At 40.2% G+C, this 144179-nt stretch overlaps 2 protein-coding genes across 20 annotated transcripts; both read left to right on the top strand.

Moving 5' to 3' along the window:
- The first annotated feature begins 45256 nt into the window (after window positions 1-45256).
- On the top strand, window positions 45257-86171 carry NPL (N-acetylneuraminate pyruvate lyase). Of its 16 annotated transcripts, none has more exons than XM_009437741.5 (15): window positions 45257-45574; window positions 46994-47098; window positions 47977-48031; window positions 50099-50182; window positions 59431-59504; window positions 61877-61964; window positions 67884-67941; window positions 70524-70599; window positions 72457-72549; window positions 74264-74412; window positions 74536-74582; window positions 77834-77918; window positions 81562-81601; window positions 84503-85280; window positions 85389-86171. In XM_009437741.5, the coding sequence occupies exons 4-14, from the start codon at window positions 50115-50117 to the stop codon at window positions 84685-84687; spliced, it is 963 nt and encodes a 320-aa protein (XP_009436016.1). In that variant the 5' UTR covers window positions 45257-45574; window positions 46994-47098; window positions 47977-48031; window positions 50099-50114; the 3' UTR covers window positions 84688-85280; window positions 85389-86171.
- An 8931-nt stretch (window positions 86172-95102) lies between these two features.
- On the top strand, window positions 95103-143787 carry DHX9 (DExH-box helicase 9). 4 transcript variants are annotated; one of them, XM_003308631.6, is made up of 28 exons: window positions 95103-95240; window positions 98325-98457; window positions 99080-99220; window positions 108012-108123; window positions 109519-109631; window positions 110245-110393; window positions 112745-112791; window positions 114319-114455; window positions 114766-114855; window positions 114945-115106; window positions 115252-115329; window positions 116205-116396; window positions 122471-122612; window positions 122989-123071; window positions 128395-128551; window positions 130914-131014; window positions 132110-132323; window positions 132507-132601; window positions 132887-132960; window positions 134079-134231; window positions 135314-135474; window positions 136557-136668; window positions 137323-137484; window positions 137579-137706; window positions 139192-139421; window positions 139573-139688; window positions 140658-140858; window positions 143121-143787. In XM_003308631.6, exons 2-28 carry the CDS (start codon window positions 98347-98349, stop codon window positions 143470-143472), a joined length of 3813 nt encoding a protein of 1270 aa, XP_003308679.1. In that variant the 5' UTR covers window positions 95103-95240; window positions 98325-98346; the 3' UTR covers window positions 143473-143787. The 4 variants fall into 4 exon arrangements, with proteins under 4 accessions (XP_003308679.1, XP_016789329.1, XP_024206246.1 ...); XM_024350478.3 differs by lacking the exon at window positions 95103-95240 and adding an exon at window positions 95414-95719; XM_016933840.2 differs by lacking the exon at window positions 98325-98457 and having other exon boundaries at window positions 95152-95240.
- Window positions 143788-144179: the final 392 nt, after the last annotated feature.

Below are 144179 nucleotides of genomic sequence, written 5' to 3'. Positions count from 1 at the left end.
ACTTTAACTTCCTGGGCTCAAGAGTATCTGGGACACAGGTGCACATCACCACATCTGGCTAACTAAAAAAAAAAAAAATTGTGGAGATGGGGTCCCACTATGTTGCCCAGGCTGGTGTTGAACTCCTTGGCTCAAGCAATCCTCCCAGTGCCTCCACCTTCCAAAGTGTTGGGATTACAGGTGCAAGCCACCATACCCAGCCCAATTCATTGTTTTTTAAGACACAGTCATGTGCCACATAATAAAGTTTCAGTCAACATTAGACTGCATGTAAGATGGTGGTCCCATAAGTTTATAATGGAGCAGAAAAATCCCTATTGCCTAGTGACATAGCCATTGTAACATTGTAGTAATGTATTACCTTTTCTATGTTTAGTTGTGTGTAGAGACAAAAATACCACTGTGTTACAATTGCCTTCATTATTCAGTACAGTAACGTGCTATACAGGTTTGCTGCCTAGGTGTGTAGTTGGCTATACTAAATTTGGGTAAGTACACAACTTTTTGTTGTTTCACACAAGAACGAAATCACCTACTGATGCATTTCTCAGAATATATTGCTGTCATTAAACTATGCATGTCTGTATTTACAGGGTTGTCCAAACATGATCACAATTTTAGAACACTTTCATCACCCCAGAAAGAAACCCATACCTGTGAGTGCCACTCTCTATTATCCCCTTAAGCCACCCTACCACCCCCGACCCTTGCCTTAGGCAATTATGAGTCTACTTTCTGTCTCTATAGATTTGTCTATTCTGGACACTTCACATACATGAAATTATACATATATGGTCTTTTTGAAATTAAATTTTGACTAATGAACAAATTACTAAATCCAATTCTTTGCCACACCCTCTAGATATAAATAGTTCTTCAGAAAGTTTCCTTTCATGAGTTTTGAGCAATCTAACATTCAATCTGCAAGACAGAGAATTGGTCTGACCAAAATACAACAAAAATCTCACTTATTTATGTTGTGTTTTGTTTATTTTTTAATTGTGACATTTTGACAGAAGTTGAACATAAGCTACCCTTTGCCCTAGAAACAGGAAAAAAAGAGAAAGAGTTGACAGAATAAACACATAAAATGAAATTCTGAAGGGCCTATTTATTTACTCATGAGAACCAACTGTTTTCAAACATTCTGAATTGGAAATGATTTAATTCTAATCTAAGCAAAGGCCAGCAAGCGTGGTACTCTGATATGTTGATTACAAATCATTCTCTATTCTTTAAAGCAGAACCTTGATCGGGCAACTTTGGTAGATGTAATTCCATGCATCCAAGGACTTGAAAGTAATAAAATGGACTTTTATTATTTACAATCATTTCATAATTGACTTCACCAACCAGACTGGCTCTCCCTTTCAATTATTTTAAATCAGTGAGATTCTACTGCATAAATACACTCTTCTCCAACAATCATTGTTAAACCATTTGTCATATTTGATTCACATAAAGCCAAATGATATTAAGTGTATAAGTTAAACCACGAACTAAGTTCTTAGAATTGGAATGGAACTTTAGGGCATTGAGCATAATCTCTTACCCAAACTGAAATCCCTGCCATAGCTTCCTAGCTTGAAATATCCCAGTGATTTTTCCCACATGTACATCACTTTCTCCCTATCCTGACCATCTTTACTTGAGACAGCCTCCACCATCATTCCCAACAACTTTGATGTTCAAATATTCATCCTTCTAATAAATTCCTCAAGTATCCTAAAGATTTTTCCCACACGTACATCACTTTCTCCCTATCCTGACCTTCTTTTAGTCCAAGTTCTGCCCTCTAGGGTAAAGAAGAGGATACCTGTTTATTCCTGTTTGGGGCAAGTGAGTCCCTCAAATATCTGAAGACCTCTTGCCTGCCTAGAAATTCTTCCCTGGGCTAAAAAGCCCCCAGGCCATCTTACAACTTGGTTTTCAGACCCCCTCTCCAAAATACTGCCACCCCAGGTACCACCTTTCTGATCATCCACCAATCCGCTGCTATCCTTCAGTACAAATCTGCAAAATGGGCATTTAACTAAGAACTTTTCTAATGTGTTTCCAATAAAAAAGAGACCATATATGGCTAGAATTAATTGTTAAAATAACTTCTTAGATGCAAACACAATATATATGATGATGTCAAGAGTATATAAATGAAAACTTCCAGGTGGGGTGCAGTGGCTCACTCCTGTAATCCCAACACTTTGGGAGGCCAAGGCAGACAGATCACTTAAGTCCAGGAGTTCAAGACCACCCTGGCCAACATGATGAAACCCTGTCTCTACTAAAAATACAAAAATTAGCTGGGCATGGTGGCTCATGCCTGTAATCCCAACTACATAAGAATCACTTGAACTCAGAAGGCAGAGGTTGCAGTGAGTGGAGATCGCGCCACTGCACTCCAGCCTGGGCAATAGAGTAAGACTCTGTCAAAAGAAAGAAAGAAAGAAAGAAGGAGGAAAGAAAGAAAGAAGGAAGGAAGGAAAGAAAGAGAGGGACAGAGAGAGAGAGAAAGGGAGGGAGGGAGGGAGGAAGGAAATTTCCCAACTTAGGACATCTGTAGGCTTTTCACATTAATTTGTCATCAAGGACTGCTTCGAGTTAAAACGAACAGATCCCATTTAAACAAAAGACAATGTCTTCTTTAAAGATAGGAAATGCATCAGATGCTCTGACCTGCATCTCCTATCTTTTGCTTTTGTTATTGTTTTTGAGACAGATTCTTGCTGTGTTGCCCAGGCTGGAGTGCAATGGCATGATCACAGCTTACTGGATCCTCCTGTTTCAACCTCCCAAGTAGCTGGGACTACAGGCACATGTCAACACTGCTGGTCTTTTTTTTTTTTTTTTTTTTTTTTTTTTTGTAGAGATGGAGATCTCGTTATATTGCCCAGGCTAGTTCAAACTCCTGGGCTCAAGCAATCTTCCTCCCTCAGCTTCACAAAGCACTGGGATTACAGGCCTGAGCCACCATTCCTGGCCCTGCATCTTCTATCTTTAGACACATGTAATTTCAGCTAAGGTTATTATGAATTGAACCAGGAGGTCCAGAGTTATTTTGGCAGCTGTGAAAACAAAAGCAGTAATACTAAGCTTCTTTCATCCATTTAATTTGGAGCTTTTTCAAGGAGAAAAAGTAAATTTCAGTGTGCTTCCCATTTAAAGATGCCATGCGGAGAATGTTTTGTGTTTTCGCAAGTCTTTCCAGTGGTTAAGGAGTGCTGCAACATAAGGGGTAGAACTGATAGCCTATTTCTGTCAGAGACACTATCTTAATGGGTATATTGCTATTCAAGGTCTGATCTGTACTTGCAAACACAATAACCACTTCACTCAGAAATGAGCCAGCTATGGGAGATTGGACCCTACCAACTGTGGCCACTACTTAATTTCCAGCCAGGGAGATATCTCTGACCTAAGAGTAGAACAAGCAAGAGGCATCAAGCGGTTCCCTTCCAATAGGCAACACCATGCAGAAAAGAAAGCAACATTGAAAGTTAGTCCAGGCTTGGCCAGGCGCATTGGCTCATGCCTGTAATCCCAGAACTTTGGGAGGCTGAGGTGGGAGGATGACCTGAGTTTAAGACCTGCCTGGCCAATGTGGCGGAACCCCATCTCTACTAAAAATACGAAAAAAAAAAAAAAAGGTAGTCCAGGCAGTGTTTAAATCAGAGCTCCATCATTTTCTTTTTTGCTTTGTCTGTTTCTTACATCTTTTCCTGGCTCTTTATTTTTGAGTATGTTTTATGCTTTTTTTATTTTTAAAAGTTTACTTTTTTTAAATTGACAGGTAGCATTGTGTCCAACGTGCTGTTTTGAAGTACATACACATTGTAGAATGGTTAAATTTAGGTAATTAACACATACGTTACCTCAGCTAGTTATCATTTTTGTGATGAGACCAAATAACATTCACTCTCTTTACGTTTATCAAGAATACAGTATTTCACCAACTGTAGTTGTCTTGCTGTACAATAGATCTCTTGAAATTTATTCCTCTTGTCTAACCATAATTATGTATCCTTTGACCAACATCTTCCCATTTCCCCCTCTCCTAACCATCTCTGCCTATGGCAACCACCATTCTATTCCCAACTTCTATGTGATAACTTTGTAAAGATTTCACATGTGAGTGAGATCATGCAGTATTTGTCTTTCTGTGCCCAGCTTATTGCACTTAACATAATATCCTCCAGGTTAATTGTTGCAAATGGCAGGATTTCATTCTTTTTATGGCTGAATAATATCCCATTGTGTATATACACCACATTTTCTTATCCATTCATCCGTTGATGGACACTTAGGTTGATTCCATGTCTTGGCTATTGTGAACAGTGCTGCGATTAACACAGGAGTGCAGATATCTCTGACATATTGATTTCAATTTCTTTGGATATATACCCAGTAGTGGAGTTACTGGATCATATGGTAGTTCTATTTAAAATTTTTCGAGGAAACTTCATACTGTTTTTCATAAGGGCTGCATTAATTTACATTCTTGCCAATAGTATATAAGGGTTCCCTTTTCTCCACATCCTCCCCAGCACTTGTTCTGTTTTGTCTTTTTTATACTGTTCATTCTAACTGGGTGAAATGGTATCTCATTGGGATTTTATTTTGCATTTCCCTGACAATTAGTGATGTTGAGCATATTTTCATATACCTGCTGGCCATTGTATGTCTTCTTTTGGGAAATGCTTATTCAGGTATTTTGCCTATTTTTTTTAATCAGGTTATTTGGTCTTTTGCTGTTGTTTGCACTCCTTATATATTTTGAATGTTAACTCTGAAATGTATAGTTTGCAAATATTTTCTCCCACTCTGCAGGTTGTCTCTTCTATCTGTTATTTCTTTTGCTGTGCAGAAGCTTTTTAGTTTGATGTAATCCCATTTGTCTACTTTTACATTTGTTGTCTGTACTTTTGAGGTCTTATCCAAAAAATCCTGGCCCAGACCAGTGTTATGAAATGTTTCTCCTGTGTTGTCTTCTAGTCGTTTCATAGCTTCAGGTCTTACACTTAAGTCTTTAATCTATTTTGAGTTAATTTTGTATATGGCAAGAGAGGAAGGTCTAATTTTTTTAATTCTCCATGTGGATATCCAGTCTTCCCAATACCATTTATTGAAGAGGCCTTTCTTTCCCCATTATGTACTTGGTGTTTCAATAATGAGTTGGCTTTAAATGCATGGATTTAGTTCTGGGCTCTCTTTTCTGTTCCTTTGGTCTATGTGTCTGTTTTTATACCACACACTGTACCATGTTGTTTTGATTACTATGGCTTTGTAGTATACTTTGAAATCAGGTAGTGTGACACCTCCAGCTTTGCTCTTTTTACTCAAGATTACTTTTGCTATTTGAGGTCTTTTGTGATTCCATATGAATTTTAGGATTTTTTTTCTATTTCTGTTAAGCATATCACTGGTATTTTCAAAGAGATTGCATTAAATCTTCAGCTCTACCATTTTCTGATGAGTGACTGAGGAAATTACTTAACCTCTCTCTTTTTCTAAATTTTATTTTACTTTAAGTTCCAGGATACGTGTGCAGAACATGCAGGTTTGTTACACAGGTAAATGTGTGCCATGGTGGTTTGCTGCACCTATCACCCCATCACCTAGGTATTAAGCCCTACATGCATTAGTTATTTGTCCTGATGCTCTCCCTTCCCTGATCCCCCAACAGGCCCTAGTGTGTGTTGTTTCCCTGCCCGTGTCCATGTGTTCTCATTGTACTTAACCTCTCTTAGTCTGTTTCTTCATCTAAAAATGGGGCTTTTAATACCTACCTCAGAAGGTTGTTATGAAAGTTAAGTAAGATAATATACATAAAAGTTCTCAATAGGACCAAGCACATAGGTGCTCATTAATGAAACTAGTAAACAAATTATAGATCAGAAAATTATTTAGTGAATGCAGAATTAGAACACATAGTATGAGATATGTTTAACAGCTCTTTCTTTTGGGCTATGGAAGCCTAATAAATTTTTCCTTTTTACTGTGCAAAACCAGAACTGGTCAGTGAAAATGGCCTACCCTCTTTTCTGAACAACAATAAAGATGTGGTGAGAGTTCCCATGTCCACATTTTTTAGTTCCAGGCTCTGTGCAGACCAACACCCTTTTTTGGAACTTGTCTTTGTAATACTACCCATCTTTACATCAACAATAGTTCAGATCCTTGACTTTACAGATGATTTTTCTTTCTTTATAATCAACAGGAATATACCTAAACCCATTGGCAAAAAATACACTATGTCTTAGGTTGAATTGCTTCTGACATTTTTCTATATATTTTTATACAATTCTGTCACAAAAGGTGACAGTTTTTTCTTGGATTCTTGGATTATCTTGTCCTCTCACTAAACTTGTTTGTTGAGGGTTCCTCTAACTGCAAACTGATAGCCACCAAAATTTCTCCATCAATTAAAAACAACCAATAAATGTAGACTTTTAAGTTTTATCATGCAACATAAATGCATTGAATACCTTCATGTTTATGAAGTAGGCAAAGAAGAACAATTTATAGCCCATGCTTTTAAGAAGTTTACTATCTAGACTCTAGATACTAGACTAGATACTATCTAGACTCTAGATTCTAGAGGATGTAGGTATATAAATAAATAGCTACAACTTAAGGCAGAATGTAATACTCACTTTATATGAGATATGCAGAAAGAGCACAGATGAAAGAAGTTATTTCTGATTTGGCTTTAAAATAAAGCAAAGTTTCCTGGAGAGGGGACATTTGCATCTTGAAGAATGGATAACATTTTGATGGAGAAAAAGAAGAGCTGGGCATTACAGAGGGAATGTCATGAAAATGAAAGAACTTGTTTGGGGAACAAGTAGTTAAGCTGGGCTATGATATGGGGGTGGGGGAAGCAACATCATTTGAAGATAGAACTAAACAGAAAGAAGAAATCAGAACATGGAAATAAAGATCATGCCAAGAAGTTTGAGATTTGTTGTGTAGGCAATGTGGCATGTTTAGAAGGCTTTGAGCCAAGAATTGGCATGATTACATCTACACTTTTAAAATAAATTATGCAATCAATAGCTTATTAGATAGTTTAAAAGAGAAAAGGCTAAGACCTAGGCATACTATTTTCATTAACTCATTCATTTATTTGTCATATATGTATTGAGAACCCTATTAGGTGTCAGGTACCAGGGTCACGTACAGTGTTTAATAAGACAGACACAGTCCCTGCACGCGTGCCTACGTACAAATCAGATGAAAAATAATTGGGCTCTGAACAGGAGGAGTGTGTGATTAAAAAGGGGTTCATTTTCCCTGTCTTCCCAGAGCTGTGGCTCAGAGGAGTTTAAATGACCTCTGAGTCACATCCTACCACATACATTTAATATTTTTTTCTAACCAACAACTTAAGATCAATGATTTTTGCTATGATTTAGCCTGTAAAAGCCTAGATTGGTCTGAATTTTATTCCGAGCATTAGGTACATAATATACTTTCTCACATTCAAAAAGATATACCATATACATAATTGAATTAGGAATTCTGATATACAAGAATACATACTTGCAGATAAAGGCTGGATCATTAAAACTAGAAGCAACCTTCCAGAATACATTGGAAACTCTAATCATCAGATAAACTTAACCCCTTGGCATTTTATTTGGCCTACAATATTGGGTTCTGGTTGTTTTTGTTTTATTTGAATTTGAACATCTTCAGGCAAGGCATTTATTCTCCAGTTCCTCATAGACGCCTCGGTTCCTATTGTCTTACACCCAGACAATCCATTCACTTCTGTCACCCATCTGACCCCCAGAGGCATTTGTGTTTGTCACCTGATACTTTCCCAACTCCTTTCTTGGCCATGAACCCCACAGTTGAGAAACATAAGAGCCAGAGAGACCCCAAGCCACCTCATTTCACAGTGTTAGTTTATGACAGAGACAAGACTTCCAAGCCATCCCACCTCCTGACATGAGAGCAGAGGCTGGGCTGAGCCAGCTGACAGAACATTCCTGAGGGATTACCTTACATCCTAGCAGCCACAGGAGTCGGCACATCAACCGGTCCTGCTCCGGAATGGCCAGTAATTCAAGACCCGGCCACAGACGAGACACAGGTGGTTCCTGTCAGGAACAGTATTTCCTGGTATGGGAAGCCTGTTCTCTCTGGGGATGCTTGGTCAGATGGGACAGTGGCAGCTTTGTCTTTTCATTAGAAATTCCTCCTGTTGTGCATCTACACAAGGGGAACTGACTGTGCAGTAGAATGACTAAAGAAAGATGCTAAAGTTGGAACTGGGGACAATCCAAGTTGGCGGCCACTGAATCACGAGGAGATTCTATACTGTCTTTTGTTCTTCCCTCCAGCTTGAGTGACTCAGTTGTTGAAATTTTGTGGCAAGACACCTGGAAGCCATTTGTCTTTTTTATTAAGGACTCATTCATGGGGTAAAAACGTAATAATGTTCATTTACCATCACTCCATTACCCAGAGCACCAGATTGCTGCTAATTCAATGTGGTGCTGATTCAGTCATCGCATCACTGAGGCAACATTCTTCTGTGAAAGCTATTTATGTCCCGGCACCATTTGAAAGGCCCTTTAGATCCCTTTTGAAACATTCAAGTCCCAGAGAGGCAGCCTGATCTGCAGAGCACTGCACAGGATGTAGGTCTGAAAAGAGCCGCTTCAGAGTGCCGGCCAGCCAACTTGAGGTCAGGCCTTCAGGCTCAATGTGCATCCCTCTTTTATCCTCAAATGTGCTTCAGAACGCATCTTTTCAGATTCAGAGAGTTATGGCCAACCTCAGCTCTGTAACCACTCCCTGCGCACTGCAGGCAGGAAGAATTTAGAGGGACATGTCAGTAGCTGAACATGTGATAACACTGGCTTTAGACTCACCCATAGCCTGGCATGAGAACTCAGTCATCCTGCACAGCTTCTCTGAGCCCCCAGTTTCTCCAACTCAACAAGAGGGGTATTTACCCCACATTGAAACGAGGCAAGTAAATTACAAAAAGAGGATAATGACCTAGTGGTGGGTAGTTGGACACCCAGCAGAAGCCGGTAGAGGGACAATACTGTAAGGCAATTTATATAATGAAAAAGTCCTCAGCATTGCTTACCCCCACCTCTCTTTCTGAGGGGCAGATGTCTCAGCTAAAAGAATGACCGCAAGGAAGAAAATAAAGCAAACACTTAGAAGTGAGAACATGCAGTATTTGGTTTTCTGTTCCCATGTTAGTTTGCTAAGGATAATGGCCTCCAGCTCCATCCAAGTCCCTGCAAAGAACCTGATCTCATTCTTTTTTATGGCTGCATATATTCTATAGTATTAATGTACCACATTTTCTTTATTTAGTCTGTTGTTGATGGACATTGAGGTTGATTCTGTGTCTTTGCTATTGTGAATAGCGCTACAGTGAACATATGTGTGCATGTGTCTTTATAATAGAATGACTTATATTCCTTTGGGTGCATGTTGTCACCTGTAAGTGGGAGCTAAATGATGAGAACACGTGGAAACATAGAGGGAAACAATACACACTGGGGCCTATCAGAGGGTGGAGGGTGGGAGGAAGGACAGGATCAGGAAAAATAACTAATGAGTACTAGGCTTAATACCTGGGTGATGAAATAATCTACAACACACCCCCATGACACAAGTTTACCTATGTAACAAACCTGCACATGTACCCCTGCACTTCAAGGTTAAAAAAAAAAAAGAAAGCAAATGTTGTCCTTGCCTCCTCCCTCCTTCCCAAGCACCTCAGGTGAAATTAGCTGATAAGATGCTTGTGGAGAACTTTGAGCTCCTGGGAGATCAATGATATATGAATAGAAAGTGTTATTATTCTGCAAAACACTGGAGAATGGCTTCCCCGGAAGTCATCGTGTACCAGCAGAGAATAAATGAAATAATTTCCTTTCCTCTGATCTCTGGCTAAAAGCTTCTAATCATTTAAGGAGGATTTAATCCACTAGTGGACTGTCCCCATTTGAGGACTGCAGGGCTAAAGTTAGTACTGACCTGAACACGACAACCACAAGGGGGAATGGGCCGGAGTTCCTCTCCGTTGCTGCAAGCTGGTTGCCTGCCAGTTTGCAGTTTCTTCCCCAGAGTTGGGGAGACACAGTCTGTCAGGGTTTCTCCTTTGAAATGCCTTCAAGCTAGAACACGCTTGGGAAAAACTCCCCACTCCAATTTCTGATGCTTTTCTTCAGGGGGCCTACTCTTACCCATTTGCCGGTGGAGGGCAGTTGGGAGGGGGCTTGCGCTCAGCTGTTAGTCATAACTCCAGTTACAGCGTGCCCTCTTGTAAGCAGAACCAATTTTAAGGCTCCAGGGAAGAGTCTTGCCAGGTGCTAAGAAAGAAATTTTGAGGCTGGCAGGCTCACTCTTTACCCATAAAATTGTTCCATAAAAGTGGCTTCCAATTCCAGCCTCCGTATTAGTCTGTTTCCAAAGGCTACAACTGCACGGTCCAGAGGGAAAGAAACAAGACAGGGAGTGAACACGTGGCATGAGGATTGATGGAAAGAACTGGGGATGCTTCCCTTGGAGAAGGGGTAGCTCAGGGAGATGCACAAGTGCTTTTAAATATGTGAATGTGTGTTCTTGTAGTTTGGCTTTTAGGATAACAAACAGAAACCCACTTGAGCTAGCTCAAGTAAAGCAAGATTGTTGTAGGGCTTCTTGTGGTACAATAAAAGGACTCCCAGGGAAATTCAAAAGATGGAGCCATAATAGGCTTGGGAAACCCAGATAAATGAGTGAGAGAGTGGATCTGAATTGAAGGTACTCTAGACACTCAAGTAGCGAAGCACTAATACCTTTATTACTGATAAGTCACTGTAAACATGACTCATCTACAGGCCACCCATCCACTTTTTCCTGTTCCTTAACAGCTAGCAAATTATTTCCAAGTTGCTTCATTTAAATACCACAGAGTGAGAGCCCACCTGAGTGACAGATTGCAGAATAGCCATAGACTACCATTGATCAGGGATCTATCTACCTGTCACCCCATCAGCTGTAACAAGAGGGTTGGACTAAGTGCTATGAAAAATATTGCTCCCACCCTGGCAACCTGAACTGTAAGCTGGGCAGCAAGCAGCAACTTCTCAAATGAGAAGGGCACAGGAGAATGGGCAGACTGGCATGGAGATAAACAGCATAGATCCTGGAGTCACACTGTCTGGTCCGAATTCCTGCACACCACTTCTTCGCTGGATAAAGACAGTCACTTGGCTTCTCTGTGTTTCAGTTTACTCATCTGTAAGATGGGAAAAATAAATAAAGTTGTTGAAAGGATTAATTAAACAATCCACATAAAGCACTTAAAATGATGTCCGGCAGAGTAGTATTCAATAAACGTTGGCTATTATTATTCTCTCCAATACAGTGCTTCTTCAAATTTTGTGTGAATATGAATTACTTAGGGAGTTTGTTAAAATGCAGATTCTGATTCTGTAGGTATAGGATGAGACATGAGATTCTGCATGTCTAACCAGCCTCCAAGTGATACCAATGTTTCTGGTCTGCAACCCACAATTTGAATAGCCAGGATCTAGTATATAGGACATGAGACAGAGGGAAGAGACTGTCTCTAGGGAAAAGAACTAGAAAAACATGACAGAAGTGCATATACATATTATAAACTTTCTATCAATTCAAATGGTTTTTAAATGGAAATATATGGGCTGTTTCAAAAGATAGTGCATTCCCTCTCTCAGGCAGGGCTGACTCCTCCATTAGACATAGGAGGCAAGTGTCTGGGGCCCATGATGCTTTTGGGGCCCATAAAAATGTTTTACTTTTAATTTTTTTAAGCCAAAGGAAACATAAATATAATAATGAATATGTAATAATAAATCCAGCCTGGATTACAGGTGATTTTATGCCAATGCAGTCATAAAATATAATTTTAGATACTTTTTTTTTTTTGAGATGGAGTCTCGCTCTGTAGCCCAAGCTGGAGTGCAGTGGCGCAATCTCAGCTCACTGCAAGCTCCGCCTCCCAGGTTCAAGCAATTGTTCTGCCTCAGCCTCCTGAGTAGCTGGAACTACAGGCATGTGCCACCATGCCAGCTAATTTTTTGTATTTTTAGTAGAGACCAGGTTTCACTGTGTTAGCCAGAATGGTCTCGATCTCCTGACCTCGTGATCCACCCATCTCAGCCCATGGAGCAAAAGCAGAAGTGCTGGGGTTCCAAGAAAGTCATAATGTGGCCCTGACTGGATGTGATCATGGGGATAAAGAATGAAGATGGAAAACTCTAAGATTCCTTGCAGCTTTGAGTCAATGTTTCTTTAAGATTCTATGACAATGCTCTGCTATCTATATCCCCTAGCTATAAAGTCACACCTGCAAACACTCACTTTCTGCTTGTCTCACATCCTCACACATAGACTAACATTGCTTATCATTGGCCACAAATCAGCAGTTTACAAACCACCCCTAGAATCTACCTCTGCCTTCTCCCTGTTTGCTTCCAAAATAAAGAAGTTATTATTGGCTGGGCACAGTGGCTCATGCCTGTAGTCCCAGCACTTTGGGAGGCCAAGGACAGTGGATTGCTTCAGTCCAGGAGTTCAGGACAAGCCCGGGCAACATTGTGAAAATTTTTGTACAAAAAGTACAAAAATTAGCCAGATGTGGTTGCACGCACCTGTAGTCCTAGGAGACTGAGGTAGGAGGATTGCTTGAGCCTGGGAGGTCGAGGCTGCAGTGAGCTGTGATCATACCACTGCACTCCAGCCTGAGTGACAGAGTGAGACCCTGCCTCATTAAAAAAAAAAGAAGGAAAGAAAGAAAAAAAGAAAAGAAAAGAAATTATTGTTTTTATTCCTAAAAAATACATTTGATTCCAGATATTGCGAAAATTTTGCAGACATTTCCTCATTAATATATACATCTCCTTGTTGAAGGAAGTGGAGTTTTTGTTTTATTCTTATTTTTAAGGTTGGAAATAAAGCCAAGAAAAGATTAAATGAGAGCTGTGCTTTAAAACTCAGTGGGAGAGGCTGGGCACAGTGGCTCATGCCTGTAATCCCAGCACTTTGGGAGGCCGAGGTGGGCAGATTGCCTAAGGTCAGGAGTTCAAGACCAGCCTGGACAACATGGTGAAACCCCGTCTCTACTAAAAATATAAAAATTAGCCGAGCATGGTGGCAGTCACCTGTAATCCCAGCTACTTTGGAGGCTGACGCAGGAGAGTCACTTGAACCTGGGAGGCAGAGGTTGCAGTGAGCTGAGATGGCACCACTGCACTCCAGCCTAAGCGACAGAGTGAGACTTCACCTCAAAAAAAAAAAAAAAAAAACTCAGTGTGAGAGAAAAACATTACTAAGTCTATGGCTATGATTATTATTATTATTATAGTTATCAGTGGAAAACATACATCCAGCACTCATAAATAACAAAGGCAGTGATTCTCAATTGGTACAAACTGGAACTCCTTATGTAGCATTAAACAGATGCCTAGGCCCTACCCCAAACCTTCCCTCTCAGAATACTCAGAGAACAGAGCTCCAGCCCTGTGTTTTGAAAAAACTCCCACCATTATGAGGGCTTAAAACCACTGTGTCATGGCATGGAGAAGAATATTGCAGAACCTCAGGATGGAGAAAGTTCCAAGGAGGGAACGGTTTGGTGTCTGAGGCTGCAGAGAGATGGAGTAATATAAAAATGGGAAAAGGTCCTTCGAACCTGGGGGAACATTGGTGACTTTGGTGAGAATAGTCACCCTGGGTCATGAGGGTAAAAACCATACTACAAAGATTGCTTACTCTTATACACAGTTAGATATTTGAGGGATCATAAAATTAAGACACGAATGGAAGATTAAAAAATAGACAGGGAATATAGACTTAAACAGGGGTACATGTGGACACACAGAGTGGAATAACAGACATGGAGACTCCAAAAGATGAGAAGGCTGGGAGGAGGGCGAGGAGTAAAAAATTACTTATTGTATACAATGTAAACTATTCAGGGGATGGGTACACTAAAAGGCCAGATTTTACCACTATGCAATATACCATGTAACAAAGCTGCACTTGTACCCTCTAAATTTATAAAAATACATTTTGTAAAATAGGGGTTTTAATCTGGGATCCTCAGATTCGTCCTATACCCCACCCTCCATTCCCCTCCAAGGGACCCATGGATAGAAGTCAGGGAATCGGCCAGGCGTGGTGGCTCACACCTGTAATCCCAGCACTTTGGGAGGCCGAGGTGGGCAGATCACAAGGCCAGGAGATCGAGACCATCCTGGCCAATATGGTGAAACCCCATCTCTACTAAAAATACAAAAATTAGCTGGGTGTGGTGGCGCATGCCTGTAATCCCAGCTACTCAGGAGGTTGAGGCAGGAGAATCACTTGAACCAGGGAGTCGGAGGTTGCAGTGAGCCGAGATCACCCCAGTGCACTCCAGCGTGGGCGACAGAGTGAGATGCTATCTCAAAAAAAACAAAAAGAAGTCAGGGAATCTATGAACTCAGATGGGAAAAAAATTACATCTTGATTTCACTGACCTCTAACTGAAATTGTGCCTTTTCTTCAATTATGACTGTAGGCTTCACACTTCAGTAGTGGTAACAGTACCTGTGACTTTGTTACCTATAATAATCACAAGTATTTTAACATCACAATACAGATAATATTGCAAAATATTGTTTATAATTATTACTACTTTGACGTTATGGGAGTTATTAGAACCACTTCAAGACCTGGTTACTTAACGCATTAATAGAAATCACCTGGCTGGGTGCCGTCGCTCACACCTGCAGTCTCAGCAGTTTGGGAGGCCAAGGCAGGTGGATCGCTTGAGGTCAGGAGTTTGAGACCAGCCTGGCCAACACAGTGAAACCCCATCTTTACTAAAAGTACAAAAATCAGCTGGGCATGGTGGCGTGCACCTGTAGTCCCAGCTACTGGGGAGGCTGAGGCAGGAGAAACACTTGAACCCAGGAGGCGGAGGTTGCAGTGAGCTGAGATCACACCACTGCACTCCAGCTTGGGCAACAGAGCCAGACTCTGTCTTAAATAAATAAATAAATAAATAAATAAATAAATAAATAAAAAGAAATAGTCACCAAAAAAAAAAAAAAAAAACCACTGTGTCAGAATGGGTGCCTAACTTAACTGACAGAAGCTGCTTTCTGGAACTTTCTACCCTAGGCCCTCAGCCACGAACAGGTGCTATTCCATTCCTACTATACCCAAATCATTATGTTGTATTTGCTCTCCTGCCAACTCTTTCTTATCCCTTGAAAGTGAGGGCTAAGAAGCAGAGAAGCAAGAAAAGAGACCCTGGGAAGGTATCATTGTTCACTGCTCCTCTCCCTGCTCACGTACTTTTGTCATTTAGAATAAACCCGCTGGACACTAGAGCAGGAAGACACCATAAAACAGTGTTCTCCTGATGCCAGGCCACAGATCAGGGCTGCTCAGATCAGATCTTTAACGAGGCCCCAGTGCAGTGGGAAAATTAATGACAAGGTACCGACTATGTTACAAAACTAATACATCCAATTTCAAAGAATGTTCTTTTTTTGAGATTATTACTTTCCTATATTTTTATATTAAAATGTCCTTTCTTTTATGAAACAGTACTGATGCTAGATAAAAATTTTATTTTTGTATTTTAATATCCTTACTTGGCAATGTAAAGTATTACAAGTCCTGTGTCTGTTTTCCAATTTTAAAAATTATTTTTATTGCTTTGTGAAGTCCAAAATACTGAGAAGTGCTGTCTTACATGTTTGTTTTATTCACTCCTCTCCTTTTAGAGATGAATTCCCGAGAAGGTGCTGTGACTTCTGTTCCAGCATATTGGTTTAGAAAGAAGAGCTTCAGAGTCTGATTTTGAGACCTGGATTTGGCCTCTGGCTCTGCCACTTTCCACCTATGTGATCTCTCCGAGCCTCAATTTTATCATCCATAAAGTAAGAATCATTTCTACCTCATGAGACAATTGAAAGATTTATATAAGATAATGCATATAAAAGCACTTTCCATGCTGCTAAATAAAGTCATTATTATTACGATGATCATCACCATCCTTTTTATTATTGTACTCAATATTACCTGGTTAACGGCAGAAGTTGGTCTAGTCTTTCGGCTTCCACACTGGCTGACTCTGTCCAGTGACCTTCAAACTACTGCTTAGTGAATCCACCTTGGGTTGCTTCTTATTTAGCTCAAGAAATGTTAACTGTTTATTTACTATTCCTGCCAAAATCACATAACCTGACTCTAATTATGTAATGATGAGGAAACATCAGACAAAATCCAATTTCAGTGTCTCTTGTATAGAGTCAATTCTTTTTTATAAAGAATTGGCCTGATTTCTTCAAAAATGTCAAGGTCCTGAAAATCAAAGAAAGTGCAGAAAACCCAATGATATGCATAATTCTGTATTGAATCCTGGATGGAAAAAAAGCACTGGTATAAAAAAAACTTATGGAGAAAATTAGCAAAATGTGAATAAGGTCTGTAGATTAAATAGTAGTATATCAATGGTCAATATTCTGAGTTAATATTCTTCTTAGAAAATTTATACAGAAGTATTTAAGGACAAAGGGACATGATTTCTAAAACTTGTCAAATAGTTCAGAAAAAAAATATATATATATATATGTAATACATATGTCTATATTGCCTGAAGAGAGGGGGAAATTAACAAAGAAAATTTGGCAAAACGTTGAAAGTACCCATTACATGTAAAGCACTATGTGTGATAATAACACCTGACATATGTAGGACTTTACATTTGACAACATCCTTTCACATGACTGCTCATTTGAATCGATTATCACTGAATTCTCAGTGAAATACAATGAAGCTAGGTCTCATGGAAGGGTGAGGAGGAAGGGCCTCAAATTTCAGCCAGGACGGCAAAAATCTATAAACAGGTTTTTTTAAAAATTACTTCCCTAGAGTATTCTTTGTGTTTATCATTTTATCTTATAAACACAAAGGGATTTGGCTTTCTGTTAGGGGCCAGATTTTGACTAAGATATGGCTGTTTCTTTTTTTTTTTTTTTTTTGAGGTTGGAGCAAAAGTTTAATAAGTGAAGGAAGAAAGCTCTCTGCTGCAGAGAGAAGACCAGAAAGAGGGTTGCCATTTTCAGAGTTGAATGCAAAGGCTTTTATAAGAAACCGAGGACTGAACATCTCATTTGCATAAGGTGTGAATTTCTGGTAGCTCCACCCTGTCCTCCTAATGCATATGCAGGCCCTTAGCTTGAGCTACTCCATATTGCTTTGTTCCCCTTACTGTACATGTGTTAGGGGATGTAATTTTCCATTGTGGGCATGTCTGGGCAAGTCCCCTGTGTAGCCTTTCTTATTTGTGTGGCTGGGAGCATGTCTTAGGCAAGTCCCCCTGTGCAAGTTCCCTTATCTATGCCTGCAGGCTGTTCTTTTCTTTGAAATAATTCAACCAAGGACCCACCCTAACTGACTGCCTGTCTGGTTTCTTCCTTTCTCCTCTCTCATTACCCCCCTCAGGAGTGGAGACCCTAGATATGGCTTTTTAATCACTCTATTCACTTATTCAGAGTATATAGACTCATATTGTGAGAGGTACCTCAGTACTGACGTCACCTGAGGAAATAAGAAGTTCATGTCTTCTGGCTCATACTCACTTCAGATCTGATGCTCATTCCTTGAGTTGAATGTTCAACAAAATTGCTCCCATATTTAAATCTCTCTCTCTCTCTACCTTAGTGAACTGGTTTGGTTCTGCTGAATTCATGTGGTTGAATTAGAGACAGATGAACACACAATAATGGGACTCAGGCAGGACAGTGTGCCGGAATTGGTTGACTGTGGCTCAACATCCATTCTCACTTATTGTTACCAAGCAATGGGCTCACTGCCCAATGCACATAGATAACAATACTATGGTGCCAGCTTTGGAGAAAAGAAAACACTTTATTTCCAGTCAACTGGCAAGGAGATAGGAGGCAACACTCATAACTGTCTCTCCAGTCTGGGAGTAGCTCCAGCTTTTATGGCCTTTCTAACTAGTTCCAGATGATGCCAATACAGCTGGTCTGCCAGGCTGGTGGTGTTAAATTAGAAGGTCAAAGCCCTTTCTATTGTGCATACCCAGGCAATTTTGGTCCTTTGTCACCTGTAAAAACTAAAGCAATGGTTAATCAGTTTGAGCTGGTCCCATGGTTACATTTCCAGGGTGCTTTCCAATGCTGCAGAGGCTGGAAGTAAAATAAATAAATAAATAAACACAACATTTTCTGGAATCTAGTTAGGAGACTGGATATGACTTAGGTTCTGTCAATTAGATGCACTCATCAGAAATGTAAAACGTGGAAGTGGGCAGAAGCTGTCTTTCTGCTGTTTGCTGTTTTCTGCTGGCAGGGAAGATTTTTGTGTATCAGTATTTAGTCTCTGCCTTTGTGAGTGTTGAGGAGTAGTTGGGCTATGAAGATCACCAGACTCCACATTCCACTGTCCACACGGTTTGGTCCCCCAAACAGATCAGATGCTGTTTTTCTGATCTCTCGATCACAGCTATGCCTTTGTGTCCTTAAAGTCAATGGTTCCAGTCTTTGCCCTTCCTAATTGGGGTTTGGGTAGTCATTTCCCTTGTAATTCAGTTCTATCATATTCCAGGAGCCATTCTTAGCTCTAGCCAGCCTAGAGCCCATTCCTTTTAACCCTTCCAACAATTTCCTAAGAACCTAATCTCCAGATAATTCTCCCTTGTATCTAAAATACCTAGAGTAGTTTGTTTTCTGGATTAAACTCTGGCTGGTTTTTCCATTTTCTAGATACAGAGAGTAGTCAGGCTGCAAGAGGTTAAAGTGGGACGGTGCTTGAATGAGGTGCTCATGCAATCGAATACAATATCTAGGCTAATAGTGCACCTCATCAATGAACACAAAGCTGACTTGTGCATCTGGGATTACCTTGCTCATTTTGATTACATAGTCCTAAGACAAAGATGGCACCTTTAGAAAATCTGCATGGGATGCCTAACATTGACCAGGTTCAACAAATAATAAGTATTCAGAGTATTATTCCAAAGCTTCTCTTCAGGAAATTAAAGCAAACTTCCCCACATTATCAGTTCATTTTTCCCCCTTTGGAATCTTTCTAGCCACATCAGTTCATTTTTAACTTCCTAAGACAAGAAAGAGAGGGGAGTGCTCCAGACAGAAATGAATAGGGGTGATGTTAACTGTCCAGATTCAATAATGATGAGTTGGAGTTCAGAAAATACTCAGCAGGAAATTTAACCATGAGCAAGAGCTCAAAAGCAATGTACCCATAAGCAAATACATTCTCTATCTTCCTTTTGAAAATATGAAAGTAGAAAATAAATAGGTCATGTAGAGTGTTCACATTTATCCAACATTTACTATTACAAGTCTCTTCCTCAATTTCCACAGCAAACTTCAGAGGCATGTACCATTAATCACCATTTCCTGGGTGAGAGGACTAAGGCTCATACAATGTGAAGTAACCACTCAAGGTCACACAGCTATTAAATGTCATATCCCAGGTGGAGGAACACGTATCCTAACCAAAGCTTCTTTAATACCAAAGTCTATTCCTTTAACAACTTGCAAACTAGTGCAGCTCTCCACAAGGTGAATGATTGCCATTATTTTTCCACTCCCCAAAATAGTGTTTTCTAAGCTGAAATAGACAGCCATTTATTAAACCCAGCAGCTTTCATTAATCAGTTTCTTGAGTGAAAAAAATAAAACAGCAGGTTCCAGAGTTTTTATTCTTAGCTCAGTAGGAGAAAGGAGAGGGCAGGAGAAAGGAAGGAAATTAGCATCAAGTCCCAAGATGAGGGATCCAAATCTATCTTTCTGCCTCCCAAAGCAGCTGCTCCCAGATCCCCAGTCACATAGTCCTTCACCAGTTCCATGATGCTAGAACTCCCATACCTCACTCCTGAACCCAAGCAGGATTTCCCTTCCCTATAACCATTAATTCCCCAACAGTGAATGAGGGCCATGGAATTTCGTTTCCCTATTGTTAACAGAGTTTTTTCTCAACACCAACTAGCTAAATTTCTCAGGGTAGAATGATGAATGCACCTGCAACACGAGCCCTCTTAACACCTCACTTGACCCTCTGTGCAGGTGCTCCTGCCTCTCTTGATTAGAGTGCTGAGGTTCTGACACTCCTCCCTGTGCCACACAAATGCCCAGTGATTCATTTATAACTGACACCCAAGCCTTCACTATTCACTGTTGCAAAGAAAATCTTGGACCTCTGAGAGTTATAACCTTTCCCCATTTTTCTTTCTGCTAATAAATTCTGGAGAGCAATAAGGATAACAGTAAGACATCCATCATCTTGTGGGGTTTATGAGCAGCTGGCATGACATTCTCAGCCAATATAACTGCAAGCTGACTTTAATCACAGTCTGTTGATCTCAGCTTTCAGAAATATTGCCTTGATGTATCATTCTATTCTTTCTCTAAGCTGAATGCATGAAGGAAGGCTTTCTGAGTTTCACCATCTAAACCCCAGGGAGGAGGGTCAGAGGAATGCAGTGAACTCTTATTTCATTTGCAAAGGTAACTGGAAAACAATTGGATCTTGAAAGTCCTTGAGCCTTGAAAAAAGACAATTTCAGCTAAAGTCTGGGGACATTAATGTAGTTGCAAATTTGAGCAAACTCTGTGCCAAACAATTGCTGGATTTCACTGCTCTTTAATAACATTCATCAAATATTTCCACATTTTCTAAGACAACCCTTGGGTTACCACTAAGGCTTGTCAGTTTTTCTAATTAATGGTAATCTAAGTTTGTGAATCTTCCTAAAAATTTCACTATTTTTCAGTTTTGCAAACATAAAACTCAGCTGTCTTAAACACCATCTATGATCCTTATAGCTTTTGATTACATGAGGGGATGGCTTTGAAATGATGAGCTTCTGTCCCCTGGATCTGACAAAACAAGCAATCCTATTTCATTTGCATTTGGCAAGTGCTTAGACCAGTGGCCTCCATATATTTTGCACATGCTCCAAGCCAATAGAAAAATGTTAAGCATGCCCCCTATATGCTAGGCTGTGGTAACGAAGAGACCCAAATGTGTATAATGACTGAAATACCCAGAAGTTTATCTCTTGCTGATAAAATTGCATGAAGTGAATGCTCCTGGTAAGTTGGCAGTCCCCTCCCAGCAATGTTTCAGGGATGAAGTCTCCGTCTATCTCAGGCCTCCGACATTCCCAGGGCCTGTTCGTTTTCTGCATGTAAGCCAGCAGAAGGGGAAAGAGTGTAAAAGAAGCATGCCTGCTTCTCAAAAGCCTTGGTCCAAAACTGACATTTATAACTTCCACTCACCTCCCATTGGGAATAACTAGAGAACTGGTCACACCCACATGCAAGCAATCTGGAAAAAGTTGCCTTGGGCTGGGCAGCAGCTTGCCAGCTAAAACTGTATATTCTGAAATGAAGAACAGATTTTGGTGAACAGCTATTTGTCTGCCACATTCTCAGTTTATTCATTCCTTTATTCAGTCATTCTTATTTATTTATAAATGGTGTACGTGTGTGTATATATATACAAAACTGTAATAATACGCATATTGTAAGGCTATACAGAAATATAAATTATAAAGGATGAGAAAAACAAGATTAAATAGAAGTTTTGTTTTTCCTGCAGCCCATTGGATCATCTGTGCCTCCCATGGTCAGGATTCACCCCCTAGATTCACTACTCTAGACTCCAAGAGGTCCTGGAAATTAGGAAGTGCCCTTCTAGAGAAGCATTTTAAGAAGTAAAAGATACTGCCCTCCTGCTAGCCTTTCCCCTCTTCTTGTAGATGGCACCCAGGTCCACAAAGCTGCTCAAGCCCCAAATCTGTAAATCATCTTCAGTTCCTCACTGCCCATTACCTCCATATCCAGTTTCCAGCCAGTCCTGCCTGCTTGCCTTCCCAACCAGATCCAGAATCCCTGCTTATCGCTCCACCTTCATGACTCTCACCCTACCCCCAGCACCAGCATCTTTTCTCTGGACACTGTACGAGCCTCTTGTCCTTACAATCCATTCTTCATGGGACCGCCATTGTGATCTTTCAAATATATAAAGGTGATCAGGTTATTGCCCTGCAAACTCTCCAATGGGCTGATACCTCAAATACAATCAGCCTCCTTATTGAAGCTTACAAGGCATAGTAAACATTCTACAAATGTTTCTTGAATATTGTTAAATATATACACACAGGGGGAAATGTCTGAAAAAATAATTACCAAACTGCGGTTATGTTTACTGTTAAATCGTTCAATGGCAACTTTTATAATTAAGAAAAAAGTTACTTATATTTTGTAAAGAAGGAGAGGGAGAGAAGGCTAATAAGAAAAGGACATCTGTTTCCAGGTAAACTCTACTCTAAAGACCAGTTATTATTTTTTTTGTTACTATTTTCCTCTCCTAATTCAAGCAGATTTTTACTTACTTGTCTTGCAAAAGGTTTGCAGCAAGAAAGAGAACAAAAAAGATACTTTTTACCTCATGGCTTTCTTTTTTTCAAAGAGCAAAGCCCATTGAGGAGAATAGGGCCTGCTGACAGGAAAGTGCCTCAGATGGAAGATGAGCAAGGGATTTCCTTCTAGAAAAAGAAAAGTCTTAGGTTATGGGGAAGAGAGATCTAAGGTGCCTTGGAAGAAAGGCCATGTGCAGCCTTGGGAAGCTGGGCACCTGGATTCTGGGCCCAGGGCTCCCAGTTTTATAGGTTTCAGGGTTCCAAGAGCCAAAGGGAAAGTGAAAGACCACAGCAGTCTCAGTGGAACCAATGTAGATAATTGTCCAATACAATATGTTGGGCCTGCGTAAGACCCAGATCTTGGCACACGTTCACAGGGCATGAGGGAGATCAGCCCAGAATGGCAGAGACTAAATTTCCTGCCAGCTCAAAAGGCTGGTTGTCCAGAGCCAAAATGAAGTTGATTTATAAAAGCAAAAAAAAGTTATATTTCTTGAATGCCTTCGTTTGTGTACTGAGACTTATACCCACTATCATCTTACACAAAAATGTGCAAAGGATACATCACTTTCATAAATGAGTACTGATTCAATGTCATTCCTACAATATTGTCACTCTTACTCACATGTATTACATGCATTTCAGTATGCTTTCCTAGGGCAAAAAGTGGAGGGGAAAGGGTGGATCAATGACAGTGCTAGTGTTGCCACAGAGAATGCATCTCATGCAAGCATATCAGCTGGTACATGTTTCAGTGGGCAAACACCTAAGAACCAGTTCTCTATGTCTGTTCCATTCTGACTTAATTACAGTTTGTAATTACAGTTTGTTATTTGCATTCCTAACCAGGCCTACTTCAGAACCTTGGACATAGGGAAATGACATGGCACAGTGGTTGAGAGCACAGGTTCTTAGCTAAGACTGTCTGGGATGGAAACTAAGCTCTGCCAGTTATGTGACATGGAGCAAGTTTCCTAATCCCCCTGTTTTCTCATCTGGGGATAATGTTACTCTTACTTCAGGGGGTTAATGAGGAGTAGTTGCGTTCATTTTAAGGTGTTTAGCACAGTGCCTGTCACATTGTAGGCTTTCTATTAAACGTTAACTGTTATTACTAGATTTTATTATAGTAAGCACTTAGAAAATGCTGAATGAATGAATGAATGAATGATTGTCTTACCCTCTGGTCCATCAAGAGCAGAAGATTACACAAGAAAATGACCAGATTATTCTCTATTTAGGTGCTGTTCCAGACCAAATTTTGCCACACCTTGTTTTTGCTATTAAGACACATATATTCAGGCCAAGCACAGTGGCTCACACCTGTAATCCCAACACTTTGGGAGGCCAAGGCGGGCAGATCACCAGAGGTCAGGAGTTCGAGACCAGCCTGGCCAACATGGCAAAACCCCATCTCTACTAAAAAATACAAAAATTATCTGGGTGTGGTGATGCACGTCTGTAATCCCAGCTACTCAGAAGGTTGAGGCAGGAGAATCACTTGAACCTGGGAAGTGCAGGTTGCAGTGAGCCAAGATTGCATGCCACTGTACTCCAGCCTGGGCAACAGAGTGAGACTCCATCTCAAAAAAAAAAAAGACACATACATTCAGGTACTTCTCACATACCCTGAGGCATTAGCAAGGTGCTACATAGAGTCATGTCTACTGTCCCACTTGGTGACCAATAGTCAACATTAGCAAAAACTTTGACCATGATGAAGAATATAGGTTATGGTTATACCCCAAAAAAATTATTCTGGAAATGCTGTTTTCTGTGGCACTCAATCTTTCACTTTTGGCCTCAGGTAGCATTAGAATAAGTCAATTCTGGGAATCATGGAAAATCAATAAATTTGTTGTCTTTCTTCTGGGGATATATTTAAAATAACCCTCAGCCTTTGGGAGGCTGAGGTGGGTGGATCACAAGGTCACGAGTTCAAGACCAGCCTGGCCAACATAGTGAAACCCTGTCTCTAATAAAAATACAAAAAATAAGCTGGGCATGGTGGCAGACGCCTGTAATCCCAGCTACTCAGGAGGCTGAGGCAGGAGAATTGCTTGAACCCGGGAGGCGGAGGTTGCAGTGAGCCAGGATCGCGCCACTGCACTCCAGCCTTGGCCAAAGTGCAAGACTCCATGTCAAAAACAAACAAACAAACAAACAAATAAAATAACCCTCAGCCAACAACTCAACAGGATGACCAGCTGGACAGCAGCCATTTGAAAACGCTCCAATTTCAAGAAATTGTGTTGATAAATCATTTTCCAAATATTCTCCAGAAAAACTCCTATGATGAAAGAAAAATGAAGCATGTATTTATCATCAGTCCCTCTATGTTGCCTTCCCACTGAAATTCAGAACAAAAGCCACAGACATGCCATATTTTCTCAGATCTTTATACAGTTCCCTGAGCATGGAACGTCCTCCACACCTCCCATTTCACCCAGCCCCTTAATCCCAGTGAGTCATAGTTGTATAGTGCAGAGATTAGTATTTGAATTCACATCCCAGCTCCATATTTCCCAGACTGAGTGACAATGGGCAAAGTTATTTAACTTCCCTGTTAATCAGTTTCCTATAGGGATGATGGTTACACCAACCTTGTGGGGCTTCGGAAAAAAATAAATAGCTTAATATTCGGAAAATGCATAGAATAGGGCACTTCTGGCACATAGTGAGCATTACGTAAGTTGTGTCATCATTGTCTTTCAAGTCCTAGCACCAGTTTCACAGAAACCTGAAGGTTTGTTCATTCCCCTGGGCAGGGTTATGCACCTCCTTCTCCATGCTTGTACTCGTCTCTACTGTAATATGTATCACATTCAGTTATAAAGGTTAGTGTGTATGTCTCCCTTGCCACTACTCAGAACTATAGGAAATACAAAGGCAGTCATTTTACCTTTTTTTTTTTTTTTTTCAGGTAGGGTCTCACTCTGTCACCCAGGCTGGAGTGCAGTTGTGTGATCTTGGCTCACTGCAACCTCCACCTCCTAGGTTCAAGCGATTCTCCTGCCTCAGCCTCCTGAGTAGCTGAGACTACAGGCACATGCCACCACGCCTGGCTAATTTTTGTATTTTTAGTAGAGATGGGGTTTCACCATGTTGGCCAAGCTGGTCTGGAACTCCTGACCTCAGATGACCTGCCCGCCTCGGCCTCCCACAGTGCTGGGATTACAGGCATGAGCCACCACACCCAGCCCATCTTACCTTTAGAGTTTTCAAGCCTTAAAACAGAGCTTGTGAACATAGCAGATGCACAACAAATATTTGGTTAATGTATGAAATCATTAATTAAATGTCATTTAAGCTTTTCAAGCTTCTCATGAAGTCAGTATTTTCCCCTCCTTGTATGAAACTGTCGAGCAATGGCTATTTCTGTGGCTGCTTCTAAAGCCAAACGAGGTAAGGTTTTGAGTTATCTCAGAGACTGTACAATAATCATTGGTATCATAAAAATTCATTATTAGCCCTGTTAATAGAGTGGATAAATATCCTTGCTGGGACAGCAGTGTCTTGGCCCAGCATGTGTCATCTATAGAGTGGACTCTTAGAGTTTCCTTAGGCAGCTCTCCAGCAGTGCATCCCTCCAGCATTGCTGGGATATGGGACATGTCGCAGCTCCCAGAAGAGATCTCCCAGTGGCTAGTCACGGTCAATCTGCAATCAGAGAAGGGTTTTGGCAAGAAAGTGATCCAAGGAGACACTGAAAATAGCAAGTTCATTGAAGGCCAAGGGAACTTCCCCTTGTGAAAGTAAGAAAGGATGATGAAATAAGAAGCTTACTGGCAGTGAAAAGAAAACATCCTGTCTGAGTTGAATTGCAGGAGAGGGAGTCAGGGAAGGCTCCAGCCACCTTGGAAAGGCAGCATGGAGCAGCAGGGAAGCCACCAGATTTGGAATCTGAACAATCAAGTCTCAGTTCTTCCATTTGATGAGCGCACTTTCTCCTCTTTAAAATGGAGACCCAGCCTGATGTGGTGGCTCATGCCTGTAATCCCAGCACTTTGGGAGGCTGAGCCGGGCGGATCACCTGGGGTCGGGAGTTCAAGACCAGCCTGACCAACATGGAGAAAACCCGTCTCTACTAAAAATACAAAATTAGCCAGGTGTGGTGGCACATGCCTGTAATCCCAGCTACTCTGGAGGCTGAGGCAGGAGAATCACTTGAACCCGGGAGGCAGAGGTTGCAGTGAGCCAAGATCACGCCATTGCACTCCAGTGTGGGCAACAAGAGCGAAACTCCATCTCAAAAAAAAATAATAAAATAAAATAAAATAAAATGGAGACTGAAACAAAGAAAACTGTGAAGCACACTATGAATGTAAAAATTTATCCTGTGTTGTTAGAAAGGCCCCTTCACACAGTAATTCACAGAAAGGGTTCCCACTCTGAACAAGGTCTTTCCATCTTCTCCACTTGAGGGCTGAAAGGGATGTCTCTGCCTCCTTTTGATTTAAATTAGCAGGTTCTTAAGAAGTGAGGGTGGGCAACAGGATTGGAGGCTTTCATGAGACAAAACTTACTAGGAATTTGCTTAGGAATCTGCTTTTGGGAGGCACTATGTAAACCCACACAGTGTGACTTACAGCCTATGAGGAACTTTCTTATGTTAGGCTCAAGTGTTAAAAATGCAAACCGCCTGTGGTGCACTGCTGGAGCTGCTATCCCCACCTAGCAAGAGCTGACTGCACACGTCTCTTCCCAACTCCTTGAAATTGGCCCTGGTAGAAGTGTTTACCTCATGGTAATTGACAAATGCTACAAATCAGGGTGTCTTTTCTTCTCTGTCTCCAGGAGCTTGCTTATGAGCATACCTCTGACTGAGGTCCACAGGACTCAAGATTCCTCCAGCCATCACTCTCCACTACAAATGCCACAAAAATGAAAGTTTGACCATACACATAAGTACTAGATGGGAAACACTGAAAAGATACACCATGAGGAGGGAGAAAAAACAAAAAGCCAAAAAATCTTAGTATATCAACTGCACATTCCTACCACATGGAGATCTGACAAAGAAGTATCTTGAGGGTTTTTGGGGTTTTTTTTTGTTTTTTAAACTAAGAATAACTGTAATATGCCAGAGAATTTTGAATCAGCCTTATCTGTAGTCTCAAAGGAATATATTCAAAAGTCATATTATAGCAGAAATTCAAATATCTTGATTGCATATTGAGGATAATATAATGGTGGAACAACTAGCTTGTCAAATAGGTGATCGGGATGGAATAAAAATGTATTCTTGGTTGTCTTCTATCCCAATGAGTTAAAGTAATATTGCACTTATAACTTTTCAATACATTATGGTCATATTGTTTCCTCATGCATATTTTATTTGTTCTTTTTATCGTTTAAATGGATTGTTCCTTTTCTTCTGGAACTCCCAACATTATGCTAGGTTTTCAAGGCTGGTGCTTGTGATAGGGGAAGAGAATAATGCCTGTGTGTGTAAGGTGCTTGATGTTTCTCAGAGGCCTTTCTTATATGCAATCCTCACTTAATCGTTATACACACCCCCAAAGCAAGGCATACCCATTTTCAGACAACGAAGAAGACACTCACATGATAAAAAGAGCTACTGGAATCTGGACCCTGCTGTCATTATTGTTCCTGGACATTAGATGTTGACTGTTATAGCCATCGATAATGCTGCCACTAGAATGAAGGTCGAATTGTCTCTACTTCTTTGCATCACTCTTACAGTCATAAAACTCAAAACAAGAACATCTGCTTAACCGGGCTTAGGTCTCCTGTACATGCACTAACTGGCGAGATTTCAAGTGAACCAGCAGCTTGTATTTTTTGGGCTTCTGCTGTGAAATGAAAATCCTTCATCTAACAAGACAAAAAATGGTACATTCTCCAAACACAGGAGGAAGTTTAAATTCAGAAGAGTAGATATTATTATTACTATTATAGTAAGCATCTATTCTACCCATGGGAGCCTATCATCTTTTGAGTCTTTTCTGTATATTTGGAGACATATCCAAATTATGAGTTGTTATATAGGATTCACAATGCAAATTTCCAGCTGCCCTTGCAGCTAGGATTCAGGGACATGAATTACTTGGTGTCAATCAAGGACACCATATCATTATAAGATTTTGATTCAAGGCCAGCTGCAGTGGCTCATGCCTGTAATCCCAGCACTTTGGGAGGCCGAGGCAGGCAGAAAACTTGAGTTCAGGAGTTTGAGGCCAGCCTGGCCAACATGGTGAAAACCTGTCTCCACTAAAAATACCAAAAGTAGCCAGGGATGGTGGCGGGCACCTGTAATCCCAGCTACTCGGGAGGCTGAGGCAGGAGAATTGCTTGAATCTGGGAGGCAGAGGTTGCAGTGAGCTGAGATTGTGCCACTGCAGTCCAGCGTGGGTGACAGAGTGAGACTCAAGAATAAAAATAAAAAATAAAATAAATAAAAAATAAAATGACACCAATTTATTTTTTAAAATGTTTTTGATTCAGAAAGAAGCAATAAGAAGAAAAAGGCTCTACAGAGAAAGGACCTTGTATCTTTGCAAATTTGCTGGTGAAGGGGACGCAGAGGTATCTGGTATTTTTTTGTGGTGGCTGTTTCCCAGGGTTTACAATAGGGTATTTTGGACATAAAAGCAATAGCTGTGGAACAGCAGCATTTTTCCATTAAATCTGTTGTTTAGTTTGGGATATTATTCCTCAAGGCTTATTCTCAAGCCCAGTTTTCCAGTTCACTCAACAGTCCCATGATCCACCCAATATTTTTAAATAAAACACTTTTCTACTGATTCAACAAGAATCAGCGTCTGTTGTTTGGAGCCAAGAACTTTGATTAATCCAGTTATATTTCCTATAAATGTGGAAACTTATGTCTTTAAGGTTAAATTGCTCAAGATGACAAAGTCAGTCAATGACAGAGCAAAGATTTGTACCTGGACTGTCATAATCTCAAGCCCATATTCTGATGCAAAAAGAGTATACCATAAGGTCATAAAACTAATGAGTTGTGCTTGAGTTGTTTTAAAGTTTGTATAAATTATAGAAAGATCTAGTCTAACCTAAAGCTCTGAATAATAAAGTATCAAGTGGAGTCCACAACCCAAATCTTTTGCTATGTAATCTAATGTGCTTTCTATGACACCTTTCATCATCATAATCCTATCACACTTTGCTTTATGTATTTTGAAACTAATTTTTAAGTGCATTTGTGTTCAAGAATATTATACAGAGAAGAGATTACCATTATTTCTTGCATGTCGCACCTCTCTGTATTCAATTTTCATCTTACTGAAGTACATCTTTTAATAATTCTTTCAGCCAGGGTCTATTTTGAATTATTTATCAGAAAATGCCTATATTTTTGCCTCATTCTTGAATGATGTGTGTTTTCTGGATAGTATCTTTAAAAGATGGGCATGTATGTCCCTTCTGCCTTCCTTGCAAACTACCCTGCTCCTGCACCTGCCTGGGATGCAGACCTGAGGGACACAGCTAAAGTAGCCATGTGGGATCCTAAAATAGAAGCCGCAAATTGAGAGTAACAGAGCCACTCTGTCAGCCTTTGACATCTGGACTGTTACATGGGACGGAAATAAATTTCTATCTCTTTTAAGGCTCTATATTTTGGGGTCTATCCTTTTCAAAAAAAACAATGTCTACTATGTCTTAGCAGTTGTATCCCTGCTTGCTTTGCTCTCTCCTTTCCTTATGCCTTCCTCAATATAGATGTGTACGGTCCCCTGGTACACACTCCCAACCCCTATCTTCACTTTTATTTCTGGGTTCTAACCAAAATCCACAGAGTGCCTTGACTGCTATGTGAGCTGAGCTGGCCAGTTGCAGTTTTTTCCCAGCGGATTTTAACCCTAAGCAGGGCCTTGAACATTCCCAGGTATTATTAAAGGTATCTAGGCTTACTAGAAAGAAACTGGTCCTGAACCTGAGCCAAATTCCTTAAACCTTCATATAAACTCCATACCTTGACCCCCTTGCTGCTGACATACCTAAGTAGAACATCCCTTTCCTCTCGCTGTTCATGGGAAGGATTGCTGCAGCCCACTCTGTACACAAGTTCCCCCTGATAAATGCTTTGGACTGGTCACCTTAGCATTTAGTGCTCCTTTTTTTGGAATCCCAGTGAGCCCTATCTCAGGATGGTTTGGGGCACTCTCTTGTGAGAACTCCCCGGCACTGCTTTTGGGGTGACTCCAGCCACCCGTTGGGTAGAACAAAACAATACATGTGTGAATACATAAATGCACGTGACCTCCTTCTTACTTCAATTTCTCCTCTTTATGTCATATTTTTCTATCTCATTATTTCTCTGTGCTGCATTTTGGGTGATTGCCTTAGTTCTTTCTTTCAGTTTACCTGTTTTCTTCAGAAGTCTAATCTGCTATTTAACATGTCCCTTTGAGTTGTTAATGTCAACAAATATATTCTTAATCTCTACACTTTCTATTTGGTTCTTTTACAAATAAACCTGGTCTTTTTTAATGACAAAATAGTCTTCTGTTTTATTCCTTTCTTTATGTCTCTGACATTTAAGAGATACTTGCATTAGGCCAAATGTTTATATTCCCCCCAGAAAAAAAAAAAATCATATGTTGAAATCCTAATCCCCAACATGATGGCATTGGAGGTGGAGCCTTTGGTAGATTTGTGTCTTTATAAAAGAGAGCCCAGCACGCTCCCTCACCCTTTTGGCCATGAGAGTACATAGCAAGAAGACTGTCCTCTATGAACCAGGAAGAGTGCCCTCATCAGAAACCAAATCTGTGGGCCACTTGATCTTGGACTTCCAGCCTCCAGAACTGTGAGAAATAAATGCCTGTTGTTTGTAAGCCACCCAGTCTGCGGTATTGTGTCATAGCAGCCCAAACACACCAAGACAATACTTATTTCATAGTCTCATTCAGAGTTTTTAAATTAACCCAGTTCTTGGATTGTGATTTCTCTATTTATTTTATCTTCAGGTTTCCCTTCAGGGTGATTCATTTTGTTCTTAATTTTGTATTAAGAGTTCATTTTTAGCAGAGCTTGTTATCTGACCATACACCTGTGTACCTAAATCGTAGAAACAGCCCAACATGGCACTTTGTTTCTGGTGAAATTCTAAGGATTCAATTGTCCTGGACCAGATTTCATGGTAATTTCTTAGAATGAGATTTCTGTATCTCCCAAATCCTACATCTGCTCATGGTAAATGCCTGGGAAACACATTTTTCCCACCCACAGCCATAGACCAACTGCAAGTTTCCTTCCTCCTCTTCATAACAATTGTCAGTATTTTCCATAGTCCCTTCCTCACAGATGAGGCACCCCTTCTCCTAGGCTCCAGAGATTATTGACAAGACTCTGTCACAGGATTACCACATAAAATACAGGAAGCCCAGTTAAATTTGAATTCCAGATAAACAACTTTTTTTTTTTTTACCACAAATATGTTCCTTTCAACTTGTAGAACATACTTACCCTAAAAAATGATTCATTGTTTATCTGAAATTCAAATTTAACCAGCCATCTTGTATTTTAATTTGCTAAATCCGACAATTCTAGTCATAGTGTCCTGCCTAAACTTGGCCTGAGGTCCCATGTCCTATCTCCAGATGGGCTTCCACACCCAAGACCCCAGATCCTGGGACCTATGTGCTGTTCTAGCAACATCAGCCACAGTTATTACTCTGGCTCTGAGTTTTCTTTTCACATTGAGAACTAGAAGATTTCCCTTACTTTTTTCAATACTGGTTGTAATGGACGGGTGTGGTGGCTCACGCCTGTAATCCCTGCAATTTGGGAAGCAAGGTGGGCAGATCTCTTGACCTCAGGAGTTTGAGACCAGCCTGGGCAACATGGTGAAACCCCATCTCTACCAAAAATACAAAAAATTAGCCAGGCATGGTGGCATGCACCTGTGGCCCCACCTATTTGGGAGGCTGAGGTGGGAAGATTGCTTGAGCCTAGGAGGCAGAGGTTGCAGTGAGCTGAGATTGCACCACTGCACTCCAGCCTGAGTGACACAGTGAGACTTCATCTTAAATAAAAAAAAATAAAAAACAAACAAACAAACAAACAAACATGGTTGTATATTTTAAATTGCTGCCACATATTATCTAGATTTTCTACGTGACAGTGGTGGAGGGAAGGTTTCTCCATGTCAGCTAGTCTGCCATGTTGTCAGAAATATTTTAATTACTTCACATCTGCCCTCATCCTCCACGTGAGCATTGTACTACGCCATGAAAAAAAAAAAAATGAAGCACAGAGTGGTGAATTCACCCAAGTTAGTTGGAGACAAGGGAATGTCCAGGAACAAGTCCTCCTGACTTGTACTTCAGGGATGCCGCCCAGCTCATTCTTTCTACAGGACGGGTTCTCCAAAGAAAGGCAAACAGGTCCCAGTTTTGGCTAAGGTTGGACTTCCCAAAAACCTGGGTATTCAAGGATTTTCTTTATATTTTTTGGGCACAGGAAGGAAGTAAAATTCTGACTTGCTACGTTTTACCGGGCCAAGTCATAGATGAAAGGCTAGATGATGAGGTTAAAATAGAAAATTATTAACTAAAAAGGGTTGAAACGTCTATTTTAAGACCTTAAATTAGTCAAAACCTAGGGAATGGAAGACATGGAGTCATAGGATGAGAAAATAATGTGGTTTTGTATTGAAATGTTTCAGAGAAAGGCCCCTTTTAAAACAGTTCTAAATAAAGTTCTTGGAACAGAAGAAAACTATTTTGTTTTCACTTTAGACATGGAAAATCCCCTGGATCAGAAATTCCAAAATCCTCTCTGCATATTTTCTGATTTTTTTCAATAATTCCACATCCTCTACATGGTTTCCAGGCAGAGCCTAATTTGGCCTTGACCCTGCATGCACCAAAGATCTCAAATTCAAGCCTTTGACATAATGTCACAATGAAGTTTTACTTTCTGTTCTTATATACTGTGTATTAAGGTATCAGTTTGTTCAAGGTAAACATTTAAAATCATCACAGTTTTTGAAACTCTGTTTCAGCACATCTACACTTACTTCTACATTTTTCTTATTTTTATTTTTAGTATTCTAGACGTCTTAAAAATTAATCCATGCCCTGGGCTTTCCACCCACTCTGGCAGGCTCTGCTGCTAAAAATTCACGTTGTATAAGCCTTAAAGAGTGTGTGTCCCTCCCAAACAGCTCCCACATGAATATGGGTTTAAGAAAAGAAGGTATACATTTTGCTAATAGAAATCATTTATAATTCAAAAGAAAAAGGAATACTTCTCGTGTTTGTCTCTGGTCCCAGAACTTACTTGTCCCACAAGACGTTTGGCTCTAATCACCTCCTAGGATTACTCCCTCTAGGTCTACGCCACTCAAAGAAAAATCACGAGATGGCAGTCTAAATTATGACTATCCCAACTTTCAAAGCAAATTAAATCAGAGAACCGTAGAATTTTAATATATGTCTTATTACAAAATAAACCATGTAACTTGGAAAACATTTGGAAATTTCGCAAAAGCATAAAGAAATGGAAATCACGTATCACCTCACCACTCAAATATGTTTCTGTGAATAAAACATGTTTTATGCATAAAACACATTTTAACAAAATGTAATCATACTCTTCAAGTTTTCAAATTTGCTTTTTTCACTTATCTATATATTGTGAACATTTCCCACAACATTACATATTTTTCTACAGTACCACTTTAGTGACTATACATTCCATTTTATAAATATGTGTTTATTTCATCAGTCCTCTGTTTGGGGGCATTTAGATTGTTCCCAGTTTCTCCTAACTCTGTGATAATTATCATTGTAGTAAAGTTATTCTTGCAGTTGGCTATGATTATTATGTCCTTAGGATAAATTCCCAGAAGTGAAACTGATTGGTTGAACAATATGCACGTTGTCAAAATTTTAGGCACACATTGCCAAGTTACCTTGTAAAAGGTTCATCAATCCCACCAGTAGTGTATCGGAGTACCTATTTACTATCAGCTTTGAGGAATTTTGTATAAACTAAGTGATCATCAATAATGCAAAAGTATTTTTCATTTATGAAAAGGATTTACAACATGGCTCCTTTAAACAGTGAGCTTCCTGGTACATTTAAAACATTATTCAATTTAAAATATGATTTTAAGTTTCTGTAGAAATTTTCTATAACACAACTAATAAAGAAAATAAAATATTTCTCTATTTGATTTTTTTAATGGAGAATGCTACCTTTCAAAGGACTCTTTCTCTTTCTGTGTTCATCCAGCCTGAGAAGAGATACCACAGTTCAGCACCATTATTCTGCTCATAATCCATCTTCTATTTCATATTCCATTTCCCGTCATGCACTGGATAAACACGGCAGCACTGACATGATGAGAAGCCTTCCCTGAAGACTGCAGCCCACACTCATCTATCCCTTCACTGAACTCCTATTATACTTATTGTCTGTACCACACAATTAGCACTTTATTATATACTGTCTTGTTCTCTAATTGTCTGTACCACACAATTTAGCACTTTATTACATTCTGTCAGATTCTGTAATTGTGTCATTTATTTTTATCATATCTCTCCAACTAGATTACAAGCACCAGGGTGTCAGGGACGCTGTCTGGTCCTGCTTTGCCGTTCCACATGGCACCAAACACTGTGCCAGGCACAACAAGGTAGGCCTTCAATACATGCTGGTGAGTTTATGGGTTGATGGTGGGTGAGTGGGTTGGGAGATTTGTTCACTGACTTTCTGGTGGGCTTTAAGTAGGCTGAGTTATCTGGAAGGCAGAGTAGGAAATATTAATTGATAAGGTACTGGGTAACAGAAGATTCAGGCACCATGGTCATTCCACCCACTGTCCATCTGTCCAACCTGCTTTGTTGCCTAGTAAGTCATTTGGTTCTCTCCACTTAAATTTTTCTGTATATAGTCACACATAACTTACAACAGGGATACATTCTGAAAAACACGTCATTAGGCAGTTTCATTGTTGTGTGACCATCATAGAGTGTGCCTACACAAATGTAGACACTGTAGCCTACTGCACATCTGGGCTATATGGTATATAGCCTGTTGCTCCTAGGCTACAAACCTGTATAGCATGCTACCATACTGAATACTGTGGGTGATTATAACACAATGGTATTTGTTTATCTAAACATAGAAAAGGTATAGTAAAAATACAATACAAAAGATTTAAAATAGTACGCTTGCATAGAATACTTACAATGACTGGAGATTGCAGGACTGAAAGTTGCTCTGGGTGAGTCAGTGAGTGAGTGGTGAGTGAATGTGAAGGCCTATAACAATACTGTACACCACTGCAGACCTTATAAACATTGTACACGTAGGCTGTACTTCATAATTTTAGAAAATATTTCAACAATGATAAACTTAGCTAACTGTAACTTTTTTCCTTTATGAACTTTTAAATCTTTAAAAACTTTTTGACTCCTTTGAAATAGCACTTCACTTACAAATATTGTATAGTCATACAAAAATATTTTCTTTCTTTATATCCTTATTCTATAAGCATTTTTGTAGTTTATTTATTTATTTTACTTTTTAAACATTTTTGTTAAAAACTAAGTCACAAATACACACCTTGGCCTAGGCCTGCACAGGTTAGGATCATCAATATCACTGTCTTCCTCTTCCACATCTTGTCCCACTGGAAGGTCTTCAGCGGCAATAACACACATGCAGCTGTCATCTCCTATGATGACAATGCTTCTTCTGGAATACCTGTGAAAGGACCTGCCTGAGGTGCTTTTACAGTTAAGTTTTAAAAATATAAGTAGAAGCAGTACCCTCTAAAATAACAATTAAAAGTATAGTAAACACATAAGGAACACTTGTTTATTATCATTATGAAGTATTATATACTGTACATAATTGTATGTACTATACTTTCATAAGGCTGGCAGTGTGGTAGGTTTGTTTACACCAGCATCACCACACCCACGGGAGTGTGCTATGTGACAACAGCTACGTTACTAGGCAATGGGGATTTTCCAAGTCCATTATAATCTTACAGGACCACTACCATATATATGGCCCATTATTGACCAAAACGTCCTTATGGGGTGCATAACTGTTATGCAGAACAGGGAAACAAGAACAAGTGACCAGACAATACCGTTTTAAAAATCACCGGAAACCACATTTTTCCTCTGATGATTTTACACTATAACATTCTCTAATTGGGGAGGCATTCTCTAATTGGGGAGGTACAGGAAAGAAGTCATGCTTTGGAATTAGAGAGACTCCTTACCAGCTGTGTGATGTTCAACAAATTGTTTAACACCTCTCCCCCTCTCTCTGCTTCCTCATTTCTGAAATTATTGTGATTATGATTATTTGTGATATTGCCACTGAGTGTCTGTAAGCCTGCTGGAGTATTCTTATTTTTCCCAATTTCTGTAACTATCATGCCTTTAAGGAAGCATTAAGTATTATTATTACCATAATTAATACCTCAGTTTGTTTCACACACTACTTGAAGAGTTTCTGCCTAGGCTGTGATTAATGGGTTTGCTTCTCAGTATGTGTAGAGAATAAAGTCAGATAGACTTACATAAGTCATCTTTTTTCCTGATTGAAGTCATTTACATATTGTGGTCTATCACATGACATCAGATTATGTCTAGTAAATAATAAGAGAAGAAATGCCCAATATTCAGCATCAACAAATTTGTGCCTCAATCTGTCACGTTCACTTCTGCTATAAAAACTTAGGTGAATCGAGCATTGAGTTAATTATATTTCTCTGAATTTGGAATGATACAAATAAAATGTCCTGTCCCTGTGTGTCATCTGCTTTCCCCTGTCTAATCAGTATGTTTTGCCATGTTCTATCCTTTTGTGTTTTTGACCTTGTTTTTTTCAACTGGCAGGTACACAATAAAATGTTAACTAGTCACCTGGCTGTTCAACATGTTATTGTTTCAAAACAAGGTCAATGAAACCTCCCCCAAAAGTGCTGTTCTAACCCTGGGTCTTCTCTAACCCTGAGGGTCCAAGGAGTCTAGAGAGCTATGAGTGGCTGCTCTATAAGAAAGTGGGTCCTCTTTAAGAAGAGCTTCTCTCCCTCTGCATGTGTTGCCTGAATATCCTTTTGGCAAAGATGGGCTGTTTCTTTCTGCATATCTATGCTAATTGGGCTGTGTTCATTTATTCTTTCAAAAATATTTATCAAGGTCAGCTGTGTAACAGACAGGGGACTGCATGCTGGAGATATAAAAATGAACACCACACAGTTAGGAGCTCGCATTCAAGGAAGCCACAGTCTAACAGGGGAAGCAGACATGTCTGCAGACAATTGCCACACAGTGAGATAAGCATTAACAGAATATGCATGGCCAGGCTATCAGCTTGAGCCCAGTAGTGACCACCACAAAGAGTCAACTTGGTCTGGTAAATCTAAGGGAGCAGTTGACCTGGCTGTAGGTGCTGATTAGCCTGAAGGGAAGAGGACTGCTGGAAAATGGTCTCGTGGTATCTTAGGGTGGAGAAAGGAGAGTGGGAAAGGACAGCCTTGGGATGAGTATGGGGTGACTTTGGTTCCCTGTACTTGCTCCATAGACTCATGCTTGACCTCTACAGAGACAGAATCTGCAGGTAGCGAGGGAAGGGGCTCAAGTGAGACAATGAACACTTGTCATGCTCTTTTGGGGCCCACGTGAAAAAATGTGAGGCAAAGTGGAAGAGAAGAGGCTTCTCTCCACAACTTAGGAACAGTGTGGTTGATGGCCGTGGGGCACAGGGAGAAAGCAACTTTGACTGAGACGAGACACTGCCCCCCAGTGGCCTCGTGGCAGGGGGTCAACAAGAAGCTTAAAGTGGAAGAACAGGCAAGAGAGGAAGCACATTGCAGGGATCACTATATCATGCCTCCCAGTAATAATGGGAAGTTGGAAGGGAGCAGTGTGTCTGCATTAGGCAGGTGGAGGCTCAAGCCAATGCCACGTGAGTATTACCACTAATATAATAACTATTCTCATTAGGGCTGGTGTGTATAGGAAACCTAATTCTCCATATGCACAAAAGTTGTGGGAACACCAAAAAAAAAGCACTTATTTTCTGATCACAAGATTAAGCAGAGTGATGCCTATACTGGTTAATAATGGAATTGAGGTCTGGTAGATGGAAAGACAAGAGGCCCAAGATAAGTAATAAAAGGAGACTCAGACACCAGTGTTGGGGTTGGGGGCAACTGAGAGATGATGAGAGGGAGTTCAGCCAGGCCTTCCCTTCCCCTCAAACAGAGGGGCTTAAGAAGCTTAAGGAGAGCTCTCAGTGGAGGAGTCAGCAAAACGGAACTAAAGGAAATGGCCCTGAGGCTAGAGACAGGCCGGAGGCAAATAACTAGACAGAAATGTCCGCAAACAAATTCTAAAAATAAGACTTATCTCCTAAGCTAAACAAAATGAAAATCTACCTATGTGCACATAAATAGAATTCAAACAAAAAATAACCTTTCAAACAGCACTAAAGGGCACATTGAAAAATAAGTCCCTTCTGCCTCAGCCCCCTCAGAGAAGCAGTTGGTGGCTGCCTGGCATGGTCTTGGAGTGCTGCCGCCCAGAGTCTTGACCGTCATTACAGGGTGAAAGCATAAATGTTAGGGGAACTCCAGGATCCCTAGAACTCTAAAACCAGCATCCATCCCTGTGTGTCAGTGCTGAACCAGTTGTTAAATATTTTGAACATCACTGGTATCCTTCTAGAAATATGTGCACATATACAAGTATATCCCTACACACACCTCTTTTTTCCTTTTCATACAAATGGAAGAACTGAATAAAAAGCATTCCACATTTTGCCTTTTTTTGTGCCTACTTGGTCTACCTTTAAATGCATGAATATACATTGTATGTTTTTCTTTCAGAAATAACAGAATTTAGGTTACAGAGATAACAGAATACCTAAAACTGAGATATGGAGCACAGGAGTAACACGAGAGACTTTGGAATAACCTCTTGGAGCTTTTCATTAGGCACCAGTGAACCAGGCCAATGGTGACTAGGGAAACCACTCTGAAAGATGGAATCTGAGCGTGCTAGTCCAGGCTAACAGCACCCTGCAGGCTTGGGCAAAAGGGAAAAGGAGGGACAAGATCAGTCACATTTGCCCAGGAGGGATCTAAGCTTCCTAGAGCCCTGACTCTTAGTGCCTAAATACAGCAGTTACCGAGAATCAAACCAGCCTCGGGTGGCACCAAGTTAAATTTCAAATTTCACACTCTGAACTTTTTCCAGGGAGTTTTTCCTTCATTCAAAAGAGATATAAAGTGAAGTTCTTCGTAAAAGACCTAAAATTTATTTCTCCTAATTGTCCCATTTTTACCTCAAATGCTGAAGGAAACATAGAGTTTTATTCATGAGAGAGAAAATACTTATAAACTAAACTTGAACTGTATTTTACAGTATATTCTACACATTGAAAAGTCAAGAGCACTAGGTGTACTCTTCTTACAGGTATGTTTATTTTAAAAACCCAAAGAACCAACCGGGCATGGTGGCTCACGCCTATAATCCCAGGACCTTGGGAGGCCGAGGTGGGAGGATCACGACGAGGTCAGGAGATTGAGACCATCTTGGCCAACATGGTGAAATCCCATCTCTACTAAAATACAAAAAGAATTAGCCGGGCATGGTGGTGGTGCCCTCCTGTAGTCCCAGCTACTTGGGAGGCTGAGGCAGGGAAATCGCTTGAACCCAGGAGGTGGAGGTTGCAGTGAGCGGAGATCACACCACTGCACTCAGCAAGATTATGTCAAAAACAAAAAAAAACAAAAACAAAAACAAAACCAGTATGGGACAGGAGGCAAGTGTTAATTTTCCATGTCTCATTTCTGTTTCTATACAACATATTTTCATTATTTTAATATAAATGAGAGAGAGGCAGAGATTGAAGAAGAACATTTAAAACTGAGGGAGTAAACTGCACAGGAGGAGTACACAGAATGGGAGCAGAAAACTATTATCTAATACTTTTGTTCTTCCCTGATGTCCCCAGAAATTTTCATTCTAGAAAGAGTCATAAAGGAGCAATTTCTGCTGATAGACTGTCACCTAGCGGTGGGTTTTTACCTTATTCATAATATAAGTGGCTGCTGAGCTTTGGAATGTTTTTAGAAAACATGCTCATTACTCCTTAAGATCTCCAGGGAACCTTTTACAATACTGTCACAAGCAGAATGTAACTCACTTTTGTGCTTCCCAAAGGTCTAATGTCCTTGTCGGCAATAGCTAAAACAGGTCGCACATCCTTCAAAGGGAAGTTTTGCCTCTGTAATTATTTGAATATTGTCAAAGAAGCCCTGTAGGCAAAATTAATATTCGTAACTTTCTCTTCTGTTTACAACTCATAGCACCCTCAGTGTTCTCCTTGCTAATGGTCAAACTAGGCCCATATTTTCTAAAGTTTTCTCCATTTTTAGGTGGTGACAAAAGAGTGTATGTAACCCACTGGCCACATTGGCCTAGAGATACGATTCAGGACAAGGAAGTCACAAACTCAGCAACAAGACAATGTTCCCTAGATTTAATCTATGCCAGGAATCCATCCTGCTTGGTCACAAAGAGGCATTACAGTCCTCTTTGTCCAGTCCTTACTCTCTGTGTGATACCAGCCCTCTTGGCCAGGAGGGTTCCTACTGTTGCCTTAACCCTAGTCAACAGGGAGGCACCCTGCTCCCATCAGTGATAAAGTCTATGTTCAGGCCACAGAGCCAGCACATAGCTCTCTGTTATCAACATCCATTCTGCATGCCATACTATTTCAACCATTTATGCAGTATTGGCACTATATGTGTCACATGAAACAGAACAGATAGACCACATCCACACCAAGAAGTTGTGATCAGAAAGGAAAGCACTGGGTGTTATGAGGAGAGGTTGTCACCTACATTGGGAAGAGCTGAGTGAGGTCCCTTTTAGGAAGGTTGCATCTGAGTAGAAGTCAGCCAGATGAAAAGCATCCTTGTCACAATGGAAAAGATAAATAAAATGTGGTATAGCCATACAATGGACATAAAAAGGAATGAAATACTAACTCAATCCACAATATGAATAAATCTTGAAAACGTTATGTATGCTAAATGAAAGAAGCCAGACACAAAAGACCACATAGCATGGCTGGGTGAAGTGGCTCATGCCTGTAATCCCATACTTTGGGAGGTCAAGGCAGGCAATTTCTTGGGCTCAGGGGTCTGAGACCAGCCTGGGTAACATAGTGAGACCTTGTATCTACAAAAAATAAACAGAAAATTAGCCAGATGCAGCACACGATTATAGTCCCAGCTACTTAGGAGGTTGAGGTGGGAGGATAGCTTGAGCCTGGGAGGTCAAAGGTACAGTGAGCTGTGGTCATGTCACTGCACTCTAGCCTAGGTAACAGAGTGAGAGCCTGTCTCAAAACACACACACACACACACACACACACACCATATAATTCCATTTATATGAAATGTCCAGAACAGGCAAATCTATAGAAATAGATTAGTGGCGGCCAGGCACAGTGGCTCACGCCTGTAATCCTAACACTTTGGGAGGCTGAGGCGGGCGGATCACCTGAGGTTGGGAGTTTGAGACCAGCCTGACCAACATGTAGATACCCCGCCTCTACTAAAAATACAAAATTAGCCTGGCATGGTGGCGCATGCCTGTAATCCCAGCTACTCCAGAGGCTGAGGCAGGAGAATCACTTGAACCTGGGAGCCAGAGGTTGTGGTGAGCCAAGATTGCATCATTGCACTCCAGCCTGGGCAACCAAAAAAAAAAGTAAGAAGAAAGAAAGAAATAGATTGGTGGCTGCTTACGGCTGGGGGTGGGGAGGCGGAAATAGAAAAATGAGTGACTACTAATGGCTAGGGTTTTCTTGGAGGGAGTGATGAAAATGTTCTAAAATGGTGACACAAGTTGCACAATTCTGTGAATAGACTAAACTACTGAACTATTATACACTTAAATGAATTGTATCATAGTGAAATATATGTCAATAAAGTTGTTACTTAAAATTCTGGAGTCACAGATCTTAGGTTTAAGAATGCCGAATATAGAAGTATATCTCTTGTGTTCAACTCATTTTTTTCCTTCTAGCTCTCTCTCCTTAAGAACCCAGTAAGCATTCACTAAAGGGCTAAGCCAAAAGACAGCTGAGCATGGCCGCACTATGCTGCCCCCTCCTGGGATCCCAAAGGGTCTTCTGAAACCAAGCTTATGCACAGGACTTTTCCCTTCTCAAGAGATGTCCCTCTCCTAGTTAGCACTCACGCTCAGAAGATAAACCCTAAAGGACAAGCGTTTTTGTCTCAGGGCCAGCAATCAGTTCAACTTCTATTCGTGGCCTGTTCCCTTCTCTGAAGACCTCTGGACTCTGATGAAAAAATAAACCCTACCTTTTCCATCAGCCCCATTGACACACCCATACAAGCCAGAATTTCCAGAAGTGACTCTCATACCCGGTTACGCGTTCTTCACAGTGAATGGAACAGACTCTTGTCCACCTGTGGACAGACCTTTTACTGGAACACAATGGGTAACACTTCAAGATCCAACTTAGGTCTCCTTCCTTCATAAGTGTTCCGCAATTTAGCAGTGTTTCAGTTGTTGAAAATCCATTTTCTCTTTTCAGGTTAGTATAGCCTTACCAGAAGATAAGGGGAAACTTTCTGGGGGACCACCCCTCACCCACAGTCAGTTCAGGAGCCTGTGATGGGGGCATCACCACCAGCTCCAAGGATAGAATATATGACTGTTCTGACCAAGTTCATTGCACCATATCTCCCAAGCTCTTTCCCCTGCACCAGGGGGTTTCAAATTTGAATTGTAGCAAACAAAATCTGATACAAAACCCTGACATACATTTGTTTTAGACAAAGGAGAGTTGATGGTAGTAATATTTCCAAATCTCACCCTCTTGGCCTGCACTTGGATAGACACTATGTCCCGCACTGTGGGAAAAACAAAGGAATAGGACATGATGCCTGCCTTGAACACCTTGCAGTGGAGTTGGGGGCAAGAAACAAAAGCAAGAAAATTAATGATTAAATAATACTACATAATAATAGAAGAAATCTCACAGAGGCTGCCGCTTATCAGAAGGGGGTTAGAGGCCTGCAGTTCAGCACTGAGCCTTTTGCTGCCTCTCTTCTTCTAAGCCCTACTCATTGTCTGATATTTAGCTTGGCTGTGACCTTCCCCAGTAAGACGTTTCTGGAACACCCTCCTGCCTCTTCACACACACACACACACACACACACATACACACACACACCACCCCCTTCAGCCCAGATTAGAGCTCAGTGTTCCTGTAATATCTCTGTACAGTCTATCACTGCATTTACCATATTTTAAAACAACAATGTCTCCCCAACACTTCACAGTATAGGCTCTGAGTTTCATAACGGCACAGAGTGGATACTGTAAGAATGCAGTGAGACTCTCCCTACTCCATGCTCCTTTCTTCCATCTTTTGTTCCACAGATGTCAGCCCTACATCAGTCTGCAGGCTGCTCCTGTCTGCTCCAAATCCCTGCCCCAATAAGTTTCTTGCACATCTAATCCCATCTTAGCATCTGCTTCTTGGTAGACACTAACAAATTATTATAAGGAATTACTTTGCACTACCATATTTATACAAAAAGTAGTTAGTTCATGCATTTAGAATATTGGTTTGTTGGCTGACAATGTTAAGCCTAATGACCTATACCTTTTGGGTATTGACATACTTAATTTTGCACTTATTAAACTGTGACTTTCCAAAAAAAAAAAAACTTTCATTGTACCATTAGGATATAATATTCTTGTTAATATTACAAAAACCAAACCAAAACAAAAAGCCATGCTGCAGCCTTAGGAGAACTTGCTTCATGTAACTAAGGGTTTTTCTTTTTTCTTTTCTTTTTGTTTTTTTTTTGTTTTTTTTTTTTCCTGTAGGATAACATAGTGTTAAAAGCACAAGCTTCTGGACTACTTGAAATCAAACCACAGCTTAACCAGCTCTATGGCTTTTGGCAAATTACTTCAACTCTTTAAACCTGTTTCTGATCTGTAAAATGGAATGATCCTTGCTCATCTGTAATATATATACATTTATAAAACAGGACCCACCAATGGAGTTATTTTATGAATTAAATGTTAAAACGGCTAGAACGGTGCAGGCTGAGTAAGCACTGAACACAGTACTTATTAGCTATTATCTCTGGTGCTCTGTGCAACGAAAGAACTATTAGAATACATTTAAAAGCACTTTGCAAACTGGAAAGCCCTTTGAACAATTTAGTTTCTCTAAATGTAATAATAAGCATCAGCCATCGCCTTTTATGGAAAATTGAGGTGGAATCACATCAGCAAGAGAAAACTGAGGACTTGTCTCTGGCTCTGTTCCTGATTTATTCACACAGTACATGATCCTAGAATAAGACTCCTGATACTCCTGAAAGTAGAGGCGGTTGGGTTAAAAATAATTTTCCCTTTCAAAACTCTTTCAAATGTTCTCCAAAAGAAGCCAGGAAAGCTCCCGTATGAGTAGATAATTCACTTTAAAATTCGCTCATCTCTCTTTAACACGAGAGTCTGCAGGGCTGGTGCAGCGGCGTCAACCCGAAGAGACCTGAACGCCGATGGGCAGTTGGGATTCTCCGTACGCCTCGGAAACAGCAGCCCAAACCTCACAACGCAGAACCACGAGATAGCGGGGATTGCAGAGCCCTGCGCAAGAGAAGGAAAATTAAGACGCAGCGGAGCCCAGGAGGTGCCTGCACGCGGGAAGGACTGGCGTGCAGACGAGGCAGGGGGAGGTTTGCACTCGGCGTGGCGCGGGTGAGCCGCGTGCTCTCGGGCACCCAGCCGCCAGTTCGGATGCTTCCGATCCTCGGGGAGCCGGGGCGCTGCGCCGGAGTCACTTCAGCCCATGTTGTTCAGGTGACACCCGGGGAAGAGCAGACTCCAGTGTGCAAAACGTTTCGGGGTTTCCGGGCCAGCGGTTCCGGGCGCGCCTCGCGGGCGGCGGCGCAGAACTACAACCCCCAGGCTCCCTGGCGTGGCGGCACGTGGGCCCGAGCCGGGCGGCCGCGGATATAAAGCGCGGCGGCGGCTGCCGGGCGGAGCGGCCGCACGGACAATAGCGGAGGCCTGGGTGAGCGCGGCCCGCGACGGCACGGGCTAGGACAGACGGACGCAGACGGCCCGACGACCTGGGCGTTCGGGCGGAGGGGCGCTGGGGCCTGACTCGCGGGTGGGTGAGACGTTGACGGACCCGGAGGAAAGAGGGAAGGCAGATACGCTGGGAAACGGATCTGGGGAAGGTGTGAATGCGAAAAGTGTAGGGACAGACGGGGGCAGAAGAACTTACTCCCCCGGATTGTTTGCCGACAGCATATCTGCCGGGTCTCCAAAGGTCCTTTCCTCAAAATAGAGTTAGCAGTTGAGCAGAAGAGAGCTTAAAGTTAAACCTGATACATCCCCCCTTCACTTGAGGAGAAATTGGTGGTTTTCTGCTTTTTTAAAAATCCCTATTTGTATCTCCTCTTCTCCGAGTACCTGTCCCTCAAGATATTCTCTGCCCAGAGGTACATTCTGCCCCCACTTTCTGTCTCTTAAAAAAACAACTTTGCCATTTTAAAAAGAATTTGACTTAGGCAGCTTTAATTCTTTGCACTAAGTGTTCTTATCTGTGGATGGAGGTATAAGATTTCAAGAGTAATACCCCCTCCCAATGTTTCAGTAATAATCTAAATTCACGTTAAGTCTTAGGCTGGAGAACATTAGAGCCATTCGCTTTAGCTACTAGCTCTGAAAACTTCAAAGCATAACATTCCCAAGTTTATCTAAAACTTGAATCTTAAAAATATTGATAATTATCTGTTATGCTTCAAAGCATAACATTCCCAAGTTTATTAAAAACTTGAATCTTAAAAATACTGATCATTCTCTGTTAAAGTCTTTTTGTTGTTGTTGTTGTTGTTGTTGTTTTTGAGACGGAGTCTCGCTCTTGTCGCCCAGGACGGACTGCAGTGGCGCTATCTCGGCTCACTGCAAGCTCCGCCTCCCAGGTTCACGCCATGCTCCTGCCTCAGCCTCCCGAGTAGCTGGGACTACAGGCGCCCGCCACCACGCCCGGCTAATTTTGTATTTTTAGTAGAGACGGGGTTTGGCCATGTTGTTCAGGCTGGTCTCGAACTCCTGACCTCAGGTATCCGCCCGCCTCGGCCTCCCAAAGTGCTGGGATTACAGGCTTGAGCCACCGCGCCCGGCCAAAGTCGTTTTTATCCCATTTCTTCCTGTAGGCGTTTCAAAGTTTGCAAAGGCAGCAAATTTTACGTAGTGTAGTTATCTGTGCAAAGAAATTTTCCAAGCTGCCATTGCCCCCAGATGGCAGACAGTCTAGGAGAGGAGCCAAAACCACCCTGCTTAATAACTCTGATGTAAGGTTTTTAATGAAAAGCCACTCTTTGGGGGAATTCTGAGGCTTAAGAAATTATTTTCGGCTGGGGTATCAGGAAATCCCCTGGTTTTTAAAATGAGAGGTTTTTTTGTTTTTGTTTTTGTTTTTAAGCTATACCTGCTGGAATGGATAAAGTGAGCTTTAAAAGTTGATCAGACCGAAGAGATTGAAGTGAGAGAACCACAGGAACAAAGGCAAGCAGACAAACAGCGAAAGGTAGGTAGGAGGAACAGCAAACAGTTTGTTCAGCTGGGCAAGTACAGTGCAGGCACGAAGATTTCAATAGAGACCCAGACCCCAGGGAGCTGGGTCTTTAGCCTACTGGCATTTTCTAAACAGGACAAAGACAAGACCAGAAATGCTGGTGTTACTGGAAGATTAATCTGACAGCTGATGTGGATTGAAGAAGAGAAGAGGGATTAGGACAGTGATTCCTAACCCCTATCCTACACTCCCAATGGCCCCTTGTTTTGAATTTTTGACTAATCAAACTACATTTGTGGTAATTAGTTTTATTTCTTTCCATCAAAGACATATAAAACTGCCAATTTGAGCTTCTGATGATTCTAAGAACCTCAGTGTTACCGTCCTTAGTATCAAATAAATGCAGGCAAAAGCACAAGACTACGGAGTTTTATTTAGCCTGAACAGCCTAGTAGTGTTGGATTTAGGAGATGTTTAATGCTGACTCAAGCTCTCAGGACTCTTATCACTTGAACCTTCTTGGGCCCTGTGGACCTGGGGTTTTGCCTATTTGTCTAGATAAGAGGTAATGAAGGGAAAAATTATAAAGGCGAAAGGAGGAATAGCAGGGGAAGAAGATAACAGAATTGAAATGACTTAGTCCCTAAATAGACAAGAGTAGTGAGTGTTGGAAAGGAGGCACCAGCAGAGCAAAGATGACTGGGAAGATGATGCTGGTAAGGGCATGATAGTATTTTCTACTGTCCTATACACATCAGGCAAGACTTCATGGAGAGCACTGAACACGTACTCACTATGTGCCTAGCATTGTTGTTAATCACTTTACATGAATTAGTTCATTTAATTCTCTCAACCCTATGAAATATAATTACTATTATCCTCATTTACAGAAGGGGAAACTGAAGCAGAAAGAGGTTACTTAATGGGCTCAAGGTCACCTACCTGGTAAGTGGTGGAGCCAGGATGCAGATGCATGAGGTCTGACTCCAGAGCTGGCCCTCTCACCCCTCTACAGTAAGGAACAAAGGAGATGGCAGGTTCCCTTTGGGCATGTTAAGTTGCGATGCTTGTGGGAGTGCTAGGTGAAGATATACAGCAGGCATAGCATCAATCTCCTTTGATGCTTAAACATCCCTCCAGTGGGGAGATGGCTTAGGTTATGGGCCTTTAAGGCTCAGAGGCTAAGTGGCCTGCTTATTGTACTGAGGGTGGTCACATGAAGCTCAAAGAGTGATTAGAGCCACATCTTATGATTTCTTATCTTGTGTTTTCCCATGGGCCAGGTTATTGGATTCATCTTTCTAAACTTCCAATCTGCTTTTAGTCTCATGTTTGAACTAGGAAATACAGAGCAAAGCTACATGCAGGACTTGGTCTTGATTTTAGGAGCAACTCTTGCTGAGAACATGTCTGTTTGCAAGGAAAGTATCGTGTTGTCTTTCTACTGAAAACAGTCAGTGTTTCTCAAGGGCTTACCTGAGCCAAGACTCTTTGGGAAGAAAAATAGAAGATATGGTCTCTGTACTTCAGAAGTTTATTCTCCTATTTGGGAAGATAAGATGAACAATTAGAAGAGCAAACAAAACAAGATAGCTCATAACTAAGTACCACATTATGTGGGTTAGATTTAAGTATAGTGGGCACTGCGTTTTTGAATGTGCCAGTAATGTCAGAACTATAGCATAACCCTTCTTGTTGGTCACCTACAGACATCAGTTTATTTGCTACAAGACCACTATCTTTTGTAGAATTGTCATCAAATACTATCTGATTATATTTTATTTTCATTTTCAATTGTTAGACATTAAATTTGTGGTCTGAAATTGCATTTGTGGCTTTTTATGTCTTATAGCTCAAAAAACAATAATGCTTCTAGAACTAGCAAATGTCAGAGCTGCGAGTTGAACCAGGTGGTCTGCCTGTGGAACTGAGGCTGTTAACCAGTCTGCTCTGTTGCTTCTTGTGGCCCATCCAGAGTCTTTTACACTGATTATGGGCAGGTACACACTCTGCCAGATGGTGAGAGATCCTTTGGCCCCAAATGAGTGATGTGAGTTGGACTCTTCCAGCAGTGCGCTACCCATCTGTGGAAGCCATCATCCAGTCACAGTCTGAACACCTCGTTCAGTCACCCACATATTCTTCGCTCTTGAATTGAACACCTGGTGTCAAGCAGAGGGCTCACTGCAGAGAGCAAAGGCAAATGAAACATCCCTGTCCTGGGAGCCTGCTGTAGTGGGGAAGAGGGAGGTGAATATGCAGTCTACATGGTTAACTAGAACTAGGAAAACTGGACAAAACTGGGCAAAATTAGGATATGAAAAGATAGGTAAATCTGAAGGTAGTTATGTAAATCATGAAACCTTAAGACAGGCTTGTTTTAGGTGAGATTCTAAGAATGAAGACAATGGGAAGAGAAAATGTCCCCTTTTATGACCATATTTCAGTTTAAGTAATAGTACAGTTGACCCTTGAATTACGTGGGTTTGAAGTGTGCAGGTCCATTTACACAGATTTTTTTCAACCAAATACGGATAGAAAATCAGTATTTGCAGGATGCAGAATTCTCATATGCCAGGCTGGGGCTGACTGTGTGACTTGAGTAGGCATGGATTTTGGTATACACGAAGGTCCTGGAACTGATCTTCTGTGTATACTGAGGCATGACTATAATTCACTGTATGTTTTACTTACTTGAGTTAGGTTCAAGCTCTTTCTTGGGTCTGCTGCTGTTAACCTCTATCCTTTGAGGTTTTAGATTGCTTCCATCATCTGTGTAGATAAAATGGGAGACTGTCCACGTAGTATTTTCTCAAGTCTACCCTCTCCTGTCTTAAAAGTTTCCTCCTCAATAGAATTAAGCTCTAAAATTTTACCATCTTGTACTTGCTCTGTGTGTTTGTGTACTTGTAAGCACATTTTACAGTTCTAAACTAGAAATGGACTTTGCCTGGGAGTTTTATCATTGACATTCCTTGAAGAAAGAGAGAAATTACATTGTATGTTTTCCAGACCTACCAGCAGCTCAATGGCCTTCCCAAAGAAGAAACTTCAGGGTCTTGTGGCTGCAACCATCACGCCAATGACTGAGAATGGGTAACTATCATTTGGGACCTTGAGGGGATCAGTTCTCATTCAACCAAAAAGGAGAGAAGTTCTTTGTAACAACAGTCACTTAAGACCCTGCACCTCTGTAGAACTGTTGCCAAAAGGCAGCTTCTGTCTGTCATCCCTCTGCACTGTCTCTGATCCCCAAGTCTGAGGAGGCATTATATCTCTGACCCCAAAGTCAGAGAAGCACTATATCACCTTGCAGAAAGGGAGAAGGTAAGAAATGGCAGCTTGCCTTTCTCCCAGTGCCTGTAGCGCCACAGAGCAAATTCTCCTTGGATTTCACCACAGCCTTGGCCTTTCTAAACAGGGCCAGTAGCATTGGATGAGAATCCCATTTTAGCATAATTGGATATCAAGCACTGACCTAGGCCCTCTCAGGATGCTGTCTCTGGACGTCAGCATGATTCCACTTCAGGCTGTTCATAGACTTGATAAAAATGTCCTACCCTGAGGAAAGTGGGAGGTTATCTGCAAGATGGACTCTTTTTTCCTGTTTATAGCCTCATTTCAACATTGACTAGATGTTGGGCAGCGGGGGAAGGGAAGTAACAACAGTCCATTGTTGACTAATCATTACCCCAAGCAAGTATTTTGACCTCCAGATGAATACAGTGGCAGTCCTTCTGCTAAAAAATCAGATAACAAAAAGGCCCTGTGACATAGGGAACCATGCACTGTGTATAACTCCTCCTTGAACATCACCCCTGACAAAAGAGAGTTCATCCACCTCCTGGATCTATATGTTTTTGACCTGTCAGAGGAGTCAGGCTGCCAAAAAGTTAGAATGCTGGCTTATTTAAGCTTCTCCTTTCTTTCTGTGTAATATTATAATAATAATCATACCTACATAATGAATTATAAGCATTAAATGAGATAATTCATACAACAGTGCTTAGCACAGGGTCAATACGCACTTAGGTCAAAAAGTTTGAACTGCCTTTATGTCATAAGGCAGAGGCAAAAGGAAGATGTATTTAGTACACCTTTTACAAGGGACTTTCTTTTTGGTCTTCTGTTGCTGAATTTATAAACGTTCATCTTACCCTTTTAAAGGAGATGAAATTTCTTATGTCTTTTAGTATTCTCCTTCAAAGTTGGCCATTTTGCAGTTCTACCTTAGAGACTCTCCAATGAGTCCAAGACTTCTGGCTTCTAAGATCCATGAAAAATCACGTCCTTACTAGGTCTAAATAAGATTCTTGCTGATACGGCATTTAGATTACTCAGCTGGTTAATAATAATTTTTTTTCTGTTACTTCCCCTTTCCACAAGTTTTAAGAAAGACTGGCATCAGCTGTTTCTCAATGCATCAGTCACTTGTTCGCAGATCAAACAGAAGACATGTGATTGCATGAATCGGCAGGATTTACTTCCTGTTACAGAGTGAGATCCTTCCTGTAATCTCCTAACACTGCATCTGGTCCATACTACTTTAACCTTTTAATAAGACCCCTCTTATCCTGGAAGTGGCTTCTTAAAACAGTCTTGTTTGTTCATCAGGGACCCACGGACAATGTCAGTGTGTTCTTCCTCCCTGTTTTGCCGTTTTCCTGGAAGGCCAGATCCCATGATAGAGATAACTAAAATGACTTTTTCTGGATCTTTTTCCGTTTCCCAAAAATCTGTGGTCCTGCTGCATCCATTTTACTATTTTCTCATCAATTCTGCGTTTTTCTTCTAGGAACCTTACTTTCCTAAGGTGTGAAATCAAAAAAAAAAAAAAAAAGAAGAATGCATTATGTGTAGGCTCTTTAAGAAATAAATTAAATAGTGTAGGTCAGTGTATAGCACAGAGTAGGCATGTGAGCCATGTTAGTTCCCTTTTCTCCCACCACCTGCTTCATCAAACATTCCTGTAGATATAAAGTAGCTTTGGAACACCCACCAAGAACACGTAGGCTTTAATGTACTTACCCAAGTACATTAAATCTGCACTTAATCTGCACTTCTGGGATGTTTCTAAGACATGAGATGGAAGGAAGGGGCACATGGAATCTAATACGTGGAAATACTGCCAGGTGACCTGCCATTGTGGGAGTTCTCCTAACCTGGCATGTACATATACATATCCTCCATAATTCTGAGTGGCTGAACAAGGACTATTTCCCTATATCCTTTTTTCTTCTCAATTCCAATGAAAGCTCAGTAACAATTCAGCTTTCTGCATATAAGTTGATGTCCTGGAGTAGGGTAGCTGGCAGAAAGAACATGGGTAAGTAGGTCTTAGTGAAATGATGTGAGTCCTGGATCCCAAGCTTTGCCACTAGTTAGCTCTCCGACCCTGGGGAGATCTTGTCACCTTTTAAGAGCTCTCTTGGCCGGGCACGGTGGCTCATGCCTGTGATCCTAGCACTTTGGGAGGCCGAGGTGGGCGGATCACGAGGTCAAGAGATCGAGACTATCCTGGTCAACATGGTGAAACCGCCTCTCTACTAAAAATACAAAAATTAGCCTGGCGTGGTGGCACGCACCTGTAGTTCCAGCTACTCGGGAGGCTGAGGCAGGAGAATCGCTTGAACCTGGGTTGCAGAGGTTGCAGTGAGCCAAGATCATTCCACTGCACTCCAGCCTGGGCAACAGAGTGAGAATATGTCTCAAAAAAAAAAAAAAAAGCTCTTTCATATTCTCCAAAGAAAGTTCAACCACATTATCTCTATGACCCTTTCCAACTCTTAAGAGTCTGCAGTTCTCTCATGTCATTGGGGATATTGTGGGGATCACCATTAAATAAGAATGTATAAAGTACCTATAATTCCAGTCCATTGTCCACACTGTAGCTCAGTGAGCTTCCTAGTAAATAAATCTGATCATGTCACTCTCCTCTTTAGGAATCTTTTGAGTCTCTTTTGTCTAAGCCTTGCTACCCATCATATGGCCCATGGACCAGTTGCTCCACCACCATGGGAACTTGGTAGAAATGCACAATCTCAGGCCGTATCATACTACAGATCAGTCCTGCATTTTAACAGTGTCCCAGATGATTCTTTAGCACATTAAAGTCTGAGATGAGCCGGTCTAAAGATTAAAGCCCAGACTCCCTGGGATGGCATAGGAAGTCCTTCACAGTTTACCTTTCCTGCTTCATTTCTTTGTCACCATACCTCTTCTGCCTTTCATACCTTTACTCATTCTCTTTCCTCTGCCATTTTCTACCACCATCCTCTTCTTTCTTGCTCCACTTGAACACTTCTACTCATCTATCAAAACCATCCTTAGAAATTCTTCCCCAATTCTCTTAAAAGGAGTTAGATGACCCTTCTATAGCACCCTGTCCATACTCTTCCCCTGTGATCCCATAGCACCCTTTTTGTATTGCATCAGAATTATTTGTTTATTATTACAATAACTTTTTGTTACTTGTCTATGTCTTCCAGCAGGCTTTGAGCTGCTTAGCCCTGTTCAATAGATATTGAATGCCGATAATATAAAAGAACTGAGAAATTATCTTATTTATCTTATATCTTAAGCATGTGGCATAGTTGCAGTAGCTTTTGTTATTTTATGAGTGAATATACTGCAGGAATTACTAGTGCTGATAGTCGAGAAAAAGGGAAGGAAGCGAACACTGATTGATGCTGTCAGTCATCATGCAGGCATTTTCATTTACATGTTCCCACTTAATCTTGACAACAGCTATGTGAGGGAGCCATAGGTATCTCTGTCCTGGCAGTTGAAGAAACGGAGATCCTAAAGGCTAGCCCAGCTGCCCCAAGCCACACAGCTAGAAAGGTAGGATTTCTCTACCTATCCAACCCTTGCCTTTTTATACACTAGTAAGTCTAATGAAAGACTTGCTTTTTTTTTTTTTTTTTTTTGAGACAAAGTCTCGCAGCAGGCGGGAGTGCAGTGGCACAATCTCGACTCACTGCAACATCCCCCTCCCAAGCTCAAGTGATTCTCCTGCCTCAGCCTCCTGGGTAGCTGGGATTAGAGGCATGCACCACCCTGCCCGGCTAATTTTTGTGTTTTTAGTAGAGACGGGGTTTCATCATGTTGGCCAGGCTGGTCTCAAACTCCTGACCTCAAGTGATCCGCCCCTCTCGGCCTCCCAAGGTGCTGGGATTACAGGCATGAGCCGCTGCGCCAGCCAAGACTTGCTTTCCTTATTTGTTCTAAGAACTCACTTTTTCTTTGGGCAGGCTCACAGTCATTAGACCAGAAAGTCCATTTCAGATCTAAAATGTCAAGAAAAAAGTTGTGTTTTTTCCTTCAAATGTTCTTGGCATCACCCTGGGGAATCTTCATAATACCCTCTGGTAAAAACAAATCTGTTACCCCAGTGAGAAAAGTCCTGGCCTGCTAGAGTCAGACTGGCATAGATTATTGTCTTTTTAACAGTCTTTGGGAGACGAAGGGACCCAGACTCCCAGAACAGAACATTTTCCACCTCCAACAGGGTGGGTAGGTTAGTCCCTGCCTGCCTCCCTGCTGAAAGAATTTTAAAATAACCAGTGGCTGTTTTGCCAAGAGTACATATAACTGCTATCTGATTGAATGCTGAGAGATATGTATAAAAGGCAAAAGAAAATGGAAAATCAGATTTTCTGGTATGCATGCCACATCATGTCAGGTATGAAAATAGCCTGTCCTGTGGATTCTGTCTGCTCAGATGAAGTGAAAGTCTTTCATGGTGGTTCGTGCACCAGGAGAGGAAACAAACAGCAATAGGGATTTCTCCCTGAAAAGCCACTTCAGAAAAATTCTATTACCCTTTTACCCTAAGAGAAGAGTTGTAGAGTCTACCTGCAGTTTCACAATCCACCCACTCTGGACCTCAATTTGTGGCAAAAAGAACAGAAGACTTTCTTCCGCTTATGTAGTTTGGGCAAACTAAATCTCTAAAAACAGACAATTAGAAAAAGGAATTATACTCATCCATAAAATAGAATGTTGTTTAGCCGGTATAGTAATGGACCATCTAAAAATGTGGGAAGATGTTAAAACTAGAATGCTGAATGAAAAGTATAAAACTGTGTCTAATACGGCCATATTTATACAAGAAAATATAATGTATATTTGTGAATAGAAAAATATCAAACTAAGAGGAATCATCTCCAGAGATATCCTGAGTGGGTTTTCTTTTTTTATTGTATGTACTTTCTAAAGTAAACTATATAGCTCCTGTAATTAAAAAAAAAAAAGTTAAATAAAATCAATGGGGCACAGTGGCACACATCTGTAGTCCCAGCTACTTGGGAGGCTGAAGTGGGAGGATTACTTGAATTCAGGAGTTTGAGGCCAGCCTAGACAACATAGCAAGACCCTGTCTCCAAAAAAAAAAAAAAAAAAAGGCCCCAAGGCATGAATCTAAACCCAACGCAAAGAATCTGAATCCCCAGGAATTGAAATTAAGACATTAAACTGGGTTTAAATATAAAAATGACTACAGCGAGCATGGAATTTGGTTCTGGGTCACTCTCCCCTGATGTGCCCAGTTGTTAGATGTGTTCTTGGGGCTCATGAAAGAAGAGAAGGTGCCGTGCAGCCTATTCAAGTGAATTGACTTCTGTCAACTCACTTCTGTGAGCACTGAGCTCCAAATGCCCAGTGGGTGGGCAGAAGAATAATCCAATCTCATTGTTTCCATTCTCTCTAGTGACTTCCTGGTAACCGATCATGGTTAATGGCCTCTGGTGATGAAAATAGACCTAGGTACCATCAGAGTAGGGTGGGAAAACAAGTGAAGGGACAGGCTGGGCATGATGGCTCACACCTGTAATTCCAGCACTTTGGGAGGCCGAGGCAGGCAGATTGCTTGAGCCCAGGAGTTCGAGACCAGCCTGGGCAACCTGGTAAAACCCTGTCTCTACAAAAAATACAAAAATTAGCTGGGCGTTGTGGCACACACCTGTAGTCCTAGCTACTGGGGAGGCAGAGGCCAGAGGATCACTTGAGCCTGGGAGATTGAGGCTATAGTGAGCCGTGATTATGCCACTGTATTCCAGCCTGGGTGACAGAGCAAGACCCTGTCTCAAAAAAAAAAAAAAAAAAAAAAAAAAAAAACGGACAGAATCCTCAAGGAGAATTATTTTCACCCTAATCCTGCCTTTTGGGTACCTATGTAACAAATGTGGTAGCAGCCCTGGATGATTTCACCCCCACTTGTGCCTGGAGCTGCTGAGCATCCCAGCCCAAGGCTGCAAACTTGCACCTGCAGAGTCAGGCAGGGATCTGAAATGCCTGAGGGACCTGGGGGCATCCAGTCATCTAAAGTAGGGCCTACTGCTGCTTTTTCTAATTTCCACCTGTATGGAAATGTAGCCCTGGCTTTTTTTTTTTTTTTTTTTTTTTTTTGAGACCGAGTCTCACTCTGTCACCCAGGCTGGAGTGCAGTGGTGCTATCTTGGCTCACTGCAACCTCCACCTCCCGGGTTCAAGCAATCCTGCCTCAGCATCCCTATTACAGGCTGAGATTACAAGTGCCCACCAATACGCTTGGCTCATTTTTGCATTTTTAGTAGAGACAGGATTTCACCATGTTGGCCAGCCTGGTCTCAAACTCTTGACCTCAAGTGACCCACCCACCTCAGCCTCCCAAAGTGCTGAGATTACAGGCATGAGCCACCATGCCCAGCAGCCCTGACATTGTTAGATTTTTCTGGCTTTTCAAATACTCATTTTTTTAAAGAAAAAATACAATATCGTCAAAGTCAAACATATTTAGAGTTAGCCCCTTTTCAACCTAGATCTCTCTAAAGAGGTCTGGTAGTTCCAAAAGGACTTAAGTCCAAGAACATTTTCTAGATGATGACCACTGCCCCCAAAATTCTGCCATTAGTGTCATTCTTGTAGGTTAGGGGCATTTTATAAGAAGCAGCAACCTACTTTCTCCTTTCTTGAAGGGACAGATAATGCAAAACCCATTAGACCTCTAACCCTGAGTGAAATTGTCAGCTGAATAGCCTGCCTCCCAGCAAGGCCTGAGGGAGAGAGGTGAGGGTAGGTCGAAGCACTATCCACTGAGGCCATCAAAACTGTGAAGTTCATGGAGAAAAAAGGAGCTTCCAGTTTCACATACTGGCCTAGACCTGCCTAAGGGTGCAGCCAACTCCCTAAAAAGAGGATGATACTAGAATAGGACCAAGCAAACAGTATGAATCTCAAGAATGTTGGAGGGGTCGGGCTCAGTGGCTCACACTTGTAATCCCAACACTTTGGGAGGCTAAGGCAGGAGGATCGCTTGACCCCAGGAGTTCGAGACCAGTCTGGGCAACATAGTGAGGTCTCATCTCTACCCAAAATTTTCAAGTTAGCTGCACCTGTGGTCCCAGCTACTTGGGAGGCTGAGGCAAGAGAATCACTTGAGCCCAGGAGGTCAAGGCTTGCAGTGAGCCATGATTACACCACTGCACTCCAGCCTGGGCGACAGAGTGAGACCTTGTCTCCAAAAAAAAAATGTTGGAGGGAAGGAGGACATAGGGTTTTGTCCTATTTATCCAATGTCTTCTTTCCAGCCTCCCTAGCTGTCATTTATCAGTCCTCTTCTGAGCCCCCATACAATTACTTTTTGCCTCAGTCATAACCTTCATTATATTTTGCTATTTTAATCACGTATACTGTCTTCTTTAATTAACGTAATAGTGAAATTTCAAAATATTATGCAAGCGTGGTGCTAACCTGCTTGTAAAGGCAGAGCCTGTGGTGATTTCGTCATTGTAAGTTCCCACATCACCACTCCTTTGCCCAGCCTTTGCTGAACACCTGGGCTGTTCCAGGTGCAGACTGAGGTCAGGAGGGAGCAGTGTTAGGATATGGAGGCATGTGCCATAATGAGGGAGTTCACTCCCCTTATAGGCTTTATAATTGCATTAACACACCTTTTCCCAAGTGGCAGGCTCAGGCCTGCTATCTTTTCTCTGAGCTTGTTATAGGCATGATTGCCTGTGCATTCTTTGCATTTAATAGCTTTCCTTTTAAACTCAGAGTCAGCTGTTCTCTATCTTTCCTCATTTTGTTCTTATTCCTTTTGACATATACATTTTGATGCCTTTGTTTCCTAGATGCATCAGATTTTTTTGTTTTTGTTTTTGTTGTTTAAGGAATTACCATAGGTAAAGGTGAAAAGAATGTTAATAAGGCCAAACTTCAATTAGGATTCTCTGGCCCTACAGACAAAAGTGCAGTGGCAGCCAGCTAGCACTCTGTGTTCTTGGCAGGGTAACCATGGGCACAGTGTAACCATTTAACGCAGGCTTGCTGCACCATTTTCCTTTGAATTTCACTCTTCATTGCCCATCATTCCCCTCCTGCATTTTGATTGAGGACAGGTTGCCTAATACAACTTGTGAGGAGTCAGTTTCTAGATTTTGAAATCAATATGATTTTAAGAGATCTTAACCTTAAGCATCAGATCCTTACAAGGTTAGTGTGCCTCAAATTGCCAAGTGCATGCAGATCACACGGCGATCTTGTTAAAATTCAGATTCTAACTGGGCCGGACTGTGTGGGGCTTGGGATTCCATGTGTCTAATAAAGTCCCCCAGATGCTGATGCTGCTGTTCTGCCTTTGAGAGGCAAAGTGATGACAAAGTTCCTTTCTAACTGCTAACCTTGTTCAATATAAAACCAGCAAATACAGATGGGTTTAAGACTCCATGTTTGTCCCAAATATTAAGTGCTAAAATTCTTATAATATTAAGATTGACTTTTCCTATCCTGTGAGCCTAAGAAATGAATGTTTCCATCCTCTGTAATGACTTCCTAATAACTGATCATGGATAATGGCCTCCAGCGATGAAAATAGACCTAAGTACCCTAAGAGTAGGGTGGGAAAATGCAAGAAGGGACAGGCCAGGCATGATGGCTCATACTTGTAATCCCAGTACTTGGGATCAAATGGCAAATGTTAAGTTCTCATTTAACCATGTCTGCAACCATCAGTCTTCCCCCAAAAGGGCAAAAGATGTGTGGCCATATGGACTTTAAAGAGAGAGCGTTGGGCAAAAGATAGTTCGGTAATACTGCTTGTCATGAGGTGTAAATATAAAGCCTCTGTTGATAACTAACAGTGTTTTGCTCATAGAAGTGAGGCATACATGGCTGAGTGAAGAAATCACCAGATTCAGGGGGGGAAAAAAACCCAGGCATTATTTACAGCAGGCTAAGAATTTCACAAATTGAGTGGATTTTTAATAACTATTAGCAAGAGGGAGCAATTTATATACCTGAGGATTTGTTGAATAATAATCTGAAAAAGACTAAATATGCCTTTTTTTCCACATGTCTTCTAGAGAAATCAACTTTTCAGTAATTGGTCAGTATGTGGATTATCTTGTGAAAGAACAGGGAGTGAAGAACATTTTTGGTAAGTCAACTTTGGGGATGTCTCTGCATGTCTCCAGCTCAGTCTTTAGAAGGTATATCTTACCTGGTTACCAGCCAAGAGGTCACACAGTCATGGTGTCACAGGTTATGATGGAGCCTGGCTAAGCTAACTAAAATTTGTGAATTTGTAGGCCCACCAATCTTAGACCTACAAAGCACCTCAAGAGATTACCTCATTTGATAGTGTGCCAACACTTAAGGTATTATTTTTTATCCCCATTTGGAGATGAAAATATATGACTCAGATATACTCTAGGTTGCCCCAGGCCATTCAGCCAAGAAGTGGTAGAGTAACAACTAAACCCTCTTAAGTAACAACTAAACCCTCTTCTCTCTTTTGTTTATTTATTTATTGAGATGGAGTCTTGCTCTGTCTCCCCCTGGGCTGGAATGCAGTGGCACCATCAGATCACTGCAACCTCTACCTCCCGGGTTCAAGCAATTCTCCTGCCTCAGCCTCCTGGGTAGCCGGACTATAGGCGCACACCACCACACCTGGCTAATTTTTGTATTTTTAGTAGAGACAGGGTCTTGCCATATTGGACAGGCTGGTCTCGAACTCCTGACCTCAGGTGATCTGCCTGCCCCAGCCTCCCAAAATTCTGGGATTACAGGCGTGAGCCACCGCGCCCAGCCTCTTCTCTCTCTTAAGAATGGGCTTTATTCTGTCTTCCCCTGGCCTTTCAAATTGTGAATGGAAGAAAGACTCTAAGTGTAGCACACAAAGAAATCACAGGACTAGTAGTTATCCCCTTTTATTTCATAGAAGTGAAAGTTTAAAAAATTAGATCTTGAACATTTTAAGCCTGACAGCTATACTTACCTGCGATTGAGCTGTCCCTTGCTTAGTGTTCTGGGCTCTCAGACCCTTGGATGCATTTTTATTCTGAGAACACTACACCTTGGTCCTGACCTACTGCTCTACCAACAGGAGCCCCTCCAGAGCCAGAGGTACCTGGTAATAATAATCAGAGCAGATTAAAACTTGTGTGGAAAAAGTGTCCTGGGCCACAGGTCAAAACTGAGACCTGATTACAAAACCACTCAATGTCCCTCTACAGCGCTAAGCCATAGTGGAGAAGGCAGATTCTTACTCAACAAAGGGCAGCAGATCTCCCCTGGGTATGAGGAAAAAGCAGGAATATCCCTATGACCAGAGTATACTTGAAGTCAAGACCTCAAAGAAGTGGTTAAAAATACTTTCCGACTTCCCTCCCCTGCCTCCCCAACCTCCCTTCTTCCAACCCAGTGCTGAGTGCTTAGAGATTCAGAGTGCCACCATATGCATGAGACCTCAGTAATGTATCCTACTGCCATAGGCATCTTTCTGTGATCCATTAAGAAATGATTGTAGTAGGCCGGGTGTGGTGGCTCACACCAGTAATCCCAGCACTTTGGGAGGCTGAGGCGGGCAGATCACCTGAGGTCAGGAGTTCAAGACCAGCCTGCCCAACATGGCAAAACCCCATCTCTACTAAAAATACAAAAACTTAGCTGGGCATGGTGGTGGGTCCCTGTAATCCCAGTTACTCAGGAGGCTAAGGCAGGAGAATCACTTGAACCTGGGAGGCAGAGGTTGCAGTGAGCCAAGATGGCGCCACTGCCCTCCAGCCTGGGTGACAAGAGCAAAATTCTGTCTCAAAAAAATGAAATAAAAAAGAAATGATTGTAGTAGAAGGAAAAGAGGAAAGATGATGAGTTTTGGAATCACACAACTCTGGATTCAAACTTAAATTATTTACTGTTTCAGACTTTATCTTTTCATCTGTAAATGAGAAAAATAATTTCTACTTTGCTGGGTTGTTGTGAGAGTAAGTGGATATGTAAGAGCACTTGGTATAAGAAATATTAATATCCTTTGTGCTTATTTATGAAATATTTATCTAAAAAACAAGTTGTCCTAGAGCACTACCATCAAGTCAAACTGTAAATGGAGATAGTTTGAGATCTGTAGTATACAAAAGCACCCGCATGAGTAACTCCCACTTATTTGACATCCTGGTACTAGATAGTGTTGATTTCCCTGCCATTCAAGCCCAGATATAAAACTGGGTAGTGTGTTTGGAGATTGACGTAAAATGTGGGCAGTCATCTCTGTCTTTATTTAAAATATTTGCTGACTGTCCCTAATATCAAGGTCAGATTTATAATTACAAGTCACAATTAACCTTCCCACTGCCTTTGACAAGGTGAAAGTGGAAAAAAGATGGAGTCTGAAGTGAAAATGGAAACATGGCATTTTCCCTCCTGACCATCCTCAGTGCAGCGGTTTCTGACCCTGCACTTTCAGACTCGGGGTTGGAGAAGCAGAGGTGCTCCTTGGTCCTGCTGACTTACTCTTTGTTTGAACAGTGAATGGCACAACAGGAGAAGGCCTGTCCCTGAGTGTCTCAGAGCGTCGCCAGGTTGCAGAGGAGTGGGTGACAAAAGGGAAGGACAAGTGAGTGGCTGCATGAGGATAAAAATGCCCTTTGGCAACAGCTGTATTCAGTGAGCCTCTTCCCCAGAGGATACGCCCTCCCTGCTTTCTGGTCAGAGCCGGGGCTTGAGGTCAGCTGGTGGGAAGATGAGCAGGGCCCCCAGGATCCTGGCTTCTTGGAGAAGAGCCCCCTCCCTTTCTGTGCAGAAGGGCAGCCAAACTGCTAGACACACCTGCCACCCAGAGGTTCCGCTGGGAAACTGCTTCTTACCTGTCTACAAGGCCAGTCCCCTCACAGTTACCCGTCTTTGGGCTGAAAGGTAAGAGGGGAGGGTGGTGACGGACTCTGCTGGTCACTTGGCTCTTCCACTGAGCAACTCATACCCCTTCCCTTCTTGGGATGAGCGCCTGATGCTTGTATTGGCCCACTTCTCCTGACAGGTCTCTGTGCATCCAACTCAATGTGCTCTTTTATGGTGCTTCCTCTTGTGCTGTTGGCGGACTTTCTGTAGCCCATAAACTTCCATGCAGTGATATATTTTTGTAACACCCAATTCATGCCATGGTTGAACAAACAGGATAGTATCAGTTCCATAAGCACTTCCAGTTTAACTAAGTTTGTTTTTTTGTTTTTGTTTTTGTTTTTCTTGAGACGGAGACTTGCTCTGTCACCCAGGCTGGAGTGCAGTGCGATCTCAGCTCGCTGCAACCTCCACCTCCGGGGTTCAAGCAATTCTCCTGCCTCAGCCTCCCAAGTAGCTGGGACTACAGGCGCATGCCACCACACCTGGCTAATTTTTTGTATTTTTAATAGAGATGGGGTTTCACTGTGTTAGTCAGGATGGTCTTGATCTCCTGATTTCGTGATCCACCTGTCTTGGCCTCCCAAAGTGTTGGGATTACAGGTGTAAGCCACCACACCCGGCCAACTAAGTTTTATTGATTTGTCTGTTACATTGTTATATGTTATGTACTGTGCTAGGCACCAGCAGTATAAAGTAAGGGCTCTGCCTTCAGGTTGCTGACCATCCAGTAGGGGTGTTAGATCATGAAAACTAACACCCCAACCCTTCTGATGAATGTATAAACAAAAAGGGAGTAATTGATGTTGTCTCAGGTGGAGGTAAAAGATTGGAGGTAAGTTCCAAGTGAGCAGAGGTTGTCAGTGTGAAGCCCATGATGACCTTGGGAATCCTTAATGGCTTCAGGGCAGCTCCAGTACTCTGAAATTATGTGCCAAATTTGAGTGCATATCCACAGAAGCATTTTCTGGTGAGTCATCAGCTTTCAGTTAATTTCGTGAGATCTAGGGTCCAAAAATATTAAGGACCATGGGCAGAGTGTGAAAACAGGAGGGCTAAGGGCACACATTAAGAACAGTACTGGCCAGGCATGGTGGCTCACGCCTGTAATCCCAGCACTTTGGGAGGCCAAGGTGGGCGGATCATGAGGTCAGGAGATCGAGACCATCCTGGCTAACAGGATGAAACCCCGTCTCTACTAAAAATACAAAAAAAAAAAAAAAAAATTAGCCGGGCATGGTGGCAAGCACCTGTAGTCCCAGCTACTCAGGAGGCTGAGGCAGGAGAATGGCGTGAACCTGGGAGGTGGAGTTTGCAATGAGCCGAGATCGCGCCACTGCACTCCAGCCTGAGTGACAGAGTGAGACTCCATCTCAAAAAAAAAAAAAGAACAGTACCAAAAATGAGGGACAGGGAAGTAGGCAGAGACAGAAAGCCCTCAGAGGGTAGGAGGCCAGTTGGGAGTGAGTCCTGTCACTGCAGCCAGGGAAGAGAATGATTTCAGAGACTGTCAGTGTAGCAGGGGCCATAGAGCCCAACTGCCTGAGTTAGAGGCCCAGCTCTGCTTATTAGCTCTGGGAACTCAGGCACATCACCTAACTTCTGTGTGCTTCATCCCTAAAATAGAAGTAATAATCATACCTCACTTATGAGGTTGTAGTGAGGATTAGAACAGTGCCTGGCAGGCACAGTTCACATAACACATTCACACTAATGTAAGAATTCATTGTAACTATTTAGATGCAGTAGATGCTATGTTCATTATAACGTTTGTTATAATAACTATTAGATGCCATGAAAGTCAGCACACGAAAGACTGAGAAGACCACTAGGTTTGACACGTCATAGGAAGTCACTGATGACCTCTGAAAGAGCAGGGCCAGTCAGGTTATTGTAGAGAAGTCAGACTGCAGTTGAGTTATAGAATGCAGCAGACATCTGCAAGTGGGAGCGGTGAGTGCAGCTGATCCTCACAAAAAGTTTTCTGGCAAAGGGAAGGAGAGATGGAGTCATACATTAGGAAGGAAGGAATAGGCAAGATTGAAAGAAGGGTAGTTTTGTTAAGTGGAAAAATGTTGAGCGTGTTTCTATGCTGAAAGGACACTGCCATGGAAGAAGAGATTAAAGATACAGAAAAGACTGGTAAACCTTGGCTGGGTGCAGTGGCTCATGCCTGTAATCCCAGCACTTTGGGAGACCAAGGCAGGCAGATTGCTTAAGCCCAGGAGATCAGGACCAGCCTGGACAACATACGAGACCCTGTCTCTATAAAAAATGAAAATAATAATTAGCCGGGCATAGTGGTATGCCCCTGTGGTCCCAGCCACTTGGGAGGCTGAGGCAGGAGGATCACTTGAGCCCGGGGTGACAGAGGTTGCAGTGAGCCAAAATCACACTACTGTAGTCCAGCCTGGGTGACAGAGCAAAACCCTGTCTTAAAAAAAAAAAAAAGTGGTGAATTGATACCTTTGACGGAAGGTCTTGGATAGGGGGATTTGGCTAGGGGTTTGACATACAGATGCTCCTCCACTGATGACAGCATTACATCCTGATGGATTGATCAGAAATTCATTCAACTTACAATTTACATTGGGTTTTAAAGACATAACCCTGTCATAAGTCAGGGAGTGTAATGATGCTTTCACCCCATTGTAAGGTCAAACCATCATAAGTTGGGGACCATCCGCACAACCCAAAGTAGACAGAGTAGCTTTAGAAGACAGCTGAAGGCCTGGCACAGTGGCTCACACCTGTAATCCCAGCACTTTGGGAGGCCAAGGTAGGCAGATCACCTGAGGTCAGAAGTTAGAGACCAACCTGGCCAACCTGACAAAACCCCGTCTCTACTAAAAATACAAAAAAATAGCTGGACATGGTGGCAGGTACCTGTAATCCCAGCTAATCAGGAGGCTGAGGCAGGAGAATCACTTGTACCCTGGAGGTGGAGGTTGCAGTGAGCTGAGATTGCACCACTGCACTCTAGCCTGGGCGACAGAGTGAGACTCCATCTTAAAAAAAAAAAAAAAAAAAACAAAAAGCTGAGAAGCTAGGAGGAAAGCAAATGGTGATATAGCCCCACACACAGGTGGAGAGAAGGAAGGATAAGGGAGTCTGTGTGTGAAAGCTTCTTCATCTTTGGTCTCTGGGACTCTAGGACATCTGCCCAGAACAAGGAGTTGGGTAGAATTTAGAACTTGACAGGAATAGTCAAGATTTGGAGTAGCCACTCCAGAGAAATGAGTCATGACAGCCAGAAGGCATGTTGGAGCCTCCTCCTGGATTGGGAGATTACTAGGAAATGTGTATTTTAAATTTCCAACAGTGGTAGCTGTGCCTAGCAGCCCAGGAGAAAGAGGAAGAGCAAATGGATGATTGGCTTCACCTAAACCAAGAGAAAGGGGTAGTGAAGGGAGGGGTTGTGCAATAAAACTGCTGGTGAGAGTTCAACAGGTCAGTCAGCCCTCCTTTCTCCATTCAGAAGTCTTCTATTATCCTTTAAAAATACAAACCTGATCATGTCACTTCTCAGCTAGGTCCTGTTTTACCTAAGACATAGCTAGCCAAGAACCCCTGGAGGACTCTGTGATTGGGTCTAAACAGGAATGTGCTGTCTCTGTCTCATGAGGGCATGTGTTATTCAAGGTCCTTCAGAAGATTCACTGGGATGACTGCATTCACAGCTGAACATTATTAATCCCACTTTGAGATGACCAGTCTCACTGTGGCCTCTCTCTCCCCAGATGGGAACATGGTATACCCCCAAAAATGAACATCGGGGTATCAGAACAAATATCCCCTTTTGGCCAAATTCTGAGGAGATTTGCAAAATAGGAAATTGCTTTTTATAGTGAATTCACTTCTCACAGGACTAGTTCCTGGTTTTACTCTTTGAGGAAACTCTTTATTTTTCTCTCCAACCAAAAATATCCCAGTATCATACCTATCTTCATTTATGTGATACCACCAAATACAGCATCTAAAACAATGCTTAACCAAAATAAGTACTCATGTATTGATTAATCAATTATTGCTTTTCAAGTTCTGCTTGGTTGAACCTTAAATTCTATTCCCTAGACATTTTTTAAAATCCCTAATGATTCTTTATCTTTACTGTTTTCTGTATTTTTGCAGCATTAAAAGGCTCTATTCTTTTTTCTCTTTTTTTTCTCCCAAACTTGTTTTTTTTTTCTTTAAGTCTCTATTCTTAAGGCTTAACATTAATAACTGCTAATATTTATTAAGCATTTACTGTGCCATGTACCATGCTGTGTTTTACCTGCATGAACTCACATAATCCTTACAATAGCCCTATGAGACAGGTAATGTTATTATCTGAATTATTCCAGGAAATTGAGGTGTAAAGGTGTTAAGTGCCTTTCTGAGGCATTCACAGCTGGTTCATAACAGTCAGGATTCAAGCTCAAGACTCTAACTCTGGGATATAAGTTCTTAACAGCTATGTTGTACCACCTCTCAATTAGATTTCTTCCCTAGTGCTTGATTCACCATTGGCATCTTGATTTTTTTTAAATTTACATTTGATGTAAGTCAACAAATATTAGCCAGTGCCAGATATATGCAAAGCACTTTTACATAAATATATGCAATATCATTTACTTACAAAAATCATATGTAATATCTGACACATAAATTGATTCTAAACATGATTAAACTAGGTCATTTCTTTCCATTAGAATTTATTATTTATTTTTATTTTTAATTATTTTTTGAGACATGGTCTTGCTCTGTTGCCCAGCCTGGGGTGCAGTGGTGTGATCTTGGCTCACTGCAGCTTCCGCCTCCTGGGTTCAAGCTATTCTCCCATCTCAGCCCCCAAGTAGCTGGGACTACAGGCACACACCACCGCACTTGGCTAATTTTTTGTATTTTGGGTAGAGACGGGGTTTTGCCATGTTGCCCAGGCTGGTCTTGAACTCCTGAGCTCACGCAATCTGCCCACCTCAGCCTCCCAAACTGCTGGGATTATAGATATGAGCCACTGCACCTAAACTATTATTGATTTTTAAATTTTGTGTGTTTTATCACAACTTAGAAGTGTTTTTTGTAAGCATGTATATAAGACGAATTTCTACAGACTCCAATTTAAGATAATGGGTTTGGACTAAATTATCTTTGTGATCCTCTGCCTCTAACTTAATGAGAGATGAATCCCATTTCTGTACACATTTAACGATTTTCAGCATATATTTCTGCTGTTGGTAACATGAAACCTCCATGATACTGTATAAACATACCACCTTCCCACTGGCTCTAAATGAAGTCATTGCAAAAATGGCTGTATTCCTACAGAAAGGAAGAAATGAATACCATTTTAACCTTGCCTTTAAATACCTCCTTTGGGGGCTGAATATTCTCTGCTGTGAAATCAGAATCATCCTAGGCACAGTCAAATCACAACCAACCTCTCAGTAACATGACAAGACTTTGATATCAATGACCTAGGTTAAAAAGATCACCATAAGCCCCTTTAGGTAGATTAAATATATTGCTATAGAACTTAATAAGTGAGATTAATAAGGCATCAGTTAACTGCTAAAACCAGCACAAACCAGGATAGTGCAGCCCTTCTGCATGCCTGTAAACTCTAAGCGATGCAGCAGTGTTTTTTCTTTTGCAGGCTGGATCAGGTGATAATTCACGTAGGAGCACTGAGCTTGAAGGAGTCACAGGAACTGGTATGTATGCAGTTCCATCTGGGAGAGACCATTCAAGGGGCCTCCATTTTTATGCTGCAGTTAAAATCAGTACTATATTTGCTATGTAGTAGATGGTGTGCCTGAAAAAATAAGGTGTGGGATCTCAGGGGCTCACTGCATAGAAGCAGGCATTGAGCCATAAAGAAAAGGTTGTAGCTCCAGGTGATGATGACTGTAGGATAGGAGGTGGAAGCGCCTTCCTCCAAGGAGAGTAAGGATGGATGCAGCTGTAGCTGAGTTTGCAGGTAAGGAGCAGAACTGAGCCAATTTCAGTTTTCTCTGGGAAGTAGAAGGCAGTGCCATCTGCAGGGCACAGAGGGACAAAGGATAGAGTAAAGGCTTGAAGAATGGCAAATGTGAATTCTGCATTGGAGAAAGGAGGGAGCTAAAACACAAAAGGATTGCTTGGTGGTGCTGAAGACCAACTTAAGTTGTAAGTTATAAATTTGTCATACCACCCTTCAGCACAGTTGTGGAATTTTTTTTTTTTTTTTGGGTACACTCTTTAGCCAGAATATAGGAACAAGAACAGAAACAATTGGATTGCTCCCACTTTAGAGATTAGCAGGTTAAGTGGAGCAGAGGCAAGAGAGGAAGGGGTTAAAGTTCCTGGCAGAAAAGCAGGTGGTGTGGTGATTCTGAGGCCTGGGTGAATTGGTTAAGAAAAGAAGGCACACACTTTGGGAGGCCGAGGCAGGCAGATCACGAGTTCAGGAGTTTGAGACCAGCCTGACCAATATGGTGAAACCTTGTCTCTACTAAAAATACAAAAATTAGCCAGGCATGGTGGTGGGTGCCTGTAATCCCAGCTACTCAGGAGGCTGAGGCAGGAGAATTGCTTGAACTCAGGAGGCGGAGGTTGCAATGAGCCAAGATCGTGCCACTGCACTCCAGTCTGGGCAACAGAGCGACACTCCATCTCAAAAAAAAAAAAGAAAAAGAAAAGCACAAAGATGTTTAAAATTGTTTATCAGAAGGCCCTGTACCTGGACTGCTATAAATTAACCAAATTTCCAGAACTTAGATATTCTACCTCTAAAGATTACAATGACTTTTTCTGGCCCCGCTTCTTCTTAATGGGTTTTGTTTGATTGTTTTGGCTATTTAGATTTAGAAACGGGATGTATAATATATTTGCAAAAAATTGCAACTTAGTGCTTTAGGCAAGATGCAAAGGAATATCTATTATTAGCCATAATAAGTGTGGAATCAGAATTTAGAGACTTGATTTATTCCTCTTACATTTGATTTGCTTCTCTTACAAAAGGTTTTTCAACTAAGGCAGTGTGGTGTAGGGTATATTTTTCTTTTTTCTCTCTTTTCAATTGCTGCTTTTCCAATGTATGATACGTTAAATTTTAAAATATTATCATGTAATGACATGAATGACAGTATCATCCATTGGACTGAACACCCGAATAGTATAGAGGTAATCTTGGAATGAATAATCCTCTGGAATAGGGATAATCTCCTGGTATAGGGGTAGTCTTGCCAAAGAGATAATAACATTGGCATCTGCTTAGCCATAACTCTTTATTGGATGATGCTTGAATGGACACTGCCATCAACTCTCTTAGGTGTTTCCTCTTTCCTTGCTTTCAGCTAAGGTTAATCTACTCTTTTTCTAAACAGAGTAGTAAGCAAATGATTTAAATATGTCACATTCTGATCCTGTGTTAATGAAATTATTCCCAGTGCCTTAATTGGGCTATATCCCAGTCTTCTCCTTTTAACTATTCTAGTTTACTTCTGCAGAAAGATAATCACATCTATTAGATATAGATATTACAAGTCAAAGTCTCAGAAGGAAGGCCCTTTTCCCTTTTTAGATAGTGGGGCATGTTCTGAAACAACAAGTATCTACTGGTTCCTTGCTATGTGCCCAGCACCATGATTGACCTGGACTCAAGGGTAAGCAAGATCTGAGCCCTGCCCTGAGGGACTTACACTCTAGTTGGAGGACAGTCACCATACACAACTGCCTTAGAACCTGGTAGGTTTAGGTACTTTATTTGAAATAGATACATAGTGTTATAAGGGTCCAGCAAGAGGAAATGTTACTTTTTTCTGGAGGAATTTGAGAAAATATCAGAAACATGGTGCAGAGTATCTTCTGTGATGTATATAATCTTTTCCTTTTCAGCATGTCTCAACTGCATTCCCAATCTAATATAAATTTTACAATATGACTGTCTTGTCATTGGACAGAAAAGACAGTATCATCAATGGGCTGAACAGAACAGAAATTACATGAGCAGATATCTCGATTAACTGTTATAACTTATCAAAATGAACCACTTACGTCTCCTTAGCAAGGTTTTTTGTACTGACAAAATATGAAGTATAAGATTAAGTGCACAGCTCACCTTCATCGGGGAGCTCTACTTTGCGACCTGGGATTTTCCTGGCAATGACATTCATTAAATTTGGTTAATTTTCCCACTTTCCAGTGGTACATCAGTTAGCAAATTTGAAGAGCTTGTTACTGATCTTAGTATCTAAGCTATAGGTGACTATAGTAAATCACTTGCTCCAATATGGTCTTCTTTCTTCCTTTAAAGGCCCAACATGCAGCAGAAATAGGAGCTGATGGCATCGCTGTCATTGCACCGTTCTTCCTCAAGCCATGGACCAAAGGTAAGTAGATAGGTCTGAAGGCATGGCACCTCACACGGTCCACTTCTTCTTGCCTCCATTCAAAATGGTTATATTTAATTTGTGAAAGTAAAGCACTATAGATTGGAGGCTTGAAGTCGCAATGGTACAGTGGTTCTCTGAAATATTTGCTCTCCCTGGATCCATAAAAGAGACTGCATTAAAGTACTTCAGTTCTTTTGCCCAGTAATTGATCTGATTGGGTCATCCACTGAGCCTGGTTGATCTGTAGATGCCTGTTTGGGTCAAGTGTCTGCTCCTAGACCAGTGAGTTGCATAGGGTGTCAGTCACATGGCAAAGCATGGGACCATTTTTCTTAGAAGAATATAAGTGATGGGCATTTTGAGACTACACATCCTATTCAAGGTTGAGTGAATGATGAATTTTAAGAGATTTCACAGAAATATTCATTGCCTTCTAGAATACCAAAGTATTGCTTTCTCTTTCTCTACTGTCTTCTCTGCAGAAACTATTTATGGTGTCTAAGTATACCAAGTCTTTTTAATCCTTTTTGATTAGCAAAAAAAGAAGTATAAATTTTAGAAGGATAAAAACAGACATTATTTGCCTACATGATTAAATAAATCCGTAATTAAATGCAGAATAGGTCTAAATCATCATGAAATATCAGCTATTATTGATACATAGAAAATAGTTCATTTAGGTAAGCAATTTAATATTTATAAATTGTGAGTTTAAAATGAACATTTTTAAAGTTTTAAAAATTTTTTAAATTATTTTTTAGAGATGAGGTCTTGCTCTGTTGCCCAGGCTGGAGTACAGTGGCATGATCATAGCTCACTGCAGCCTCAAACTCCTGGGCTCAAACAACCCTCCTCCATTGGCCTCCCAAGTAGCTGGGACTTACAGGCGCATGCCACCATGCCAAGCTAATTTTTAAAAAAATTTTATAGGGACAAGATGTTGGTATGTTGCCCAGGATGATCTTGAATTCTTGGCCTTGATCCTCCTGCCTCAGCCTCCCAAAGTACTGGGATTACAGGCATGAGCCACTGTGTCCAGCCCAACATTTAAAAATTTTTTCACGTGGCTTTACAAATTTTTACGTGAATATGTTTCCTAAAAGGAAAAATAATGAATATATGCATAATAATTTGTCAGAAATATTATCATAGACTTGAATACACATCGTAACAGTATTAAGTACATAAAATTCTCCTATTACCCAGTGGCATCCAAAGCAGGAGGAGTGCTGCTGGACCTATCATCTGCAGTAGTGTTGCAGGCGAAGCTCACATGAGATGATGCAGGAAACCCCACTTCCTCAGCAAACCAGAGTGTGCTCTCTTTTGATGTATCTGGATTTCTCCCCAAAGGGAAAAGTACCAAATTTTGCTGGAATTCTTGCAAAATGTGCCACTACTGCTATAATTTCCCTCTTGAAGCAGATATTGTTTATCTTTTTGTTACAGGATTTTCTCAATTAAAATCTTATTATTATCCTATAGTAGTCTCTGTTGTTTACTGTTCACACTTAGCCTTTTTGGGGTAAGACGACAAGAGTCTCACATGATGGACTTATGTTTTTCATGATCATCTCTTAATATATGGGAAGATTTTCATCAATTTTTTAATAGAGTTTAGTATGGTAGGAGAATAATCGTCTTATTTTGGGCTTTCTACAGAAAGGAAAATAAAACTTGAAGGAAGTGAGTTGCAAAAACATTGCAGTAGCAGTAGCAGGGATAGTAAAAGTGGTTGAGAATTTGAGGCTTCTGAGAAACATGGTTGTGTTTCATCAGATGATTCTCTTTTTTACCAGGAAAGCCACTATTTTACACCTGTTCACACCATGACTGTTCCTACTGTTCTTTCAGATATCCTGATTAATTTCCTAAAGGAAGTGGCTGCTGCCGCCCCTGCCCTGCCATTTTATTACTATCACATTCCTGCCTTGACAGGGGTAAAGAGTAAGTACTGCTTCTGTTGATGTTTCTTTCCTTCCAACTCTCACATCTTACCCTATTATGCTAAGAAACTCCACTCCATCCCACCCTACCCCATGCCCCAAAAGCACACCACCACTGACTGGGCAGTTCCAGTTGTTTCTAAATGTCACTCTAAAGTCCCAGCCCTTATCAATCATTCACACTGCCGTATAATGGAAGTTGTCAGGTATGAAAGGAAATTTGATCTCTGGGCACTTGTAGCACATACCTTTCATCTCTATCACACACACACCCCTTCTTCTTATTGAGAAGACATGAGTCTGTAAGCCTCACTAGGACAGGAGTGTGTCTACCTTGAACCTGTTGCACATAGGAAAGTCCTCTGATCTCTTCTGACTTCTCTTCTAGCTTTTCTTTTATTATTACTGTATTTCTCCGAGAGAAGAGTTTTACAATTAGCTGAAATTTCTTAGATTATTTTTAAAATCCCACTCTTTTCTAAATTCCATAAGAGGAAAAATGGAGGCTGTACTTTATAAACATTCTGAGGAAAAAAACAAAACAAAACTGCTTTTCCTATTCTCTACTCTCATACTTAGCAAACTCAACGCAAAACGTTTTACCTCTGGCCACCAAAATGTGTGTGGGCATTTCTCCCCACCAACAACCAATTCTTCATCAGAGACGAACTGGGTGTCCTCTAATTGGATTCAGTTCTGACACTGTCTACTGGAGTTAGCATTGGATCCCACAGGTTAAGGGCTTAGTCCCACAGGACTGCCCCCACTTCAGTGCCAGTCTCAAGTCCCAGGTTGTGGCCTGTACTTCCCACCAGCTGGCTATAAATCAGGGTTCCAATTACCTCCTCCTTGGGTTCAATTAATGTGCTACAGCAGTTCACAGAACTCAAACACTTTACTTACTATTGCCCATTTATTACAAAGGAAACAGATAAACAACCAGAGAAGAAGAGATGCATAGGGTAAGATGTGAGAAGGGGCATGGAGTTTCATGCCCTCTCTGAACAAGCCATCCTCCAGGCACCTTCATGTATTCAGCAACCCAGAAGCCCTGTCCTTTTAAGTTTTTATAGAGGCTTCATTATATAGGCATGATTGAGTACCTCATTGGCCATGGGTGATCAGCTCAATCTTTAGCCCGGCTTTCCTCCCCAGAGGCCAAGGGTGTGACTGAAAGTTCCACCCCTCTAAGTACATGGTTGGTTCCCCTGGCAACCAGCCCTCATCCTGAGGCAATCTAGGCGATCTAGCCATCATTAAACTTCATAGCATACAGAAATATACATATCACTTTGGAGATTCCAAGGGATTTAGGAGATTTGTGTCAGATGCTTCTATCTCTCAGGAAATTACAAAGGTCTTGGGAGCTCTGTGTCAGGAATCAGGGTCAAAGACCAAGTATTAGAATAAAATATTCTCCTAGCACCCCTATCTACAAGGTTTTGGGTACTTTGTCTCAGGAACCAGGGACTGAGACCAAATATATATTTACACTTCACAAATATCCATCTACTGCCTTCAAGGAATGGGAAGTTTCGCATTATAATTGGACAAGCACATAGGAGCTGCTAGTCAGGAACCAGTGATTATGCCTAGTCTGCAGTCAGTTCTGGCTGACAGCAGCATGTGGCAGCTCACTGCAGATGCATGACACTATATGAGATGTTATTTCCTAGAGATGTGCAGATTAATGAGGCACTTATTATTTTGAGCAGTTCGTGCTGAGGAGTTGTTGGATGGGATTCTGGATAAGATCCCCACCTTCCAAGGGCTGAAATTCAGTGATACAGATCTCTTAGACTTCGGGCAATGTGTTGATCAGAATCGCCAGCAACAGTTTGCTTTCCTTTTTGGGGTGGATGAGGTAAGTCACCCCCTAGCATGTTGCAGCAGGTCAGTTCCCTCCAAAACAATTTGTGTAGCTATATAGTAGCATCTCTTCTCTTTCTCTTTTTTATAAAAGTGAATATTTTTTGTTTCTGATTAGCAACTGTTGAGTGCTCTGGTGATGGGAGCAACTGGAGCAGTGGGCAGGTAAGCATGACTCATTTTTCCCAGTGGTTATAAAGTCCCCCATAAAGGCATTCATCACCAAAGTAGCTGTATTTCTTGCATGTGTATCCTTTCTAATAGAAGTTTCCTTTCTTTTCTACATTCTTCCAGTGAAAGGGAATTAAATACTGCTTAGCTGTTTGTTAGAAATTCAGTCATTGGACTGGGCATGGTGGCTCAGCCTGTAATCCCAGCACTTTGGGAGGCCAAGGTGGGCAGATCACTTGAGGTCAGGAGTTCAAAACCAGCCTGGCCAACATGGTGAAACCCCATCTCTACTAAAAATTTAAAGAAATGGGCCGGGCACAGTGGCTCACGCCTGTAATCCCAACACTTTGGGAGGCCAAGGTGGGTGGATCACGAGATCAGCAGTTCGAGACCAGCTTGGTGAAACCCTGTCTCTACTAAAAATACAAAAATTAGCCGGGCATGGTGGCGGGCGCCTGTAATCCCAGCTACTTGGGAGGCTGAGGCAGGAGAATCGCTTGAAACCGGAAGGCGGAGGTTGCAGTGAGCTGAGATCGCACCACTGCACTCTAGCCCAGGCAACAAGAGTGAAACTCCATCTCAAAAAATAAAAAAAAATTAGCCAGGCGTGGTGGCAGGCACCTGTAATCCCAGCTACTCGGGAGGCTGAGGCATGAGAATCACCTGAACCCAGGAGACAGAGGTGGCAGTGAGCCAAGATCAAGCCACTGTATTCCAGCCTGGGTGACAGAGTGAGACTCCATCTCAAAAAAAAAAAAGGAAAAAGAAAAATTCAGTCATTGTTTAGAAGCATCTGTTGCAGTTACAGGTGAGACACATGACCACATGAACTGAGCACATGCACAGGGCCTACACCTTAGCAGGAGCTGACCCTTAGTGCTATAGACCCTGGTGACCAGTGTCTCAAGGATGGACTCACACTTTATGAGTTCTATCTTTGTCAGAACTTATTTGGTTACAAGTAACAGAAACCCATTTGAACTAGCTTATGTACAAGAAGATATGTTATTATAAAATACTGGGAAATCACATAGAACCTAAGAGGAGGATGTACAACCAGGCCTCAGAGAAGATGAAAGCCAAGAACTGCAGAATCTCAATAGCCAAGGCAGATTATCTTCCATATGTGGTTTTTTGGAGAGACTCACCTCCACATCTTTCTGCACATCTCTTTATTTCTCTTCTCTCTCTCTGTATCCAGATGGGCTTTCTCTGCTTCAGCATGCACATGGCCAGTCATGGCTGCCCAAGCATGGCATCTCGGGACATCATTAGATAGCACTACCTAGGCAAGTGTCCATGTCAGGTCCAACCAGAAGCATGTGGCCCAATGCCTACTTAGCAAAAGACAGGCAATTCAATTAGCATGTCCACTGCACATGTTAACCTGATTCATAAGAATATGCTTCCAAGCAGATTGAATGAAATGTTTGCATTAACTGAAAGGTACCAGGGGAGCAAAATAACATTTACAACATGTCTTGGTGAGCCTGGCTGTGAGGAAGAGTGACTGAGTTGAATAATATAAATGGCTTGTTCACCAAGCCAAGATGGCCTATGACAGCCATTGTAACTACAGGGGTATTTCTATTGAGGAAATTTGAATGTGTATTTGTTGACCATATGTATTAATTCATTCTCACATCGCTATAAAGAAATATCTGAGAAATTTATAAGAAAAGAAGTTTAATTGGCTCACAGTTCTGCAGGCTGTACAGGAAGCATGGCAGCATGTGCTTGGCTTCTGAAGGAAACTTTCAATCATGGCGGAAGGCTAAGCAGGCACATCTTACATGGCCAGAGCAGGAGGGAGAGGAGGTGAGGTGCCACACACTTTTAAATAATTGGATCTCACGAGAACTCACTATCGCGACAACAGCACAAAGGAGGATGTGTTAAACCATGAGAAACTGCCCCTGTAATCCAATCACCTCCCACCAGCCCCACCTCCAGCACTGGGGATTACATTTCAACCTGAGATTTGGGCAGGGACATAGATCCAAACCATATCACCATTAAACCTTTTTCCGCCTGGAAATTCTTACTTTTTTGGCTCCTGCTTTTTGTCCTCCATACTAGGCATTTTAATTCTGTCAACATAATCTATAAGCAAAGTACATTTGGTTAGACTTCGTTTCTCCCTAGTTATAATCACCTTTCTGTCTAACCAGGGATACACCTAAGACCATTGGGATTCAAATGTTAGTATTCTGAAACTCCTCAGACATTGTTCTTCCTTGCTCTATTGCCACAAGATAACATGAGCTTCACATTCCTGGAATCCCTTGCTGTTGACCCCAGTTCTATATATACAAGTCCAACAACATTTCTGTTAGTGGTACATCAAGATAAATACATTTTCTGATACCGACTTACTATGAGAGAAGCCATTTGAATTTAAAGAACTTGGGGAAATATCCTTATTATGAGTTTCTATAACCTTCTACCTTGCTGGTTTCTCTAAGAATTCAGTGACTTATTTAAGATATTTATCTTTATAGGTAGAGTTGGAGAGTTTTTTAAGTCCACAAAAATATTTTGTCAGATCAAATTCTCACCTTCATTATTGTTGAATTGTTATAGAAGACAACATGAAGCAATGGAAAGCTTTCATGGAAACTCTGAAGCCCTTCTTTAATCAAAATAAAAACCAGGCCTACCTTGCAGGGTTTTACAAGGATTAGACATGATTTATGTCAAGCACCTATAATATAATAGGCACTTAGTAAATGATCCCTCATTTTATTATCATCATTATTAATATTACTATCTAGAAACTAGTCTTTAAGTAATATACACATTAGCAAGGAATATAGGTAATTTGTTGGGATTTGCCCCTATTTTCATGGTGTTCCATCCACCCAGTTTTTCAGCATAAGGCTTTTAGGACTCACCTCAGATGCTACCTTTTATCCACAGTTCTTGTCTAGCATTGCACCTGTGTGTACCCTAGGGCAAGAGCTGGCCTCAGTCGCTTCCTAACAAATACATCTCCATCTTTTTTATCTTTTTTCTGATTTTCTTCCTTTATCCCCTTTTGCCTGTCTTCCTTCTCTGCAGTACTGCTCAGTATTGCTGGAAAACTCAGAACTGAAGACAGTCTTGTCCCCTAATAGATTAGGATCCAAAAACAGACTTTAGGAGGACTAGGTGTATTTTCTCCCTTTAAACAGCAGAGGGATTTGAAGATCTGGACCTTTCCTGTTGAGTTATTGAACCTGCAGTATTTGTTATTGTCTTGCCAGTACCTATAACTACCTGGGAAAAAAGACAAACCAGATGTTGGAGGCTTTTGAACAAAAGGACTTCTCTTTAGCCCTGAACTACCAGGTAAACGTTTTCTTCCCTTCCCATAAATCACAGCCTTTTTTCTTCCCCACTTGAGGATTCTTTTTCTTCTCTCTACCATGCCTGCCCTCATTAAAATTGCCCAGCCACTTCTTTCTTTACCTTTCTTCTGTTTTGTACTTTTTCTTGTTTAAAACCAAAGCTGTCCCCATTGTCTGTGTTCCCGACATGTCTAATCAGGACAGGACCCATACGGGGATGGCTCCTCTCTTCCTCCTAGAAAGGATCTTATTTTTACTCTATCTTCAAAGTACTTTTGTGACTATAATAAAATGGTCATAGATTTCTGGGAAAATGACCACAGGCTGTCCCCTTGAGGACATCACACCAGAGTTATCACAGAATATGAGGAAGCTATGAAGATGGTAACCTAAAATGGGGAAGGCTTCATTCAAAGTCAGGGCAGGTCAGTCTTGTCCACCCTGGAAATGTGCTGAGAACTAGGAACATCCACCAGGAAGGAAATAAGAGCCTAGTGGGTGATCCAAAGTAGATACAGGATTTGAGACAGGAAGGAAAAACCAGCAGAAGCTGATAGGTTGCAGGGAAGACCCCAGAGGACACAGTGGCTGCTGTGAATGTTCCATGGAGGACAGCCTAGCCATCAGGGAAAGAAGAGCCTCAGTGAAGGGTGGAACAGTCTCAACAACTGGTTCTCTTTTATTTAGAGATAGGGTCTTGCTCTGTTGCCCAGGCTGGAGTGCAGCGATGTGATCATAGCTCACTGCAGCCTTGAATCCTCCTGGGCTCAAGCAGTCCTCCCGCCTCAGCCTCCTGAGTAGCTGGGACTACAGGCATGTGCCACCATGCCCAGCTAACATCTGGTTCTAACCCATGGTTCTAAAGTGTAAATGGAATGAATTGGAAGAAAGTAGGATGGACATGAGAGCAAGAATTTTGGGGTCTGAGAGGCGTGAGGATTTTCAGGATAGTATAAGTGGTTGAGAGGAGTATCCCAAGAAAGTAAGTGGGAATGGAAAGACAGAAGCAAGATTGGAGCAAGTGGTTGGTCCTAATAAAGCTTGGCTGTGGGATCTTTCTGAACAGGACAGGCTGCCATCAGGGTAATCAGAGATTACAGATCAGAAGTACAAAGTATCCTGGGGGTTAAAGGAAGTGACCTGCAGCCCCAACCCAAAGGCAACATGAAGAAGCAGAATCCAGAGTGGTTAATTATTCCCTACCCGTAGGCCTCAAAGTTGAGCCATCATAAATCTACTTCCTCCTTAAAGTTTAAATACCATATGTAATATTCGCCTTTGTCCTCAGACCAAGTGAAGCTAAGAACAGGAACAGGGTAGGGATCTAGGAAGCTGTGCCAAATAAACTGAACATCGACAAGACTTTGGTTTAGATAAGGGTGAGAAGAATGAATTGTGCAGACTCTGCCATCTCCTTGCATTGATGGTTCTCCCCACCCTGCCCAGTTTCCTAGAAAAGGTTATTTCTGAAAATTCTAACCTGTTCTGAGCAGAACAGGGAAATCATAGATGGAGTAGACTGAAGCAGCTATAATGCTGACCCTTCCATTCAATGACTTCTCTTACTGGTTAATCTAGTCTCTTTTTTCCCCTCTTAGTCCCACTCTAAATAAATCATCCCATTGAAAACAATGTTGGTAAGGAACTTAGTTTACCACTCTCTGTTTCAAATCATCCCATTGAAAACAATGTTGGTAAGGAACTTAGTTTACCACTCTCTGTTTCAAATAAATCATCCCATTGAAAACAATGTTGGTAAGGAACTTATTTTACCACATTCTCTGTTTCTTCTTAAGAAAGCACGTGTGAGTGAGTCTTATTCACTCAGTACATAATTTCAGTAAAGGTGGTTTCTGCTCTTAAAGAGCTTTTAGTCAAGTGAAGAAGCAGACAAAAAGTTAGGGCTAAATTTATCTCATTCACTTCAATGTACTTAAGTGCCATCTGTTATATTTACATGAGTGAAATTATACATGTACAAAGATATTCCTTGCAGCTTTGTTTGTAACAGCAAAAGATAAAAACAGCCCAAATATTCATCCATAAGGCAATGGTTAAATACATTTTATTATGCAGTCGAATTATATATAGCTCTTAAAATGAGATAGCTTTATGTATTCTGACCTGGAAAGATCTACATGCTATGTTAAATGGAAAAAAGCAGCCAAATATAAGATAGTAAATGTAATGTGCTATATTGTTCATGGGGTAGAACATATATGTTTGTAAGTCTCTGGGTATTAAAATTTTATTCTACATTGTATTTCTAGTATACAGTCAATTAAAACAAATATGTTAAGCATTTTGAAAAATACTTTTAAATATAAAGTAAAATGTTATTGAAAATGCATCTCTTAATAAGATGCATGAGGCTCTAAGGCCAGGCACGGTGGCTGACGCCTGTAATCCCAGCACTTTGGGAGGCTGAGGTGGGCGGATCATGAGGTCAGGAGATCGAGACCATCATGGCTAACATGGCAAAACCCCGTCTCTACTAAAAATACAAAAAATTAGCCGGGCGTGGTGGCGGGCGCCTGTAGTCCCAGCTACTTGGGAGGGTGAGGCAGGAGAATGGCATGAACCTGGGAGGCAGAGCTTGCAGTGAGGCGAGATCATGCCACCGCACTCCAGCCTGGGTGACAGAGCGAGACTCCATCTCAAAAACATAATAATAAAATAAAAATTAAAAGATGCATGAGGCTCTTTTTTAAAAAATCAGTTTGTCTGGAATCCGTGGATGAATATTATTTAATGCTAGGATAAGTTGAGGTTCAGCATCAATACTATTTTTGTTTTTAGAGAAATAAGTGCTACAAAACTGTGTTCATGTAAGTTAGATAATAATGGAAGGAATTTTGTTATAGCAGTGTCACCCAGTTCTTTGAACATTTTTTGAGTCATATGCCAAAATCACAGAATACTTTAATGATTTTCAGCTGAAACCTGAGTAGCAGTGTAGAAAGGAAATCATTGAAAAACCTCTGATTTTTGAGAGGACTTATTACCTATTAATTAGAGGAATCACTGTCCCTCTCTTTATCAATACCAATACTGATATTTTGATTTGTATCCCAAGGCAATGATATAGAAGGCTGTCTTTATTTTTTTTCAAAAGTAGAAAAGACTGTGAAAGGGGAAACAGAAAAGAACAACCTGCACCTCCATTTCATGCAGATTCTTATGCTGATCAATTTTAGAAAACAGCACTTATGGAAGTTGAGGATCTAGAAATTGATTCCCATAAATCTTAGCCTTAGCCATGTGCTCCTTAGGCATCCTGGAAGGTGCCCCAGAGCTTATATGCACCTGAGTTTGAAAACCACTGCACTAGCTGATAAGTTTACCTGTGTAAGCCAGATGGATAAGGGGTGTGATTCCCATCTTTACTCTCTTGTAGAATTCCATCATTGAAGCTTCTTTTCTGCACGGGCCCATTTTGTAAAGCCTACATGTATGAAAAGATCTTACCTTAGCCTGGATGGATCCCAGCCATCTTCACTTGGCTATTTTTCTCCACTCTGACAGACCTTCAGTAAATGAAGGTGTGCAGACTTTTTAGGGTTTCTGTAATTTGACTTCTACATTATTTACATTGTTTACACAGTTCAATAATACTAACTATAGATACGTTTGTTCTTTTCTAGTTTTGTATCCAGAGATTTATCAACTTTGTTGTCAAACTAGGTAAGTGCCACCCATCTTCTGCTTTGTCTGCTGCTGGAGACTGTAAAGAAAATGGAATACCATCACTTTATCTGAGGGTTCAACAAGAACACCTTTTAATGGTCTGTTGCAAGCAGAGTTCTGTTTCCCTTATTAACCCTCGGGGCCAACCATATAAAACTGTGAAGTAAACCTAGTTGGAAAATCTTTGGCAACCTTCTCCATTTTAGCACATGCCTACCCCATTTTCCATTCTTTCTCTCCTAAACCATCAGCACTCCCTCCCTTTACTTGCTTCAGCTCATTAAAATTCTACTACTGCATTGAAGTTGATTTCAGCCTAAGTGCTTGGAGGAAGGCAGTCTAAATACAGATTTTACTAAATTGTGAATGACTGACAGCTCTCCCAAGAGTATTTACAATTTAAACAGAGTTTATTAACACAAGTAAGCCTAAATGGATGGAGGTTTGGATAATATGACAAAGTAAAATTGGGGAGCAGTCGTGGGGAGAAATACAGTGAATTTTGAGTAGAGAAACCGCTCCAGAGTGTCTTAAATCTTCTATAACAAATGACATGCCACTATCCACTCTTCTGCAAGAGATTGGCCCTTGGGCCAATTGAATCTGCGTTAATGCAGGAAAATTTTTAAGTTTATTTTTGGCAGACCTCTCTGCTCCCTGTCAGAGTCCTGCATAATTCTGACAACTCCTCCCTCTCCCCCAAGCACCTCTTCTGTGTTATGCCCCTCATTCTTGCAGGGTTCTCAACCCACTCTCTTACTCCTTCAAGGACGTTTCTGTTTGTTTTTCCACTTTTGTGATTTTTGCACATTTGTGTGCTGCCAGTGCTATAAACTACCTATTATTGTTCCATTTTTCTAAGCAATGTTTTCACAAAATTGTGGGTTTGGTGTGATAATTATTATGTTCCTAAAGTACATTAAAATAGGTATTGAACTGTTAAAATTTTAGACAAACTAAAAGCTTGATGTGTGTAGTAGTCCCCCCTTATCTCAGGGGGATATGTTCCAAGATGACCAGTGGATGCCTGAAATTGCAGATAATACGAAACCCTATATATACTATGTTTTTTCCTGTACATGCATACCTATGGTAAAGTTTAATTTATAAATTAGGCATAGTAAGAGATAAACAGTAACTAATAATAAAATAGAACAATTATAACAATATACTGCAATAAAAGTTATATGACTATGGTCAGTCTCTGTCTGTCTCTCAAAATACCTTATTATTTTTGGACTGCAGTTGACCACAGGTAACTGAAACCATGGAAAGTGAAACTGCAGACAAGGGAGACCTACTGTATATTCAATCATGCTAATATTTTCCCTCCCAATGCTCAGTTTTTACTGCAACTAAGTTAACTTAGCAAAAGAAAGTTAGTTCTTCTATCTTGAATCTGAAAGCAATAGCCAGCTAAGAAAACAAATTACAGACATTTTAGAAGATGGGGATTGGGGATTATGATGGATAATTATTAGTTATGCTTTTTACATATTAACAGTGTACCTGATCTTCCATCTGCCTCTCCAATCTGAAGGCTTTGTCTTTCTTTAGTTCTGAAAAAATTCTCTGTTTTCTGTAAAGAATGTTTTGACTACATTTACTCAAATCTCTCATTCTGAAAGTCTATTAGTTGTATTTTGGATTTTCTCAATCTGTATCTCAATTTTAAAAAACATTTAACATATCTTTCTATGCTGTATTCTGGATTATTTCCTTAGCTCTACCTTGAAAATCACTAATTCTTTCTTTAGCTATGTTTTTACTGTTTGATTTCCCTAAATATATTTTTTTTTTTCAGTATTTCTTGTTGTTTTATACTCTACTGTTCTTTACTTCTCTTAGCCTACGGCTTCTATTCCTTCTTTTATCTCTGAGAAGTCTCTTTCAGAATTTTCTGTCATCTACTATCAGGATGTGAGTTTTGTCATTTTTGAATGTGCTAGTTCTCATGCTGCTGCTTTTCCTCATGGGTTTTGTAATTTTTAGCTTTGAGCTCATGTTCAGAGACTGTTGTTTTCTGGGTAACCCATTGAACATTAGGCTGTAAGGTGCCCTATCAAGTGAGTTTACATTTGCCTCTGCGAGGACACTGTAGTTCCACCAGTTCTAACCAGTCTTTGGGTTAATTTCTTAGTATAGTACCTATACTAAGTGTGTGACGTACATTGAGATCCACCATTCACCTTTGGCTCAGGCTTGAGATTTCTTTCATGAGATCTGTTTCCATCCACAAGCCTAGTAGAAGTCAAGCTTTCTTCTTTATCCCCAGACCAGTGGGCTGGGTTTTTTTCTATTGCTTTTTACAGAAGGCTGACTACCAGTTTTACATAGGTAGTTTAATTCCAGCTTCTCACCATGCATAGATCTAAGGCTTCATTTTCCATTCCCATCCCAGCCGTATAACACCAGCATGAAAACAGCAGCGTTGAGTCATAAGCCACCTTAAGTACTGCATTTCTCAGGGACTTCCTAAATAAGCTTAAACTAAATTTCATCCTGGCAACAAAGTCCTACCTTCTTTGATCAACAATAGTATATTCCTAAATCAGATTATCCTCAAGGGCTGTTTGGCATCAGCTTCTCCTCACCCTTCTGACCTCTTTATTCCTGACACCTTTGGCTTCTCCTTCTTGGGTTTAAGATTAACCTTGAGTCTTCGTTTTCTTTTACTGTCATCAACTTTTAAAATTTTCCAGCGTTTCTGTGTTTGAAGCAGGAAGAGGGATTTCAAATGATTGCTCATCTGTCATATTGACTAGAAATGTTCCCATCTTTTGTTTTAATCTTACCCTGTTGTAGTAGTTGCTGTTAGCATATGATCTCCTTCTTTGGGATTTTTGTGGAGAGATAGACGGTACCAGTCATGTTTCCTCATTTATTTTTCCCGTCTAGGTTTTGGAGTGTCACAGACCAAAGCCATCATGACTCTGGTCTCTGGGATTCCAATGGGCCCACCCCGGCTTCCACTGCAGAAAGCCTCCAGGGAGTTTACTGATAGTGCTGAAGCTAAACTGAAGAGCCTGGATTTCCTTTCTTTCACTGATTTAAAGGATGGAAACTTGGAAGTTGGTAGCTAGTGCCTCTCTATCAAATCAGGGTTTGCACCTTGAGACATAATCTACCTTAAATAGTGCATTTTTTTCTCAGGGAATTTTAGATGAACTTGAATAAACTCTCCTAGCAAATGAAATCTCACATCAATCAACAAGCATTGAGGTACCTTTTGTGAGCCTTAAAAAGTCTTATTTTGTGAAGGGGCAAAAACTCTAGGAGTCACAACTCTCAGTCATTCATTTCACAGATTTTTTTGTGGAGAAATTTCTGTTTATATGGATGAAATGGAATCAAGAGGAAAATTGTAATTGATTAATTCCATCTGTCTTTAGGAGCTCTCATTATCTCGGTCTCTGGTTCCTAATCCTATTTTAAAGTTGTCTAATTTTAAACCACTATAATATGTCTTCATTTTAATAAATATTCATTTGGAATCTAGGAAAACTCTGAGCTACTGCATTTAGGCAGGCACTTTAATACCAAACTGTAACATGTCTCAACTGTATACAACTCAAAATACACCAGCTCATTTGGCTGCTCAGTCTAACTCTAGAATGGATGCTTTTGAATTCATTTCGATGTCACCACTTTTCGCTCTTCAAAAACACTGGGTCAGGTGAGGACTTGTTTCAGTTCCTATAACTAAGTAAAGGGAGGCTTTCTCATAACAAAGGAAAAAGTCTTCCCCAAAGATGAATTTAAGTCTCCACTTTTTTCTATACAGAAAACTCAAAACTCAAAGTTTCAAAGAACCAAAGGACTCTTCCTCTGGGCACCACAAACTTCCCCTTCCTCCACCGAGAAGACTGTCTCTCCCGCAGGACCCTGAATTATTGAAATCGAAGGCTGACTTCCTTTCTGCAGTGAGCCCAGGCGCTAATGTTATTATCCTGTCACACTTGCAACTAGTTACTTTTGTTTAGTGATAGAAGATTTGGGGAGGACCGAAAGGACTCACAACTTTCTCTCCATACCTCCTTTTACTCTTTTCTTTCTGTGTAATGTATCAACAACTGTTTAATCTCCCTTCTAACAAACCTTGATATAAGTTTTCTGATATCAAAGTATATTGACAGTTAACCCTTACTGATTTTAAACTTGACTATCCAGTCTGTTAATTACCTAAGATTTTGTTTTCATTTCATCTCTAATTGTTTTGATCATTGGCAGAGAAAGAGTATTTGAAATTCATATCAGTTTTGCTCCTTATTTTAATCACTTTGAATTAAAAATAAAACTTTTTCAAAATGCAAATTTGAAATTATAAGTAGACTTCAATTATCTTTGCTAATCCTCTCTTTAATTAGTCAGCTAGTTAAAAGTTGGTTATATTCATATATCCTCAACCCTCTTTTTGCCTTTGTAGCTTTTAATTTCCTGAAAGAAGAAAATGAGTTGTTAGTTTTTGGTTCTGAGGATGTGATATCCTTACTTACTGATACTAAAGCCAAATTTAAATTTTAAAATTAATTCTTGGGTATCCAATAAACAAAGAACTATTTTTCTATTTTTGCTTTTGTGAAGTCAATGCTTAGAGGATTTTTAAGATGGTGAGTGAGCTTTTGTGAACATAAAGAGAAATATGATTTTAAAATGACCAGGTCTGAGTTTAGCTCTGTTAACATCCAGTAGCTTAGAAATGAATATCATGGCCGAGTGCCGTGGCTCATGCCTGTAATCCCAGCACTTTGGGAGGCCGAGGCGGGCAGATCACGAGGTCACGAGATCGAGACCAGCCTGACCAACATGGTGAAACCCATCTCTACTAAAAATACAAAAATTAGCTGGGTGTAGTGGCGCACGCCTGTAGTCCCAGCTACTCAGGAGGCTGAGGCAGGAGAATCGCTTGAGCCCGGGAAGCGGAGGTTGCAGTGAGCCAAGATCGCGCCACTGCACTCCAGCCTGGTGACGGAGCGAGACTCTGTCTCAAAAAAAAAAAAAAAGAAGAAGAGAAAAGAAATGAATATCATATAGCAGTAGGCTATTAATAGTGCACTTAAGAAGTAAAATTTTGGAATACTACGAACTTACCGTTTTGTTTATAATCTATTCCTAAATTGTTTTTAACATTAAAACTACAGTAATGGCATGTGAAATATTTCATTCAACACAGTAGTAAAAGCTGATTTCCAACCTCTTTGTTTCAAGATAGAAATCTGAGATCAGTCCACTGGGGATGGTTGGAGGGACAGGAGTGATTTTAGGAATTGGTTTTACTTAAGATCTCTCTTGCCAGGTGTGGTGGCTCACGCCTGTAATCCCAGCACTTTGGGAGGCCTAGGCGGGTGGATCATGAGGTCAGGAGATCAAGACCATCCTGGCTAACACAGTGAAACCCCGACTCTACTAAAAATACAAAAAATTAGCCAGGCGTGGTGGCGGGCGCCTGTAGTCCCAGCTACTCGGGAGGCTGAGGCAGGAGAATGGCGTGAACCCGGGAAGTGGAGCTTGCAGTGAGCCGAGATCGCACCACTGCACTCCAGCCTGGGCAACAGAGCAAGACTCCATCTCAAAGAAAAAATAGAACATCTCTCTTGGGTTTATTGAAAGATGTAGGAAAATGCCATGGGGGTGAGGTGGAAGTAGGGTTCGGGGGCAGTGGGAGTAATGTATATTCTTTCCTAGAAAGGGTATTTGCCACAACTTGAGAGAAATTTCTTCTTTCTGATCACCTGAAGGGCACGGAAAATCCAAACTCTTAGGAGGCTGATGTCTAAGGCTGGGTTGAGGGGCTTTGCAGAGTGACTGCAACCCAAGTTTAGGTACCCACCTGGGCTCACCAAGGCTTTTTCATACAGAGGAAATGGAGTGGGATCTACAAACCCATCAAATCAAGTAGAGGAAACAACACATCCAAGCCATTTAACCATTTCTGTATCACATGCTGACTCAACCCTCAGTTTCCTCCAGTGGAAGTAAGAGGGAAACTTGGAACCAAAATTATGCAAATAGCAGAGCTAAGCCCCAGGTAGAGGCAGAGCACTACCTCACACTTTGTTTCTGGGGCTGAGAAATGGCTATCTGGGTGGACAAAAAAACCCAAATCGTAGTTTCTCCTAAGAGTCTCCCCTTGGTGACTCTTAGGAAATTGTTTGATACATAATACATTTTAGCATGTTAAGTTACACAACTAGAAGGAAAACCCTAAAGCATTTTCTTAAGTCTTAATCACACAATTAATAAATATAATGGAATGGATTCAACAAAATACATAGAGAATTATATCCAGCAGGATGTGTTACCTTTATCTGGAGACAAGTTACAGACAGTGTTCAAGTTCTATTCCAGAGGGACCACCTAAGGAGATTACACATCAATCACACATTCACTTCTGATATATTTTCTCTGATATATTCTGCTAGAATGCCCTTCATGAATATCAGCATCCCACGTTTGAGCCAGATGTTGGGTTAGGCCCTATAGGCACAGAAATTGTCACAAATGCCAGCCTTTGGTGTGAGAGACAAGCCTTCTCATCTATCAGCAAGCATACATAACAAGGTTATCTTTGAGGTCATGGGGAAGTGGGTTCCCACAAGCGGGCAAGTGCATCAGCATCTCAGTATGGTCTACAGTCCAAGACCAGTTTGCACCATTTTAAGGTTATCCTACCTCAGGTAGAAGGAGGTGGGATAATGACCACATACTACATTCTTGAGAATCCTCAGACTAGGGTGAAACAAAGTGATCCACCCTCAGCTTGAATGAGTGGACACATTTAAAGCATGTTAGAGTGGCAAATAATATTCACAGCCTGTATTAGTTCATTCTCATGCTGCTAATAAAGATGTATCTGAGACTGGGTAATTTATAAAGGAAAGAGGTTTACCATTCAGCATGGCTGGGGAGGCCTCAGGAAACTTTACAATCATGGAAGAAGGGGAAGCAAACACATCCTTCTTCACATGGTGGCAGCAAGGAGAAGTGCTGAGCAAAAGGCACCCTTGTAAAACCAGCGGCTCTCGTGAGAACTCACTCTCACGAAAACAGCAGCATGGGAGTAACCACCCTCATGATTCAGTTAACTCCCATCAGGTCCCTCCCATGGCACATGGGGATTATGGAAACTACAATTCAAGATGAGATTTGGGTAAGGACACAGCCAAACCATATCACAGGCCTAGCTGGTCTTCAGGTTGCAGTTACTATCTGAACTCCCCTGAATATTGGCCAATTAGTACTGTCCTTTTCCTAAGGTAATAACCTCAATCAGGTTTGACTTCCCAATTTGAGTAGAACTTCAGAATCATTCAGTTAAAACACTAAGTATATTCTGCCTTTTGCTCTTTCATTTGTCTATATAGAACTGTACCTATCTGTATGTCTTTCAAGATCCTTCAATATGGCCAGGGGAAAGTGGTGGGAGATGGAGGTGCAGAAGAGGGACCAATTTCCACAAGGTAGTGAGAGGGGGCTTCTCTGGGTCCATTAGACTTAATCTGAAGTTAGAATGTTGGAAAGAAACCAGTCAGGTGAAGAGTAGCAGAGGGTGCATTCCAGGTGGTAGGACCCACATATTTGACAGTTCTGAGCCATGGGAGAGTCTGGAGTGTGAAAAACTGAACAGAAGCCAATGAATCAGAGCTCAGACACCAGGGAGAAAGAGTAGGAAGTGATTAATTTAAAGGGACTGCAAAGGAGCCAGCTCTTGTAAGGTGTTGTAAGTCATAGGAACATTAAACTCACAGTGTTTTTCTGTGCTGTAACTTTAAGTGCTATAAATTTAGAGTGTAAAATAACTATAGGCCCCCCTAAAGACCGAAAAATTGGTACAGAAAGAAGAAAGTTTACAACAAGCCTTCATTACATTACAGTTTGTAAATAAACTGTCTTTATTATTTCAACTTGTTGATATAACCTTGTCTCTGGAAAAATTGATTTTTTTGGTCTGAAATTGTTTAGTTTTCTTGGGTTTACAGAGAATGCATCATGATTTTCCAGTTAAAATATTATTTTCATTTAGTGGCTTTTCACTTAGCAGTAGGGTTTTCAGGAGTGAATTAAACATAATAACGAGGAAAAGGTATATTTCTATTCAGTAGCAGATAATTCTAGTATCTAAAACATTTATATATAATTCTGTCAGTTTTCTTTTTCTGCTGGCACTCAACTCATTGGACTTTATTTGTTTTTTAGAAACAGAGACAGGGTCTCACTATGTTGGCCAGGCTGGTTTTGAACTCCTGGCTTCAAGTGATCCCACACTTCAACCTCCCAAAGTGTTGGGATCACCCACATGAGCCACTTATACCCTGCCACTCATCAGAGGTACTTAAGATCCTCACCTGTTTTATGATTTTTTGAACTCGAGCTTATGTTCAGTGGAATTTTATGGGAATTATTTGAGGTCTGGATAGAAGAATATTCCACCAAAGAGAATATAATTTTAATCCTTCTAAGTGATTTATCTCTGTTGACTAATAACCACTTTAAATAATTGGCTTGAGGTTTTTTTGGATATCAGAGGAAGTGAGTCTTTTTATTCTACCTAGCATCTAGTTTTTGATAGACAAGTTTCCTTATTATACCCCTCTTCTGGTTGGTTTGGTTTCTCATTGTTGCTATTGTTGTTCACTTTTCACTGAAGATATAAGGCTTTCTGGTTTATGTGTAGGTCTCCTCTCAGCCTCTGCATGTTGGGCAGTCTCTTTTGTCTCCTTTCTCGTAAGCCCCAATGCAGCTTTTATTAAAAGGAAGCTCAAGTTCATTAAAAATCAGCAGACCCTTTCAGGGTAGGTGCTTACGTCAGGGTTCTCTTGCCTCTCTGGATTCATTCATTCACTTCATTTATGTTTACCTCTAAAGCATTTTCTTTCTTGGCAGCACAGCAATACATTTTTTTTTTTTTGTATTCAACATTTTCTGTTATTTTTCAATGGTAAGTTTATTTAGGGCATCTCCATTTTTTTCAAGCTTTTGGAATCTTTTGCTTTCAATTACTCTTAAATACAGCAAATTTATATTTTGCTACAGGTTCCACTCTGAGTCATTTTTTCTTAATAGATTATTACATCCCATTTACCTTTATTGAAAATCTTTCTAAAGTAGTTTGTAGAGGGAAACATTAATTTGTTCAGGTAAATAAATACAGTAATTCTAGTATCCAATAAGAAATTACAAATTCTAGATATGTGAAACTAATTAACACTGGAAAAAAGTAAAACCCCATAACCTTATAGAAATGTGTTGTTCTTGTGGTGGCTCATGCCTGTAATCCCAGCACTTTCAGAAGCTGAGGTGGGAGGATCAGTTGAGGCCAGGTGTTTGAGACTAGCCTGGGCAACATAACAAGACCCTGTCTCTACAAAAAGAAAAGAAAGACATGTATTAGTCTCAGTTAAAGCTTGTATAAAGCAAGCAACAAAAATGCTCAAATATACAAATGCATGGGTAAATAAAGCCCTGAACCTTAATATGGGAACCGTAAAAGCAAATGTGAATATGGCATTTCAAGACTACATAACTGAGAAGCAAGCCAAACTATAAAATAAATTAATTCCTGTAGAATAAATACAGAGAAAGCAAATGTAACTGTAAAAATGGAGCAAAACATGTTGCAAAATCCTGTGAATGTGAATAGATTTCTATATAGCCATAGAACTTGTAGATTAACAAATGGTTCAAGAAGAACTGGTACAATGGAGACAGAAAAATGACTTCCAATGTTACAACTGCTTATAGAAAAGACAAATATTCACTTATACATATGTACAACAAGCAATAAAAAAGGAAGAAGTCTAATAGAAATTGGCTTTTGAATGACCGTAATTATTAACAAGAAAATAATTTTAAAAGTATCAGATAGGTTCTATTCTTCATTCTCAAAATCTAGACTACCATTTCTGCTGGAATCCAGATTATATACTTCATCTGTGTCACTCATTGCATTAAAAGAGTCATCAGTCCTTAAACCAGCGGTCCCCAACCTATTTGGCACCAGGGACAGGTTTTGTGGAAGACAATTTTTCCACGGACCAGGGGCCTGGGAGGGATGGTGTCAGGATGAAACCGTTCCACCTGAGATCATCAGGCATTTTCTCATAAGGAGCACGCAACCTAGATCCCTTGCATCTGCAGTTCACAATAAGGTTCACACTCCTAAAAGAATCTAATGCTGCTGCTGCTGTGACAGGAAGCGGAGCTCAGGCGGTAATGCTTGCTCGCCCTTCGCTCACTTCCTGCTGTGCAGCCCCGTTCCTGACAGGCCATGGACCTGTACCGGCCTGCAGCCCAGGAGTTGGAGACCCCTTCGTTAAGAGATCAACCAACTCTTCAATATGTCAAGATTTATGTGGGTAATTATATCAGAGGAGAGAAGGCTCTGGTCTTGTCCTCTTATAAGGGCACTAATCCCATGGGGGCTCTACTGTCATGACCTCATCTAAACCCAGTTATATCCTAAAAGCGCCATCTCCAAATACCATCACATTGAGGATTAGGGCTTCAGCATAAAAATTTGGGGGAGATACAAATATTCAGTCCATATCAGCATATGGATGGTGGTTGGAATATAGAAGAATAAGACTCTCCAGGTAGAGGGTATATAGAGTGCTAAGAACAGAACCTGGGCGTGACTTGCAATTGGAGTGCACACAGAGGAAGAGAAGTTGAGTAGGAGTCTAGAGGGAGTGATCAGAAATATGAGGGCAGAACCATGCTCAAAGGAACTCCAAAGGGCTTAAATTTGAGCGACAGTGGTACTCAGAGAACATTTGCCTTTGGGAGTCTCATCCTGGAGGAGAAGATATCTTTGTGTCTCTTATTTCCCACCAAACTAAGTGAACTTTCACCAGTTATTTCTAGTCAAAAAGGTAAATGTGAAATATTAAGTAGTCCAGTTGAAGCAGACCTTTCATTATTTGATCATTGAGTGACCTATAGCCTCAGTTCCAAATTCTTAAGATAGGGACAAAGTTACCTGTTTTATAATAAAGCTTAAAAAAAATTCCCTACCCTGCTCTGTCCCACTTGACCTCTGAAATCTCCTAGTTGGTCAGCTACCAGGAACAGGTAATGGTTGTGTTGAAATCGGCCCACTTTCCATACTTTTGGGACATGTTTTAAGGCTTCATTTGCAAATGTTAAGATCTTAGACAGTGCTAGTTGCCAAGAGCCACCTACAAAGGTAATGCCAGTCCTTGGACCCAAATCCTAGGGGACTCTAGGTCTCAGGTGCAGAGCCTAAATTAAGAACCAACTCAGTAACAAAATTCTCCTTAATCCTTGGAAGCTAAAGATCCAGCTTTGAAAAATGTATTTCCATGTAATATATTGATACTTTTGTTGTGCTCATTATATACTATAAAACACTTGCAATTCATTTATGCTAGTTGAGTCTCTTTATTTATTTACTTATTTTGAGATGGAGTCTCACTCTGTCACCCAGGCTGGAGTGCAGTGGGACGATCTGAGCTCGCTGCAACTTCTGCCCCTCCTCCCTCCAGGTTCAAGCAATTCTCCTGCCTCAGCCTCCCAAGTAGCTAGGATTACAGGCACACGCCACCTTGCCCGGCTAATTTTTGTATTTTTAGTACAGACAGCGTTTTGCCATGTTGGCCAGGCTGGTCTCAAATTCCTGACCTCAGGTGATCCACCTGCCTTGGCCTCCCAAAGTGCTGGGATTACAGGCATGAACCACCACACCTGGTCTTGTTGAGGATTCTTGCATCTATGTTCATCAGGGATACTGGCCTATAGATTTTTTTTCTTGTGTCCATATCTAGTTTTGGTATCAGGGTAATGCTGCCCTCACAGGATGAGTTTGAGAACTGGTATGAGTTCTTCTTTAACTGTTCAGTAGAATTCAGCAGTGAAGCCATCAGGGCCTGGACTTTTCTTTGATGGGAGACTCTGTATTACTGATTTAATCTCATTACTCATAGTTGGTCTTTTCAGGTTTTCTATTTCTTCTTGGTCCAATTTTGGTAAGTTGTATCTGTTCAGGAATTTATCCATTTCCATTTGGTTTCCAATTTGTTGGCATATAGTTGTTCATAATAGTCTCTAATGATCCTTGGTATTTCTGTGGTATTGGTTTAATGTCTTCTAGGCCACTGCTGCTTTCAACACCCTGAAGGGTACAAAAAAAAAAAATTAAGGTCTTTCTTTCAATGATTTTATTCTTAATTAAGGAGAACAATCACATGAAGAAAATAATAAGTAAATGCTAAACTATGTTGTTCTGATTTTAAGAATGCCAGTTTTAAAGGGAGTGATCACTATCAGCTAGAAGGATTAAGAAAAACATAAGGAAAGAGGTGAAAAATAAAGATCCATAGATATAATGAGCCCAGATAATTCATTAGTCTGGATTCCCTGGAACAATCCCAGCTGGAAATGTTTTGTATCATTACCTTCATGGGAAGCACTGGAGTTTCAAAATTTAACACTGACTAGTATAATAATTAAGGACACAATTATTCCAAAGACTTGGAACACAAAATTACTCCAAAGACTTGGAACACAAAAGGTTATCCAATTTAAACAAAAGCAACCTTGCAGATTTTATTCCTACCTTAAAGTAGTTTGCTGAGCACTTAAGTAATGTTCCAGGCACGGCAAGGAGCGACCTGCGTTAGCCAGGCAGAATGCCCGCCTTCACTGAGCTTATTTCTTTCATGGTTTTTTGTTTGTTTTTGAGACGGAGTCTCGCTCTCTCGCCCAGAAAATGGCGTGATCTCGGCCCACTGCAACCTCCGCCGCCGCCCCCGACCCCGGGGTTCAAGCGATTCTCCTGCCTCAGCCTCCCGAGTAGCTGGGATTGCAGGAGCCCGCCCAGCCACCCAAGCAGCTGGGATTGCAGGCGCCCGCCCCCCTGCCCGGCTAATTTTTGTTTTTTTTTTTTTTTTTTTTTTTAGTAGAAACGGGGTTTCACCACGCTGGCCAGGCTGGTCTCAAACTCCTGACCCCAAGTGATTCGCCCGCCTCGGCCTCCCAAAGTGCTGGGATTACAGGCACCGCGCCCGGCCAGTTTCTTTCTTTCAAGAGACACTGGCGTTCAGACTATCTGAATCAATCCGGTAACTACGCCCACTGAACACCTACTACGTGCCAGGTATTGAACTAAGCCGCCCTTCATATGCCATCTCATGTAATTATCTCAACAACCCTACCAAGTTAGCAGCAAGGTTTCCAGTTCTGCCTTCGAAGGGAACCTCCTCTCACCGGAGATCCCTATGACAGACCCTGCGAAATATTTTGCTGCATCAGAATGCTACAGGCCGTCAACTCCCTAACATGCGCAAAAGCGGGCAGCCGATTATCCAGGGTAGTGGATTATCCAGAGCAGCAGGTCTGGCGCGATGCCCGCCCGGCTCAGCCCATCTCCCTAGCAACGAAACCCTTCCGCGCCGCGAGGTGGCTGAGCCCCGCCCCCTCCATTGGCGCGCCCTCGCCATCCCCCGCCCTGGCACGCGCTCTGCGCATGCGTACGCTCGCTGGCCCCGCCCCCTAGCGCCGCGGTCGGAGCCATTTCGCCGATTCCTCCATGCGAGTTGCTGTGCGTTTCTCTGTTGTCTCGGTAGAAGGCCAGAGTCACACACGGTCCTAAGAGCTGGGCACCAGGAAGCGAAGGCTGGTAAGGGAGAGACGTTCCGGCTACCGTGCGGGGCGGCGGGGTCGCGGGCGGGCGGCGTGGACCATGGCTCCGCAGCCGGCTTTGTTGCGAAGCGCGGGCGGCGGCGGCGGCTGGGGGTGGGGGAAGGGACGAGCCGCCCGCGGGTCCCCGGATTGCGGGTTGCGTGCGCGCCTCGCCGCGATGCGCTTGCGCCGTCCGGGCAGCCTGTGGCCCCCTCCCCTCCGCCCAGCGTTTCCCGCTGCTGCCTCTAGCAGGCAAAGCCCGCTTCCTCCTCTGGCCTGCGTACGCCGGGGCACCGCGGCGGCTGAGGGAAGGGGGTGCTTCGCCTGTGGTGGTTGCCGCCTGGGCGCCACTGGCCTAGGGCCTTTCAGTCATTCATTCAAGCCACGAATAACTGGCGCCGTCGTGCAGGCCTTGTGGGTAGAGCAAAAAGAAATTGAAGAATGTAAAGGGAGAGCGCCTTTGGCTAGTATAGCGAGGTAAGGCGTCTCGAAGGAGGGAGGCTTTGAGCTGATAACCTCGGCCAACGCGAAGGAAAAGCAGAGCCTGCAGATGCGGAAGGGATTAGTTATCGCTTAAGGGCAGAAACTGGGCGGGAGCTGAAAGCAGGCCATGTGACTGGAGTGTGGCGAGAAGGCCTTCAAAGGAGAATGGGTTTTAGGGTGGCAAGAGTGGAAACAAAAACCGTGTAGGACAATATTTCACTAGCCCGGGTGTGCAGTAGTGGTGGCAGGAGAGATGGGGAGAAACGAATGGATAGGGGACGTATTTTGAAGCAGAAATGCGTAGTGGTGGAAGGTAGTAGATCTGGAGTCAGGCTACGTTTTCTTGAATTCTTGCGCCCCCTTTTTTTTTTTTTTTTTTTTTTGCAAGAGTCTCGCTGTGTCGCCAGACTGGAATGCAGTGGCGCGATGGCGGCTCACAGCAACGTCCGTCTCCCTGGTTCAAGTGATTCTCCTGCCTCAGCCTCCGGAGTAGCTGGGACTACAGGCGCGCGCCACCACGCCCAGCTAATTTTTGTATTTTTAGTAGAGACGGGGTTTCATCATGTTGGCCAAGATGGTCTCGATTTCTTGACCTCGTGATCCGCCCGCCTTGGCCTACCAAAGTGCTGGGATTACAGGCGTGAGCCTCCGCGCCCGCCCGAATTCTTGCTCTTATAATTAGGAGCTCTGTCTTCCTGAAGCAAGATATTCTTTGTCTCAGTTTCCCCTTCTCTAAAGGGAATCTTACCTGTACAAGATTACTAAGGATTAAGTAAAATAGTTCCATTTAGATGATCTATTATGGATATTGTTTGACACACATTAAGGGTTCTACAAGGGATAGCTATGGAGAATCTTCAGGGAGTGGACGACTCTCAACTTGTGCCAGGAGTAACTTGGTGGATGTCGTACCGTTTATGGAAACCGAAATGTAGGGGTAGGGTGTTGGAACAGATTTGAGGGGAAATTTAAAATTCTGTTTTGACTGAGATGCCAAGTTAGCATGCAAATGGGTGAGTTAGTGCCACAGTTGGATGAACTTAATTTTGGACTTTAAAGAGAAACGACGGGCGGGCGCGGTGGCTGACGCCTGTAATCCAGCACTTTGGGAGGTTGAGGCGGGCCGATCAAGAGGGCAGGAGATCAAGACCATCCTGGCCAACACGGTGAAACCCCGTGTCTACTAAAACTACAAAAAATTAGCTGGGCGTGGTGGCGGGCGCCTGTTGTCCCAGCTACTCGGGAGGCTGAGGCAGGAGAATCGCTTGAACCTGAGGTTGCAGTGAGCCAAGATCTCGCCCCTGCACTCCAGCCTGAGTGACAGAACGAGACTCCGTCTCAAAAAAAAAAAGAGAGAAAAGACTAAACTTTAAATATATGTATTTGGGCATCGATAGCATGTAGTTGGTGTAGTGAACATTATGGGGTTGTAAGAGACTAGGGAGACAGGAGTTTGATAGTATAGTCCTTCGTATTTCATATTATTCATTCACCATGAGGGCTTGTTGTTTAATTATTAACGAGGTGGAATTTCCAGATAAACATTTTCAGCTTTCCACGGCTTTTTTGTTAATAGGACATTCCCTTCGCCACATGGATGACCAGAGTTAGACTGTGGCCACTCAGACGTAACAAATTTATGCTAGGGGTGCAGTTTGATGACGTTAGACTTAGGTGCTAACAAAATGCATCAAACGTGAAACGTGAAGCAGACGGTTTAATGCTGGTAATGGGATTTCTTCTCACAGCAAACTAAATTCATAGCATATTTTATTTTCTCTGGTTATAAATGTGGTCTCATATCTTGCTTACAGTTTGGACTCAGCATTTAGACTGATAGGCTCCATATCTTGTGGTATTTTATAGACTTGTTGCACTTCAAGAAAACTTTAATATCCTCAAATTTTAATAAAAAGGCCTAAAGGAGAGATTTGGTATAGAACATTTAAGTTAATAGGTTACCGTCTTCAGTACTGAGTGCTTAATGTATTTGAACTTTATTATATTATTAATACATGGCCTACAACTTTGGGGACAATGTGCTAGTGGTCATAATCAGAATGAGAATAAAACATTGAATTTATATGCAAATGATAACTGCTTCTTAATATATAGTAGTTTGGATTTGAATTTAGGCCTCCACGGTGGGTGACTTGGAAGTTACTTTTTTAAATCTTAGTTTCTTACTTCCTGAAAAGACAATGATAGTACCCACCGTATCTGTGTGCCATTGTTGTGAGGATGAACTGAGTTAAATATATAAGGTGCCCGTTGTAGAATATAGGGCCTTATATAAAATACTTTGTAAGAAAAGATAAAAATCACTCTTAGTCCCCAAAGATAACCCTTTTAGGGGGTATTTCTTTCCAGTCTTGATCATGTATATGTACTTTTCATGAAGTTCAAATCATACCGTTTTGTATCCTTTTTCTTACAACATATAAACGTTCCAATTATGTCGTTAAAATTTATGGGGAGTCTTAATAGCAACATGATAGAATATCCTATGTTTAACCCAGATTCAGTAATCTAGATAATTGGTTCCTCCCCGTTTTTGCTATTATAAAATGCTGTTTTTAACTGACTTTTGTTTTCTTAGATCTGAAGAAGACACTTGAATCATGGGTGACGTTAAAAATTTTCTGTATGCCTGGTGTGGCAAAAGGAAGATGACCCCATCCTATGAAATTAGAGCGGTGGGGAACAAAAACAGGCAGAAATTCATGTGTGAGGTACTGAAGAATACAGTTTGCATTTATGTGATTTATGAGGTTCATTTTGGGGTTAAAAGAAAAATGTTTTCTGTTTGGAGATGTTAATGTGTTGCACATTAGGAAACGACAGTTCTTTATTGTGACTTGACTGCTATTGTAAATCATTTTCAAGTCAGCATTACTTTTAAAACAATCTGACAGGTAAATTATTCTAATTAGAGCCTATATCTTCCTCAGCTTCCTCAGTACCGGTAGTGGGGATGGGAAAAGTTGGATCAACTGTTTGCAGTTTTATAAGCACGTTTAGAAAGCAGAGCAATTCTTGATTGCTTCAAATCAAAGTGCTTAAATACAAATGGAGAGCTTGTTCATGAATATTACAGAATCAGATTTTAATGTGAACCTTCTGTTATATGAGAAAAAAAATCTGAGCCACTTACATTATTTTTGGATACAACACAATTTAAACTTTTTCAGTAGCTCATGCATTCTCTTAGGTGTATTATTTTCAGTGTATTTATAGAGTATATTTCCTAAAGTTAGCTGTTTGTTGTCTCTTAATGGACTACTGAATTATGACTTTTTAAAATCTCAGAATTACCCAGGTCAGTCTCTTAGTACTTTTTTTTTTTTTTTAAAGGTTCAGGTGGAAGGGTATAATTACACTGGCATGGGAAATTCCACCAATAAAAAAGATGCACAAAGCAATGCTGCCAGAGACTTTGTTAACTATTTGGTTCGAATAAATGAAATAAAGAGTGAAGAAGTTCCAGCTTTTGGGGTAAGTACCTATGGCGAAGCACTTGAGATGTATGTTGTAAAGTTGTACAAACTCAATATGCGTAAGAGACTCAAGATAGTAATTTTTCACTGTTTTCAGATATATTGTGTTTCGTAATGAAATTTGGCATCTTGTTTTGTCTCAGCACTGGACAAAATTTCTGAAGATGTGGATTGCATCCTTATTATATACCTGTCTTAGGGGCTTGAGAAATTCCATTAATCTTTGTGTCTTACGGCTTTATTTCATGTATTTATACACCAGAAATTTCAGAGTCTGTTATGTTCCATTCATTACCAATGATAATACTTTAAATAAAATAGAAAAATCAGTAATATTTTAGACATGTTTGCTCCCATTGACACTCCCCCTGCCCCGTAAGCAATGAGGTCTTGCTCTGTTACCCAAGCTAGAATGCAGTGACACAACCATAGCTCACTGCAGCCTCAAACTCTTGGGCTCAAGCAGTCCTTCATCCTTAACCCCCTTAGTAGCTGGACTACAGGTGCATGCCACCACTTCTGGCAAGTTGTTTGTGTTTTGAGGCAGAGTCTTGCACGGTCGCCCAGGCTGTAGTGATCTCGGCTCACTGCAGCCTCCGCCTCCTGGGTTCAAGCGATTCTCCTGCCTCAGTCTCCGAGTAGCTGGGATTACAGGCACGCTCCATGATGCCCAGCTATTTTTTGTGTTTTTAGTAGAGATAGGGTTTCACCATGTTGGCCAGGCTGGTCTTGAACTCCTGACCTCAAGTGATCCATCCACCCACTTCTGTCTTCCAAAGTGCTGGGATCACTGGCATGGGCCACTGCACCTGGCTGACATGTCCTTATATAACAAAATAGTATTTTATGCAATGGAGTATTTTTGTGTTTTTAATATCATGATTATCTTAATTATATTATGTAAGTATGCAACAAATACCTCTGTCTAGTAGGTTGTTTTGGGGGATTTTTGTTTTGTTTTTCTGCCTTTTTTCTTTTGGGGGCTCAATCAAACTCTTGGCCTCAAGCCATCCTCCCACTTCAGCTCTTCCCCAGTAGCTGGGACTGTGGGTGTGTGCCGCTACACTAGGCTGTAGTAGTTTTTAAGAAATAAGGGTTTTTTTGTTTGTTTGTTTTGTTTTTTAAGACGAGTCTTGCTCTGTTACCTAGGGTGGAGTGCAGTGCTCACTGCAACCTCCGCCTCCTGGGTTCAAGCAGTTCTCCTGCCTCAGTCTCCTAAGTAGCTGGGATTACAGGCACCTGCCAACATGCCCAGCTAAATTTTGTATTTTTAGTAGAGACGGGGTTTTACCATTTTTTGCCAGGCTGGTCTCGAACTCCTGACCTCGGCCTCCCAAAGTGCTGGGATTACAGGCGGGAGCTACGGCGCCTGGCCCACGCCCAGCTAATTTTTGTGTTTTTAGTAGAGACAGATTTTCACCACGTTGGCCAGGCTTGTCTTGAACTCCTGACCTCAAGTGATCCGCCCCCTTCAGCCTCCCAAAGTGCTGGGATTACAGGTGTGAGCCACTGTGCCCAGCCTGTCTATGCCAGTTTTAACAGGGTCCTGTTACTGAATTTTTGTATTCTGCCTTGTTTATGACAGTATTCTGACTCGTTAGGAAAGAAATCTTATTTCCTTCCATTCCTTTGATTAAGAACTCGATAGACTTACTTTCCGGTAGATTAACTGCTGGGTAATTATAGTATCTTACAGTCTTTAATTTCATTGGTTTGCCTATCTGTAAAATGAAGGGATTGGGCAAGATCATCTTAAAAATGCCTTCTGGTAGAGAAAACAGTTTTGCAAATGTCTTTTACATGTTTGAAGTCTCCCTCTATTCTTTATCTTTTAGGCTCTTCTCTATGGTCTTGTAGATCTGCTAGTGACAAATTCTCTTATTCTCTTTCTGAAAATATTTTTATTTTACCTTCTTTAAGAATATTTTCACTGGATGTAGAATTCTGGGGTACCAGATATTTTTTTCCCTCTTTTGGTATGTAAGTGGAAAAAAAAAAAACAGTTTTCCTCTTCTCTCATACCACAACAATCAACAAAGAAGATTTCTGTGACTAAATGTGGGGTGGAGGTGGGGGACTTTTTCCACACACCCCAAGCAAGCAATCAGTTCTGCAGCAGACACTAGCAGGGTATCCTCCAGTTCAACTCTGACACTACCTGGAGATAGCGTCAGACCCCACAGGGTGAGGACTCAGTCCCACAAGACTCCCCAGCCCCTTCAGACACCACTTGCAAGTCTGGGCCTCTAGAACTTCTGACTAACTAGCTTCAAGTTACGGTTTTCATGACTGCCTCTTTGGGGTCAGTTAATTTGCTAGTGTGGCTCACAGAACTCAGGAAAACCTACATTTACCAGTTTATTATAAAGAATAATACAAAATACAGTTGGTGAAATAAGTAGGGCAAGATATGGCGGAGGCAGCAGGGAGCTCCCATGCCCTGCCTCGAACACCATTCTTCAGGAACCTCCACCTGTTCGGCCATTTGGAAGCCCTCCAAACCCTGTCCTTTGGTTTTTATGGAAACTTCATTATTCAGTATTGATTAAATCGTTGGCCATTGGTGACTTGACCTTCAGCCCTTCTCACCTCCCCAGAGGCTGGGAGGTGGGACTGAAAGTTTCAGCCCTCTAACCTTTCTTTGGTGGTTCTGGTGACCATCCCCCCACACTGAAGCTACCTAGGGCCTGCCAGCCAGCAGTCAACTCGTTAGCATACAGAAAGTCTCCACTTAGGAGATTATAAGGATTTAGGATTTCTATGCCAGGGAAATGGGATTGAAGACCAGATGTACTTTTTTTTTTTTTTTTTTTGAGATGGAGTTTCGCTCTTGTTACCCAGGCTGGAGTGCAGTGGCATGATCTCGGCTCACCGCCACCTTTGCCTCTGGGTTCAAGCGATTCTCCTGCCTCAGGCAGGAGTATCTGGGATTACTGGCATGTGCCACCATGCCCGGCTAATTTTGTATTTTTAGTAGAGACGGGGTTTCTCCATGTTGGTCAGGCTGGTCTCCAACTCCCAACCTCAGGTTATCTGCCCGCCTTGGCCTCCCAAAGTGCTGGGATTACAGGCGTGAGCCACTGAGTCCAGCCAGAGACCAGATAGGCTTTAAAGATAATATGACACTGTCTACTTCTTGTTTTCTGTAAGAAGTCAGCTATAATCAAATCACTGCCTCCTATATGTAATGTGGTAGTCTCTGTTTTTAAGATCTTTTCCTGTTATTTTTGGTTTTTAGTATTTTGTGTTGTGACCGGGCATGGGTTTTTTTGTATGTGTGTGTTCTAACTTGTTCAAGGTTTGCTGAGATTCTTGAATCCATAGATTTATGTATTTCACCAACTTTGAGAGACTTAGCTATTATTTAAGATATTTTTTGTTTTATTTTTTCTTCTTTCCTCTTGGTGTTTATATTTAAGACTTGATATCCCACAGGTCCCTGAGGCTCTCTTTCTTTTTTTTTTTCCTATCGTTTTTTCCACTGTTTCTCAAATTGAATAATTTTTATTGATTATCTTCAGATTCTTTGATAGTTTTTTCTGTCCCTTCCATTTTGCTAAGCCCACCCAGTGTATTTCAGACACTACCTTTTTCACTTTTAAAATCTCCAGCTTATTCTTTTCTGTATGTTTTCTCTGCTGGCATTTCTTTTCATTCGTTATAAGTGTATGTTTGTAATATAAATATGGATTTCTTTTATGTCATGAAGCTTAATTCTAATAGCTGCTTTAAAATCCTTGCCTACTACTACTAACATCTGAGTCATCTCAGGGTTGGATTCTCTTGATAGGTATATTTTCTTGAGGTTGGATCACATTTTCCTCTTTGTGTATCAAATAATTTTTTATTGCATTCTGGGCATTGGAATATTATGCTGTGGAGACTCTGAATAATGTTATACTCCTCCAAAGAGCATTGATTTGGTTTGTTTTGTTTTGTTTTGTTTTTAATCAGGCATTTAATTTGACTGGACTCAAACTGCAAATGCTGTCTTTTGGATGTTAACTGAGATCTCACCTCAGTTTTCTGATCATTTAGGACAGCCATGGAAGAGTCCTTCAGGTCTCCTTTGCTGGGCAGCTTGGAATCTGCCCTGTACATGAGTGGTTTTCAAGGGTTAGCCAGAGATTTCAATATACAGAATTCGGGGCTCCTCCTCTCTGGCTGTTTCCTTTCCAGCATTCCCTCACTTTCTAGCAGCTTTGCTTTCCCTGAACTCTAATTCTGATTCTTCAGGCCAAAAAGATGGTTTCATTGGAGGTTTAGCTGCCTGGGGTGGCTTCTCTCAGGCTAAAAGCTACAGTAAACTGGAATTAGACCCTTGATACTCCGTGCTTCCCCATTTTAACTTCTCTCAAGAATCTACCTGCTTTTTTCGTTCATTTTTTATTGCCTGCATATAGTTCTGGTGTATTGTGTGTGTGTTTGTATTTTTTCCCCCTAAAGTTTATTTTACCTGCAGGAGGGTCAGTCTTACAGGAACTTACTTGGCTACAACCAGAAGTAATCCCCTAGGTGATTTTTGTATTATTATTATTTTAACACGGCTCAGGTGTTTCCTATTAAATGCTCCGTGGATTTCCTACTTTCTTCCTTAATTCCTCTGTTCCAGCTACAGTAGCTGTACTTCTTCATAGGTCTTCAAATAAGCCCTCATCTTTCTGCCTCAAAACTTCTATACCTGAAGGACTCTTCCCCAGCTGTCCTATTTAACATTATAAACATTGTCACCCCCAGGTTACTTCCTAACCTCCTTCAATGCTTTATTTTTCTCCGTAACACTTACTTTTTAACTCAGTGTTTCTCAACTGGAGAACATTTTGTCCCCCCAAGGGACGTTTGGGGATGTATGGAGATATTTTTGTTGTTGTAACTCGAGGCGGCCACTGACATCTAGAAGGTGAAGGCCAGGGATGCTGCTAATGACCTACAATGCACTTGACAACCTCCTACAACAAAGAATTAACCAGCCTAAAATGTCACCAAGATGAGAAACCTTGTTCCAACGTAATTTATTTTTGTTTCATTGTATTAGAATGTAAGTTCGTGAGGGCAGGGATTTTTTTGTTTTTAGTTCGTTGCTGTGTCCCCAACATTTAGAATGGTTCCTGGTCTATAGCAGATACTTAAATGTTTTTTGGTTGACTGAATAAATGAATGGATGAATTTGGAAAAAAAAAATTATAACAACCCATTTCTACTTTTAACCCCACTGTATTATTAGTCCATTCTTGCATTGCTATAAAATACCTGAGACTGCATAATTTATAAAGAAAAGAGATTTAATTGGCTCACAATTATGTAGGCTTTACAGGAAGTGTGGTACTGGAATCTGCTTGACTTCTGAAGAGGCCTCAGGAAACTTAGAATGATGGCAGAAGGTGAAGGGGAAGCAGGGATGTCCTACATAGCAGGAGCAAGAGAAAGTAAAGGGGAAGATGCCACACACTTTTAAATGACCAGATCTCATGAGAACTCACTCGCTGTTGCTAGGATAGCAGTACCAAGGAAAGTGGTACTAAACCATGCATGAGAAACCCACCTCATGATCCAGTTACTTCTCACCAGGCCCTACCTCCAACATTGAGGATTAAAATTTGACATGACATTTGGGCAGGGATACGTAACCAAACTGTTACCAGCTACCATCTTTATCTTACCTCCTCATTCTAGGGAAATCCTTTTTCATAATCACTTATTTCATCTGGAACTTACCCTTTCATGCCATAAATTGCATTTGCCAAAAGTGAGCATGTAGAGGATATTTTAAAATTTTTTTGCTGTGGACAATTGTAGATGTGTATAAAAGAATACTATAGTGAAACTCCATGTTTCCGTCATCTGGCTGCAACACTTTCAATTTTACTCATTTCTAACTACTCCCCTTTCTTAGATTATTTTGGAGCATCCCAGACATCTTATTCATCTGTTAATATTTCAGTTTTTAACTAAAACATAATTCTTTTTTAAAAAAAGTATTATAATCAAACCTAAAAGAAAAATTTAACAATAGTGTCAATATAATGAGATATCCAATTAATGTTTACATTTTCCTGATTTGGTAATGTCTGGAGATGTTTGAACTTGAAGGAGGTGTGTTGATGGCGTCTAGTGGGTAGAAGCCAAGGATGTTAAAAACTATGGTATTCAGAACAGCTTTCTGCAACAAATAATTACCTGGTTGAAATGTCAGTGGTGCTAATGTTGAGAAACGTTGGTCTGTAACCTCACCACTATTTAGATACCTTAGTATTCTTTTAATTTGCTTTTTAAAATTATGAGTGAAGTCAAACATCTTTTAGGCTTTAAGGATCATTTACATATATATTTCTGTGTACTGCCTCTACATATATCTTCCCTTTTTTTTTTTATTGGATTCTTGGTCTTTTCCTCTGTGTTTGTTAATATATTAGCAATATTAACTCCTTACCTGTGATGTGTCACAAATATTTTTTCTCAGTTTGCCCATTATAACTTTATTTTTACTTGTGTTTTTTGCCATATCAAAAAAACTGGTTCATTGTAAAGTGTACACACGTACCCCCCCCCTTTTTTTTTAAATTTCATCAGCGTTCAGCTTTATTGATCACATCCTCCAACCCATCAAAATTTTTCTGTCTTCTCTGGCACTGGATTCTCTAATTATCTTTCTGTCTCTGACTGCTCCTTAATTTTTTTTAATCTTCCTCTTGGTAGAGTGTGGAACCATATCCTTAAGTATTAAGTATTCATACATAATACTACTCCAAGCTTGGGTATTCTGTCAGATACTTGTGTCTTTTTGTAATGAATGCATCAGTACTTGACTATTACCTAGGCTAAATCATCCAGCCTTGGTGACAGAGCCAGACCCTGTCTCAAAAAAAAGAAAAATGGCGTGGTGGCTCACACCTGTAATACCAACACTTCGGGAGATAGAGGCAGGAGGATCTCTTGAGTCCAGAAGTTCAAGACCAGCCTCAGCAACATAGACCCCATCTCTACAAAAATAAAATAGAAATATTAGGTGGGAATGGTGGTGGCTGCCCGTAGTCCCATCTACTCGAGAGGCTGAAGTGGGAGGATCACTTGAGCCCAACAGGTTGGGGCTGCAGTGATCTGTCATTGCACCATTGCACTCCAGCCTGGGTGATGCAGTGAGACCCTGTCTCAAAAAAAAAAAAAGTCTTTAAATGGGAACAGATTGTGAGAATAGAAAAAGAAATAAATGGACTATAGCATTGCCAATGTTGCTAAAATCTGTGTATTTTTGTTTAGATAGTTACATGTGTATTTTAATGTGATAAAATATATATTGTGTATACTATTTTATAACCTACTTGAAAAAGTATTTTCTCATATTGCTGACTCTTCCTTAGGCAGAGCCAAGATTATGCACTGTGACACTTTCAGTACTCTTATACCTCACCTATTTTAATTGATTTTGAAATGTTAAAAAAGGAAATCCTCCCCATCACTGGAAAATAGAAGTTACATCAGACACCTCAATTCTCATAGGTTAGGAATTTTCTTTTAGGTTGGTGTAGATAGAGAGTGAGGTGGAGAGGAATTTGAGGTCCTGGAGTGGCAAGGTGGTAGAAGGAGGAGGACAAGTTAGCATTGTGGTGCCAGGACTGCCCAATGAATTTTTCCTGTGCCTTGGTTATTAGGGCTGACCCTTGAATAGGTTCTACTTTGTCTCCATAACCCCAACCTTGGAGGAACACTATCCTTCAAGGTATAAGCTCTCTAGAAGAAAGCAGAAAAGAAAAAAATTCACAATGTACTAATAACACAACATTAGACATGTTGCTATATATATTGGCAGAAGCAAAGTGGTAATGTGAAAAAGTAACAAAGCGCCCAAAAAACCCTAAGAGACAATTGGAAATTTGAATTTAGATCTAAGTGAAAATTTTAAATTATGATCATAGACTATTTAGATAACAGTGTCTGGCAAAACTCTGGAGTGGTCAGAGGAACAATCATTTATTCAAAATAATATTAGTTATACTGTTGCACAAAAAACAGCTTTTTGAATGAATTAGCTTTCATCTCAGAATGAAACAGGAGAAATTAATAGCGATAAAATCAGAAATTGCTGAATTAGAAAGTAAAAATAAGTCAAATTTTTAAATGTTCTTTGCAAACAGAAATAGTTCATCCCATCTAGTTAAGGAAAACGTTGTATAGATCTCAGTTCTTCATCCTAAAACCCATGTGGTTAGATGGGTTTAAGAATTCAGAATTTTCCTTAGTTTAGAAAACCAATATATTTTATGTAACAGCACATCTGAGGCAAAACCCTGTAATTAAACTTTCTTAATACGTAGTATTAATGATCTTATAAGAGAAAAATATCTACTCTGTGATCATCTTAATAAAGGCTTTTGAAAAGGTATTTGATAAAATTAAACACTAATGACCAATAAAATACTTAAGAAATGGAGTAGAAAGATACTTTCTTGACTGCTTTAAAAGGTGTTAAGGTAGTAAACACTACTAAAAATGAGCCCCAGAGCAGTGTTACTCAAAATGTTACAGTTTGTGAGGAGGTAAGTACAGAAATGAGTAAACATTTAGAAATACAGTATTGTGACAGGTTGTTCCCAGTGGATTAGGGGAAACAACCAGTTCTTCATTGCAGACATTTTGAGATGCACTGCTCTAGAGACTTAACCTCTAAACAAAGATGGTAATATTACAAAGAAAGGAGGTATGACACATGGGTCCTTTTAAGTATTAAAAGAATTTACTAGTCCCCGTGAAGGCAAAAGAACTGACAGCTGCCTTGACTTTTTCTTTTGCAGGTAGCATCTCCACCCCCACTTACTGATACTCCTGACACTACAGCAAATGCTGAAGGAGATTTACCAACAACCATGGGAGGACCTCTTCCTCCACATCTGGCTCTCAAAGCAGGTAAGGGACTTGAATCCATGCACGTGGTGGAGAATAAGATATACACAATCTTGATCACCATCTCTCTTTCTCGTTTTGGGTAGAAAGAACTGCAGTAAACTCTTGATGTTAAGAGACAACCCAAGGCCTTCATAAATTTGCACATATTACCAGATCATTTATTTTTTTCTTAGAACATGTGGTACAGCATAGTTCTTTGCTGTCATTGGCTTTTACTAAATTTTTCTCTGAATAAATAGGTTTTCCACAGGCTAGAATATTTGGTGAAAGAATCTTATGAATTGCCTTTTCTTGTTCCTTATTCTTACTAAATATATTGTTGACTTGTTTGTTTACCCTGTGGATCCAGGCCATTGCAGAATGACTTACAGTAGGTCCTTGAATAACTTTGTTTCCTTCAATGTTATTATCTTACAACACTGCTTATAGTCTTCGTTTCCAAGAACCTAGCAGCGACATTAATTGAGGACTTACTGTATAGTCACAGCTTTTATTGGGATGTCTACCATATGGTAGATTAGGATTTGGGTCATATTGCTTAAGTCTCATATCTACTGTTTATTGAATAGCAGTAGTATCTACTTCATATGATTGCTTTGAGGGATAAACTTTTTTAAATGCATGTAATAAACTTAGAGTTAATAGTCAGTGCTAGCTGCTATTTTTACTTATTTGGCGTTTTCATCAATAGTTACCTTATTTCCATCACTAGTCCTAGCAGGTAGCTATCTCTTCAGAGTCATATTTATCAAAGAAATGGTTTTATCATTTAATCTGTTGTTACATATGTAACAAGTTTAAAACAAAGCTATATTGATAATATAGGCTAAATTATCAGCCACTTCCTGTAATTCAACACTAAGATAGCTTCCCCCCTGCATATTAGCCTCAGAATTTGTAGTTGGAACCTATACTTCAGTGATGTAACACTTTTCAAGTAAGCCATGGACTTTTCAGGCTTCTTTCCAGATTGAAACCATGAATTTCTAAACATGGAGGGCCAAAATATTTAGTTCTTTTTTTTTTTTTTTTTTGAGGCAGAGTCTTGCTCTGTCACCCAGACTGGAGTGCAGTGGTGCAATCTTGGCTCACTGCAACCTCCACCTCCCAGGTTCAAGTGATTCTCTCACCTCAGCCTCTCTAGTAGCTGGGATTACAGGCATACGCCACCATGCCCGGCTAATTTTTGTATTTTTAGTAGAGACGGGGTTTCACTATGTTGACCAGGCTGGTCTCAAACTCCTGACCACACGTGATACCCACTTCAGCGTCCGGAAGTGCTGGGATTACAGATGTGAGCCTCCATGCCCGGCCATAAATTCGGATAATTCTTTAATGTATTTAGGATTTTTCTACAGTTATGACTCATTAAGATAATTTTTTTTCTTTTAACAGAAAATAATTCTGAGGTAGGGGCCTCTGGCTATGGTGTTCCTGGGCCCACCTGGGACCGAGGAGCCAACTTGAAGGATTACTACTCAAGAAAGGAAGAACAAGAAGTGCAAGCGGTAAGGCCAGCACCGTAGGTTACATCTCTGAGAATGTGATTTGGGACTTAGTTAACAGCAAAGCTTAGGATTAGGATATTCACAAGTTAATAATTGGGTGCATCTTTTAAGAGGTTATTTGAGACTACTTATTAGCACAAGTCATCATAAAGCTAAACTACCCATTTACTCTTGTTGTTCACATTGCCTATGGAGGAAAAAAACAGTATTTTTTTCTTGGTAGTAATAAAAAGATCTCCTCTTCAGCTTTATAGGAAATGTAATTATCTCAGGGAACCTTATTTTATGAGCACTTAGAGTAAAAAAATGTCTTTAGTATAGCTTATTTTTCCACTTCATGTATTCAGAGTGTTAAAACAAGCACAAAGAAGTTGTCATTTTTTTTTTGGAAGAATTTAAATGCAATGTATTAACTAATAGCTTGTTTATATAATAGGGCCTTTAGATGCAATAAAAAGTAATTCTGGTTCAGTTTTTGACTAGGATTATAAACTATCAAAAACAGCTTTTGCATTATAAAGGATAGTACAAAGACAGTATTAAAAATTTCTGTGCCTTAAGTTTGTATACCTAAACTTAACACAGCCAAATTTAATTATCATTGATTCTACAGACTCTAGAATCAGAAGAAGTGGATTTAAATGCTGGGCTTCATGGAAACTGGACCTTGGAAAATGCTAAAGCTCGTCTAAACCAATATTTTCAGAAAGAAAAGATCCAAGGAGAATATAAGTACACCCAAGTGGGTCCTGATCACAACAGGTTTGCTTGTTTCATTCTTTTCCTTCTGTAGTAAGTTAAGGTGGTTTTGGATATTCACTGTTGAATATAATCTATTTTTGTACGTTGTCTGGTTAATTGTGTGGATTAGAAGTGAATTGTTAAAAGATAACGTTAATTTGCACAAGAATAATTATTGATTTGTGCAGTTTCCATGGTTTTCACATGAGTGAATTTTAGCTGTGTAAGAAGTTCAGTGTAAATCTTTTTGACATGCTAGACATTTAAGATGCTCATTTGAATCTGAAAGGCAAAAGTCATGACCACAATTGCTGGTTTGTCCCTAGTTTATTTAAAAGCCAGCCAAAGGTGGTGATTTTTTTTTCACCTTGGTATTGTTAGAGGCAGTTACTATTTCTTTAATGGGTCAGGTTAGATACTTAAGTTTTGAGTCCCAGAATTAGATTGTATTGCATCTACATCCACATTTCACTTAAGCCTTGAAAACTGCCAGCTTTCCTAGGAGTCCTAGTGAAATTTAAGGGCTTATCATAAGGTCGAAAAGGAACAGCCTTGGTCTTTGTATGTGGGGTGTACTTTTTTCCTGTTAAATGTATAAAACAATATAAAGGGAGGTCATTTTAACAGTATGTTTCTCAGCCTGCTTGCTGTTCTTCCTGAGAGCATTCCAGGGTGTAGTAATTATTACTCCCAGGAAGGCTCATATGGATTAGACTTTTCTGGGGAGCGATGTATTTTTATTAGAACGGAGGGGAGGTTGTAATGGAAACCTTTTTGAATGATTCCGTTTGCTGTCCGTACTTATGAAATAAATTATCCAAATACATTAAAAATATTTTTCTCGAAAATCAAAGTGTTCTCCATTGGATGCATCTAGCGACCCTGAAATAATTAATATTAATACAAAATTTTGTCACTGATCAAAATGATATTTAGAGCATGGTTCCCCCTTCCTCCCACTGTTTTGTTCAATCCTGAATTCTCAGATATTTCTGGTGTCAGCCTTTTTAAAACCGTCAGGTTGCAAAGGAGTGATACATTTGTTGATGATTTGTTTTCTTTCATATTTTGTCTTTCTGAACGCATTGGGCTTGGTAGCACTTGGTGACTTTAAGAACAATGAGATACCGAAGTGTGCCTGAAGCTCATCGTTGCAGACATTTTTTGTTATCAGTATCTTATCATAGATTTCTGATACAAAGCAGTGAAGAATTCAGGAAAAGACAATGTGGGAGGCACAGACAGTTGGGGGAGCCAGGACAGCATTGCTCTTTGTATGTCCTTTTATTTAAAGGCATAACAGACAGCAACACCAGAGGTCTGTGTTCATACACACATGTGCTGCTGCTTAGGCTGAACTAAGCAATCACATGGGAAACTATTGTAAACTGATTTCTGGTGTCGCTGTTCCCCCTAGGTGGAGGAGAATGAGATTGAGTGCTGACTTTAAGCCTGGCTGAGAAACATACTGGCATCGATGTCATTAATGAAAGGGTGGATGTTGTTCCCCTGAAAGCCAGTGGCCTTTGACCCCTGAAGCCGCTGTGCCTGAAGGTCAGTTCACACGAGGTATAGGAAGGAGTCTAACATTTATTTTTTTCTTAAGCCTCACCTAGCCTTTTATTCACACCACCAAGTCTAGGTTAGAATGTATCTGAGCAGTGAAAGGACCAGAATGCATAGTTATCAAAGGGCAGTTTTTCCCTTGCTAAAACCTAAATTCATTTTTTAGACTCTGCTAGCAGTTTTAGATATAATGTTACAACATGTGTTTTGTTCTCCAGGACCTGATTTAAATAAATGTGATAAAAATAGGCTAAGTTTTTTGTCATCCAGGGCTGCTTCCAACTGCAGGCAGATGTGAGAACTCTGCCTCAGGAGCCATTGATATGCACCAAGTGTATGTGCATGTGTGAGTTTGCGTATATTAGCTTAATAGATCGCAGTCATTAATGGGTGGCCTATGCAAAGGAATCTTAAAATAATTATAACCGTAATGTAAAACATTTGGGGCCTACTTTATTTCTTGGCTCCAAGCTAAGTAGAAAATTCCTTTTCATTGAATGTGTTCTAGCTCTTGAGACTCCAGCCTTTGGAATAAGAGTAAGTAAATATAAAATCTAATACCCTAACGTTTTCCTTTCATGAACAATTGGCTGATCAACTTTGATTATAGTTGTCTTATGCCATGTTGTATATTATTTGAAGTTTATATACTTCATTTGTTCTAGGGTTGGGCAGAAATAAATGTTGGTAATTTTTTTTTTCTGTGATTTGCCTAAGCAGTTGGAAAGCCTGCCTGACTTGGGAGACCTGGATTTGCTGGTTTCTAACAGTGAAATTTCTAACCTTGCTTGTATATGTTGTTACAGGAGCTTTATTGCAGAAATGACCATTTATATCAAGCAGCTGGGCAGAAGTAAGTGTTACTGTTTCCCCAATATTCCAAGTCTTTGTATAGAGAAGGAATCTTCACATTTTAAGTCTTGAGTCACGTATACAGAAGCTGTATTATTTGAAAGAGCACATAATGTAAGATAGCATCTAGGGTATATTTTAGAATATTAGTAATTATATAAATTAGAGGCAAAGTCTCCCAGTTTGCATGTGAAAACAGACCATGTTAGTGTAATCTTTCAAAGGTAAGACACAGTGGGATGATTAGGAGTCTGCCAGTGTCAAATAATTTTAAACCTTTTTTGTTTTTTGAGACGGAGTCTTGCTCTGTCGCCCAGGCTGGAGTGCAGTAGCGTGATCTCGGCTCACTGCAAGCTCCGCCTCCCAGGTTCACGCCATTCTCCTGCCTCAGCCTCCCCAGTAGCTGGGACTACAGGTGCCTGCCACCACGCCCGGCTGATTATTTTTTGTTTTTAGTGGAGATGGGGTTTCACCATGTTAGCCAGATGGTCTCTATCTCCTGACCTAGTGATCTGCCTGGCTCAGCCTCCCAAAGTGCTGGGATTACAGGCGTGAGCCACTGTGCCTGGTCTTAAACATTTTTTCATTTTTATATATACAATGAGTTATTTTGAGTGGATGGATAATACTAAGGGAGAGAGGATAAAGGCAGGCTAACTTCTGTCAGCTCACTTACCTTATCGAGGTTAATTTGGCTAGTTAGGCAGAAAGATACCTTTGTATCCCTTTGCTTTATATTCATCTCTCCTAAAGATGAATGATACGGGAGGAGAGGAAACTTTCTGTTAATATTTTCTATAAGGATATGAGTAACTTAGCTTTAGTTTAATGCTAAGGTCAGCAAACTACAGCCCTCTGGCCAGATCCAGCATACTGCCTGTTTTTATAAGAACTGTTTTATTGTAACATAGCTACACTCATATTTTAGACTTTACAGGTCACGCATTGTTATTCTCATTTTATTTTTACAACTCTTGAAAAACGTAAAGCCATTCCCAGTCCTGTGGTTTATCAAACTCTGTTGTCAGTGACTGCTTTCACACATTAAAGGCAGAGTTGAGTAGTTGTGACAAGATACTATATGGCCTGCAAAGCCTAAAATATTTATTAATTGACCGTTTATAGAAAAAGTTTCCCAAATCCTGGTCTAGGTAACCACTCTGGACCCAATTACTTTTACTGGTTTATTTTTTACTCTTTGTCTTTTCAAACTATGTTTTCTTCCCCATTTTAATGTCTGATATTAACAGTGACAACTTTGTTGAAATAGGTTATTTGCTTTCATAATATTGATTTGTATGAGTCCTAGTATCAGCCAGTAATCAAAACTGTTGGTTATTTAGTTGATAAGCTGTTTGGCAATTTCTTTTGTTTAGCAGATATTAATAGAATAAAAAGGAACTAGAAGCCATGGCATACCCTGTATTTTAGGGCTTCTTGTGTACGTAAGCCCATAGTTTCTTGTGATAAGATGTTTCTTTACTCAGATGATTTCTTTCTGTCTGATAATCCTGACCTTACATTATAGGGATTTTTGCACGAGAACATGGATCAAATAAGAAATTGGCAGCACAGTCCTGTGCCCTGTCACTTGTCAGACAACTGTACCATCTTGGAGTGGTTGAAGCTTACTCCGGACTTACAAAGAAGAAGGAAGGAGAGACAGTGAGTCTTTAGATTTAATAGACTTGTGAGATAGTGTGAGATTCAATTTAGCTCTTGTTTAGTGTTTGGCTGAAGAAGTTTAATTTTAAGAATCTTACCTCAGGAAATGAAAATGGCCCTGCTAATCATCTCTGTGTCTGGCATGATGTTCATAATAGGCAGTGAGTAAATAATCATTGAAGTAATTCTCTCACAAAAGGGAACTGACTATTGGTTTAAGAATATTGTAGACCTAGTGTTGACTGTATAGTCTTAGCCCCATTATAGTAGATTTGAGTAGTGTTGTTAATGTGTGATCCTTTTTCCATAGGTGGAGCCTTACAAAGTAAACCTCTCTCAAGATTTAGAGCATCAGCTGCAAAACATCATTCAAGAGCTAAATCTTGAGATTTTGCCCCCGGTAAGCATAAAGCTGTTTAGTTCACATTTACGTAGAACTCTCCGTAGACAAGCAAATCATATTTTTTTGTTTTTCTTATTTTTTAATAGCCTGAAGATCCTTCTGTGCCAGTTGCACTCAACATTGGCAAATTGGCTCAGTTTGAACCATCTCAGCGACAAAACCAAGTGGGTGTGGTTCCTTGGTCACCTCCACAATCCAACTGGAATCCTTGGACTAGTAGCAACATTGATGAGGGGCCTCTGGCTTTTGTGAGTGCAATATTGTTTTTGAGATCAGAGTCTTGTGTTTTACTCTTGAGACTATATTTGATTAGTATGTCTAGGTAAAAAATGGATTTATTTTGAAGCTGAATTATGTGCTTTTGTTTGACTATGTTGGCTTTTTGTTTTACAGGCTACTCCAGAGCAAATAAGCATGGACCTCAAGAATGAATTGATGTACCAGTTGGAACAGGATCATGATTTGCAAGCAGTAAGTCTGAATTATTTAGACAAGTAGTGCTCAGAGCTTCAGAATGTTCTAGGTATGGGTAAAAAGTCAATGAGCAGTACATTTTGCCCTTTTAAGGAGGGCATATCAAAAGATATGTACCAAACTGCTAATCCTAGTTACCCCTGAAGTTAGTTGCTATGAGTTGAGGGCCTGTGAGAGAATTTCACTTCTTAATGTAATTTAATAAAAGTGGAGAGATTTAAGGCAGTGACTCCTTTTGTTGTTGGTTTTTTTGTTTGTTTTAGTGTTTTCCAAATAAAAAATTAAAATGTTAAAAAGAATGCATGTGCGACGTTCAGGGACAATGAGAATTTAGTTTTTGGACAACATCAAAAGATATATTCTTCAGAAGTGTAGTGAAAAGAAGTAGTTCTATTAGAGATATAAATATACACATTCTTTTTTGAAAAAAACATTTTCATCACTAAGCCAATGGAAATGAGTAAGTTTTTATAGAGATGGAAGTTTGGTTTTTTTGTTTGTTTTTTTCTCGAGACAAAGTCTCGCTTAGTTGCCCAGGCTGGAGTACAGTGGCTCAGTCTCGGCTCACTGCACCCTCCGCCTCCTTGGTTCAAGCAATTCTCCTGCCTCAGCGTCCCGAGTAGGTGGGATTACAGGCACACCCCACCACACCTGGCTAATTTTTGTATTTTTAGTAGAGATGGGGTTTCACCATGTTGGCTAGGCTGGTCTCGAACTCCTGACCTCATGATCCTCAGCCTCCCAAAGTGCTGGGATTACAGGCGTGAGCCACCGTGCCCAGTCTATAGAGATGGAAGTTTTTTAAAGGATCAGGACAGTTGCTTCTAATGTGTTGGTAGACATTTGACTGAAGTGTGACTTTTCTAATGCAGATCTTGCAGGAGAGAGAGTTACTGCCTGTGAAGAAATTTGAAAGTGAGATTCTGGAAGCAATCAGCCAAAATTCAGTTGTCATTATTAGAGGGGCTACTGGATGTGGGAAAACCACACAGGTTCCCCAGTTCATTCTAGATGACTTTATCCAGAATGACCGAGCAGCAGAGTGTAACATCGTAGTAACTCAGGTAAGTGGTAAACCAACCATGAAATACCTAGAGAGCAGACTATTTCTGATTCTTTCTTTGATTAACTAATTTTTGTAATTATTTAAGATTGAGAGAGTATTGTGCCCTTGAAATTAAATTTTAAAAAAACATAAAAAGAACGTAGTCTTTTTCTAATCTCTAGTATGCTACACTAATAAGCTAAACTGGACTATGTGAGGGATTCTTTTTATCTGGGCTAAAGAGTCTCTGGGCCTAGAATCAGACTGTCGAGATTAAGAATTCTTTGTCCTAAAGTTCATCCAAATCTTGGTCATCTCTATCTAACCACCTTGATATTGAGTAAAAACCAGTCAGACAGGTAATGGTTAACTTTCACTGTATGCCATGTTCTATTCTAAGCAGTAGCTTTTTAGAAAAAACTCAATCGAAGTTCATAATGACCCTAAGATGTAAGTACTATTTCACATAGTATTTCTCTTTCAGTAAATTAAGGCACAAAGAAGGTAAAATGCCCAAGGTTAACACAGAAAGTGGTAGAACTAGGATTAAAAAACCAAGCAATCTGCCTTTTAGGATTCTTCCTTTTAACTAACACTGTATTACCTTACCAGCAATGAGCAGCGCCTGCATGTTTGTCCCAGTACTTAGGGAAGAACTGATTAGCTCTTCTAAGTGCTCTCAAGTTAAAACAGTTCCATTGGCTCTACCCTGTACTTCTGGCACTTTGTGGGAGAGCATTGCAAATAGCCAGGTACTACCTCTGAGGTAGGCTTACATCTTTACTTAGAAATTATTTTTTTCCCCGATGGGTTAATGTTGCTTAACCTGGGAAACATAATCAGTTTTCAGAGGAGAGTTACAAACTTTGAAATGTGTGCATGTTCATTTACATTTGCATGTATAAAGCATATATCTGAAACTTAACATTTCTGAAATTGAGATACATTTTTATAATTAGTATATTTGTATAATTGTATAATTAGTATAATTGTATATTTTATGTGAGAATTGGGTTTTCTCCTGAAAAAAAAAAATTGCTGTGAAGGAATCATGTTGCATCCTAAGGCTGATGATACCTTAGGCTTGAAAAAATATGATAAATTGACATTTTTCTGGGAAAGGATTCCTAGCTTGTTCACAAAATTTTCTTTGATTTTCCAACTCACCCCTAAAACTGGCTATGGATTTTTTGACTTACAGTGAAGGCTGCAGCCGCAGATGTCATCATACTCCAATAAAATATTCTTACTCTTAATTCTTACCTCATCTTTCAGGAAGAACATTGTTCAAGAGTGCAATTTTACAGAAGAGAAGCCTTGAGCTCAGCTCTGCTCTGCTCTTCTCTTCCCTTCCTCTCCCTTCTACCACTATCCATTTCTAATCTCAAAAGCAGTTGTGGCATGTAGCAGAAAGAAGCAGAATTTAACAAGCGAGCTGTGAAGACAGGAGTCTCAAGTTGTCTGCATGTCATAAATAGAGTAAAAATTCCTGCCCAAGTGAGAAGTGCTTTGTCTCACTGTCTTTTAAAATGTTCAGTGGCATGGAAATGTATTAGCAAACCTGTGTCTTCTGATTTGGGGTGAATTACTTATAACTCATATTGCATCTACATTCTGTGGCTTGCATGTTTTTGTCCTAGCGTTTGTCCCCAAATCAGTCTCATACCTCTTACCTGTAACAAGTCTTCAAAATTTTAAAAACCTATATTGTGTCCTAGTATGTACTTAGTTTGAAAGTCTCAACTAAACATTTATAGTTCAGCCATGAAGGTACAGTAAGTCTAAGATTTAAACACACTCAAATTCATCAGCACCTACCTGTAATATGAAAAGTAGGCCTGAGCATGCTGATTGGTTATTATAGAATACAGTTTTTTATTATTTTTGTTTTTAATATACTGTACTTCTTTTGGCACAGTCTGAGATAGCATTAGTTATTTTTGTAGTACTACCACTGTTGAATCATTTTTCCATTATCTTGCACTTGTAGCCATCTATAGGAAACCACATGAAGTCATCAGTTAAGTATTAGAAAGTTTTTTTATGTTCCTGATTTTAAGTGTATTATCTCAGTTCACAGAGCACAAGTTATTTGAAAGAGATGAATTGTAATTGTAGGATGTAAATCAAGCATATTAATGTAATTTTATCAATCCTGTACTTACCCCATAGTACCATCATTTCAGGGTAAGAACGGTTCTTTATATAAAATAAATTCAGAACCTTAGAAGATAGAGATAGTGGAGCCTGATACATTTTGGAGTATCTAGTGCATTAGGAATCTTGACATTTTGTGGCAGCTTTGTCATGTTACTGTGTATATAACGCTCAGATGTGAAAGAGCAAAGTTGGGACCTTTTAGAACTTCAGTTTTGAAAGATGGAAGAAATTGCTGTAGTTCTGAGTAAATGGCAAGAGGTGTACATTAAAGGTATGGATTCTAGAATACTACAAAATAACAGTTTGGGAGAGATCTCCAACCTCTTATGGTATAGAAAGTGTTAGTTACCCAGTACCTGGTACATAGTAATTTCAGTGACTGCTTAGTACATATTATTAGAGCTACTTCAGTTAAAGCAGACAGAAGTGTGGGGAAGAGGTTAGCACTTGAAATTACCTACTACTATGGCTGGACTCCAGGCAAGAGTAGTAAAATTCTAAAGAGAAAATGAGATAAGCAGATGTATGCAATGAAAATTAAAAGCACATATCTGGAGGACAGTTGGAACTATTCTTCCAGCTTTCTGTTGGAAAAATATTATCCTTTGCTTTCATCACTGGTACTTTCTAACTAGTCTCACTTTTGTCGGTTATTGTTTTATTTTTAACATGTTTAGTAATCCAAGTGTAACATAGTTAAAATAATAAAAAGTAAAATAATTGGAGAAAGGATTATATTGGGAGTAAAGGAAATTTGAAGTCTTAAGTCATTTATGTGTCCTTAGGCAAAATAACCTTTTTGAACTTGTGTTTTTAATCTACTAGAATGCAGCAGGAAAAGATTTTACTAGTATTCTGAAGCATAAATAAGGCATATTTGCTGCCATGGTTTTTACTGTTATATTACACAAATACGATTTCTAGATGTCTCTCTGTTCTTGATTCTTATTTATATTTGAGGAATATAGAATATGTATATATTCCTTATAATAGAAGTGGCCGTGCAGGTATAGATAGAACTTGTTTTACCTATGAGCCTTGCCTTGTATTCATTCACTGTGGCAGAATATATAAAATAATTATTGAAGCACAGAAGATCAAGGGAAAAGTGATAGATTATTTAAGGGATAAGTAGAGCATCTTCATACGCTGTACAGTGGCGTGCAGTCTGAGAAAGGTTTAAATAGTCATTGATACGCTCACGTTAGGCATTGTTTTCCCACACAAAATGCCTGTCCTGTGAATATTTCTAATGAGCTAAGAATTAAGGATTAGAAGATTTTTTTTTTTTTTTTTACTGCTTTTGGTGTACTACAAGAGTAATACATACACCTTGGGGAAATTTTAAGAATAGAATAATTTTTTAAAAATCCAAAACCCAGGCCAGGCTTGGTGGCTCACGCCTGTAATTACAGCACTTTGAGAGTTCAAGACAGGTGGATTATTTGAGTGCAGGAGTTAAAGACCAGCCTGGGCAACATGGCGAAACTCCATCTCTACAAAAATTAATTAGGCGTGATGGCACCCCAGGGTAGTCCCAGGTACTTTGGAGGCTGAGGTGGGAGGATCGCTTGAACCTGAGAGGAATTTCTTGTTTCTTGAGAGACAGGGTCTTACTCTGTTGGGATTACAGGGACACACCATCATTGCTCACTGCAACCTCAAACTCCTGGGCCGAGCAACCCGCCAGCCTCAGACTCCTGAGTAGCTGGGACTAGAGGCCTCTATCACCTGACCTAACTGATGTTTATTTTTGTAGAGATGGTGTCTCACTGTGTTGCCCAGGCTGGTCTTGAACTCGTTGCCTCCAGCATTCCTCCTGCCTTGGCCTCCCAAAATGTTGGAATTCACTGACTAGCTACCACGCCGGGCTTAAAGATTTTTTCTGATATTTTGATATGTGTGCTGGGATGAACATACTTGTATATGCCTTTGATTAATTGGATTAAATTCCTAGACATAGAATTGTTGGGTCAGAGGGTATGCATATTTTAACTTTCATGCATTTTGCCACACTCCCCTCAAGAAAAATGACAGATTTCTAGTCAAATCAACTAGGGATGAAAAACACTTGTATTTTAAATGTTTTTTGTTTAAGTCAAGGGCTATTGAGGAAACTGGAAGTTGGTAAATCAGAGAAGCATATAAAATATGGGAAAGAGATTGCGGGGTCATTTATTTCTTTGCTGTTGAAATAGTTGTCATGATATTAATGTTCTAGTCGTACTTAGAGAAATTCAGCAAAAAAGTGCTTCTGATCATGGTTTCTTAGCACCTCCTGTATTAGTATTTAAAACCTCTATCATGTCTTCCTTGGGATTTAAGACGTTTGTGTTTTATGGGTAGTTAAGAACTAAAATAGATAACTGCTTGGGAAACTGACCATCTCCTGCGCATATTCAGTTTAGGAGTAATCTGGAAACCACAAGGATCGTAGACTTGAAAATAACCCCCAGGTGACAAAGCAATCTCTGAGTACCAGTAGCATGTGAACACACCTCAGAAGAGTCAAATATCCTAATATTTTAAGTCTTTCTAGAAGCCAGCTGTTAGTAGAAGTGTTAGAAAACAAAAAAAGAAAAACTATAGGGAAGACAGTAGTAGAAAAGGGGGACGATAGGTTGTAGAATACAAGCAACTTTTGGAAAGGACGCAGAAAACTTGGTGGTTACATTTTGTACCTTTAGTGAAATAACATTTTCACATTCCTTGACTCAAGTATGTAGAACTCTTTTGATGGACAGATACAGAGCTCATACTTTCATGTAACGCTATTTTTCAGGGTAACTGAGGTGCAGAGCACTGTGTCTGTATCTCATTTTATTCTCACTAATTAAATCTCTGGATGAAAGTGCGTGTATATATAATGTGTTGATATTTAAACAGCTGATTTGACTTACAGGAGTTGAACCTTCAGAACTTTGGTAATTTCTATGAAATACAGAGAAATTCAAGAAAATGGTGACATAGGTGGAAAAATCCTTATCCATTGCTAAATAAGATTGTTAAAAGGATTGTTTAGTAAAAAGAAGATAGTGATCAGTAAGAGCTACCAAAATTCTACACAGTGTGTTTAACAAAGTAGCTTTCAATCTTTTATCTTTATGGGCAGGATAAATATGAGCCAGGTGATAGTATACACAAGCAAGGAACTGAAATCTAGCCTGTCATCAGGAACTTATAGACAGAATCAAATCCAAGGCACCTTAAAAGCATGCAGTATATAAATCTTCGTGTACCTCTGTAGCTATACATTAGGCATGTCCTCATAGTATCCACCAAGTAAAGATCGTTTTTGTACTTAGAAGACATGGAACACTTCAGAAGAGTTTTCATAAAAAGATCCAACACTTAAACATTAATCTATAGCATTCCCCTTAGAGTTTTGCAGATTGATTGTTGGAAATAGCAATACACACAGTTTTTCCTGCTATGTGAGCTCATCAAAAACAGTGATTTCAGTTTCCTTTCTCTGGCACCTGATGCAAAAGTGCATTGAATGTTTGATTACTGAATTAATAAGTGAGCAGAAGGTGGTCACAGTACATATGGCAAAGAAGGCAGTTGTTCACCTTCCTGATTCCCATAGGTCTCAGTTAAATAATTTTCTAAAACTGTTTTTAGTGTGGTGATCGGTTACAAAAACAAACCCCCCTACGTATGCTGTGCCCTGTTTCCTACTGGAAAATCACTTTGAATACTATTTTAAGAGTTGGCGGCAATGACAAATTATAGAATCATTTTATATGCAAAATGAAAAACATTTTTTAAGTGTCTGCCGTAGAACCAAATAGTATTTTTTGTACATTTATTGTTTCTGTTAATTATTCAACTAGCAGTAGGACAGATTTACTACAATAATCCAAAAATGCTAATAAACAAGTGTATCTAACTTTGTAGTTGTTAAGTCACTTTTCTTTTTTTCTGTCTCAGCCCAGAAGAATCAGTGCAGTTTCTGTGGCAGAGCGAGTTGCATTTGAAAGAGGAGAAGAGCCTGGAAAAAGCTGTGGCTACAGCGTTCGATTTGAGTCTATACTTCCTCGTCCTCATGCCAGTATAATGTTTTGTACTGTAGGTCAGTAACGTATTTTGATTTTTCATTTGGGGTTTATATTGTGGTTGTGAAGAAAACTTGATAGCAGAACAGAATGACTGGAAAGAAATAATGAGCCAGTCTCAGATTTCTTGTTTAAATAAAACTTTTGGCAGTTTTTTCCTTCATGGAAAGTATGATATACCCATTAGATCTTGTAGCTTAGAGAAAATGAAATCATAAAATCAGTGAAAAAAAACTATATTTCATAGTACACTATCACTTTTTAATAGTTTAAATGTACATGCGATTATTTTCTAAAATGATGCTGGGGTCTCTTAGTTGAAATATAGATAATTGTCCATAGATTTACTACTTTGAACTTTTCTATAGTTTATTGATTGTTTTTCTTTTCAAGGTGTGCTCCTAAGAAAATTAGAAGCAGGCATTCGAGGAATCAGTCATGTAATTGTAGATGAAATACATGAAAGAGATATTAATGTAAGTAACTTGAGAGGTACAGTAAGGTACTTAATTCTGCTATTTCTAAGAGAAATCAGTAGAATGTCTTTGTTTTCCCTTTCCCCCGTTTTTATCATTATCAAAACCATGAACTTCAGTCACTAAGATGTTGAAAATCTTTTTTTAGTGAGATTATTCAATCTTTTTTTTTTCTTTATTGTTAAACTTTACAGAAAGCCTTTTGGAGGTGAAGACCTATGTTGTAAAGTATAACTGCAGTAATCAGTATTAGCTGGCATAATTCAGCAATTGAACTAATGGTTTATGACTAAATAGCTGATGGAATTTTTATGATTCGTTTTTCTTTGATTAGGAAGTTTATGATAGATTTTATAATCGTTTTTTGTTTTGTTTTTTTGAGACAGAGTCTTGCTCTGTCACCCAGGCTGGAGTGCAGTGGCGTGATCTCAGCTCACAGCAACCTCCACCTCCCACGTTCGAGCAATTCTCCTGCCTCAGTCTCCTGAGTAGCTGGGACTGCAGGTGCCCACCACCATGCCCAACTGATTTTTGTATTTTCAGTAAAGACGGGGTTTCATCATGATGGTCAGGCTGGTGTCGAACTCCTGACCTCAGGTGATCCACCTGCCTTAGCCTCCCAAAATGCTGGGATTACAGGCATGAGCCATTGTGCCCAACCTATAATGTTTATAATTAAGAGTCCTTTTAGATGTTTTCAGCTCTGATCTTTTCAGATGTTAATGAGAATCATGCCAAAAATTAGGAAGAAACTAGAATTTATTTCCAACCCCTCCCTCTTTTGGTCCTTGACAAAAAAACTGTGTAAAATCAACTTGCTATGCAATTAAATGATACGAAATGATATCCAAGCTAAGTAGTATAGTGACTTTCAAAGGTTTCAGTGCATGGGCAGCATGCTTATTTAAACTGTCAACCATAACTCAAAGCATTTCTATTTTTTATTTCTTTTTCTTTTTTCTTCTCCCATCCCTCATCCTGAAGTTACCCAGGGGTTACCAGCCATAAGTTCAGTCAATCATTAGCAAATACAAGACATCACTTCAGAGTTTCTAAGTATTTTAGGAGTTGTATGCCAGGAAAGGGGGTCAAAGACCAAAATATATATTTCATAATATCATAAGTCATAAAATTGAATAGTACTCAGCAACAAAAAGAAAGTACTGATTCATCCATCAGTATGGATAAACTTTAAAACATTATTCTAAAATAAGCTAGAGGAGACATACCTACCATATAATTTTATGCATATGAAATTTTAGAAAAAAGCAAATCTGATCTGTGGTGACAAAAATCAGTAGTGTCCAGGGATTGGGAATTTCCAAATTTCAAGCATAACAGTCAAAAAAAATTTAACTGCTACGCTTGAAATGTGACATTATTTGATGTACTTGCTATTTAATAAAATTTAAAATAAGGTTAATAAAAGAATTTGGATTTTAGATCTCATGATAATCTAACACTTATTTTAATTCCTTCTTTTTTTTTTTTTTTTTTTTTTTTTTTTTTTTTTTTTTTTTTTTGAGGAGTCTTGCCCTTGTTACCTAGGCTAGAGTGCAATGGCGCGATCTCGGCTCACTGCAACTTCTGCCTCCCGGGTTTAAGCCATTCTCCTTGCCTCAGCCTCCCAAGTAGCTGGGATTACAGGTGCCTGCCACCAGTCCTGGCTAATTTTTTGTATTTTTAGTAGAGATAGGATTTCACCATGTTGGCCAGGCTGGTCTCAAACTCCTAACTTCAGGTGATCCACCTTCCTGGCCTCAAAGCATTTCTTAAAGATTTTCTCCTCTTACTTTTATATCTGTTTTTGTTAAACATCTTCAGTTTTGTCAAAACTAAGCTAAAACAAATAAGACTGGTTTGGATGGTTTATGATGACTATAAATCATGTAACTTTTCAGTAGGGCAAAATTTTTGCTCTTTTGTCCTTTATAATCTCTTGGAAACTTTATAGGTTTTTCCTAATTAACTTAATTGACAAATGTTTTGATATTATCTTTGCTTGTTAATATAGCAATGTTCTTAGGGTTTAAATTATTCCAAACACTGGAATAATGTCATGGATTATCGTTGGTATTTTTCTAAAACAGTAATTGGTCAGCTTAAGCAACTTAAGATGTAAGTCTGGGCCAGGCACAGTGGCTCACGCCTGTAATCCTAGCACTTTGGGAGGCTGAGGTGGATGGGTCTCTTGAGGTCTGTGTTCTATTCACAGTGAAACCTTGTCCGGTATTGTTTGGTCCAGTCTTCTCCAGTCCTGACCGGTCTTACCCGGTTCGGCCCAGTCTGGTCCGGTCCTGACCAGTCTTACCTGGTTCAGCCCGGTCTTGACCAGTCCTGTCTGGCCTAATCTAGTCCAGATAGGTCTTGTCCTATCTGGTTTGGGCCAGTCCTGACCAGTCTTATCCGGTTTGGCCTGGTCTGGTCCTGTCTTATCTGATGCTGACCAGTCTTACCCAGTTTGCTGCGGTTTGGTCTGGTCTTGTCTGGTCCTGACAGGTCTTGTCTGGTTTGGTCCAGTCTTGCCCAGTCCTGACCGGTCTTATCTGGTCCTGACCAGTGTTGTCTAGTTTGGTCTGGTGCAGTTTGGTTTGGTCTTGTCCAGTCCAGTCTTGTCTTGTCTTGGAGTTTCACTCTTCCGCCCAGGCTAGAGTGAAGTTTCTGCATCTCAGCTCACTGCAACCTCTGCCCCCGAGTTCAGGCGATTCTCCTACGAGTAGCTGGGATTGTAGGCGCCTGCCACCACACCTGGGTAATTTTTGTATTTTTAGTAGAGACAGGGTTTCACCATGTTGGCCAAACTGGTCTCAAACTCCTGACCTCAGGTGATCTGCCTGCCTCAGCCTCCCAAAGTGCTGGGATTTACAGGCATGAGCCACTGTGCCCAGCCTGCAGAAACTTTTCTTGTTCTCTTTCAAGGTAAATCTTACCTAGTTCTGTCACCTTACATAGAAAACCCAAGTGCACTTACAGACCAATTACTACAAATAATAGAATTTAACAGTATGGCTGGATAAAAGGTAATATACCGAAGGCAGTTGCATTTTTTATACTTACACAAATAACTAGAAAAACAAAAAAAGATACCATTGCAGTAGTCAAAGTATTCAGTACCTAAGAATAAACAAAAACATGCAAGATCTCTCCAAGAAAAATAAGTTTTATCACAAAACACTGAAAAAAGACCACGTTTATATATAGAAGGATTTAACAGCATATCAATTATTTTCAAGTTGGTCCACATTTTGAATGCAATTCTAACTAAAATCCCAGCAAGGTTTTCCATATAACTTGATGAGGTGATTATAAATACTTAAAAAGATAGATTTATGGCCCCAAATAGCCAGTATTTCTAAAGAAGAGCAGAATAGAGAATCTTGGTTTACAGATAACAAGACTTGCTTTGAAGCTAAAATAATCGAGACAGTGAGGTACATGAGTTGACAGATGGGATAAGACAGGGCACAAAAGCACATTGTATGTTATATGTTACATGCAACATTGTTAGGAGACAGTGGTGGCATGTCAGATTAGTGAGAAAGGGAATGAGCAATTAAGTAAATGGAACTGGAAACTAATGGTTATTTCAAAGTAGTTGAAATCGGTTCCCTACCTCATAACTAAGTACAAAAATCAATTCCATATAGATTGAGAACTTTAAATGTGTTGACACATGAAAGAGTTTTTCAAACACTGAAGTAGAAAATATAAAAATATAAATAAGCATCTTCTAGACAGTGCTGTCCAAAAGAAATATGTAAGCCACATAGATAATTTAAATTTTTCTAATAACACATTTAAAAAGGTGAAAAGGTGAAATTAAACATATTTAACCCAGAATATCTAAAATATTTACAACACGCAGTTAATTTTAAGTTACATTTGAGATATTTTGCATTATTTTTCTTATGGTGTGTTCAAAATTCGGTGTGTGTTTTACATACAGAGTACATCTCAATTCAGATTAATGCTACTGTATTGGGCAGCATAGTCTTAGACCTTCTGAAAGGATTGCTGAAAACATGAAATGCACTAACCTTGAAATAAAAGATCAATATATTATTCTATATTAAAATTAAGGTTATTTGTTTAATCAAAAGGTTATTTCCTTACTTAAGGAAAACCACAAGCTCGAAGATACCAATATGTTAGTATAGGAATATATAAGCAACTTCTACAAATCAGTAAGATAAGTAAACAACTTAGTAGAAAAATGATCAAAAATACAGGCATTTTATAGAAGAGGAAACATTTGGCTAATAAACATGGAGATACTCAATCTCATTGGGACTAATAGGAAAGTATAGATCTAGATCACAAGACACTGCTTTATAGCCGTTTATTTAATAAAAAGTGACACTAAAAATGTTGGAGAGTATGTGGATCAGCAGGATCGCTTATCCACTGCTTATGGGGATATATAAATAATGGTACCACTTAGAAAAATAGTTAAGCATTATCTCCCGAAGTTCAGCAGTTACATACCCTATAGCTTGGCAATTCCATACCCACGCTTAAAGAAACTTGGATATGTTTAGCACTCCTGTTTAGACTTGAACAAGAATGCTCATAGTAGCAAATGTTCACATCAGTAAATCTTGAAAAGAAGCCAGATATGTGTAAGAGTAAGTGAATTAACTGATATATTCATACACTGGGACAGTAAACTGTCATCAGAAAGGATGAGTATAGTAATGTGTGGATGAATCTTAGCAATGCTGTTGTATATAAAAAAGGAAATCCCAAGACAACATAAAATATGCATTCCCATAAAGTAAGTAAAATTTAAAGATACAGTCGGCCGAGGCGGGTGGATCACTTGAGGCCAGGAGTTTGAGACCAGCCTGGCCAACATGGCTCGGCTCACTGCAGCCTCTCCCTCCTGGGTTCAAGTGATTATCCTGCCTCAGTCTCCTGAGTACCTGGGATTACAGGCATGTGCCACCACACTGGGCTAATTTTGTATTTTTAGTAGAGACAGGATTTCTCCATGTTTTGGTCAGGCTGGTCTCGAACTCCCGACCTCAGATTATCTGCCCGCCTTGACCTCCAAAAATACTGGGATTACAGGTGTGGGCCACTGGGCCTGGCCAATAGCACTCATTTCTAATCACAACTATTAGGCTACAACTGTTCTTAAAAATTGTTATTGTTATCTTAAAAATTGATAAAAGATCCATTGTGGTCCTTTATCTTGGCACTTCTGTGAGTCATCTAAGAAACTGAATTTAATTGATGTCTTGTGGCTGTATAACTCTTTTAGGCATAGCTTGTTATATAAACTTAATGTAATTTCAAAAATTTTGTGTTTGTTTTTTAATAGACTGACTTCCTTTTGGTAGTACTGCGTGATGTTGTTCAGGCTTATCCTGAAGTTCGCATTGTTCTTATGTCCGCTACTATTGATACCAGCATGTTTTGTGAATATTTCTTCAATTGCCCCATCATTGAAGTTTATGGGAGGACTTACCCAGTTCAAGGTAATATTGTGGGGGTGGTATAGGAACATCTTTTGTGCAATAGGGTTTGTATTTTCTTAATCCTGGAGATTGGAGTTACAATTTAAAGAATACTTAAAATACAGGACAAATTATAGTATCAAATGTATCATAGCATTTTTGAGGAGTTTCTTGTCTGTTATTTTATACAGTAGTGAGTACAGTCTGAGAAGTGAGACCAGGTTTCATTTACTACTTGAGTAGTTTGCATATCCAGTAAGTTTCCAGGCCTTTACTTATAAAGCCAAACTTTTAAAAATTATAAAGTATAGTCAAAGGGAAATCACTGTGGTGTATAGGTAATTATGGGAATTACTATTAAAAGTTTAAGCAGCCAGGATCAAATTAAGAATCCTTTTTAGAGCCTGAGCAACTAGATTTTGAATTAAGATTAAAGGAAGTGTATCAAGGTTATGTATTTCTGATAAGTGAGAGTTCTTTAGTATCTTTTTGTTTTTCTAAGACAAGGTCTCACTCTGTCACCCAGACTGGAGTGTAGTGGTGCAGTCTTGGCTCACTGCAACCTCTGGCTCCCAGGCTCAACCAGTCCTCCCATCTCAGCTTCCTGAGTACCTGGGACTACAGGCGCACAACACCGCGCCTGGCTAATTTTTGTATATTTTGTAGAGACAAGGTCTCACCCTGTTGCCCAAGCTGCTCTCAAACTCATGGACTCAAGCAGTCAGCCTGCCTCAGCCTCCCAAAGTGCTGGGATTACAGTCTAGAGCCACTGCGCCCAGCCTTCTTTACTGTCTTTAGGAGTTGTTACCACAGTTTTCTAGGATAGTCATCTGGTAGCTGTGGGGGAAAAAAAAGAATTATGGCACATTCTAATTGAGGGCATGAAAATAAGAGAGAAACAGTGTAGATAGATACGAAGTGATGTTATGGCTATGCCAGCATGCTAAGCCAGTATAATTCACTGGGGTACAGGTTAATTCTGAAACTGCTGTACATGTGTACTGGAAATGCCATACAAGTAAATGGATGGCAAGTGGTGGGAGCTCAGTTTCTTACTACTAGAAAGAGAAGTTAAGGATAAGTGGGATTGCTAGAACAAACCATATGGTACTGGATTATACTCAAAGAGATCAGTACGAACTTGTGTTTAGCTAAATGGAGGTACAAATGGATAGGTATAGAAATAATTATAGATAGGTGTGGATACATGTGTTAGTATACATACACATTTTTTTCTAGCTCTGTGCTGAGTGGGAGTAGAAGCAGTGACACCCAGTAGATAGGGATATGCCCCACATTCAGATTTTGTTTTTAATGCCATTCTCCAACTAAAGGAGCCAGATATTCCTGGAGAAATGGCTGCTTCTAGGATGAAACAATATACAAAAATGAGCCTGGAACATCTTGTCCCTTAAAGTAAGGAGGTGCCTAAAAGAAGCCCATAACGATGGGGATAAAGGGACACAGGAGCCAACCTGAAAGAGTTCCCAATGGCCAAAGCTGGAACAGTTTGAGGAAAAAAAATAACATGGTATTAGATTACCAAAATATAAAATATTTGTGTGTCTATACTGATATGTAAATAAGTGGTTTAATAAAAAGAATAGTGACAAGTGCCTCTTACAAAAGAATTTCAAATAATTTATGTAAATGGTCTCCCCATTTTTCAAACAAGTGGGCCTATACTACCTAACCCCTGAGTGGGCTGTGTTTAATAACTTCTGAAGACTACAGTGTGGGAAGAAGGGAAAATGAGTAACTTTACAGTGGAGAAATTTGGCAGGCACTACCACAGGTGATCAAGTTTTAACATCATGAGGAGTAAGTCATATTGATAGGATATGCCCTTAATATGATGTGATGAGACTGGCACTTTGGGAGTTTTTGGATATAGAGGGTGTTTTGATTATAAAGACATTCTGGGGCCATCTGAGAATCTCGGGCATAATTGATCAACAGATCTTCCAGTCCTTGCATTGAGATCCTTCTTCAGATTAACCAGAAGCCATTTTGTGTGTGCATACTGATAGAGGAAGGATGGACTGTGGTATATTGTATTGACGTTACTTCTTTCCATGTATAACTCCCACACAATGGAAGTGTATAGATAAATGTTTGATTGAATGTTATACACAGAGGATACCCCAACTGGCTCTGGGAACATGTATAAAAGACACCTCACCCTCCTTCAAGGTCTAAGAGAGGGAAACACTGAGTTTGATTAGGAAAATAAGGTTATTGCTACTGGAACTTTTTGGCATTTGTGAAGAATCAGACTAGAGGGGTATTAAAGTAGTTTTGAACTATGAATTAGCAAATGAATTTGGGTCTGCTCCATTGTGAAAGTTGATAGTACTTAACCTGACTGGATTGTCCCTGGCAGAATATTTTCTGGAAGACTGCATTCAGATGACCCACTTTGTTCCTCCACCAAAAGACAAGAAGAAGAAGGATAAGGATGATGATGGTGGTGAGGATGATGATGTAAGTGAATTTCATGAAGAATTTCCATTATGGGCAGATTGTCAATGCAGAGAAAAAACTGAGTTAATGTAACATGCAATGTATTAGCATTACAGCAAACTTTCTTAAAAACTGACTGTAATGTCTGCCTTTGGATTAATTGATGTATTTTACTGCAAAAAAATTCCAGGTTCAGTGACAAGCTGTTTTCTATCACAAGTTAAATTATCTCTGGCGTAAAGATCAAAGGAAAAAGGAGAAAGAATGCGATGTTTAAAGGCCAGGCATGGTTAGGGACAATGCTGTTGTATAAGGTTTTGCTACTCAAAGTTTTTCAGTAGGCTGCAGCATCTGGGAAACTGGTAGAAAGGCAGAATGCTGTGCCCCACCCTAGATCTACTGAGTCAGAATCTACAGTTTAACAAGATCCTCAGGTGATCTGTATATACAATAAAGTTTAAGAAACAGCAGCTATAGCTTTAGCTACAGGAGACTAGCGATGACATTATCAGGTGGACAGAGTATTAAATCAGGGAGCAATGAGGGATTTCCTAGGAGAAACAGGAAAGAAAAGACTTTGTAGTGCTTGAGAGTTGGACGACGATAGTATAGAAATGGATTATCTGGAAATACAGACTGAGACAGCCAGCAATGCAGAATTTGCTAGAAAACCTAAGATTATATCTTTTTAATCAAAAGATCTGAAGATGTAAATGAACAGCAGATTAGAAAATTTAGAAAAAGACCAATTGCAACAACTGTTTCTCAACTTGTTTTATCATTGATTCAAATGTAAACTTTTTGGAAAATACATTATTTCAATAATACAAAGAAATATACTCAGAAGCCTCCATGAGAGTTTTGAATCAAATTTAAGTTTGTGTTTGAATTTTAGTCCTATCCTGTGAGAAATACTAATTAGTGGAAAAGTTCAGTATATTGATGTAAGCTCTACATTTTTGGAAGTTAAATTTCTTCTGTATTCTATAGTGTGTGACTAGTCAACTAGAATAAATAATGACATTACAAGTAATTAGAGTCACTAGAAGAAATCTAGAAGACTTACCTCATGAGTAACTGAGACAATCCAAAAATATGTCTCCCTGTTTTTTACAGGCAAATTGCAACTTGATCTGTGGTGATGAATATGGTCCAGAAACAAGGTTGAGCATGTCTCAATTGAACGAAAAGGAAACTCCTTTTGAACTCATCGAGGCTCTACTTAAGTACATTGAAACCCTTAATGTTCCTGGAGCTGTGTTGGTTTTTTTGCCTGGCTGGAATCTGATTTATACTATGCAGAAGCATTTGGAAATGAATCCACATTTTGGTATGAGTCTTTGAATTCTCACATATTTGAGAGTGAAAATGAATGTTTTTGCTAGTGCCTTAGCCAGTATGTGAAAACAAAATTTTGTGTTGTTTCTACTTTCGAATAAAAATATGTATAATGGAGAGCTGTTTGAAACCAGCTCCTGTTTTTAGTCCCTGATTGTTCTTTATTGTCATATAGGAAGCCATCGGTATCAGATTCTACCCCTGCATTCTCAGATTCCTCGAGAGGAACAGCGCAAAGTGTTTGATCCAGTACCAGTTGGAGTAACCAAGGTAAATATTAAACATTAGAGTGATGGGATTGGAAGTGACGTAGATACTAAACAAATGTTACAGGCTTTCAAAGAGCTACCCAAAAAATTGTAACCCATCTAAATTGAGGAAGAAAAAAGGAGTCTTCTCTTTCTGAGCTTAGTAGATTGTTCATTAATCAGTTATTGGGTGATCTTTTTAGGACTTCTGTAATTTTCTTGTCATTTGTTACATACATAAGCAAATCAGTCCTTTTAAGTAACTAATAAGAATATTTTCTGGAGTGTAATTTTTCTTTCTTCACAGGTTATTTTGTCCACAAATATTGCTGAAACAAGCATTACCATAAACGATGTTGTTTATGTCATTGACTCCTGCAAGTAAGTTACTGGGAAACCTATTTGTCTGCTCCAGTGTTACTAACTGGAAACTTCTTACCAGTTAACAGAATCAAAAACACCTTATTTTTAAACTCCTGTGTTCTTAAATCTCCAAAATTATTGTGCATCTATATAGCATTATAGGTAATTGATAATTAAGAGTAATTATTTGTTGATTACTGCAAATCAGTTATGGTAGAAAGTGACAAAGCTTGAAACTGTAACTGATGATTACTTCTCATTGCTCTTGGCTGCTGGTGTCTCACTTATTTCCCATTGGGTGTTTCCATTGATCACTGCCATACTATAGCATGCTGTTTGATGAATAAAGATGACCAGTGTTTAGCACATGACAAATATCCTACCTTGAAGGACACTCCTTTAAGGATTAAAGGTCTTCATTTTGGTATGAGATGAGCCTGGAAAAATATACCAGGAGACATTCTGTGTAGATACAGGAATTACATGGTAATTGATAAATTGAAAGGACAAAAAAGTTGAAACTTGGTTATATCTGGCCAACTTGTACCCCATGACTTCTCTTTATAATTCCTTAGTCTGTCCTGACAATGAAAACAATTTGCTGCCAACATCCATTTTAGGAAATGATGAATAGCATTCTGTGCCAATCCCAGTCATTTAGTGGCAGCTGTCTCTGTATGTAACATTGAAGGAATCTGAGGTTACTTGGGGGTTCAAATGGACCACACAGGCATCACTAGATACAGATATCCTAAAAGTTACACTAAACTTTGGAATAGAGATGACTTAAATAATTACTTTCTTTTGTGTATGTGCCATATTCCATTTAAATGCTTTGCATTTGTTAATTTATTTAATGTTTACCAAAAAAACTATAAGGTAGATAATGGCATGCAAAGTTTGGCCAAGGCAGTTCAGCTGATAAGTGGCAGGTGGATGTTACATTGCCTTTTAGTAGGTTGACAACTAGGAGATTGCAGTCAGATTGCTGATTCTTACTTGTGCCATTCATGAATAGACATCACAAGTAGGTATGGCTTTAACTACATAGTGGAAAGCATTCACTACTTAGTGGATATATAATAGTTATTGATAATACACATGAGTCTTAGAATTAACCACTTTTTCCTATGTAGGCAGAAAGTGAAACTCTTCACTGCTCACAACAATATGACCAATTATGCTACCGTATGGGCATCAAAAACAAACCTTGAGCAACGGAAAGGGCGAGCTGGCCGAGTACGGCCTGGATTCTGCTTTCACCTGTGCAGCCGAGCTCGTTTTGAGAGGTAAGACCCATTCTTGACCTTTAGTAAGGGATTTTTGTTCTGTTCTCTGTAGGGACAGATGTGTGCAGTTATGTAAACCTGCCAATATAAGCTGATCTAAGTCTTGCCAGCCATGTTGGAATCAGGTGTAAATGTTTCATAAGAATCTTCATCACAAATCATTTACAGAGAATAAGCCAGATTTAGAAATATAGAGACCTAGATTTTTATATTATTTGTGCCTAATACATTGTATAACACTAAGAGGTTACTCCTTAGGCCTGCATTTCCCTCATTCTATAAAATATTAAGTTACTTAACCTCTCTTGTTTCCTCAGTTGTAAAAAGAATATGATAAATAATGCCTAACCCATAGGGTTGGTATAAGTATTAAATGATTTAATAATGTAAAATACTTTGAACAGTGTATGGCACATCATGATCTCCCAATAAGTGTTTGCTGTTGTTAATTTATACAGGTCAGATATCTCTTTTAAAACTGAAATGCTTGGGACCACAAGTGGTTTTGGATTTTTTTTCTTGGTAATATTTGCATTGTATTTACCAGTTGGGCATCCCTAATCTGAAAATATGAAATCCAAAACGCTCTAATGAGCATTTCCTTTAAGTGTCATGTCAGAAGTCAAAAAGTTTTGGATTTTAAAGTTACATCTATAAGAGCCTTTCTAGTGGCACTAAAATTACATGAACTAGGAAGGTGGGGAGGTTGTAGAGAAATGTTAGTATGAGTTATCATCCTACAAAAAGTCTTGTTGTCATTTTTAACCCATGTTTGTCAACAGGCAAGGCCTGAAGAGACCATGGGTGGAGCTAATAACATTTGCGATTTTGGATAATTTTTTCATTTTTCTTCTCAGCCTAAAAGGCTATCGAGCTGTGAGGATAAGTCAGAAACCACCATGCAACCAGATTAAATTTTGTCAACAGTGTGTATAGTGAATGATAAAAGGTCCGATGGTAATTGTAAAATAAAAGGATGAGGAAAAGGCAGCTCTGTATCCCTGATTACCTTGCTGCAAAAAGTTTATTAACATCTGTGTATACACAAGGAGGATGGTTATTTTATGCTTATTTTCTCTTAGACTTGAAACCCACATGACACCAGAGATGTTCCGAACACCATTGCATGAAATTGCTCTTAGCATAAAACTTCTGCGTCTAGGAGGAATTGGCCAATTTCTGGCCAAAGCAATTGAACCTCCCCCTTTGGATGCTGTGATTGAAGCAGAACACACTCTTAGAGGTACTTACAAATACAAACCTACTTGACGCAGATATTAATCGTACCATCTGTCTTGTTCTGGCAGATAACACTTACAAATGAATCAAGATGATGAAGATGTAGTCAACAGGGCTGTGATAATAATAGTAAGGCCTCCAGTCTTACCTTAGATAGTTAGTATAGTCACTGTTCTAATGAGCAATGAGAAGGAAGAAAGGGACAATGTGAGTCTTTAAAAAAGAAAAGAAAACTTTAAAAGGCATCTCTTAACTATGTACTAAAGATCAGAACATAACTTACTCATACCCACAGTATTTCATATGAATCTCTTAGAACTTTTTTGTTTTTTTGAGACGGAATCTCGCTCCATTGCCCAGGCTGGAGTGCAGTGGCGTGATCTCAGCTCACTGCAACCTCCACCTCCCAGGTTCAAGCCATTCTTCTGCCTCAGCCTCCTGAGTAGCTGAGACTACAGGCATACACCACCACACCCGGCTAATTTTTATATTTTACTAAGACAGGGTTTCACCATGTTGGCCAGGCTCTTCTGAAACTCCCAACCTCAAGTGATCCACTCACCTCAGCCTCCCAAAGTGCTGGGATTACAGGCAGGAGCCACTGTGTCCAGCCTGGAACATTTATTTTTTCTTGCTAAACTTGTTAGAGGTACAGTGAAAATTAAGGGCATTGGAGCTAGATCTGAATTTGAATTTTGAATCTAGCATTTATCTACTATGTAACTTCAGAATTTTCTCTAGATTTTATTTTTTTAAAAACATTAACAGCTGGGTGTCAGACTTCTTATGGCATGTAGAAACTTACGCTGCTATTATAGTTAATACTGTATTTATAGACTTCATTTGAATTGTATTTGTTTTTATAACCTACAGGATTTAGTTGTAGTACCTTTATGTTGGGTGCTCCAGATTTTGATTTTGTTCTATTTTTGAGTACAGAGAATTGTTGGCCGTAGACATGGTATTAGCGATTGGCTTGACAAAAGAGGAACTCTAAACTGTCTTAACCTTAATTTAGAGTAATGTTTTGTCTGCCTAAAATTAGTGTTCATTTGTTTCTGCTCACAAAGAACTATCTCCCCACAGAGCTTGATGCATTAGATGCCAATGATGAGTTGACTCCTTTGGGACGAATCCTGGCTAAACTCCCCATTGAGCCTCGTTTTGGCAAAATGATGATAATGGGGTGTATTTTCTAGTAAGTACTTTGTTTTATTTCTCTTCGTTAAGTGGCAGAATAATTTCAGAATCTTCTCCTCCCTGTAAAAGCAGTATTGGCTCAGATAGACGAAAAAAAATCCTAAATGTTCTTCAGGGAAGTAACATACCTAGATATTGAGAGCAGTGTAACACTAAAAAAATGAACAGTTCCAGTAGATGGATATCTGGGCCCAATATGGGGAAAAGGGCACTGATTTCTCAAAAGTTAAAAGCAAGCAGGCCAGGCAATGTGGCTCACACCTTGAATCCTAGCACTTTGGGAGGCCAGGGTGGGAGGGTCCCTTGTTATTAATAGTTGGTCTTGAAAGAGCAGTGTCAGGAAAAGAGGTTTATTTTATCAGAAAATGTTGAAGATTAAGAGATTTGGTATGATGGGGAAGAGAGAATATAAAAGGAAAAATATACTTGGTCATAATTTATGATAAATATGTGGCCATTAGAGCATCAGAGCATTTTTTTCTTTCTGATTCTGAAGAGAGCAGCTATAAAGTTCTTTGTTAAGCCAGTTTCATTGCAAATAAAAGTAGAATCATAGCCATAAAGACTGCAACCCACAGTCGACAGTCCTACCTGAGCTGCTGGCAACAACATTGTGATCTAGTCTGGATTTAACTGTCTTTGTGTATTTCAGCGTGGGAGATGCTATCTGTACCATTGCTGCTGCTACCTGCTTTCCAGAGCCTTTCATCAATGAAGGAAAGCGGCTGGGCTATATCCATCGAAATTTTGCTGGAAACAGATTTTCTGATCACGTAGCCCTTTTGTCAGTATTCCAAGCCTGGGATGATGCTAGGTATGAGTAAGATTTGGGTGAGCTGTCTGTAGTTTCTCATTTGTACTTAGTTCTCTGGTCTTAGAGAATGATTTCTCATGCCAATTTATTTTAGAATGGGTGGAGAAGAAGCAGAGATACGTTTTTGTGAGCACAAAAGACTTAATATGGCTACACTAAGAATGACCTGGGAAGCCAAAGTTCAGCTCAAAGAGATTTTGATTAATTCTGGGTTTCCAGAAGGTAAGACTTCTTCCATTCTTAAGATATCTTTAAAGTGACATTTATATAGTACATGCAAATTGACAGCAAAGTGTATTTTAGTTTCAAATTTTAGACCCTATGATTTTTATATATTCCCGACTATTTCTTAGTTCTCGTGAACACTGGTCTAGTTCCCAGAATGAGTACTTTGCTGATAACCTTATAGTGGTTTGCAAAGTAATTTATTAGCATTTAGACTTGAAGTAAATTCTACCACATTAAATTTTAAATGACTTTAATTTATACTTTCGGTGTACAGATGATTAAAGGACTTTATGACATCTAACATAGAAAAAAACCAACCCATGTTTCTTGATGAGCCGTAGTACTTTTCTTTTCCAACTAGGTTAAAATATAGAATTACTTCCTAAAACATTGAGAACTGGAATGCATAACCAGAAATAAGACTGTTGAGAGACAGAAGGTAGTTGGGCAAGATGGTAAATTTTTAAAGGCTGTGATTGGAGTAACTAAACAAAGTAGTAAGTGGTTCTCTTCTGTCATAAGCCAGCCGAAATTTTAGTTTTTCCTCAAAATTATAAGAAAGGGAAAACTTCATGTGCTAGAATCTTGAGATGAATTTTACAGGTAATGAAACAGGCACCAAGGTATAAATTGTCTTTAATTCATCCAATTAGGAGGCTAAAGACTAGAACTCGTTTGTCTAGAACAAAATATGTCTGTGCTTTCAGCGGTTGACTGTCATGCTTTCCAGTCAGTAGCTAAGTACTCAAAGTGTAGACTGGGTAAAAACGTCAGCCTTCATTCCAGTAGGTGTCCTCTTAGATTATCTCCATCTTCTCTACAACTAACAGCTATTTAAGAGTAGCAGATAAATACTTTGTGGTCCTATCAGTCAAGCTCTTATTCTCAGAGTAGATGGTTGATTGGGGGACTAAAAAGTAATCACCCCGGCCGGGCGCAGTGGCTCACACCTGTAATCCCAGCGCTTTGGGAGGCTGAGTCAGGTGGATCACGAGGTCAGGAGATCGAGACCATCCTGGCTAACACGGTGAAACCCGTCTCTACTAAAACTACAAAAAATTAGCCGGGCGTGGTGGCGGGTGCCTGTAGTCCCAGCTACTCGGGAGGCTGAGGCAGGAGAATGGCATGAACCCAGGAGGCAGAGCTTGCAGTGAGCAGAGATGGCGCCACTGCACTCCAGCCTGGGTGACAGAGCGAGACTCGTCTCAAAAAAAAAAAAAAGTAATCACCCCAAGCTTATTTATGGTTGAGTCTATAAGAGAATAGAGACGTTTTCGTTTTCTTATTGTGGAAACTCAGTAACATTACTCCTTGAACTTAATCTGGGTGTAAGGATTCTGAGAAGAGAAAGTTTTACAGACAGGTTATGTGAAAAGAGTGAGGAAGAGTCAGTTCTCTTAATTATCTTAAATAGTTTGCATGTAATGTGAAGATCAGCCAGTTATCTGATTTTTGTTTTCACTGTGCTCCTCTTAACAGATTGTTTGTTGACACAAGTGTTTACTAACACTGGACCAGATAATAATTTGGATGTTGTTATCTCCCTCCTGGCCTTTGGTGTGTACCCCAATGTATGCTATCATAAGGAAAAGAGGAAGATTCTCACCACTGAAGGGCGTAATGCACTTATCCACAAATCATCTGTTAATTGTCCTTTTAGTAGCCAAGACATGAAGTACCCATCTCCCTTCTTTGTATTTGGTGAAAAGGTAAGAAAAGACTAGAAAAGTTTACATTGAAAGTTGAAATTGTCTTTACAATCATTAGGAACATGAATTTTGATTTTCAAAGCACAGTATGTAGCGGTATTTGGAAGTTGGAATGTCAACCATTTTGTATTGTCTCTTTCTCCATTTGCAGATTCGAACTCGAGCCATCTCTGCTAAAGGCATGACTTTAGTCACCCCCCTGCAGTTGCTTCTCTTTGCCTCCAAGAAAGTCCAATCTGATGGGCAGATTGTGCTTGTAGATGACTGGTATGGATTTTCAGATGTGAACTCCAAACTGAATTCTTAGAATTACAATATGATGGAATTCAGCTGCTAATCTAACTTAATTATATACTAATTATATCTAACTTAATTATATACTATATACTTAATCTTAAATTGATACCAGTAGAAGCAAATGCATTAGGAATTTGAGCCATGTCTACCACTAGGCACACCACCACTATGGAATCAGATTAAGTGAAGCTTGAGTACCCTTTCACATACTCTGTATATTGATTCAAAACTAGTGGTAAGCACTGGGCAAAAATGGAATAGAGCTTAATGGACAGCCAGTAGGCTCAGCCATCATATTCTTGAAAACCTAGAAAATGCCAGTATTCTGGGTCTCTTAAATTCATTATTTTAAAGTCTGAATGATCTGGCTGGGTGTGGCACATCACTTGGGCTCAGGAAGTTCAAGATCAGCCTGGACAACATGGTGAAACCTGTCTCTACGAAAAATCCAAAAAAATTAGCCCCGTGTGGTAGCACACACCTGTAGTCCCAGCTATTCTGGAGGCTGAGGCAGGAGAATCACTTGAACCTGGGAGTTGGAGGTGCAATGAGCTATCACACCACTGCACTCCAGCCAGGGCAACAGAGCAAGACTCTGTCTCAAAAAAAAGTCTGAATGATCCATATTGCTGGACTTTGTTTTTTGTTTATTATATATTGCATATATTTTTATTATATTTTATTTGGCTTGATAGACTTTTTGGCTTAAGACTCCTGCTCATAGCTAGCAGTGAATTTTAAGAAGCTAGTGCTGATTATAACTACTCTTCATATCTGTGTTTGCCTAAGTTTGGGGCCATTATAAGTAGTTTTTTTTTTTAATATTAATGCTTAAGAAGTTAAATTTATTCTATAATGTGCCATGTGTGAAGTTGAGAGATAATGGTCTTTTTCTACATATACTCCCTCTCTTATTTTTAATGTATTTCGCCACTTTAGGATTAAACTGCAAATATCTCATGAAGCTGCTGCCTGTATCACTGGTCTCCGGGCAGCCATGGAGGCTTTGGTTGTTGAAGTAACCAAACAACCTGCTATCATCAGCCAGTTGGACCCCGTAAATGAACGTATGCTGAACATGATCCGTCAGATCTCTAGACCCTCAGCTGCTGGTATCAACCTTATGATTGGCAGTACACGGTGAGTACCATATTAACTTCCTACTGAACCAAGTAGAGGGGAGAGATCTTATGTAGGCCTAGAATTCCTAAAGTTAGTGATAGAAGCCCTATTACTTAAGTAAAATTCTAGATATAGATAGAGCTATATAGATAGAGAGTTTGATGTTCTGAGTTCTAACATACTCAGAACAAAGAATGTCATTTACTTTTTTGTTAGTAATTGGTCTGCTGCATCAGTGCATGTTGGTAGTGTTAGAAGGATCTTACAAATACACATACATAGTTCAGAGTGGGTCACATGACAGGGAAGTGACACAGCCCAGATAGCCCTTTTTCCATGGTACTGTTTTGGCATCTCTAAAGAAAAATATTGATGAGATGTTAAATTGCTTCTTTATCAAATGTATATGTGTTTTTGTTTATCTTAAACAACTAGAGCATGGATATCTTAAAGAAATGAGAAATTTATCTTAATTCTTAAAATTTTTATTTGCTTCAGGTTTTAAAATTTTTTCTTTGCCCACTAATTTTTATTTACATATACTTGATATTACCAAAAAGGCAGAAGAGTGATACGATGTATAGCCATATAGTCTTTATTTAGGTTCACTAATTTTCAGCATTTTGTATTTGCTTAATATTTGTGATGAAGTAGCAGGCATTACCACATTTTACATCAATACACTTCATGTCTTTTAAGAACATGGCCACAATACCACAATCACACCCCAAAACCTTAAGTGTTTTAGTAATACTATAATATACTAATGTACTAAAATTCTTCCAGTTATCCAAAAATGACCTCTAATTCCTCATCAAAAATGATGTATTGGCATTTGATCTGTCTGTAAGATGGGTAGATTGTTATCCTCGTCCTCTTTAATATAAACAAGGAAACCAGGCACAGATAAGACCCAAGGTCATACAGCTAATAACTGATAGAACCAGGTTCAAACCCAGGCAACATGGCTCCTGAAACAGTGCTCTTACTATGCTATTCTGTGGCCCTCCTAGGTGGTTAAATGCATAGAATAATTCAATAACCGTCATAGGCAGATAACAAATGAAGTATTCATGGGTGTTTAGGAGAAGAGAGATTATTTTTGGCAGGAGGGCTGGTAAGCAAGGAGCCTCTGTGTATATAATCTGTTTCTATGAAGGATAACAGTCCGGACACTAGAAAGAAAGGGATATATGCAAGAGAGTTTAGGATGTATGAATATGTGGTGGCTTAAATTACAGTAGTAGAATTGCAATGGGGAGATGTGACTGGATTAGACAGATTTGTGGTAGAATCAATAGGAATTGGTGATGGACTAAAATGGAATAGTGCAATGAAAGAAGGAAGACAGATTACAGTCATTTATTTTTTATTGTATTTTATTTATTTATTTATTTATTTTTTTGAGGCAGTTTTGCTCTGTTGCCCAGGCTGGAGTGCAGTGGTGCCATCTTGGCTCACTGCAACCTCTGCCTTCTGGGTTCAAGCGATCCTCCTGCCTCAACCCCCCGAGCAGCTGGGATTACAGGCACACACTGCCACGCCCAGCTAATTTTTGTATTTTTAGTAGAAACAGGGTTTTGCCATGTTGCCCAGGCTAGTCTCTAACTCCTGACGTCAGGTGATCCACCCACCTCAGCCTCCCAAAGTGCTGGGATTACAAACCTGAACCACTGCACCCAGCCACACAGCCGTATTTCTGACTTAGCTGCTGAATTGGTGGTGTTATTCTCGAAGAAAAGCTGCACAGGAGTAATAAGCAGATTGGGGATATGTTCAATTGAAGTTGTTGACAGTCCATCTTGATTTCTGCAATTTTTTATTCGCTTTATTTTCCTTATTTGCCACATGAAACAGATTTAGGCATTATTACCAAGGACATTTTTCAAAATCATATTTCAGAATTATTGCAGGAAAACATCTGGTGATAAAAACCAAATAGTTTATTGGCAGCTCCAGGAACCCTCTCCTAATGCTTGCCTTCTTGGAACACTTATGTTATTGAACTGAGTAAGAGGACTGTCTTAAAGTTCTAATGACATACTGCCAAAATTCAAAACCTTTGAGATTGAACCAGAAAGAACTTCAGAAAAACAGATGGATACAATTGATGACTGTTTTAGAATAGCAGATCAATTTTATTTCAATTTCTATTTGTGCATTTGGCTTCATTCCCTTTATGTATTAAATTTTCAAATATAACTAAATGTGTACATTTGGTGAGTCGTTGGGAAATAATAAGAATGTTTTGCTAAAGTGATGGTTTTGTGCTTTTCCTAGGTATGGAGATGGTCCACGTCCTCCCAAGATGGCCCGATACGACAATGGAAGTGGATATAGAAGGGGAGGTTCTAGTTACAGTGGTGGAGGCTATGGCGGTGGCTATAGCAGTGGAGGCTATGGTAGCGGAGGCTATGGTGGCAGCGCCAACTCCTTTCGGGCAGGATATGGTGCAGGTGTTGGTGGAGGCTATAGAGGAGTTTCCCGAGGTGGCTTTAGAGGCAACTCTGGAGGAGACTACAGAGGGCCTAGTGGAGGCTACAGAGGATCTGGGGGATTCCAGCGAGGAGGTGGTAGGGGGGCCTATGGAACTGGCTACTTTGGACAGGGAAGAGGAGGTGGCGGCTATTAAAACTTGGTTATGTCAGTTCCTGTGTGTAGACAGTAAGGAAAAAAAGGCATGCTATGTGTTACGTGTTTTTTCCAGTATGTTTATTTGCCACCAAAAAGTAAATGCATTTTCACCCATTCTGTGGTTCATTGTAGTTTAAGGAAACCAAGCAAATAGATGCATTAGTGATTTTGTTTATATTATGTAAAATATAACGATCTCTTAAAAATACCACAGTTTGTATTTTTTCTTTAAGGAGTAAAGATTTGCCTTTAAATAACTTGGTATTTTCCTGGCTTTCGTTTAATACAATAGAAAATAAAGTATTACACCGAATACTTGTCGTGTAGTTTGTTTGTTGACCTCATATGTTAGAAAATTTTACAATGCCAGTTACATCTGTTCATTTTAAATGTCAGAGAAGTTGTACCCTGTTTCAAAAGTATACTAAGTGATACTACTTGTAATAGAATAAATCATCTTGGAATTGAATTGTTACCTTTTGAAGTAAATACTGGCAAGTGCACAAGCCACATAAACCTGAATAAAACTTTTGACCTAGGGTTGAACATTTGGCTTCCTCCCATATTCTGTCTTTGAATAAGACCAAGGCCAGCATTTTCTTTTCTAAGTTAGTTTCCACGATGACAATTAAAAGCAATAAAATCAATCCATAGAACTCTTGAATAAAAGGTAAATGAAGCTTCACTGATGTGACACATTTACCT

Source organism: Pan troglodytes, chromosome 1 (assembly GCF_028858775.2).
Source record: "Pan troglodytes isolate AG18354 chromosome 1, NHGRI_mPanTro3-v2.0_pri, whole genome shotgun sequence".
Lineage (NCBI taxonomy): Eukaryota > Metazoa > Chordata > Mammalia > Primates > Hominidae > Pan > Pan troglodytes.
This window is presented reverse-complemented; position numbering and strand designations above follow the sequence as displayed.

Coding starts and splice junctions, on each gene's coding strand:
- NPL (XM_009437741.5), top strand. CDS start 50,115: ATGGCCTTCCCAAAGAAGAAACTTCAGGGTCTTGTGGCTGCAACCATC. Junction 70,600..72,456: donor CCTCAAGCCATGGACCAAAG/GTAAGTAGATAG, acceptor CTGTTCTTTCAG/ATATCCTGATTAATTTCCTA. Junction 72,550..74,263: donor TGCCTTGACAGGGGTAAAGA/GTAAGTACTGCT, acceptor TATTTTGAGCAG/TTCGTGCTGAGGAGTTGTTG.
- DHX9 (XM_003308631.6), top strand. CDS start 98,347: ATGGGTGACGTTAAAAATTTTCTGTATGCCTGGTGTGGCAAAAGGAAG. Junction 122,613..122,988: donor TATAATGTTTTGTACTGTAG/GTCAGTAACGTA, acceptor TTTCTTTTCAAG/GTGTGCTCCTAAGAAAATTA. Junction 131,015..132,109: donor ATGGTGGTGAGGATGATGAT/GTAAGTGAATTT, acceptor TGTTTTTTACAG/GCAAATTGCAACTTGATCTG.